Here is a 138,914-nt window from a genome sequence, read left to right as displayed (position 1 = left end):
TGAGGTTCTTCCAAAGGCTGCTGCAGCACCTGCAGAAAGTATGGCAGGATGTGCTGACCTGGGTCGAGGAGAAGACAGCTCGCTTGTCCAGTGCAGTGAAGACTGTCTGGGATGCGGTTAAGAGTTTCTTCTCTTCTATGTTTTCTTCTATGCATCAGGTCTTCCTGAGTCCCTTACAGGTCTAAAGGAGCTCCATACAGTCCAGGAGGACGCAGCCACACCTAGCAGCCCTTTGATTCACTGCTTCTCAATAATCCTTTGAAGTGATCTTTGCCCTCCTGTTCACCCTTGACCCATCCTTCCTGTGTGCAGCCTCTCCACCCTGCCTGCCCCGGTTACCTTCTCCAGGTCTGACCTGTTACTCTCGCTATGGCATTTTAATAAAAGTTATTTGAACCAAATTGGTTGTCTTTTGGGATGGGATGGATGCAGAGGGCCCAGTGCATCGGATGGACCCAGGCCAGGATCTAGCTCTGGTGAGCAAAGATAAGACACCCGACTTCTCTAATCTGTAAATAGAGCACTGGCCATGGACTTGTGATGAGGGTTTGAAGATTTCAGCCTGTACACCGCTTATCACAGTGCCTGATGCAAAGTTAATGCTCAATCATTGCCCTCTCCTGGGCATCAGGAAGCTTGGGCCTGAGTTTGACCTCCTTTTCTTCTCCTGATCCCCCTCTTGGGCCTTCATCGCTCACATTGGGCTAAGGCTTCTGAAATCTTTCAACTTTCTCCCAAGATCAGAGGCCTGTGTACTGGGGCAGTATTGGGAGGAAGAGAGTATGGCATACCCCTATGTGGGCCAGGAAGGAAGACAGAGTAGAGAGGGGGCAGCAGTCTGATCTTTTGGGTCTGTGGCCTTACCTGGGCCTGCAAAGCGGAGACTGGGGGAGCCATGAACAAGGTCTTAGGGGGCCAGCACTGTTGATTATTTCTGAGGCCAAATCCTCTGACCACTCCCCCCACCCCCCACCCCCATCCTTGACTTCCTGCCTCGGGCTCATGCATGTAGACCAGCTTTGCATTCGGGGGAGATTGGCAGCAAACAGAAGCCTCTGAGATGAAGATGAGGGTGGGGCCCGAAGGATAGAGCAAGAAGGAAGGGGTGGAAATGGGCCTGGTGAAGAGGAAACACACCAGAAAAGTGGTGTGGGGGAGGGGGTTGGAAGCCAGGAAGGCCTGAAAGATAGACATTTCTGTGGGTCAGTATCCTGCACCCTTGTCGGCCAGCTTCGTCAAACCCTTTTGGATGGTAGGAATGAACTCTTAATTCCTACAAAGACTGTCCTGTAGGGGCCAACTGTCAGTATTGCAGGAGGAGGCTAGACCCTGACAGTAAATTCTTGGTGGCCCTGATAATCTTGAGGGACACTGCCCTACCTCGTAAAGGAGGCGACTAGGGGTAAATGTCTTTCTTCCTCTTGGCCCTGGCCCCTTCCTTCCTCAGGAAAAAGCCAGCCCAAAACTGAGAGTTCCTTTTAGCAGAGCCCCACTTAGGCTTGTATCTTATGCCTCCTTCACTTCCAGGAGATCCCTCTGACATGCCTTTACACTGGGAAGCCCATCTCTGTTCCAATTTCCCAGGCTCCAAGGGAAGGGGGATGCCCACTGCATGTCCTGACCAGCCTTCACCTACTCTTGGCAATATCCTTACCTTACCTCCCAGTCACCATTCCATTTCTTTCAGACGCCACCCCTGCATTTCTCAAGTAACCTTATGTCAAACCTCCGCTGACCTCTCATGTCCTCTCACTTGACTCTTCTTAGAGAAAACCGTCCCCCTGTGCTGAAGCCACCAGGAGCTTTGTGGTCACTTGAAATCACTGTCACGGGGAGCCTGGACAACTGTAATGCTCTCCTAGCTCTTTTCCCTAATTTTGCCTCTTTCAAACTATTTCCCTCCAGCAGCCAAGGCCTAAATGATTCATTGTTTAAAATAACTTTCTGCCTAAAAACCTCCCATCTTCTCGCAGTGAATGAAGCCTGACCTGGCCTGTAAGGCCCTGTCTGTGGCATCAGGTCCCTGCAGATCTCCCCTCCTGGACAACATTCTCCAGCTGACTGCCAAGTTCCTCTCATTTCAAGACCTTTGCCCATACTGTTCCCTCTGTCTGGGATGCCCTTCCCTGCTCTCCTGAGGCTGCCTCCCCCTTCTATTGCTGGTCTTATCCTTCTCAATAGACCAGCACATTCTCTGGCACATAGTAGGTACTCAAGAAACAATAAGCTTTCAGTGCTATGGGTTCTCCTCTTGCTCTCTTAGTTGACCCATCTTTCCTTGAAATTTTCTTCCCCGAGATCAAATTTGTTTCTCCCATGAGTCAAATTTGTTCTGTGACATGATTCTCTGTACCCCAATATTCCTCTCAACCCCCAAAGCACTGACCTTCCCCAGGCTCAGAACTTGCCCACCCATCTCCCTTAGTCCCTCAAGCCCTAACGGATCAGTTCTTTCTTTGCCCAAGCATTTGTTAAAGAGCAGTTATGTGTCAGGTGGGTGGAGGTGCCAAGGGAACTCACAGTATCTTGGGTGGTTAAAAAGCCACAGACTAAAGACACAGGCAGCTTTGGGTGTGCCCCGGAACTGCAGTGGGCTGTTTTTCTCATGTTTTTAGCAGAAATCACATGATTTAAGATCTGTTCCTCTCATGAATCTCATATTGCCATTTGTCATAAAAAACAAACAAAAAACTTACCAAAGAATTTTTCAAGAAGGTATGATTTTTAGTTTCTCATCCTGTTAACAAAATTTCTTGTGCCAAGAAGATACAGTACCACCATTTCCAGTATATTTTCAAGATCAAGCACTGAGACAGTGGACAATGTTCGAATTTAAAAAATATAGATTTTTAGAAATATGATTCAGCTCCATAAAACCATTTGGTCACAAATGTCATGTTCTTAGTTACTCAAATGTTTGAGCAGTTCACTAGAGTTCACTCAAGGGGTTTGTAGTTTGTTTTGGTTTACGATTACATTTTATTTTATTTTATTTTATTTACTTACTTATTTTTTAGGTGAGGCAACCCTTTGTTGACCTCACAGATTGCAAGGACATTGTCAGCTTATAATCCCTTCTTTTTTATTTTTTACTCCTACAGCATCTGGTCTTTCTAGGTGGTCTCCCATCCAAGAACTAACCAGGCCCAACCCTGCTTAGCTTCTGAGATCAGAATGGGAATCTCAAACTTGTTCAGAGTGGCATGGCCATAGACATGATTACATGTTAAAAGTAATACATTAGCTCATGTAATATGTATTATCCAATACATTTGGGGATCTTAATCAGTTGTATATGTTGGTAATGTTCCACTATTTTAAAGTTTTCCATGGACCTAATTATGTGGAAATACATCATTTTATAATCCATATTATGAAAAATAGACTAGCTCACAGTGTGCCTTAGAATTTCTGTAGGTTTTAACTTTGAACTGATAATGCCGACCATAAGATTTAATTGAGACTTTACCTCTGACCGTATTGAAATTTTAAGTGATATCTATCGATCCTATCAGCATTTATATTTTTCAAAAAAGGTAAAATTTTTCCAAATGAAACATTTCAAAATTATATTCATAGACTACTTCTATTAGTTAGTTATATGAATATAGAACTCTAACCCTGGACAGCATGCTATTTAACATCAAAACTGAGAGCAAATTGGTTCCAATTTGGGCAATAAAGGGGTTAATGAGTAAGGCTGCCTGGCAGTGTAGAGAAGGGTCACCAGGCTCAATGTGATTTCAGCAAGGAAATCCCCTGATCAGTTGCTTGCCCAGGTGCTAGAGGCAGGCTAGCGGGAGGTTGTTGCATTTGCTATTTAATCCAGAGCTTTCACGTTTAAGATAAGCTTTAACATGAGTCACAGTCCTTACCCTGTTAGTTCTTAGTCTTGAGCCAGAAACTAAGGGAAATAGAAAGCCATTTCAATGTTTTAGATGTTTTTTGAGATTCCTCACTTCTTTCAATCCCCATTATCAATCAGAAATGACTTCAGTTTTCCTCTCCAGCATTATCATCAAGAAAGTTAATTTAATTCCTCTTTTCTTCCTAAATTCCTTCTGCATCACGCCTTTAATTGTTTTTCCTTAGGCATTTCTGGTTACAAGTAGACATTTGTCTAATTGTCTCGTGATCAAATATTTTTTCTATGTTTTTGGTTTTATTTCCAGTTACAAGATCACTAATATTGCAACACCAAATAAATCAGATATTAAGCTCTAGTAGCTGGTTAATGTGTGAACTTTAACTCTCGTTAAGTACAAGTTTTGGCTTCCATCAAAAAAAAAGAAAAAAAGAAAAAGTTTGTCCACATGAAGATGAAGCAGCCCAAGAATGTCTGATGTGCAGGAGAAAGAAGGTGGGGCACACCAACATTCCAGCTTTGGGTTTAGAGAATTATGGGGTGGTTAGGGATCTCCAACTAACAACCCGACTTGGCTGCAGATGGGTTTCATTTCATCTGCTAACATTGTCTGTTTGAATTAGTTACCAACATTTCAAAACGACAGGTCCCATAATCATCCTGACTCTGGGATTTAAAATTTTATTCAATATTAATTAATTTAAACAGCCACACATGACTAAAGCATACTGTATTGGACAGCACAAATTAGGGTGGACTCCAAAAAGGAAGACAGTCCAGGGTGAGATTCCTTGGCCTTACCCACAGCTGGCTGTGATGGATGGCCACCCCCTCACACACCTATCCCGCCACTCTGGGCTTTTCTGGGGTGGGAGAAACTCTCCCCAGATCTGCTTCCATCCAGCCTGTTATTGAAGGTATTGGAGGGAGAAAGACACCACAGTGTGACACGGTGGGGAGGGTTACAAATGGCATTAAGGTGAGCTTAAAAAAAGCAAAAGAGGGACCACTTTCAAGAAGGCTGTTTTACTTAGGGAATTTTGAAATACATTTCTGAGGTCAAGAAGAGATGCCTCTGGAGAAGAATAGACATGCAGGGTTAGGGGAACTCCAGAGGGAGGTAGGGTGGGGCAGGGGTGGGGCTGGGGGACAGGGACCTGCATCTGGCCAGGAAGGGGCAGGCAGCGTAGGCCGGGTGGAACTTGGGCAAAGCTAGTACAAGGTCTCTCGGGCATGGGTTCTCAGGTGGCGCAGCAGGTGGGAGTTGCGGCTGAAGCTGCGGCCACACTGCACACACGAGTAGGGCCTGGCCCCCGTGTGCACCAGCATGTGACGCAGCAGGTTGCAGCTGCGGCTGAAACTCTTGCCGCACTGTAGGCACTCCTGGGGTGGCTCGACCTGCCCAGACGCTGCCTGGTCTCCTGCCCCTGCGTGGGTGGCCAGGTGTCGCTGCAGGTGGGCGTTGCGCCGGAAGCTCCGACCGCAGGTCTGGCAGCCATAGGGCCGCTCACCTGTGTGGCTGCGGCGGTGGCGGGCCAGGTTGGAGCTGTTGCGGAAGCGATGGCCACAGGTGTCGCAGGCGTGGGGCTTCTCACCGGTGTGGATGCGCTGGTGGCGCGCCAGGTGGGCACTCTGGCTGAAACCCTCGCCACACTCGCTGCAGCGGCAGGGCTTCTCGCCGGTGTGGCTGTGCCGGTGGCGGGCCAGATCCTGCATCTGGCTGAAGCTCTTGCCGCACTGGGCACAGCGGTGAGGCCTTGGGCCACCATGGGTCAGGAGGTGGCGGGCGAGGCCGGCCCGGCGCACAAAGCACTTCCCGCACTGTGGACAGCTGTATGGCTTCTCTCCCGTGTGAACCCGCTGGTGGCAGACCAGCTGGGAGCTCTGGCTGAATTTGCGGCCGCAGACCTGGCAGGAGAAGGGCCGCTCGCCCGTGTGCACACGCAGGTGGGCCCCCAGGTGCTCGCTGCGCCGGAAAGCCTTGCCACAGTCGCTGCACACGTAGGGCCTGTGCTCGGAGCGCTGGCGGCCTTTGTCTTTGGCGTGAATTCGCAGGTGGCGCTTGAGGCTGGAGCGCCGCTGGAAGGTTTGGCCGCAGTGGGAGCACAGCACCATGGCCAGCTCCTGAGCCTTGGTCTTGGTCTCCTGTGCGCAGGGGGCCTTCTGGTCCCGAGCATGTGCCAGGAGGTGCTGCAGGAGGCTGGCCCGCTTCTGGAAGCCCTGGCCACACTCAGCGCACAGGAAGGCAGGCTCGGAGTGCGTCTGCAGGTGCTTGTTCAGATGTGAGCTCTGACGAAAGCGGTGGCTGCAGAGGTGGCAGGCATGTGGCCTCTCGTCCGTGTGCGTGCGCATGTGCAGCTTAAGGATGGAGTTGCGGCCAAAGATCTTCCCGCAGCTTAGGCACGGGAAGGACCTCGAGCCTGGGTGAGAACGCAGCTGGTGCCCCTCCAGGCGGGCCAGCTTTGGGAAGCACACCCCGCACTCTGTGCAGATGAACTTCATCTCTGGCTCAGGCGTGGTGGGATTCTCAGCCCCTTTGACCTCTAGAACCTCATTCTTGCCTGTGGGGGACTTTTTTTTAAGGGAGCTGCTCACCCCAGAGCTCTGCCCAAGTGATTGTACTTGGGGATCTTCTACCACCCTAGGACTACCTGCCTGAGACGCTGCCGAGATGGCAGCAGGACAGGCAGCCCCTTTGGGATCCTCTTTACCCTCCTCGTTTGGGGTTCTGCTTCCAAAACCTGTGAAAGTAGAAAATAAGACGGCCAGTTTGATTCCAAGAGGATCCTAGGAATCACTGGAATCTCATTGCCTGGAAGCAGAAAGAAACCTACAAACTTACAAAGCTGGTGAGTGGGTGGGGTAAAAATCAAATAACATGCAATTGATCTGTGTAACTTATAGTGTACAATTGAGGTCCATTAGATAAATTCGCAATGTTATGCAACTGTCGCTGTTATAACCAGTGCCAGATCTTGGTCATTTCCACAAATGGAAACCCCATACCCATTAGCAAGCACTCCCATGACCATGTAGTTTAAAAGCTCAGAGTTGAAGAGATTGATGATTAGACCAGACACATGAAGTCTTTGAATATAAATATCTTGTCATAGAAGTACCACATTTTTAGCCAAAGAGGCCAAAGTGTCAGGTAGGGTCTAGAGCTTCAGGAACCATGCCCTACATGAAAAGAAAGTGATCATAAGTCCAGAAAGGGCCTCTTACCCAGAGGGTGCTCAGGCCTTGCCTTTTTTGCTGGGTCATCTTCAAAGGTAAGGGACTCCTGTAACAAAAGGAGGGGCAGAGACCCTTGGTGAGTCAGGACAGGGCTCTGGGACCTGAGGGAAATGAAGAGCTTTTGAGGCTTAAATTCAGGAAGACATGGATTTGCTAAAACTGCAGAGGCAGAGAACGTTTTGGGTAAAATGATCTGGTATGAGGAGAACAGTCCAACTCACCAGCACAGCTGCCAGCTCTTGATCATGGGAGTTCTCCTCAGGCCACAGCTTTGGGCCCTGGGGAGCTGACAGCATTGAGGAAGAAAGAAAGAGCTGTGAGAAGCCAGTCTTATACATCGTGAGGCTGTGAGGACGTGCACCCCAGGGCCCCTTGAGAGACATCTTGGCTTCCCCATTCCTGTCAACCAGGGAGGCTGCCCACTTCTCTGCCTACCTGGCCTCCCACCTTCCTTGGGCACCAGATCCTCACCACTTTCTTGCAGGGCCTGGAATGTCCTCTTGGGATCTGGGCTCAGTGGCTGCTTTGAACTTGGGAGACTTATCCAAGCCCCCTGCTCAGCAGGGTTGGAGGGCTCTGGCTGAGATGGCAGTTCCTTTGATGGCTCCAGGGCTGGAGGCCCATCTGGGGGCACTTCTTTTTTGGGGCTATGGCCAGAGACCTGGGAAGGCCCCCCCTGTTCCTCCAAGGTGATGTCTGCACGGGGATAATTCTTGCCAGCATTAAAACTAAAATCCTGTTCAAAACACATCCATGTTAGGTAACAGACAGGGTAATCCATGTTCCAAGGAAAATGGGACAGAGGAAAGGTGAGAGTCAGACAGGGAAGGAGTTAGGAGGTTAAGAAAGAATTGTTGGAGGGGGGAAAGTGGAGTGTTCAGTGATTTCTTAATGGAGCAATAAAAGCCTTGTCTTTCCCACCTGCTTTCCAGCCCACCTGGCTGCCACCCTCTTACCAGTGGCCCCACATCAATGGACTCCCTCTGGACACCCTCCAGCAGCAGCACCACCTCCTCGCCATCCCTGAGTTGTTGGCCCTGTAGCCGGGCCAGGAGGTATGGGGGCAGCACGCTCAGAAATTGCTCCAGCACCAGTAGTTCCAAGATCTGCTTCTTGGTATGCAGCGCTGGCCGCAGCCAATAGCTGCAGAGCTCCCGAAGCCGGCTCAGTGATGCCCTGGGCCCCATGTCCTCTTGATACTGGAAACATCTGAAGAGCTGGTGAGCCACCTCTGGCCGGAGCCTGATCTCTGGCCGCCTGGGATCATCCTGGCCAGAAACCTCATCTTCCTCCAGTTTGACTGCTCCAAGTTGCTCTGGTTCCTGGGCAGCTGGGACAGTTTCTACAAGCATCCTTCACCTTGGGAGACACCTCAACACAGCTGCTTCCACTCTCGAGTCTCTCTCCTTCTCTGCTCCCACACCTGTGGTGTTAAGAGATGCCAAATACATAGTATCCAGAGGAATAATTTCTTGCACTGGTCATGGGTAATAGCTCAGCCGGACCAGTGCCTCAAAGCCAGAGAAAATGGACAGTTCTGTATTATTGTCCATTATTGTCCACTCCTGCAGCAGTTAGAACTTCTCACTTTAGTCCAGCAATCACGGTTGGCACCCCCAAGAGAGGACAATCTGGCTTTCCCTACCTCTTAATGTTTTGCCATGGGAAGTACATGGCACCACCAAAGATGAGTCCTGGCCAAAAATGTTCCATCACAATTCAACTCAGCCTTCAGATCCAGCTTCCAGTTTGAAGGCATTTTAGGGAATTAGAACAAGTCAAATGATCCCTCAAGGAAATTATCAAACAAATCCTAAAGACAGGACCTTCTCCAAAACAGCTGGCCCAGGTTCTTCAGTTTGTTATTAAAAATAAGTGCCTGCAGGTGGCACATTGCTCCAGAGGAGACTAACACTCCTTATAACCAAATGAAGGAACTTGACTGAATCCTGGGTTAAAAAAAGTTCTAAATTATTCTTGGGTCAGTTGGGGGAAATTTGAATATAGATAGAGCACTAGATAATAATGGAGATGAATTTCTGAGATGAAATTTTGGTTTTGCGGTATGTAGGAAATGTCTTTATTTTTAAATGTTGAAGGTTTGGAAGTGAAGGGGCAGGAAGGTCCAGCCATATTCATGATTCAACAGGGCCCATGTGGCAAAATTACAGCAACTGTGGAATCTGGGAGATGGGCATATGGTTGTTTATTGCACTGCTCTTTAAATTGCTCTAGAAGTTTAAAAAACTTAAAGATAAAAGGTTAGGAGGAAAGTTCATGTGTATAATCTCTCTTTGGCTAGATCTCCTGACCTTCACTTTATGGCTCTGGGGGTGGCTCTCAGCAGCCAAGGCCAAAGCCACTCAGCTGACCAGTGCAGGGCTGAGCTCCCACTTGGTGTTCCAGTCTCCTCACTTCCCTGGGTTTCATCCTGAGGCCAGGACGAGCTGAGGGGCTGGGATGGGTGGATGGGTCTCCAGGTGAGAGACTGAGGCCTATAGCTTGCAGAGGTTTGTGACAGATATGTCCCCAAGGCAGGCTAAATCTGCCTTACCTATTTCAGAGGCTTCTAGTGGGTGTGTTCATGGGAGCTGGGTGATGGACAAGAGAGGAAATCATTTCCTTTTCTTTGCTATTTTATTTTTTTTTAATTCTGGATTCTTCCTCTTTGTCTACCCCTCTGAGAGGTATTCCATCGGAGTCTAGCTAGCAAGTGTTTCTATCTGGCCACCAGGGGGCACTGGATCCATGTGACTGACGCCTTCTCCCGCCTCCCTCCTAAGCCCACATGGCCCCTCAACCCCAAATGGTTGTGTAGGGCACTCCTCCCTTTTTGGGGAGGAGTTCAGCCCCACTCACAGGCTACTCAGTTCAGTCCCTCAGCACAACCTGTAGGCTTACCTTTTTCTGAACTGGCCTATACTTTTGTTCTAGGGCTTTGGGGACAATTTTATATTTTATTTCAGGCAGGAATTATTTTATAAATACGGAAACCAAAATTGCAACATCTCTCTGCCCCCCTGCTCCCAAACCCATTCCTTCACCCCTACCCCATGGACACCCAGGCAGGGGGACATAAAGAAAGCGTCCTGTATCACTTCCTGATACCTAAAGGGAGTAGATGGTGGGTGTGCATAAGAAATATTATTGCCCTCATTATTATTGAGTAATAACACAAGTGAGCATAACTAACATTTGGTCCCATTTTATAACTGAAGACGCCAACGCTCAGAGGTATAGACATTTGCCCAAGAAGGTAACCCAGCCTTGCCAATGGAGCTAGGGAGAAACCGGCCTAGTCTAGAGCTTTGGACAGTTTGCTGCAGGGCTGAGTGTTCTCTGAACCTCCTTTTCAGGTGAAGTGAGTGGGGTGTGAAGTGGTCAAACAGAGAAAACCTGTTTTGTTTTGTTTTTTAAGTTTGGTCCTAGCACACCCTACCTCAGAGGAGGGTCGAGATGCTAAAACAAAGACACAGGCCTACATCCTGAGCACCTGACAACCAGATTAAGCTGCCCCCATCTCTCCAGCCTCCCTCCCCTCCCCCACTTTCCTGCTACTCTCGAGTCTACCCTTCCTTCCACAATCTTCCTTTCTTTCCCCCTCCTCCCTCCCAGCACTTCCCCAGCCTCTCCCCACCCCTTACAACATCTCCTGTCTCCCCCAAGCCTGTCCCAACTCCATTCTTTCCTGCACTTTGGCCCTAACCATATATGGGGCTTTTCCTTTTACCATTGACTTCTTCCACTCATTGTCACCTCACTTCTGACTCCACAACACACCAGCCACCTGTCTCTCCTCTTCCACTATCACTCTCTGTTGAGCATATTTCTCCTCTAGGCCTGCAAGTGGGAACTGCACCTCCTTCAATAACTGTTCACCCAGTACTTACAGTGACTTAGATGTTTGTTAGTAGAAGTAATAGAATGAGAATGTCTACCTGGCAGTTGTAATTTTTGAGGAATGCATGCAAAAGTGGTTCAGAAAAGGTCTGCCACATGTTCAAGAAAACGGGTTGATGTTTCATCGTGTTTTGGTAGCAAGAGCAAAATAATTAGAGAACCAATCACGTGCAATCAGAAACCTGTATTAACAGCTGACAGGTACTGCATGCGTCCTCATCTGGGTTGCTTAATTCCACTCCAGCCCACAGGGTAAATTGTAATTTCTCCATTTGCCAAGTGCAAAGAACACACTCATAGAGGATGGGTAACTTGTTGAAGGTCACGTCAAAGATATCTGCTTTAAATTGAGAATGCTGATCTTGATCACCTTGCAAAAGCTCAGAAACAGAAAAGAAAGTTTTCCTCCAGTCCCACGCAATTTGCCTTGTCTTAGCTGGCAATCAGAGCGTGAATCAGAAAAAAATAAGGGGGTCCCGAATTCCACTCATCAGGCCTAGTCAGAAGGGGCGCCGGAACCTCCAAGTGAGATCTCACCGAAAGGTTTGAAAGAGGTAGAATTCCAGGGAAGCTCGCCTTAGAAGCTCTTCCTCCCTACCCCACCCCCAGGTCCCAGGGACAAAAGCTCTGTTAATATGCATATCTGTGGGGGGTGGGCGGAGGTAGGGGGTGGGGAGACTCTACAACCAGACTCTAATATTTCACCAGCCTAATCTGGAGCCCAGAGAGATGGGGGAGGCATAGGCTAGACCAGCCCAGGGTGGAGGTGCTGCTAGGAAACCCGCTCAGAGAACAGGAGAGCCCAGAGCTGGGGTCTCTGGGCAGGAACTTTCCCTTTCCCTTTGGATATAGTTGGCAGAACAGGCTTGCTTGTCTTTGTTGGCCAGGCTCTCCTCCCAGTGCTGGCTGAGTCGAGGCCAGTAAGTCCACCTGGGGGCACATGGAGGCTGTCTTTCTCTCTCCGGTGGGTACAGCAAGCCCATGTCATAGGAAGTCCTACCACCTCCCTGATGTTGGCCAAGTTGGCTGGCACTGGGCTCCTCTCTAGCACAGACCACCCACATGCTTCTAAGACTTTCTTCCAGCCACTGAATCCCTCACCTGACCTTCGAGGCCTGGAATGTCCCCTCCCTCCAATTCTCTCTTCAAGCTGCTGTGACCCCTTATGTCTGTTCTGGCAGCCTCACCTTAAGCCTCCCTGGAACTCACCACTCCGGGTCCCCACTCCAGAGGCGGAGGTGCTCGGTTCCTCTGAGAGCCGCAGGACCAGAGTCAGGCTCGGCCAGCCTGGAGGACTCCGGGAAAATGGAACAGGAAGTTCCCTGCCCCAGTCCCATCCAGGTGATGTGGGGGCTTCCTAGAGTTAACCCTTAACCTCCCAGTTTGGGATTGGGGTGGGGAGAATGCAGGGCGGGGCCAAAGAAATAAAGACAAAGTAGCTAATCCAAATTCCAACCCCCAACTGCTTGAGTCTTAACTACTCCTCCATGTTAAGAACTATCTCACTCTTAACCAGGACTGGCCCTGTGCCCCTAGGGAGTCTGTCGGCCTGTATTTTTTTTGTGGGGTGGGGTGGAAGGGGGACTATAGCTGCCATTTAAAAATGCCTAATGTGCCAGACTCTTTGCTAGGCATTCATTCATGCAACAAATCCTTGCCAAGGGCCTGCCTTGTGCCAGCCCCAATTATATGTGCTGAAGACACAGACAGGTAAGCAGAAAGAAGCCCTGACCTCAGGGGCTTACAAAACAGGGTACAGTGGTGGGCGATAAGAAGGAAACAGAACAAGACCGCGTAATGGGGTTAGAGCGGGCGCCATCAACATCGCCACGGAAAATCCTCCCAAGAATCCTGCCAGGAGGCTTTTGTTCCCAGCTTTAGCAATAACAAAGCAGGGTCTCCCAGGAGGGGAAGTGACCTCACCACTGACTCTGACTCGAAATTGAAGCCTTTCATTTTGCTCTAAGAGGCCTTTTTCGGTTGTGCTCTTGGCGGCAGCCCTGAGAGCGCTTTCTTCTGGATTCTGCAGTGCCCCCTGGGCATTCAGGGCCCGTGGACACGCCCACGGCACGACCTGTTTTGGGGACCCGAGGCCACCTGCTCAGCAGCCTGAGGCTCGGGGCTAGCCGTCCCTCATCCCAGGCTCGTCTGGGCCAGACCCTGAGCTCCTTCTGGCTCCTCTAAAGGGTCGCTGTCTTCCTGCCCTTAGCACCAGGGCTTGTCTTGTTCCTTTGTCTATTGTGAGATTCACTAGACCACAAGCTCCCTGCAGACAGTGGTGTTTCCCTCGTCTGCTCCGCGTCCTCCGCGCCTAACCCAGCGCCTGGCACATGTCAGGACGGACGAAACGACTAAGGAGCAGCCAGGTAGGTCCCACTGTCTTCCGAGGTTTGCCGCGTGCTCTCCAACCCGCGCTCCACCGTGCGGACTTCTCCCCCGAGGTTTTCAGCCCCGGGCTGCTGAGGCCCGCCCATGGGTGGGGCTGGGTGCAGGTGACTCCATGGCGCCCAGACCCCGGCCATCCCACTCGCCCGAGGCGCTGCTACCACTGCTCCCGCCTTTACTTCAGGGGCGATGTGCGCTCCCTTGGCTGTGGCCTTCGAGGACGCGATCTCATACCTGACCCTTCAGAGTGAGAGAGGCTGGACGGCGAGAACTGCCTGTCTGGGTACGGATCTTACCTGGTTGTCTCCGGGCGTTTGGCCTGGAGCTTACCGAATGAAAGACAGAGTTAGCGCAGCAGGAAGATTCCGGGTTCTCTGTTAATACGGATTTCCAGGGCCTTCGAATCAGAAGTACACCATTTCTGCTTGACCCAACTATCAGAATAACATTCAGGCGGAAAGGCAGGTGCCTGGAGTGAGACAGGACCCACAGTAGCTTTTGGCCTGCTTTGTTTCTAAACCTCAGCCTGCATATGGGCTTTGTCTAACATCCCTGCTCCTGGCTCACCGCGTGCATGCACCATTCATTCATTCATTCTGGAAATGTGCTGAGTGAACGTGAGCTGAGTGGAATGGACAAGCGCTGCCCCCATGAGGCTCACAGTCTGGATAGGACCAGGTAGGTCCCTGAAGCAGAGGCTCCTTTTGACTTTTCATTAACTAGATACTTTGCAGGAAAAAAAAGGGGGGGGGGGCTTAATGAATGTTGGATTTCTTCCAATTCTTCCTAATGTTTGAAAATGCACTCCCCTCTCCCAGAGTATTATCCACAGACCAAAATTCTTGTGAAATCGCTGAATTGTTACTTATTTAATAAGTGATAAACACATCCCCAAAGGATTTTTAACATTAATCTACCTATATGGAGTATATTTCAGTATCTCCTAAAATTATCTTGAAAATGCAAACTTAAACCATTCTACTTATTACCTTAGATTTTTATTCGGAAGTAATTGGTGGTCTCAAAAAATAACAAAACACCCAACTTACCATTTATTTTATTAAATGTGAAAAAAAATTAAGTCTAGTATCACCCAGGTAAGCAAAAGCACCTGACAGTGGTGACTTATGGGGTCTTCATCTTTCATCTCTTTAGAGACTGCAAAAGAAAAATGAATTTACCTGTATTTTCAATTTCCATAAGATTTTTCTATTTAGAATAATTCAGGGCAAAGGGAGAAATCCTTCTCCAGCTCTGGGAAGAATTATCATTAAAAGTACTATGATCCCTTGAATAGCCTCTAGTTAATCCATTGGCTTAAGTGCTTCTCTCTAAACTGCATTAGTAACATCTTTTCCTGCAGCTGTAACCCCACCATTTTCCTCCGGCTGTCACAAACTCGAAAGAGCAATTGGAGGGTGTTTATGGCACAGGCAGACCCCTCACTGAGGACCTTCACTGAGGTCCCCTTACTGAGGGCCAGCCCTGGTACAGAAGCACTGGGGGTTTTGATGAGAACGTGAGGTGAGCCTTGGCCTGTCACAGTCTTTCTTCACTGTCTGTCCCCAAGCTTTTTATCTTCTCATCTCTCTTATTGGCAGGAGGTCTGAAGCTCTGAAGGCCTGAATTGCAGTCTCAGCTTTGCTATTTGCTGCTATCTGTGTGACTTCAGCAAGTTATTTAATCGAGTCCTTTCACTCTGCTGCTCTAAGCTCTTCTGTGTCTTCCCATTGCATTTAGAACTAAACCGGAATGGCTCACCCTGGAGGCCCCTTCCAACCATGGATCTCATCTAATCCCCTCTTTTCCTTTGCCTGCCATGTTCCAGTCACCACTCTTCAATTCCTGAACAAGCCAGTCTGATCCCACCTTACCGGCCTGACCTGGAATGGATGCTTTCACCTTGACCCCAGTTTCTTCTTCATTCTTAAATTTCAGTTCCCTTGGGACAACAGCTTCTGTCCATCCTTTAAAAAGCATTCTCTCTGTGTGTGCACTATTGTTTCCTTCATAGCATTTATCAATCTGTAATTCATTTACTGCTTTTTTGTTTACTTGACTTTTGTTTGTCTCCCCCACTGGGGATAATCTACAAACCATGTCTCTTTGGTTCACTGGTTTCCATCTTGACCTCTCAGTGGATTTGAACTTCTTTCTTCCTTAGGACTCTATTGGCTTCTGGGACCCACATTCTTTTATTTCTTGTTTTTCTTTCTCTACTTCTCCAGTGTCTCTTTTCGGTCTTCTTCACCAACTTATCTTTCTTTACCTGATTATTAACTTTTCTGGCATCCTGCAAGGGCTCTGGCCTAGGGGTACCTCTTCTTATTCCATTTCATCCTGGCTTCCAGTGATCCCTGCCTCTCGTTATTCACACCTTTGTGGAGCCCACTCTCCTTGAGTGTAGGCTGGATTTAGTGATTGCTTCTCATAAATAGAATCCAGTCTGTTTAGTGATGGGGTGTCATCACTTCTGAGTTTAGGTTGTAAACAGATTGTGGTTTCTCTTGGGGGCTCTCATATGCACCTTCTCACTCTCTTGCTTGCTTCACCCTGGGGAGCTGAGTCTGGGGAGTGGCCCATGTGGTGAGAAACCACGGCCAGCCCATGTGGATTCTCCTCCCCCAAGTCAAGTCTTTAAATGAGACAACAACCCCAGCTGACAACCTGACTATATAACTCTTTGACTTTGAGCTAGAGGCACCCAGCTAAGCCCTGTTTGGTGTAGAAATTTTGAGGTAACAAGTATTTGTTTTCAGCTGCAATGTTTTAGGATCATTTGTTATGCAGCAAGAGATAACTAATATACCTCCCTTGGTGGGTTCATAGTCACTGTGGCCTCGGTAACAATTCTTAGTGTCAATAGCCTTGTGTTTATATATTGCTTCTCAACTCTTTCGTCCACTTGACATTGATACTTGGTTGTTTCATAAATGCCTCAAAGTCTTCATGTTCAAAACCACTAATCCAGCCACTTAAATGCAAGCTCCATGAGAGTGGCTTTGTTGTCATTCACTGCTGTATTCCCAGTGCCCAGCAGATAGTAAATCCTCACTAAATGTAGATTGAATTAATATGCCACAAAATACCTGTCTTTTCTGGTATTCTCTATTTAGGCAAATGTAGTATAATCCATTCAATCACTCAAGCCAGAAATTGGGATATACCCTTAACTCCCTCACTTTACCTCATTCTCACATATCATCAATCTCTAAGTTCCACAGGTCTGATATCCTAAATAGTTTTCAAATCTGCCTGTTTTTCTACCTCTACTTGCCGTCACCCAAGTCCAGATCACCATCATCTCTTGCCTGGGCCACGGCAATAGGCAAACTGGTTTCTCTTCATTCACTTTTTTTATAGTAAACTTTAAATGTAACATATAGAAATGCACACAAATAAAAAACAAAGAGCACGATGGATTTCTAGCTATTGAAAACAGCCCTTTAGCCACCATCCCTATAGAATCCGAATTTAACACTCCTGAGGGTACTCTGGTGCCCCCTTCTGGTCGCTTCCTCTCCATCACTATTCTGACTTCAATCCGAAGTCCATTTGGTTTGTTTTTGAACTTCCTGTAAGTGGAGTCACATTATTGGAACACTTCTTCTGGTCTCACTCCACAACAGAGGACTCATCCATGTGTTGCTTGTTCCCTGAATAGTATTTCCCATTGTGTTATTTATTAATCCTATTGTCTAGATAGGGGGTAGTTTTCAGTTTGAGTCTACATCAAGTAGTACTTGTGTGTCTCTGGTGACCACGTATGTAAGCTATTGCTGCATTTGTACCCAGGAGTGAATCGCTTTGTCACAGGGTATGTTGATGTTCCGCTTTAGAAGGTTCTGCCACACACTTGTTTAAAAAACTTAAAACATTTCCCCTTCCACCATCTGCAAACTCATCTAGTGCATTTCTTGCCCCAGTCCTAGGATAAGCCATTTCTTCAAAGAACCCTGATTTCTATCGTTAGCTGATTTATTTTTCACATTATAAAGCATCCACGTGGATAGAATTTTTAAAAGGATGAGATAAAGTAAAAACAAATGGAATATCTACATTTTTTCACATCCAGTGGAATAAAAGGAACATAAAAGATTCTTGTGAAAGATCACATGTAGAGGAGTGAGTGGGGACAGAGACTGCAGTAGGATGAAGGGCTAAAAAAATCAGCTTAAAAGGACATCAAGCATTGGTGCCTGGGTGCCATTGCCATCTGCTCTCATGAGGGGGCCTTCAATAGGAGCCTTCTGATGCTAAGCCACTCAGAATACCTCCTGAGTGTCTCCATCCCCACCTGCTTCAGTGTCTTTGGCTTATATGAATGAATATAACCTGAAACTCCACTCAAGATTCGGGGACACAAAGTATCAGAGAGTAGCAAGTGGTGAGCAGCAACAAGGAGTATTTTGAGATGATGACAGTGTCCTAGTTTCCAAAAAATGCATCAACCTTTAAAGAGAAAGTAACTTAATTTACTCTAATTTCCACCCCAAAGGGCCAGCCGAGTGACTATTAAGCTAATTTTTAATAGTGTGCCTTCTCTGCCTGTACTTTAAGTTGTTTTTAGTTCCCAGACAGTGTTCAGGAAGGTGGAATGTGAGTGTTTGGCGAACATATCCAGTCTACCCTATTAAGCTTGGTGGCTTACCTGGCTGAGGCTGAGTATGCTAGCCTTGACAAGCAAGGAAGGAAGTGTTTGGTGTTGCCGCATAGGGAGGAGCTTCCTGTCCTCCTGAAGCTTGCCCAGGGCAACAAAAGGTGACTGCAATGAGCAGGCTGCCAGGCCTGTATCATGGCTGGGATCCAGGAGCCAGAATTAGGGTTAGCAGCCTCTCTGTCTGCCCTGTTTGCAGGATCAGATGTTAGTTTTACTCACTAGGAAGAAACAAAGGCTCCATGATTATAGCTGCTAGGTAGTTCCAGTTGCTGCAAGAAAAAGGCATTGAGAATTGGGTAGTGAATATGGACTTGGTTAAAAAAACTGATATAGCCATACGAGGAAACGTGCCAAACAAACAACACAACAAAAAAACCCCAGCAAGGTGCCGCGTGAGAACAGCAGAACTCAGCACACAACTCTATCCAAACCTGCACTAAGACGACCAAACTGTGGCATGGCTTCTAGCAGAATAAGGCTCGGATGACCTCAGCCCCCATTAAAATGCCTGCCTGAGAAAGCTGAATGCTGCTGCCAGGAAAATTTACTGTTCGCTCTAGTCAACATATGATTGGTTCCTGACCTCCCTTTCTTAGAGCATTTGCTAAAAGGGTTTATAATTGTGAATATGTGTCTCTTAAAACCCAGAAGCACCTGTCATGAACCTGAGAGCCATTCCTTTGAAATGTACTAATCATGAAGGACAGGGCGTCTGTCTTTCTGCTGGGGGTATAGACTCCTGATTTCCACACCTCAGGGCTAACTGGCTCACCTAGCCTAATCACACCTCCACTGACCAGCTTTTTGGAATTTTTCAGTTTCTTACTCTAAACCCCGTTCTCCCCCTCCCTCATTCTTCCTTTAAAAGACCCAGTCTAAGGGGATAGTGCTCAGCTCTTTCCCCTACTGTCTGTATTTACTGAATAAAATATCTTTCCATCGCTTTAACTAATGTCTGGCTGTTGTGGTCTTTGACACGATGCATGTTATATATATATATATAGAGAGAGAGAGAGAGAGAGAGAGAATTGAACAATCTCTTAAGATATGTGTCACACACACAGAGGGGGCAGGTCAGCAACGTACAGTATATTCCCATTTTTGAAACAAAACAATTCAAAACAGGTGAGTAGGGGGAGACCTTTGTACCAGGAGGGTGGACCCAGCGCTGGGCTGGATTTGTGCTCCAAGTCCCCAGCATGGAGCCCCGGCGCCGGCGCTCTTGGCCAGGGGACCTAGCACAAATAGCCTCAGTTTCCCTACGGCAGACGCCGACTCGAGGACTCCGGAATATGCCCTGCGGTTCTCACCGCCCCCGATTCCTCCGCGCCTGGGGCCCACAGGCTGGCAATTGCGAGAGAACCGGAAAAACCGGAAGTTGGAGTGGGGCAGCCGGACGGGAAATGCGGGCACACCGGTCACGGCTGGGTAGCACTAGGGTGACCCTCCCCATTCCCCGGGGCTGCCCCTCGGGGGCGCGGACGGGAGCGCGGACGGGAGCGCGGACGGGAGCGCGCAAGTGAGGGCGGCTGGGCGGTGCCGTGGAGGGGCGGGGTCATAGAGTCTTCAACCAGTCACCGACGTCTCCCTTGGGCGGGGCGGGGGCGGAGCAGCGTTGTTGCCTGGACGACGTGATCTCCGCGTTTGTGTTCAGTGGTCTGCGGAGCTGGGCGGTGCCGATTGGTGCGCGCCGGGATCCTGGGGCTTCTGCAGCTCCGAACGCGTCCCCTGCGGCCTCCTCGCCCTAGGGTTACCGGGCCGCTGGGGCGTCTCCTCGAATCCAGGGATGAATGGGCCGCGGGCCGCGTGAATTCCCACGACTCGGTCTTCAGTGGCCCTGGGGGTTCTGAGTTTTTTCTACTTTAAAAAACATTTATTCCTGGGCCCCCATTTAACACACTGGTTTTCTTCTCTTTCAATGGTTAACATTCGCTTTGCTATTTACTCAATTATTCCTGTTTTTCTTGGCCTCTCCCATATTCCTTTATTTTTTCCTATGATCTTTCCTTTCTAAGGCTAGATCTCTGAATTGTCCTATCTCCAGCCTGGCTTAACCACCTGGTTGTTAATTAGTACCTGGTTGTTGTTTTTGTTACTTCAGTTGATTCTTGTTTCTAGTTTTTGTTATACCCGGTATTTTTTGTAAGGTCACATCTTTAAGACCTGAGTTAGCTCCCAGGCCAATCTCTGAGGGTAGACCGTGATTTATTTCCTAAAGGTGGCGTCTTCTCCTTACTCAAGCTCAGTGAAGCTGCCTGATAACCAGAGTTGGCATTTGTGTTTCCCGTGCCTGAAGCTCCTATAAGCGCCTTCGCCCGTCATAGCTATCCCTATGACAGACTCTTGAGGTGAGTACATCCCTGAACTGGTGACTTGTGACCTGGACAGCAGTGTTTTCTGTTGGAGTCGTATGGAGTGTGTGTGTGTGTGTGTGTGTGTGTGTGTGTGTGAAATTATAATCGTCAACATTTAAAAGTCAGAATATTTCACGTAGAAATCTGATTATTTTGGGCTTCTCTTGAAAAATCCTCAAGCTTTTGCAATACTGGGCCCCCAACTGTCCCTGTTAAACAAAATACGGTTTCTCGAGGCCCCTGAAGCTCTGCTCCAACTCTGGTCTTACACCCAAGGCACTGGTCATTTGTGGTACTGTTTGGTTGCCAGATGCATTTAGGTTTTGATTTCTGCTTTACTTAGTGACTCACCCTGCCCAGGTACCTTTCTGAACTCTTTCAGGGACTGAAATTCCTACACAACAAATCTGAGAGCCCTTCCTCCTAGACCTGCTTAGTCCTAGAGCCAGCCCTGAAAAGATTTTCTCTTATTCCCAAGAAGGGGCTAATGTCTGTCATATAGCAGATGCTCAATAAATATTTTTTAACAGTCAAATAAATGTCGAAACTTCATTTGATGTAGTTTAGGCGATCTCCTGATGAGATCCAAACCTCTGGGCTTCCCTAGTATCGCTCAAGTGTCCCTTTTGTCTAGTAGAGAAACTTTGCCCAGGAAGCAGGGCACACCTACTCTTTTTGGACTCCGTGCATTCCTGGGATTGCTGCGGGCTGAAATGGTCCACCTCAGGAGTGAGTTCCCTACTCTGGACACTGGCTGTGCTCCTTGATGGAGATGTGTTCACAGATTGAGCAGTTCATCTTTCCAGGGATCCCTGTGGCTTTTTCTGTTCGTAGCTCTCTCTGGCCTGAAAACAATATTAATTTTTGCTACACTTTTCTACATCTCTTTTTACCTTGAGTATTAAAACACCTGGAAATACTGACTGGAGACAAACCCCAGGGTTAATTTTTCTTTCAGCAGAGTTACAGTAGAATGGATCAGAATCCTAAGACTCCTAAAACATTTTAACTCCAAAGGAGAGTAACAAACTCAGAATACTGCAGGGGCCAAGTGGGGACCAAGTGTGGAGAATACAGGTCCAGAGTTCCCAGATGTTCTGATTTTTCAAGAAAGTCAATTTTATGAGAATTCTTTTAAGTTTTAAATGTTGGAAATTAAGTTTTTTTTATTTGTTTGTTTGTTTGTTTGTTTGTTTTTTAAACCCTTGTGAGCCTTCATCTTATGCCCATAAGCTGGTACAGGGGCCACTCATGCCTGTCTTACTGGGTTAAGTGGATGCATCCCATGAGAGTCTGATGGGTCAAAGGCAGTGGGCATGGGAACATTTCCTGGAGGAACCTTCTTGGAGTCTGACTCAGGGCCAGCCCCTACCCCTTTCCCGATTGAGAGGTGAACTATGAAGCCAGGGATGTCCGAAGGTCTGGGACCCCATAGACAGCTGGGTCAGACCCCTTTATTTCCTCTATCCCCAGCCTTGAGAAAGAGCTGGGGGTAGGGGTGGGGAATCTAGAAAAATCAGATTGATCTCACATCTTTTTAAGGTGTAGAGCGTCAGGTGGTGAGGGGCCCCAGGCCTTTTTGCTTCCTAAGTTTGCCCTTAAAAAGAGAGAACTCTGTCCTACTCTTAGGAGAAACCCAGAGGACCTGCTGAATAGCCTGGGGGCCTTAAATGAAATCCAGGGACATCTCCACAGAGATATCATAGACCTTCAAAAGCACTGAAGGGTGCTGAAAAGGACCATCGTGCCCCTCCACCCAGCAGTGTCCTTTCTCTGAGGACAGTTACAATGCTCTCTTTGAAATATCAAATATCAAAATCCTCCCACAAAATATATTTTCCCATTTTGGAGCCTCTGCTTGGCTGTTATCACAAGTATGTATGAGCCTGGTAAAATGACCATGAGCTGGCAATGCAGATCTGGAAGTCACCTCTCTGCCAAGAGCAGGTGCAGCTCGCCTCGGGACCCCAGACCCGGAACCGTCTAAGCCAGGAACCCTGTAGGACTGCAGCTGCACGGGGAACAGGATTTGGGAGGGACTTCCTGTTGTCCTTAATCCCAGTCTCCACCCGGCTCCCGTTACTAGCTGCAGAGACTTCTTTCCCAGGGGAGGGGGCCCTACTTCCCCAGTTACCCCCTTCACCTCTACCTCAGTAAGAGGGGGGCTCGGGAGGTCCCCTGGACCCTGAGACTCTTCTGGGTAGCTGCTGGCAAGAGGGAACGGGGTCAGAGGTGGACATCTTGGAGAGAAGGGCCTTGGACTCTGGTTGGGGAAGGGCAAGGACATCGTCTGGGAATGTGAGCAGGATGGAATCCTGGGCCCAGGCGGGTGGTTGCAGCCACAGGGAGGGCTGCTGAGAGCTGGGGGCTCAATTTCTAGATCCCAGGCGGGCTGAGTCAGGCCGAGCACAGGGCATATGTATGTCCTGAGCCAGGGAGATGGCAGGACACACAGCTGAGCTAGCTGTGGCAGGTGGGGCCCCACCCAACTCCTGTCTTGTAGGATTTCTACAGACTTTTTGGCTCCTGATGACAGGAGATGCAGATTCCTAGTCAGCCCTCGCTTTCTGTGAGCTAGTTGCTCTCAGATTCAGGGCTCTTGTTTCAGTAACAAAGGGGACAACATAGCATTCTGTCAAAATGAGGGACTGAAAAACAGAGAGAGGGAGGCTGTTTGGTGGCATCAGAGAGTCTTTATTTTTGATTGGTAACTGAGGTGGGTCTGGTCCTGTGTGGGGATTTTCAGGGCATTTCAGAGGTGTCTAGGAAACACTCGCTGATTTCCTTCTGCTCTTTCAGGTTCCTGGCCAGAGCTGGAGGGGGCTTGGCCAATAAGAAGAAACTGTGTTTTTAGCTCTGAGATAGAAAATGTCTGCAGACGGTGGAGGTAACCCTGCTACCCAGGACAAGGAGAGAGCCCAAGAGGTATGGACGGGGCTCTGGGTGGGGGAGCCATGCCCTGGAAAGACCCAGAGCAGGGATCTTCAGGGCAGGGCATCTGGACCAATGGAAAAGAGTTGGACTCACTGGGGCAGGAGGGCTGGTGGATGGGAGTAAAGAGGGGCATTGAAGAAAAGGTAGTGTGATGGGAAATGCCTTCCACCTGGGAATCAACTTCTGCATTGCTTGGCCTGGTAAATTCCGTAGTCACCCGACCAAAGGCCACATGAGGCAGTAGGGAAGCTGTTGCAGTTCCTACTAGTGAGGCTGGCTCTCCGAACAGCACCCGGAGCACACAGAAAAGCCTCAGTCTACCCTCTACTGCCCTCAGCGTGGGACCCCATCTCCTCTCTCTCTGGGTCTGAACACCTAAGCCTTCCTGTATCTATTGCCCGTATGCGTGTAATTAACCAGAGTCACCAGGCTTGAAATCAGAGGAATAGGAGTCAGCCATAGTCAGGTGTGTGACCTTGAGCAAGTCCTCTGGCAACTAAGTGTGTGACCGATAAAATGTGGATCATGTGCTTATTGTTCCCATCCATCTCACACAGATGGTTGGCTCCGAGGAAATAATGGGCACGAGGGTCCTCTGTAAGCAGTTTGTCAGTCTACAGTAGATCATTGTTTTAACATATAAAACAAGAATGCCCATAGCAGCTGGAACCTAGGTCAGAGAGACTGTGTCCCCTGTTGTGAGAAACACCTACAGTCCTGGCAGGATGCCTGGTGTTTGGAGCAACAAGGTCATCAGAAGCAGATGTGGACTTGCACACAAGGGCACATTGCAGGGAGGCGCACACACCTGACCTATTCTGGGACTTCTTAGTCTAGGGACGAGGATGGGAAAAAGATACCTGAGAAGAAATAGCTGAAAACACGGTGGTGGCCTTGAGGCTGAGTCTGGGAATTGACTGTAGTTTGTAATTACCTACCTGATAGTAGCTAATAATAAATTACAAAGCCAGCTTTGTGAGAGAGAATAAAAAGCCATGGAGACAGGGGTGGAGGATGCTAGCATTGCCATTCCTTGCCATTCCTCTTCTCCCTTATTTATGTTAGTAAAAGCATTTCCAGACTCCGACTCTTCTTCCTAACCGTCTCCGCAACAGTCCCCTCACCTAGTAATTTCAGTGGTTCTGAGTACAAATACAAATCAAGTATTATGATTTTTTCACTATAGAAGCACAGGTAATTGTTACCACTGTTTGGTTTCCCTTCCACAATGCCTTTGTAACAGGCAAGCCTCATACATTCACAGAATTCTCTGCCGATGTTGGGTTCTGTTAGCCCACACAGCAGAGTAATAATAATAATTACAGGCAGTGTTCTGTGTTCATCCAAAACTTTCCATAGCGGGCAGCACTTTCTCACTTGTTATCTGTGTGGGAGGCAGAGCTACTGAGTTTCCGAGGCTGCCTCACCTTTGTGGTTCCCAGGCACTCTGACTCGTGGCCTTGAGTCTTTCCCTTAGAACTCTAACACAGATAGAAGTGGGGAAGAGTGGGGGAGGGATGGGCATAAGTTCCCAGCAGAAGGCTGGCCAGCCCCTATGCTGTGGATGACAATGAGGTTTCATCAGGGGCCTCAAAGTGCAAGGGAAGTGACTTCCCTGAGGCTTTGTGGGGAGGTGGTACCTGCTCGGGGTTGAATAGCTAGTGAGGATTGGCTCTGGATTTGAGCCCTGGATGACTGACTGAAAGCTGCTCCTCACCCTCCCAGAGGGCTGAGGTAAGGCTAGTGTGACAAAGAGGGGACAAGCTGGGAGGACCCTGAAGTCCCACTATGGAGGCCAATACTGAGGAGGTGAGGATTTCTCCTCTGTTAGACCAAGGTGGACACCAGGCCTCAGCATGCTTAGTGGCACCCTTGGGCTTTTTTACTCCAAACCAAAAAAACTCCAATTACTCCAACCATATTGAGTTAAGCCAGAAACAGCCCAAGGCCACATGACGCCTCCCTGTCACCTTCAAGACATGGTGACTTGAGAGTTCAATATACTTGAGTTCAAATCCTTACTGAGCCACTCACAAGCTCCATGATCTTGAGCTGTTGTCTGATTTCTGAGCCCATGTATGAGTGTCCTGGGGCTGCTGTAACAAAGGCCACAGACTGGGTGGCTTAAAATAACTGGAATTTATTCTCTCACAGTTCTAGAAGTCATAAACTCAAAATCTAGATGTCGATAGGCCTCCCTCTCAAGGATCTGGGGGAGGATCCTTCCTGCCTCTTCCAGCTTCGGGGGGCTCCAGGTGTCCCGTGGCTGTGACAGCATCATTCTAATCTCTACTTCTGTCTTTGCATGATCTCTTTTGCCGTGTTCTGTGCCTTTAATAGGGACACTAGTCATTGGATTTAGGGTCCAACCAAAATCCAGGATGAGTTCATCTCAAGATCCTTAACTAATTACATCTGCAAAGACCTTTTTTCTCAATAATATCACATTCCAGGGTTCCCAGGAGTCATGAATTGTGGGGGAACACGATTCAAGTCATTACACTTGGTTTCCTCATATATTAAAAATAACAATCCATCCTGCTGTGGAAGATGCAAGGCTTGGATTGAGAAGAGGCAGCTGCCCTTTATGCACCTGTCCAGGCTGCACCTGGCAAGGCCTTGAATAGCCTGCCTGCTTTTCCTTTCGGGGGTGAGCAGGAGATGCACAGGTCCCTGGAGACTGGACAAAGAAGCAAGGCTAGTCCTTTAAGCTGTGTCTTGCATTTGGTTGTGTGTTTGGCGACCTTAGGCATCTTCCCCTGCAGGGACCTCCTGGGCATGGAGGGCATGGAACTCGGCTGTCTCCCACTCTCCCTGCCAGTGCTGATGGGGGCTGCCATTCCTAGGTTCCAGGTTATGGGCATCCTTGTCAAGAAATGCTTTCCCAATCAAAGGAGATGGTGTCTTTGGGAGCCACTCAGGAGTCACCCCACATCAAGACAGAGCCTCAAGAACTGCACCCCGAGGGGGCATCACAGGAAGACAGGGATCAAGGAGCTTGGGGCTGGACACCCCTAAGCCAGGGATCTACAGAGAAAGCTCTTTTCCTGCCTGGCAGAGGTGAGGAGAAGGATGTGGAGAGAAGCACTTTCCTGAGCAGCAGCTGTGGGGTGGAAGCTCACAGCCCAGGAGGGTAGAGGTCCCTTCCATGGTCAGAGGAGATGCCTGGATGTCTGCCCACCACCTCTTGGAGGCCGCCCCTCATAGCCTCAGAATGTATTGCCCCTCTTCTGGGGTGGGATGAGGGGTGGGGTTTAAGGCAGCCATGGATGTACCAGGCATGAGCCTATTTAAGGGGTAGCAGCAGGACCCAGCAGGATGAGGTGGCCGCCCTGAGGACCTCTTTCCTCTCTCAGCCCTCCCTTCCCCCCAGTTCCCTGTGCTTTCCCATGAGGGGAGGACCAGAGACCGGCAGATGGCTGCAGCACTCCTCACCGCCTGGTCCCAGGTGAGTGTCCCTGTCCAAGGCTGTAGGAGAAATAGAAAGATGTGGAGGGACAGTGTCTCTGACTGAATTGTCCTTCAGATCTGAGCAGTGGACCTGAGGGTGGGGGCTGGAGAGGAACATACTGGAGATCCTGAGCCTTGGCTGTGGTGTCAGAAAAGAAGGCCTCTTTTGCTTTTGTCTGCTGTCTTTTGTACACAAGTGCCTTGTTCTTGCCCCAGAAAAGCCAATTGTGGGTGGCTCCTGCTTCACCATCATACCCGAGGGGAGGTTTCATTCAGAGCAGCAGGTTGGGATTCTGGGGTCTCAGCTTCATCTTGGCGCCATCAGGCCCATCTATGTGTCCTGGTATGTCCTACAGAGTGGGTGTTTTGTGTTGTTTCAGATGCCAGTGACCTTTGAGGATGTGGCGTTATACCTCTCCCGGGAGGAATGGGGACGGCTGGACCGCACTCAGCAGAGCTTCTACCATGATGTCCTACAGAAGCGGAATAGGCTGGCCTTGGGTAAGGGCTGGCGCCTACACTGGCGCGGCAGCTTCCTGAGGCCCTGGATGTCAGAGGTGGGGCTCATCCCAGTGTCACCTCCCTGTTTCCCAGGGATTAAAACCCCTCATTTCATCTAGACCAGTGGTCCCCAACCTTTTTGGAACCAGGGACTGGTGTTCCTATGAGAATCTAATGCCTGATGATCTGAGGTGGAGCTGATCATCCTAACAGGCCTTGAACTGGTACTGACTGGTCCACAGCCCAGGTGTTGGGGACTCCTGATCTAGACCGTGCTGTTCTGTAGAACCTTCCTAGTGATAGACGTGCTCCATATCTCAGCTGAGATGGTAGCCACAAGCCAAATATGGCTGTTGAACACTAGAAATGTGGTTAGAGCAACTGAGTATTTAGTTTTATTTCATTTTAATCGAATCAGATTTGAACTGAAATAGCCACATGTGGCTAGTTGGCTGCTGTACTAGACAGTGGCAACTTAGAGTTTCTGCTTCTCTTTGGTTCTTCTGAGGTTTATCTTATTCCTGTAGTTCATCCTCTTTTTCCTTAAAGTCCAGCTTTAGAAGTATGTAAACAGAAAGGTTAGCCCTGGGGTCAGGGCTGCATGACCATGGTGGGGGAAACATAGTGCCAGCTGACTCTCCAGACCCATGGACTCTGAGCTTTCACATATGCCCCAACAGGCGTGTCCTCTTCTCAGAGAACCCTTGGCTCCCTCGATTTTTCTCACAGTAAGTAGTTAAGTCCTGGGGCTTTGACTCCTAACTTTCACAATCGAGTTTTCTTGGCAGATTTTTATGAGATCTTATGGAAAACCCAATGTTCATTCATTGTCATCCATTCATTCAGTTTGTCGACACACATCTGTTGCACATCTACTAGTCCAGATGAAGCTGGGGCCTTGGTAATGCCACCTTTTGACTTCAGTAGTGGGCCAAGACCTTCACTGTCTTGGAGGACCCCAGGATCACAGCCATCTTGCTCACTTCTTTGATTATCTCAGGTTTGCTTACCACCTGTTGTTAACACTCCTAGGGCTCAGACCAGCGGGTCCGAGACAAGTCCTAGATCCAGAGGGGCCCTAGCACCCATTTACAGCCCTGTGGCAGGCCTCATAGATGCTTTAAAACACCTGGTTGGTCCAACACATTCCCTTTTTCCCATAGACCTTGGATCAGGTCATGGAGGCCAGGCCCTCTGCTACCTTACTGACTTGATGAGAATGTCTGGGCCTTCACCTGGGGACTTGGCAAATGGACCTTTGGTCCCTGACTTCTAAGCGTTCAGTGTCCCTGGGCCTCTTCTCCCAGGCCTTCCCACTTGACATCTCTTTGCCTCTGGCCCTCCCACAGGAACCCTTTTTGCTGATGGCCCTAGGAAGGTATAGGTGCAGGAGTGAGAGGTCGTTTGGTTTCCAGAGTTGCCAGGCCCACTGCTGGGCTATGCGAGGATGGGGGTTTCCGGCAGCTGACCTGGCCCAGCCTTTACTTTTAATGCTCATTCAGGGAAACAAGATAGAGCCTCAACTCAGCCCCAAAAGTGTGTCTGGTGGTGACTGTGGAATGTGCTTCCTAGAGAGAGAGGGTGGACAGATGACCCCAAACAGTTTTTGTGCTCACCTGGTTTTATCTCCTGTTTCCAGAGCTGCACCTGCTCCCCTTTTGCTCTTTTAGTTTTTGGGTGTGTGTGTCTCCTGCTGGGCAGTCCGGAATGTCCAGGACTGAGTGCAGAATCTCTTTTTGGGCAGGGTTTCCCTTCAGCAGAACTTTTTGGGCCTCCCAAGTGTAGGGCAAGGGTAAGGCCTCAAGCTCATGCCAGCAGACAGGAGTTGAGGATAAGAGAAGTGCGTGCAGAGGTGATGGGTGGGCAGTGGGGTCATCACTGTCACTCCCGGGTACCCCTTTTCAGTGCAGGCTCTGTTTCCCATGGGGTGCAGACGCATGGCCCTTCCTGGGGTAGGGCTCCCCTCAGGTCCTTGCCCTTGTCTCCATCTCTGGAATTCCCCTGGATCCCTCACAAAAGCCTCTCTGGCTGGAAACCCTTTCTCCAGGAGCGGTGGAGGTGGGAAAGGAGGAGCCTGTGCCATGCCCGGCACCCCATGGGGATGTGAAGTCCTTCAGGACCAGGGCAGAGAGAGCCCATGGGGACAGCCTGCAGTGTGGGCAGCAAGCAGCTAGAGGCCAGAGCCCTGGGCCAGCCAAAGATGATGGGCAGCCCAGTCCCCTGGAGGAGAGACAGCCAGAACCAGCCCCACCTGACACCGATCTCCCAGAGAAACCCAGTGAGGAGGAAACCGGGGCCCCCGAGAGCAGTGAGGAGGGCCTGGCCCCTGATGGCGATGGTGACGCCAGTAAGAAGACCTACAAGTGTGAACAGTGTGGCAAGGGCTTCAGTTGGCACTCCCACCTGGTGACACACCGGCGCACGCACACAGGCGAGAAGCCCTACGCCTGCACAGACTGCGGCAAGCGCTTCGGTCGCAGCTCACACCTCATCCAGCACCAGATCATCCACACGGGCGAGAAGCCCTACACCTGCCCCTCCTGCTGGAAGAGCTTCAGCCACCACTCGACGCTGATCCAGCACCAGCGCATTCACACAGGTGAGAAGCCCTACGTGTGTGACCGCTGTGCCAAGCGCTTCACCCGTCGCTCGGACCTGGTCACCCACCAGGGCACGCACACAGGTGCCAAACCCCACAAGTGTCCCATCTGCAGCAAGTGCTTCACTCAGAGCTCGGCCCTGGTCACCCACCAGCGCACCCACACAGGGGTCAAACCCTACCCGTGCCCCGAGTGCGGCAAGTGCTTCAGCCAGCGCTCCAACCTCATCGCGCACAACCGCACACACACTGGCGAGAAGCCCTACCACTGCCTTGATTGTGGCAAGAGCTTCAGCCACAGCTCACACCTCACGGCTCATCAGCGCACCCATCGTGGCGTCCGGCCCTATTCCTGCCCGCTGTGTGGCAAGAGCTTCAGCCGGCGCTCCAACCTACACAGGCATGAGAAGATCCACACCACAGGGCCTAAGGCCCTGGCCATGTTGATGCTGGGGGCAGCAGGAGCTCTGGCGGCACCCCCACCTGCTCCCACCTAGGAGGCCAGGAAGGTGGGTCCAGGCCCCCGAGGAGGAACAAGGGCAAGGGAAGGGAGTCGGGGAGGTGCTGGCATGGGGATGGGGCATGGCAATGGGAGGAACTAAGGCAAGGAACAGGCACGCTAGCTGCAAATTAAAGGCCTTGGAATTCAAGCCACGGCCTATTTCTCTGTCTTGGGGGACCCTGGTGGCTGACCCAAGACTGGGAGGCTCTTGGGTCAACCATGTGTCCTCACTCAGGTACCCCTGAATCATCACTCTCAGGGCTTGGGCACCCTCTTTCTCAGCCTCGATTTGCCTTAGGGCCCAATCTAGATGGTTGGGACCATAAGTCTCCAAACAAAGGCTTCTTAGCACAGAGAGGTTTCAAGACCTGAAGCCAACCAGCCTCTTCTGGAATTGTGGGCCCTATGGCGGGTGGTCTGCTGCTGCCATCACTTTCATCCCAGGGCCATTGCCCATTTAGCCCTGGACCCTCCCTCAGTTCTTTAGGAGCTGGGAGCTGGGCAGAGCCAGCTTGGGGACTCATGCTTATTGTCTCCTGCCTGCCCTGTCTTCTTGGGCACTGGGGCCGAGTTTTGTAACTGGCCATTTTCCTTCTACTTCCACTGGGGTCCAACTGTAATCCAGTGAGAATTCCTCACTTACCAGGGACCACTGTCCCTCCCGGTCCTTTCTGAGGCTGCTGCCATCTCCTTCTGCTACATGGCCTCTTCGTACATGTCCTTTGTGATTTGCCCTCTCCAACCCTGCCTGGCTGCTTTACTCCTGGCCTTTTGGTTTTTTGTCTCTGTACTTTCTATTTCTTATTCTCTACTATTTTTCCTGGGAGGGGTGGACTCAGCATGCTTATTATCCAAGATTTTCAGCTCAGCTCCCAAGATAATATACATTTCTGACCTTGAGGACATCTGCATCAGGGAGGTCATTGAGATCCCACCTGGCTCTGTGGCTCATGGGGCCAGCAGTGTGGCTGCAGCCCTGGTTGGCTCCCAGCTCCTTAAGTACAAAGTGGCTTGAACAAGATAGCAAACTGACGATAATACAATAGCTTCCAGCTGCCCTGCCAGGTGTGGGGCTAAGCACTATATGTCACCTCTACTTTTCCCAATGCTGAGCAATGGGTTTTATCCCAGTTTTATAGATGGGAAAGCTGAAGCTGAGAAGTTCAATAACTTGCCCAAAGTCATACAACCAGAGAGCTAGAAGCTGGGGTTAAGGGCCAGGGATTTTACCATGTTAAAAATATCTCCATTTCCATGCACTCCAATAGCTATTGACTGTCTAGTGCATGGTATTATGAGGCAGGGCTATCTAAAAAGAGTAAGAGTAGATTTGACATTCTGGATTCTGGACTCAGCTGAAATATTAGTGGAGTCCAGGCAGGACTTGGTGGTATCTGGGAGGTCTCAGTGGGAACTAGGGTTAGCCTACTGACAGGACTGGTTGAATTAGATGGTTCTTTCACAAAGAGGCAAGAAAGAAAGCAGTTTCCTCTCAGCTTGTTTTCCTGGCTCTGATTTCAGCTAGAAATGGGATTTCTCGGCTTGGCTCAGTGTGAGGGGCTGGGGGGAGCTCATGCACATCAAGCAGGCGTGCTGCTCCCAGAAGCTTGTTTTCTAACAAAGGAGATAGGAAGAAGACTTGTTAAAACAACACTGGAAGTCGTCATCACTTGGCCCAAGTTTAGCAGAGTACTCATTTGAACAACTGGCTGTTCATTTGCTTCCTTGGGCTGCATGGCCAGCACATTGGGGCTTGAGTGACTCGGCAGTCTGTGGAGTGAGCCAAGGAGTCATTTAAAAACTTCACTCTGGCCTCTGAGATCAGAAATCACATTATGCAGGAGAAACTCTTTCTCCTTTTCATAGCACAGTGCAGAGGAATGTGGATCCAAGAACCCCATAGGTCTCTGCTTCCTAGATTTCCATTCAGAAGCCACCATTTTGAGAAAGACCTAGCTAAAGCATTTTAAGAGTGGAACTTGGCTTAGGCGTTGTGGAAGGGCCTGGAATGTCAGGGTGAAGGGTGTTCATTATTTGGTGAGTGATGGAGCATCACTGAGAGGTAGCAGCAGATGGATACCAAAGTGTTGATGTCTCTGGGTAGGGGTTGAGGCTCAGAAGTGTGGCCTGCTTTTCCCTGGCTTCTCACACCTGACATCCCAGCTTCAGGGCACTGGAGAACCTGACCAGATTGCTTATGGTAAACCTGCATGTTCAAAGGAGGGTGAGGGCGGAGTGGGGAATAGTCTTTCTAAGCTACATACACCTTTCTGGTGTGGCCGAAGGCTTGGTCCAGGTGCTGGCTGAAAGCGCTCTGGGCCTAGCTGGCCGCGCTGCCCTCGCCGTGCGGGGAAGTAGGCCTGAGCACAGCGCTATTCCAGACAGTTCCTTGCGAGTTCGAGTGACCAAGCCAAGCGGTAAGGTCTGGAAACCTGCCAGGGTCTTCTCTGGGTACCAGCCATACCAGGTCACCTCACAGCCTGGAGGATCGGTTCCGGGAGGCCCCGCCCCCCTGCTGCCCTTAGCCAATCTAGTGTCCCGGCAGAGAGGGGTGGGCTCCAGCAAAACTGGCCAACTATGGCTGGAGTTCTCCGATCGGGCTCTTCCACGCCCGCAAGATGCGCTATTGCCGGGGCAACTGTCCGATGCTCCCGGCTTTGAAACTTTGGGTTTTTCCTTACTCCTGCGTTGATTGTGGGAGGAACCTACCAACCAGGCTGGACTCCTGGCTTCGTCACCAGCCCCTGACCCTTCAGAGTCGGCCCTGGGCCTACCACCGAGATGCGAAGCCTCCTGCTGGCCTAGAGAGGATGCGGACGGATGGCCAGGGCCACATCCGGCTTCGCGCACTGAGCACGGGCGTGTAGTTATGGACACCGAGACCCGGGTAATACGATCCCTTACGGTGGCCGGGCGGTCCGGGGCGCTGAGGGCGTCCGGGCCCCAGCCCAGAAACCTCCCGCCGGCACTCTAGCAACTTCTGAGCCCGGAGCAGGGCCTGACGATGCTGCTAGGGAGAGCCGGGCGCGAGTGCGGCAACGGCTCGGAGACCACGGTCCTCTTCTGGAGGAGCCGGGTAAACTGAGGCGGCCAGTGCAGGGGTGGGGGTGGTGTGGGAGATGGAGCGTGGCTTTGGGTGGTGCGTTGGTCGGTGGTACAGGGTAGGGAAACGTTAGAGGCTTTGTTGCATTCATTTATTCATTTTTCAAATACGAAATGAATGCATTTCAGGTTCTTTGCTAAATGTTGAGGAATAAGTCTTTAAAAAGCCAGACACGATCCTTGCCCTCTAGTGAGACTGCAAGCAGATAAACGACACATAATTTAAAGTAGTGACAAATGCCAGGAAGAAAGAACTAGGGTGAAGCAATGAAGGCTATTAAGAACTGATTGTTAGAGAACACCCCTGCAAGAAGGGAACGTTTAAGCTGGAACTTGAAGAATGACAGGCCATTTTATAAGGATTTGGGGGCAGAACCTTCCAAGCTAGGAAAACAAAATGAATAAAGGCCTTGTTATGAGGAAGAAATTGGTGTCCCAGGAGCTGTAATGACAACCCTGGTGGGAAAGAAAGAAGGCTAAGGAAGTGACACTTGTGAGGAGCTGTGGCCTGAGGTTTCTCCTTGATGTTCCATGGAGGATGGAGAATGAGAGGTTATGAAGATGATCCAACCTTGCTCATTCATGCTCCTGCTCATGCTCATGGTCCAACCTGTGAGGTCTGGTCAGACAGGCATGGGTTGCAGATGCAGCACTCCATGGCCTGCATCTCAGTCACCTCCTAGGGCCCACCATTTTTTCTTTTCTCAACTAACAAAGCTTCAGGCCAGCCATGAAGATAGATTAATACAATCACACAGGCCACTGACCAGCACAATTTGTGCTGAAATATTCAAGGCAAAGTGGAAAAGATCCCTGGAGGGCCTAACTCCTGCAATCTCTTATGTACCCTATGTTCCTATGGGCATTCCCATACGACAGATTCCTCGTGATTGTAATTCCCTGGAACTAACCACTTTTCACTGAGCTCTTATTGTGTCTTAAGAGTTAATACTGGGCTCGGTGGCTTTGTGTATCCTTTCATTTATTTAATTCTTACAACAACCTTATGAGGTAGTGAATCAGTTAGGATTCAGTTCAACCCCAAATAACAGAGACCCAAAATAACGGGGTCTTAAACAAGATGGAAGTGTATTTCTCAAGATAATGTCTAGTGGTAGGCCAGAGGTAGGCAGCCTATGGCAACAGAGATCCAGACTCCTGCTGCTCCTCTACCTTTAAAAGTGCCTGCTCAGGATCCCAAAAGGAATAGGATTTAATCATACATGCCACTTTAATTTTTTTTTAATTAAATGAGAATACTATGTATAACTTTGTTAGTAAATTTGAAATTATAGATGAAAGGGATGATTTCCTAGAAAAACAAAAACTATCAGCATTTAATCAAGAAGACAGAAATTCTGAATATTCAATATCCCACAGGAGAAATTATAAAAATATTTTTTTCCATTTTTTTTTTTAATGAAAGAACTCTTAGTAGGCAGTAGTGCTAGATAGGGTATACATTCTGGTTGTAGCAGAGATCCAAAACAGCAGTGACTTAAACATGGTATCTATTTCTCTGTCATATCACCTGCCTGGGTATATAAATCCAGGGCTAGTTTGGTGGCTCTGTAGTTGTCAGGAATCCAGGTACTTTGCATCTGATTACTTTGACACCATGGATGTGACTCTCATCTGCATGGTCCATACCCCTATGTCCTGCTAACAGTTGGCGAAAAGAGAATAGGAAGCCATGAACCATCCCTTTCTAGTAAGATGCATATATCACATCTGCTCATATCTCATTGGCTTCAATTTAATTACATGGCCATACTTAGCTGCAGGAGAGGCTGGGAAAATATACTCTTTATTCTGAATGGCCATGTGTCCATTGAAGCATTCTTACTGTGGAAGAGGAAAACTGATACTGGCAAACATCTAGCAGTCTTTCTGTTGTAAATGAGAATAGATGCTTCTTAATATGAACATGGATATACATATCAGAGACAGTAGACACTTAATCATAAATCATTAAAGATATTTTCATTAACCAAGACAGTGATGCCTGCCGTCCTAACATTGTTTAGGAAGTTCTGGACAGTAATATAAGACTAAGAAAATGATGAGAATTAATTCTGGAAATGAATATAAATTTTTTGGAAAGAAAATGTTTAGCTTTATTATTTGTAGATTATTTTCTAGCTAGAAAAATACACTGAAACACCATCAGAAGGAAATGAAAGTGCCATTAGATTGTCGATTTTAATATACTTATATGCAAATAATTTATCATCTACCAGCAATGCCCAATATATGATAGGTGTGCCAATTATTTTGTCTCAGCTCCCACTACACTTTTATTTTTGTCCCACTTTGTGATACCGAAGCTGGACCCTGCAGACATTTCTCCTTTGCTAGGCAATTTGATGGTCGTCTTTGCCAATAGAGGGCGTCAAAAGAGTACTATAAGGCCACACTTGAAAAAAGGGACTTTCAAGTTCCTTCTTCCCCCGGTGTGGTTTTCCACTAGGGCCAGTAGAGGAAGGAGAGGGGCCCAGTAGCATCCACTTCAGTAAGTCTTCATAGAACAGTCTTGGCTCATGCCTTCTAGAAGATTGCTCAAGCAAATGCAAGAAAGTACATGTAGAAATACATAAAAATGGAAACAATCTAAGTGTTCAAGAGTAAGGGACTTTAAATATAGAACTTTCATGCTATGTAATATTATGCAGCTCGCAAAACATGAATTTTGTTTATAAGTACTAACAAGGAAAAATATTCCTAATAGACTTTTTAAATTAAATTTATTGGGGTGACATTAGTTGATAAAATTATATAGGTTTCAAGTGTACAATTCAATGATACATTATCTATGTATTGCATTGTGTTCAGACCCAAACCTATATCTGTCACCATATATTTGACCTCCTTTACCTTTTCTACCTCCTCTTTCCCTCTGGTAACCACTAAATTGTCTGTGTCTATGAGTTTTTGTCTTGTTCATTCATTGCTTTCAGTTTTATATTCCACATAAGTAAAGTCATAATGTTCTCAACTTTTTGTTTGACATTTCGTTTAGCATGATATTCTCAAGACCCATTCATGTTGCTACAAATGGAAGTATTTCATCTTATGGCTGAGTAATACTCTATTGTGTAGGTGTACCACATCTTTATCTAATCGTTTATCGAAGGACACTTTGGTCGTTTCCTTGTTTTGGCCACTGTGAAAAATGCTGCAATGAATATAGGAGTACATATATTTTTATGGATAAATGTTTTCAAATTTTGGGGGTAGATACTCAGAAGAGGGATTGCTGGGTCATATGGTAATACTATTCTTAATTTTTTTAGGAAACTCCATTCTGTTTTCCATAGTGACTATACCAATTTACATTCCCACCAGCAACGTATGAGGATTCGTTTTTACCCACAACCTCTCCAGTACTTACTACTTGTCTTGTTGGTAATAGCGTTCTAACAGGTATTAGGTAGTATCTCACTGAGGTTTTGATTTGCATTTCCTTAATAGCTAGAGAAGTTGAGCATCTTTTCATATATTTGCCTGCATTTGTATGTCTTCTTGGAGAAGTGTCTGTTCAGGTCCCCTGATAGACTTTTGAGTCAACAAAACATTACTTACATAAAATAATTCCAGGTTTATGTTACAAATATTCACAGATGTAGAACTGTTAAAACAGGCTAAAATATTAATCGTACTTATTTCTGAATGGCCTTATTAGGCCATTGTGATAGAAGAATTCTAACTACTGGGAATAATGCAGTGAAAACTTTCAGTCTGACTTCATGGAGCTTTTAGTTGAGTAGTAAGAGACAAATATTACACAAATGTCAGGTACTGATAAAATTTAGGAAGAAAAATAAGGGCAAAGCCATGGCAGGTGTAGGTGTGTTTGTGCATGCACGCTGTTTACACAGGGAAAGCCACTTTGAGGGAGTGACATTTAAGCAGAGGGAGCTATCGATACCTTTATCATTTTCCATATTTTCTTTTTGACACTAAGCGTGCAATACTTGCCTAATCAAAACAAGAAAGCTGTATCTCAGAAAAAGATCTGAAGCCTCAGATCTCCAGGTCTAGGATTAAGTAGAGAGGGTGGGAACAGATCCAAAAACGTAAAAAGGAGAACTCAGAGCTTCCCGGACATGGCCCGCCGGCTCTAAATTCTCCCAGGCCCCTGGGACCCCTGCCGCCCCTTAGACGAGGTTGCTGGTGGGAGAGTGTAGGTCTACCCCGCGGTTAGCATCCCCGCCTGCTGCGTACTGATGAGCGACTCCAGCCAACGCTGAAGGATGGAGAATCGCTGCAGCAGGCTCCGCCTCTCTCACTGCACTGCATTCCCAGGAAGCCCCACGCCCAGCTTGGAGCAGCTTGGAGGGCGGGATCCTAGAGGCTGGAAACCGGTCTCCCACGGTTGAGTTCCAGCTCCGGGACCGTGGTTCCCTGGGTCCTCAACCCATTCTGCAGTGGAAAGAGCCAGAGACGGAAAGACGAAGCCGTCCCAAGCGCATCGCATTCTCCCCGCTCACTCCCCATCGATCAGGGTCCATGCGCGAACGGCCTTCTGGGGGGTGTAGTTCGGATCGCTTGCGGCAGCCCAAGTGCCGCGCTGTTTCCCAGCGAACTCCGCGCGAACTTCCGGCTCCAGGACCTGACGGCGGAACTGGGAACTCCTGAGTGGTTGTGGGCGGTGTGTAGCGGGCGGGGGCGGGACCGGCGACTAGGTGTGCTGGGTTCTCTGAAGTCGGGCGCGGGACGCTGGGCGGGCGGGGGCCCGCGCGCTGAGGCAGAGGCCGAAGGGGGCGCGGACTTCTAGGAAGTGCTGGGCAGAGCCCGGGTCGCCTGCCCTTGCTGCCTTCCTCGCCGCTTCTCAGCTTCGCGCAGGCGAAGCTGCTGGGTGACGGAGCACTGGCCTCCTGCCCGGTCCGCGTTCCCGCCTTCCGCGTCCAGCCTAGTGACCGTGGTGAGTCCCTGGCCCTCTCCGAGAGGAGTCTCCTTCTCTGTCACTAGAGAATGAGACTGGAGTGCGTACCTTTCAGGGCTGTTGTGAGGAGTACAAGAATAAAGTACTTAGTGTATAGTAGAGGAGTGGAACCAATCTGAATGTCACACTCGGATATTGGTTACAAAACTGGAGCACATACTGCGAAATCTCCCAGAAGTATTGTTAGGTGGAAAAGCATATTACAAAATAGTTTGTGCAGTAAGACTTCGTTTTTGTGAAAACACACATAAAACACTTTTTCGTTTCTATAGATATATTTTTAGTAAATGCACAAGAAAAGGTCTCGGAGGTTATATGTCAAACTTAATGGGAGGGTGTGCCACATTGTGGAAGTCAGTTTCTCTTCTATGTGTGAATCCACTTTTTTATTACAATTTATTACGATTGCAAGAGACTTTGTGTTTCTTATCGAAAGAAACAAACCACGAAATTCCAAAATACACATTTTTCAGGACTTTTGTGAAGAGTAGCAATGTAAGGTATTTATGTGTACCTTGGATAAATGGCTTAGGATGGTGTCTGATCCCTTTACTGACACCCCCGGGGCACATATTTTAGAATTTAGAATTTTTCAAATTTGAGAAAGATATGCAGTAATCTGACAACAGAAAAGGGCAACAATCAAACGTGTTAATTTTTTACTGAAGAATATATAATACACACAAAAATATGCACGGTAAGAACTGCTTGATGAATTTTTACCGACTGATCCAATACATTAATATTTATGCAGTATAACATTTGAACATTTACATCAAGTGGGATAAATGAAGATTACAGATTTGTTGTTATTATTAGGCCAGGTGGTGAAATGAAAACCTGGGAGCTCGAGATGTCAGAGCTGAGGGTTGCGGGCTCTAGACCTGTGTTGGTTAGAGAATGTTGATTCTGGGAGCACGAGGAAGGACATCGCTGATAGCATTACAGGGGAACCTAAAAAAGTCTTCAGGAACAGGAAAGGATGGAAGCTGAAGTCCCTGGATAGCTCTTCAGGCTGGTGTTTGCATATGTCCCACCCCCCACCGCCTCCCACTGTTTTGCTCTTTTCCCAGGAGTGTGTTCAGATGCTGGCCTGGCAGCCCCAGGAAAAGTGAAGGACAGGCACCAGGCCCAGGTTGAGGCCGGCCATCCCTGAGCCTTAGGCCAGGGGAATGGCAGCCCCCCCAGAGCCTCAGGACCAGGACTCTGGGGAGGGAGAAGGGCTTCTAATCGTGAAAGTGGAAGATTCCTCTTGGGATCAGGACTCTGCCCAGCAAGAGGATAGCAGGGATTCCGAGGCCTGCCGCCAGCGCTTTCGGCAGTTCTGCTACAGTGATACAGGTGGACCCCACGAGGCCTTCAGCCAGCTCTGGGAGCTCTGCTGTCGTTGGCTGCGCCCTGAGCTGCGCACCAAGGAGCAGATCTTGGAACTACTGGTGCTGGAGCAATTCCTGAGTGTGCTGCCTGGAGGTGTCCAGGATTGGGTGCGAGAGCAGTGCCCACGGAGTGGTGAGGAAGCTGTTGCCTTGGTGAAAGACCTGCAGAAGCAGCCAGTGACAGCATGGCCAACGGTGAGGAGCCCCTCCCATATCCAGGGGCACCTGTTTGGCATCAGAGCTGAAAAGAGGTGGCCATCTCCATAAAAACAAATCTTCCAGGGGTGGTGGGGATGCAGAGCCAGAGGGAACATCCACAGGAGCATGTCATAACAAGTGTTACCTTTCCGAAAGACACTGTCCAAATGAATCTCCTTTCTTTTTGGTAGCTTTGGATAGCGGCAATAGGACCAAAGTGGGCACATTCTAGGAAGGCAGGTTTTAGCTCCACACAGGTTCTGCAAACATTTATTCGTGTTCTGCTCTAGGCCAGTCCCTGGGGATACAGTGATGTCCGTAGTGAGAGCATCAGAGGGGGCATGAGAAGGTAGAGCTGTCTGTGTGAATTCTGCTGTCTTGTGGGGTGTTTGGTCCTTGACACTGGAAGTATCTGGAGAGGTGCTAATAAGTGGCTAGGGTATGGGTTTCTGTCCTTCACAAGAAGGTTTCTCCCCCTCACCCTTTCTAAGTGGCACTGTGATTCTATTTTTTGGGGTCTGGTTCTTGCCTTGTGCTTGATCTAGGAGTGTCACATGGCACTGGTTGGTGTAACATTCTTTTCTGGACTTTCCTGGGGCCCCATATTAATCTCCTTCCCCAAACCCCAGCCTCCTGAGGGACTTGTCCTGTGTCTCCTTCCCAGGGATTAAACTCTGTCTCCCCCATCTGGTCACGATGCTGATGAGCATGTTGTGGTTCCTGCACAGGATGTGCCCTCAGAGGAGGTGGAACCCGAGGCCACAGTCCAGGGATCCCAGGCCAAGAGGCCTCCCCCGAAGGCAAGGGCACGAAGCCGGCCACCTGTACCCTGGGAGCATCACAGTCATGGTGGTGAGTAAGGTTATAAGCTGAAGAATGGCTGGGCAGGGGCCTGGCTCCTTCCATGGCATTGCACTAAGGGTATAGCAGGAAGGATATTTGCTCTTTGAAGCATAGGCCTGTCTGTGTGTGCATGCACAGGAGAATGTGTGGCATCTCACTCTTGGCTTTGGCTGGCCTCTCTGAGGCTTCACTCTTTTCTTTCAGCCCAGCCTTGTGCTCTTCTTAAAGAGGGGAATACCAAACAGATGACAAATACCTGCTTTCCCTCTGGGGTCCATGTGAGTTACCAGTCCTTTTGTCCCCTCTGAGGCCCCCAGTGTTGATGAGTCCCTAAAATGGGCCTTGCCTTCTTCTCCATGAGGCCTCTTCCATCTATCCTGCTCCTTCCTGGGCCCATCCTGTTCCCCATCCCAGCCCACTTCCTGTCCCCGCCCAGGGCTGCCTAGGGAGTCCTGAGCAAGGCAGCCCTGAGCAGGATTTCTTACCTCATTCCAGGGACCTGTGACATTTGGAGACATTCCCTTCTATTTTTCCCAGGAAGAATGGGGGTCCCTGGACCCCGCTCAGCGGGATCTCTTCTGGGACATAAAGCGGGAGAATTCTCGGAATGTTGCCCTAGGTAAGCAGTGGGTGGAGCCAGAATCCTTGGGGTCCTTGGCAGTCTCCTTGCAGGTTCCAGCAGCAGAGAGGGCTTAGGCAGGCCATACTTCCCCGCATGTCCTGCTGGAATCTGCCGTCGTCCTTTCCACCCTCTCTTCAGCTAGCTTCAAAATGGGCTTTCCCTGGCTCTCTCAAGCCCCGCTGATTTTTTTTTTGTGTGCTAATGTTCTTTTTTCTCTGTGAGCATGTATTAGTGTATGATGGGTGCTTGCAACATACTAGCACTGTGCCGAGTGCTCCTATGTGCATTTTCTCACGTGATTCTCACAACCCAGTGCATAGAAGTGCTGTCCCCATTTTACAGATGAGGGACCTAAGACTCAGAGAGGTCAATGGACACCAAAGGGACAGAGTTGGGGGTCTCGGTCCAGACAGTAGTTGTGAGGCCTCCAGCCTGCCCTATGAAGAGATGCTGGTATTTACTGTGTGCCAGGGCTTAGAAGTCACACTCCCAGGGTCCCTCTCCAAGCCAGGGCCTTTCTGAGCACAATTTGGGGATCATCTCATTTAATTCACATGACCCGATGGAGTGGGCTAGAAGTCCTCCAGATCCAACCCTGTTCGTTCTTGAGTTTTGACAAGAGCTTGTGTAATGAGTGAGAGGAACCACTGTGGCTAAACCCATGTGGTTCCTCAGTTTCTGATAATTAACAGTGAGAGTTTGGATCATTTACGAACTTTAGCTGAATCTACTCAGTTTTGGAGTTTGAATAGCCAGGGTTCAGAAAGTGGGATGTTAGATCCCTGTGCGGAAGGGAGGCATAGATTGGGTAGGTGTATAATAAGTAAGTGTCTCTACAGCAGGATCAGCTGGACTCCTTGCCTCTGCCTCTGAACTGTTTCTCTGCCACCCTTGTATCACATCCCCATGTTATGGATGAGGAAACAGGCTCTGGTCTGTCCAGCCCAGGACTTTTTGAACCTAACAGCCAAGGCCCTTGCCCCTGAGCCCAGTTTCTGCCTCGCTTCAGCACTGGGTCCAGAACCAGATAGAACTGAAGAGGCCGCTTCCTTTCTGTTTGCAGGTTTGGGGCTCAAGAGCCAAAGCGAGCGATCCCAGCAGGAGGAGGTGGTAACAGCTCTCCCAGGCCAGGCTGGCGTTGATGTGACTGTGGCCTGGAACCCTGAGGAGGCCAAGGCCTGGGAGAGTGAGGCCCGGCTGGGGGCACCCATTGAGCGGGCAGTGGGGGTGCGGCGGGGGCGGCCACCAACACGCAGGCGGCAGTTCCGTGATCTGGCGGCTGAGAAGCCACACAGCTGCAGCCAGTGCGGCAAGCGCTTCCGCTGGGGCTCAGACCTGGCGCGCCACCAGCGCACGCACACAGGCGAGAAGCCGCACAAGTGTCAAGAGTGCGAGAAGAGTTTCCGCAGCTCCTCAGACCTGGTGCGTCACCAGGGCGTGCACACGGGCCAAAAGCCTTTCTCCTGCTCAGAGTGCGGCAAGAGCTTCAGCCGCAGCGCCTACCTAGCGGACCACCAGCGCATCCACACTGGCGAGAAGCCCTTCGGCTGCAGCGACTGTGGCAAGAGCTTCTCCCTGCGCTCCTACCTGCTGGACCACCGGCGAGTGCACACTGGAGAGAGGCCCTTTGGCTGCGGAGAGTGTGATAAGAGCTTCAAGCAACGTGCCCACCTCATTGCCCACCAGAGCCTGCATGCCAAGATGGCCCAGCCCATGGGATGAGGGGTACAGTGAAGAATGGAGTGGTCTCCCCTAGGATGAAGCAGCAGCATGGCCACTTTCTTCTGCTGCCACCATCTGTAGCCACCACCTTGTTGCTTGCCCTGCCTTTCTGTGCCCCAGGACCTGGCCAGTACTCCGAAGGAATGGAAATCACCTGTGACCTCATTACCATTCTCCTTCCTACTCTTAGGGTTTCTCTTGCCGTCTAGTTTCCTGGAGCCCCAGCACATTCTTGGCCCATGTCCTTAGCATGGGGGAAAGGCTGGGGCAGCAATGAAGTATGAGAACTCCAGCAGGGCCTGGGGTCCCCCATCCGAGGAACCTCTGCTTCTCAGTCTTGCTTGCCCCATGGCTTTTTGTTCCCTACCTTCTTAGCTGGGCCCATGAGCCAGGCTCTCTGCCCCGCCAACCTGTGCCTGCCTTCAGGGGTGGAGGACAGGCCTTGATCACCAGGGGCTCCCAGGCTCTAGGAGACACAGTCAGCTCATACCTGTGAGGATCTGGGTCCTGGGTGTGGCCAAAGGGCTTTCTGGCATCCACCCCTTCCCATTACCAGGCCATGACCACGGTGCCCTGACCTGGCGACACCAAAGGAAGTTGCCTGCTGCCACTCTCTGCTAACATGCCCTTGCATGAGTCCTTCAGAGCCACCCCTTGCTGAGGGTAGTGGTGGCTCAAGGACAGAGGCCAACCATACAAACCAAGAACGGGGCTGTCTCCCATGCTCCTCTCCTGCAGAGGCATGGGGTTTATGGTACTTAACACTAGCACTGTCAGCGCTTCGTCACTAACTCCTTAGGCACTGCATTTCATGGGATTTGTCTGCATCAGCTGCAGATCGGCATTCACACGGACACACCACAGGCTCTCCAAAGGAGCTCCGCCCATTGTGCCTCAAAAGGGCAGCAGAAGGGTTTGAATAAATATGGAAAATTCTTCCAGGCTATTTTGTTCTTTAGGTGGCTGCGGGCTGGAGGGACCTGAGATTCACATTCCCTGGCCTCTTGATCTGGTAGTCCTAGTGGCATGTGGTGTTGGGTGGTCACCAGGTGAGCTGGGTTCCAAGGGGTACCCGTGAGCCTTAAAACTCTGATCTTCCTATGTCAGCCTGGTCTGGGGGCAGCTCAAGATGGGACAGCTGGTAGCATCCTTCCCTACCCTAGCAGAATGGGGACCCTGAGCAGGACTTGGAGTCTTCGCAAGGCCACTCCTTTTCTCCCTACTGGTGAAATGAGGAAACAGGCTCAGAGATGGGGTGATTGGTCAGGGCGGTGGTGTGCTCATGTTGGTCCCTGTGCTCAAATCTGTTAGGGAGAGAGGGCTACTGAATCAAAATGGGCCCTGTCCCCACTCCCCATGTAGCCCTTGACATCTGACCCCTCTCCTGCCCAGGCCTCGGCCCGAGGCCTGCATAAAGCTGCTGGATGCATGGTTAGAGCTCCTTCCACCCCCACTGAGCCTTTCCCGGTTTACCTGGTGGTGGCTTCCTTGAGCGTTGGTGGGGCTGGCCAAGACAAGATGTGCTGTCCCCTGGTATGTGTGCCAACCTCTCTGCCCTCTGGGCCTTTCCTCAGCCCGCCTCCCATTTAATACTTGATCTCCCAAGGTTGCTGTGACATACCCCACTTCCCATATAAAGCAACTAGGGTCTCATCGTGGATAGCTGACTTCAGTTAGGGGGTTCTGCGTCTGGAGCAATACCCTTTACTCCCTGTGCCTTCCTGCCTGAGGCTGCTGTGTGCACATGTGTGAGCACCTTGCATGAGAGTGTAGTGACGGGTAGCAGGAGCAGTGCACAAACTTTTTTAGTGCTGGTGGCTGGCTACGAAGGGAGACACTTGGGTGTAACGAGATCAGATAAGAAGTGGCCCAGGAGCTAAGAATAGGATTGGGCACAGGCTCCTGGCTCAGATGGAGGCTTGTCAGTGCAAGCCAAGAAATAGCCCGCAGCACCCAGAGAGCTGAGCAGGAACTCCCCAGGTCTTCTGCAGGAGAGCGGGGATCCAGGGAAGGGGACAGAGTCCGGCTTAGCTCATAAACAGAGCTGATAGGTTGGGGCACAGAGAGAGGGCAAGGGTCGGGACCCAGGGTATTGACACTGGAGCCAGGAGGTGAGCTCTGTGCTCAGAGGAAGCACGCACCTGGCCTCCATGGCCTTCCTGGTGTCTGGGACACTGCGGGTGGCTGCGCAGATGGCTGATGCTCGAGAAAGCCTGCGAAGAAAGGTAGTAGGAGGCACTGACTGGCCCAGTCCACTCCTGGCTTCCAGCTGAGCCTTACCCAGCCCAACTCTGACCTTGCCTCCCCAGGGGAAGTACAACCTGCAAGGTCCAAGGGTGGCTCTGACTCTCAGCAGTCCTGAGGTATCGGCCTCTATAGTGGCTGTCCTGGAGGGTGTGTTCCAGACCCTGGGCTTTCAGAGCTGCCAGAGAAGGAAGGCCTCCGTCCAGGTGAGCCCCAGCTACCTCCTACCTCTACCCTCAGCCCCACCTGGTGCCTCCCCGGACCCAGGCCTGCCCTTTACTCTTACTCTAGGACTTCCATGGGGAGCTAACTAGGTTCCGGGAGCAGCTGGATGCCCACGGGGGCCCTGTGGGCTGTGCCCTAGTGGCCTTGGTGGCCCCCAGTGGACAGCTCCAGCAGCTCCGGCCACTGGTCTGGGAGCTGAGCCACTGTGGGGCCCTGCGGGGCTGCCCTAAGATCTTCCTACTGCTCTCAAGCATTCCTGGGGGTGAGTGGCCGGGCAGGGATCCTGGTGTGGGGTAGGGCAAAGCAGGGTGGGGTGGGCATGAGGCTGAGAACCTCCCTCCAACACTCTGATTCTCCACCCAGCTGCGCCCAAGCCTGGAGCCTTTCTCTCTGGCCTGAGTGAGCTCTGTGGCCGCTGTCCTCACTGGTCCCTGCTGCAGCTGCTGACGGAGGTGGGGGCCCCAAATGGAGTGTCCCAGGGAGGGGGCTGTGCTGGTTGCCTTCCCCAAGCCCCTTGTACAGTTAGATTCATTCACATGCTTCCTGTCCATTCATTCTATTATACCATTCTTCAATTCATTGTTTACATGGGTGGTGTCAGCCTCAGGGCCTCGCCTCCCGCCCCCCACCCCATGCCCTTCCTCACACCCACTCAGGATCCCCCAAACACTCCAACATCTTCACAACTCCATGCCTTTCTCTCACCTACTCCCCTCTGCTTGCTTTGCCCCCCGTCATACCAGCCAGCCTCAGAGTTTCTTCCAGGCTATCAGCGATGTCCTTCCTCGTGCTCCCAGAATCAACGTTTATACTTCTGCCCACCCCTGTTCACACTCACTCAGGTGATGACTGTTCCATCAGACTGCAGTTCCCTGGATGCCAGGGTTGGGAATGATTCAGGTCTGGTCCCGATGTCCAAAGGTCTCACTGGACAGTTGGGTGGCCCTGGGTGATCCTGCAGGTGAGCAGTAGACCCTGGCTCTGCTCCACAACTTTCCCTAGTCTGGTACCTTCCCCTGAAAGACAATGGTTAATGATGTGGTCACTGTGTCATCCATGTCCAAGGAAGCCAATAACCTGAAATAGATTCCCCTTTGTACCCTCCCCCTCTTTCATCTGTCTCCTCCTCCCTTGATCTAGCAGGGGACCCCAAAGACAGTAGTAGCTATGAGTGTGGCCAAGCCATGCTTCAGAGCCAGTGCCCCACTGTGTTCCCATGGAACAGCCACTTGAGGGTCATGTGGCCCTCCCCTCCCCAGGTCTTCTGCAGGACCACTGAAGAGTACGCAGGGGCCACCTACTGCCCAGTCCTTCGGAGTTCCTTGCGAGGGGCATTGTGCCTAGGGGATGTGGAGCCCTGGGGACCTGAGGTGAGTGGGACAGAAAGAGATGTCCAACTATGTGGCAGTAGTAAGAGATAGAGGCTCAGGGAGACCCAGAGTAGGGGAGGTGAGGAGCTGGGAGGTCCTTAGACCACTATTAATGCACCTTAACTTGTCTATAGCCAGAACCCAGCCCTATCACTCAGTATGACCTATCTGGGACCAAGGCCGCCCTCCTCCTAGCGGTGATCAGGGGCCGGTCTGGGGCACAGCATGACGTGAAGGCACTGGGGGGCCTGTGCCAGGCCTTGGGCTTCAAGACCACCCTGAGGACAAACCCTACAGCCCAGGTAAGGAGAAGCCCAGAATTTCTGGTGGTGCTCTAAAACACCAATTCCCAACCTTTTGGCACCAGGGACCGGTGTTCCTATGAGAATCTAATGCCTAATGATCTGAGGTGGAGCTGAGGTGGTGATGCTAGCACTGGGGAGCGGCTGCAAATACAGAGGAAGCTTCTTTGCTTCTTTGCTTCTTTGCTTGGCCACCACCCACCTCCTCTGAGGGGCCTGGTTCCTAACAGGCCACAGTCCCCACCCAGGGGTTGGGGACCCCTGCTCTAAAGGAAAGCATCCCCCACGGGATCCTGGGGACTCTGTCCTAGGCCTCTCACCTATGGTGGGCAGGAAGTGCAACCTCAAGTCCAGTTTCCATCCTCCCTTCTGCATGCATTGGGAACCCACTTCCCTGCCTCTGGAAGGTTGGTCTCCAGGACTCCTATGGCCTCTCACGCTGACCATTTCTCTGCTATCCTGCTCAAGGCCCCAGCTGGACCCTCAGGCTTTTCCTGGAAGGATCTCCTGTTTCTTCCCTGACACTGGTCAGCTCACTGTCCTCCCATCATGCTGGAGAACTAGCTGCAGGAGGCTAGAACCACATGTCACCTCCAATGAGGCCGGGTCAGGCCTTGCTGCAGGAGGATTTGAAGGACTTCCTCTCTGAGACTAATGCTGGCAGGAGATGGGAAGTAGGGTGGGTGGAGGCTGCAGAAGCCTGCCTAGAGGGCTTCCAGGTACTGGTGAGGCAGTGACCCTGGCTCAGGCCTCAATCTTGTCCCTACTCCAGGCTTTCCAGGAGGAGCTGGCTCAGTTCCGGGAGCAGCTGGACACTCACAGGGGCCCTGTGAGCTGTGCCCTTGTGGCTCTGATGGCTCATGGGGGACCTCAAGGGCAGCTGCTAGGGGCTGATGGGCAAGAAGTGCAGCCAGAAGCACTGGTGCAAGAGCTGAGCCGTTGCAGAGCCCTGCGGGGCTGCCCCAAGATCTTCCTACTTCAGGCTTGCCGTGGGGGTGAGTAGGGTGTGGGGCCTTCTCTGGAAGCCAAGCCAGGTTCTGGCTTCTAGCCTGGATCCACTTGCCGTAGATTTCCTCACCCAGCCCTCAGCCTCCCAGAACTTGCTGTCCACCTCCTCCAGGAAGCCTCAGCACTGGCCCTTTCCCCACCCCCTCTCCCAGAATCCCCTAGAGATCAAGTCCATGAACTTGGGCACTTTATCTTCAGCACTTGTCATTTGGCACTCTGAATGTGTCCAGCCTGGCAAGCCTGTCCAGAAATTCTGAAGGCTAGGGTCTGGACACCTGGAGGTACCCTTAGGTGTCTGCTAAGTAAAAGAACCTGCCTGTCCCCTCCCTCACCAGGACACAGGGATGCCGGCATGGGACCCACAGCTCTCCCCTGGTTCTGGCGTTGGCTGCAGGCACCACCAGCCACTCCCTCTCACGCTGATATCCTCCAGGTCTATGTGAATGCCCAAGGTGTCTCTCCTTTCCTTCCGGAGCCTCGGCTTGGGCCTGCTTGGTGGGGGTAGCTGTCTGGAGCGTATTTCCAGGGTTCTAAGCTGAGGTTCTGCTGCCACCTCTATCCTCTCTTTTCCAAGAAGATGGGAAGGGAAACTGTCTTAAACTATAAGGGCCTTTGAAAAATCAAGAGCTTCTCCCCTACTTGAACCTCAAAACAACTCTGGCGTCAGAAAGGTGAAATAGCTTTTCTGAGGTCTCACAGCTGGTAAGTAGTGGGGATGAGATTTAAACTCTGATCTGTGTTCCTGCCCTGCACTCTTTCCACTGCCCTGTGCTGCCCTTGAGCCAGACTTGGGGAGCCCCCTGGGGCTGGTGGAGTGCTCAGAGTTGGGTAAATAGAGTTGATCCCTCTTTCAGGCAGCTCCTCCAGGGACCTCACTCCAGGGAGCTCTAACCAGGCAGACATCCTGACTGTCTATGCAGCTGCTGAGGGTAAGAGGACAGGTCATAAAAAAAACCCTGTTATACAGAGCCCAGCCCCCTGGCTGGAGATCTGGAGTGGCTCTAGGAGCAGCCAGGGTTTGGCATTTGGGTCACAGGGGCACCAGTCTGGTTGCAGTTAGGTCATCTTCCTTCCTTGTTTATTATTTATATTAATAGTAATGCCGGTGAGCGTGCATTGTGGCTGACCTTCTTAAGCATTGCACCTGTATCATTCCCTCCAGGTTGTAAGTTCCATGAGAGCAGAGCAGTTCTGTCTGTCTCAGGGCCCTGCCTAGTGCCTAGCACCTAGTCGATTCACAATGAATGTTTGACCACTGTTGAATCCATCCTATATTCACTCCGCAAATATCAAGCAATGACTTGTTCCAGAAGCAAGATGTTTCCAATACCTACCTCATCCCCTTGCCTGACCCTCCGAGTTCCTATCTGCTTGCCCCTCACTTCCACTACCAATAGGCCCCTGGGATTGGAAGGTAGCTGGTCAACCAGAGTCTCATGCTCTTGCCTTTGTCCCCTGGCCTAGGCTGTGTAGCCTATCGGGATGAGAAGGGCTCAGACTTTATCCAGACGCTGGTGGAGGTCCTCAGAACTGCCCCCCAGGGAGACCTCCTGGAGCTGCTGACTGAGGTGTGTTGGGAGGTGTGGATTGGCAACAGGGGGAGAGATTCCTCCTTCTCCCCTGCCCTGGTGTTCTGATTGTCTCCTGCACACTCTGTTGGTGAGGGAAGGATCCCTTGCCCTCACTAGTATAAGGTGGCTGAACACATTTCACCCACAGCAGTTTAGTCATATGTACTCACAGCCTAGGACGAGGACACCGCACACCAGGCAGGGCCACTTAGTGCACTTGGCAACAGGGTAAAGCAGCAGGGGCAGTGGACTGCAGACTTTGTAGTAACGGGGTGTTGCAGGAGGAGGTGGTTGACTTGTTTGAATAGTTTTGCAGGCTGGCAGAGAATTTAAGCCCCTCAGATGGAGAACAGCGTGGGGTGCAGCTGGTCTGGCTGATGGGGGAACTAGTTAGGTGGGGAACCTTTCCTGCTGGGTGGAGGGCATTCTAAGGAGAGCAGGGGGTTCATGGTTAGTTTCCTGGGGACCCGTGAGTCCCAAAGATGCCAAGGCAGCACTTGAAATTTTAGGCCTTATAATACACTGGGTGCCAGGCTGGATCCCAGGAGACCTGGGAGTCCTCGTCACAGACGACTGTGGTTCTCACAGGTCAATCGTCAGGTGTGTGAGCTGGATGTGCTGGGTCCTGACTGCGATGAGCGCCGCAAGGCCTGCCTGGAGATCCACAGCTCGCTGAGGCACCGGCTCTGTCTGCAGGCCTGACTTTTCCCCCAGCCACTCAGTTAGTGCTGACAATGGGCAGAAACACCCCCGGCCCACCACTAACTCCATCCGCTTCTCAGTTGCCTCACTTGTAAACAGGGTATCACAGCAGGGCGCTGGGCACAGTTGGCATGCAATAAACTTCCATTGGTGATCATTGCATACGTGAATAGTGTCTGCTCTCAGGGAGGTGCGACAATAAGTGAGATGTAGTATGGGAATTGCCTGGAACTTCATAAGAGGTACCTTTGTGCCCCTAAGGACCAGAGGTTGGGACTGCAGGGGATGGGGAAACAGCCTCCAAGATTAAGGAACCCAATATGGGCTAGGCTAGGCTAGATGTTCTGAGAAGGGGCAGCACACGACCCTCGCCTGTACCCGTGCTGGGCCATGGAAATGCAAGAGACGCAGCCTCTGCCTTGACGGCTGTCATAATCTAGTCTGGGGCCACAGATCTGCAACAAAGCATTGTAGGTTTAGCAGTGCTGGATGGTGGACGCACAGGGACTCAGGGAGCAGTAGGCAGCTCCAGACTCAACACAGGTCGGGAGCACGTGGGAAAAGAGATCTTAATGAGCCTCTCGGGGAGGGAGGGGCCTGGATGGCCTCACTGGGGCTCGAACTCGTAATAGAAGGTGCCAGAGGGCGGTCCTCCTGTAGCAGTCTGTGTTCAGTTCCGCGCAAGAGCTCAGCTCAGAACCCCGCCCACACAGAATTCGAGGGGGCGGGGTTCCTCTCCAGTCCGAACATGCGCATCAGTGCGTATGTCATGGGCTCCTGAAGAAGCTTTCTGGGAAAAACTGGTTTTCTGTTTGTCGCAAGGCCGCGTGGCCTAATGGATAAGGCGTCTGATTCCGGATCAGAAGATTGAGGGTTCAAGTCCCTTCGTGGTCGCTGCAGGGGTTGGTTTTCCTCCCTTTGCTAGTAATTTTCTCCCTTTCAGGACTGCTCCCTACGTAGTGACCCAGTACCATTTACACGCCCTCCAGACACTTGCAGTCAGCCCTGCCACTAGGACTGCGGAGCTCGGGACCCAGGGTCAGGATGGCACCAGTTGCGACTACGAAGGCACTGCACCCTACCGGCCCAACTGATGCTGGCTGGACCCGAGAGGACTACGGACCCCGAAGTCACCTGCCCCGCGTCCCAGGAGTCCACTGGGAGCCCACTGGGAACTAGTTACATGAAATACAGTTCAGACGAAGAAAACTGTAATTAATAGATGAGGTGTTGAATTTTTTTGAGGGGGTCGCGGGGAGTAGGGTAGTTGCCCGGGGTGCATTTAAAAAATACAGATTATTGTGATGAAAAAAGTTTGGAAATAGTGATAATGGTTATTTGCCATAATAAAAATGTTTTTATAAATCTAATAGATTATTTCAAGAATTCGCACTGAGAAATGTACCCTTACATGACTGTATATATTAAATATACAGTGAATGTATATATTAAAATTTAAATATGAAGAGTATGCCCAAGATTGAGTTATCATTTTACCCAGAAAAAAAAATCTCTGCCTGCGGAACGGAATTCTCTCAAAAGGATTCCGGCTAAGCGAATAAACAAGGTAATCGGACATCCGTCCACTAGGATAAAGGCTGGGGGAATGGCAGCTGGAGTGTGCACCCTGGACCGTGGACGCAGAACATCTGGGGTCATGAGGAGTGTCACTTTCTCCTTTATCGTTTTGGTGACATTTCAATGGTTTATTGAGGGCTCATAAACATAAAGAAGAAAAACTTCATGGTAAAGATGGGTAAGAAGAGCCATCTTACAGTAGGAAAGGAAACGCTGAGTTATCTGATGGTATTAGTCTCAAGTTATGCGATTGAGCTAGCGGGGCAGATACAGAGCCATTATAGAGGGTCCTAAGGACAAAAACCTAAGGCCATTGGCCTCTGCTAAAAACCGCGGAGACCTGGGCCCAGGTAACACTTTGGGTCTAAGGGGCAACGTTGGGAGGCGGATGGAGGCAGGGACCCACATTTTTCCCAAGCGTTCGGCTGGGGCGCCATTCACCTCCGCTCCCACATGTTGCTTAGCAAACGCCTTCATGCTGCTAGTTATTCCCGGACCGGGATTCTCCTAACAAGATGGAGAAAGGGCCCGGCCGGGATTTGATTCCCCGATCTCCCTCACCCTACACGAGGATCGCATCCTGGTCCGAGTTAACACCTACGGCTCCGGGTCTTTGAATTCCGTTCGCGCAAGCACTATCTTTCCTGGTCCGAGGATGCTCAGGAGGAGGTGAGATCTGCCAGGTAGTGCGGGCGGAACACTGGTGTGGAGGAGCGGGAAAAAGGCCGGGATGGAACCGGGAGGCTATACGTAACCTGCAGGAAGCACGGGGAGGTGATTGAAAGATTGGTCTGGGATGAGAGAGTGTCTTCTATTGTCTGCCCCGGTGGCCTAATGGATAAGGCATTGGCCTCCTAAGCCAGGGATTGTGGGTTCGAGTCCCACCCGGGGTACAACAATCAGAATTTTAGACCCCCTCAAAGAGGGGGAAAACTTGAGAAAACAAATTAAGCTTTCCTTACGTTAGCCAGACGCAGCCCTCAGCAAAGCCCTGTTTTCTTACAAGGGGTGCACATTTTCAACTCAGAAAAGAGTTCTGGCGTATTTTACTCCATTTAAATAGCCATCCATTCTACTTGATGATAAAGAAATAATTGTTCATTTTTCTAGGTGTGTTAATGTTTTGTGGTTACATATATTTTAAAAAGTCCTTATCTTTTATAAACACACCCAATTATATAGAGATTAAATTATGACAATTGGTTTGCTTTACAATAATGGGTTAGTAGGGTAGTTATAGGTGGTGACCTATAGTTAATGATACTGTATTGTATAGTTGAAATTTGCTATGTGAGTATATCTTAAGCATTCTCACCACACACACAAAAAAAGTAACTGTGAGCTGATGGATCTGTTCATAAACTTGACTGTGGTAACTATTTCACAATGTATACGTATATCAAATCACCACGTTGTACACCTTCCATACATATAAGTTTTATTTGTGAATTATGCCGCAATAAAGCTGGAAAAAATATAATGGGCTGATAAAACAAGCTTTTCATCAGTTGGTAATGGCTGAAGCTGGGGACCATGAGGACACAATACACTATTTTCTCTGCTTTAGTGCATGTTTGAAATAGTCCATGATAAAGTTTTCTCTTTTTTGAAATCCATGCGATCCATGTCTTCAACCTCAAAGTAAGTCTCCCAGACTACAGGACCTGGTGTACAGTAAGATCAGAAGCTTCCTGAGCAGACCACATGCCTGTAGAGGGGATGACAACTGGAGCTTTGTCATACAGACATATAAGAACATAGCTCTCTTTGCCTCAAAAACCATGAACGGACTCCTCTGTTCCTCCAGCCCTGGCATTACTTCTCCCACTTATGGAAACATGTGGGGCCCCATCATCCGCTCTGAAATCAGAGACCTTATCTCAATGCAGTATCTCCCACCATCATCCTTGGCCTAAGGAGAATGGATTCCTGGGTCCTTCCTTTGAGCATAGAGCCACCAATGAAAGCTGAGTGCCACCTCTTTTTCAGAGATCTGCTTTCAAGCTCCCTAAGGCCCTTTCCAAACTCCTTTTAATAAGGGAAGAGGTGGGATTATTAAAAGTTAGAAGTTTGTGCTGATGTCACTAATGAGCCGTAATGTGGCTGATTCTGTGAGTGTTGGGAAAACTTCAAACTGGATTCAACTGTGATTTCTGGAATGAATTGTTGCCGCATGAATTTTTAAAAAAGTGAGAGGGAGGCAGAAGAAACAGAAGGCAGGAAATAGTTCCTTCTTCCTCCTGCAGCCTTTCATAATCTCTAGCTCATCTTCTTTGCAAAACCTTACACGAGTGAGCTGGCAAAGCAGTCTTAGTAAGTAAGGTCTAGAAGGAAGGGTTTGAAGCATAGAGGTAGGAGTGTAATAACTGGTGCAACAGCCCAATCCTGCTTCTCCCACTTCCTTACGGATACCTCATGAGAGTGTTCTCGTCACGAACTGACTACGCAAAAGTCCCCGCTGCTCAGTGCGCTGTATCTGGAACTTTCGGGTCAATGTCAACTTCTTAAATTACAAGATATAGATAATAAGCCACTAATCAATCGAAAGAAACTTCCTCTGGTGAGATTAGAGGTCAGCTCCCGCGTGCCGGCCTCCGTGGAACAGCAACAGATTCTTCTTCAGAGACGTTTAGTTTATATGGGTCTATTTCCCCTCTAGCCAACGAGGCAAAAAGAAGCGCCCAACGTGGGGCTCGAACCCACGACCCTGAGATTAAGAGTCTCATGCTCTACCGACTGAGCTAGCCGGGCCGCCTCCCGGAGGTTGTCACGCCATAAACTAATTGGAGTAATCTAGAACTTCGCTGTTCTAAAACTATTAGTACATGCCCTGGATTCTGGGCATGCTGCGTCCTGGGCTTTGGAGCTCTGAATTCCCAGTTGACGCGCGGGCGCCCTGCTCTGCGTCGTGGGTCTTTGTGACCCCAACAACTCGGGGGAGCCGGAAAGTTGAGGGCAAAGAAGGGCACCAGGATGATGTCGCTAGAGATGAACCAGTAAGGAACGTAGTGGGATCCTTGCTTAGGTGTGAGAAGTGCCAGATTCCAAATACGGACAACCCCTTATTTTCAAATTCTCGGCTTTTTTTTTTTAGTGCGTGCAACATGAAGCAAAATCAGGAAGGCTCAGGGCCTCGCCGCGGGGACAAGACAGTGAGACCTTTCTTCCCAGATGGATGCTCGGTCCTTTGCCAGAGCAAGATGGAAGAAAAGTTTGAGACGTTGGAGCAGCTGCCCATTGGAAAAGAAATGCGTCCCAGCCCTGCATGGGAGTTCCAGAGCTGCGAGGGTCTTCTGGGGCCGAGGCCAGACCAAGAGGCGGCTTAGCTGAGGACAGGAGCCCCGGGGTCATTGAAGAACCCCGGGATGATCAAGGATCGCCGGGGCAGGCAGGTTGGGGGCGCCAGAACCTCATTCTTAGGGGCCCGGACTTGTATCCCACGTTGGATGAAATTTCCGGGTTGGGGTCCACTATAAGAGACCTCCATGCTCACCCAGGCCACACAACCTTTCTCCCTCTGTCTTGTCACCTTGTCCCTCCTTTAGCTGCTTAGGGCTAGGGCCCTTGGCGGGGTCCGGGGGCAGTCAGGCTCTGCGGGCCCAGGGACTGGATGGGCCACTGCTCCTCATTTCTACAGGTTACCGCAGCGCCGCACCTCCCCATCCCCTTCTAAAATCGGAATCAACCCAACCCCACCTCTCCCTCTTCCTGCACCTCTGTCTCCTTCTGCACCTCTCCAGAGACCTGGAAGATGAGTCTCTGCCAAGATAGGAGGCTGGAGCCGTGGAAGCAGGCCTCCAACCATAAACGTCAGGCTAGCACGCCGAGGTTAGCACTGTCTAGGTTGCCTTGTAGGTAATGGGTCTATTTCCGGGCGCGAGAAGTCCTGGGTTCAAATCCCGAAACGGCTCATACTCTCAGACTCAACCTTTCAGGTTGCCAGCCCCGGGACTCCACAGAGTCCTCAGCAAATTGCTGTTTCTTGCTGCTTGGCTGTTTCTTGCTGCCTGCCCTGCACTCAGGCCAATGTACCAACTGTCGCCTTTCCTGCCTAAGTCATGGACAGTCCTTGCCCTCTCCAAGCTTGAGGCTTCCTCCTGGAGCTGAGGAAATGGAACCAGAGAAGGGGGGCAAACCCTTCAGCTATACAGGTGTCTGGTAGCAGGTAGAAAGATCTGTGTGTGCCAGATAGTTGCAGGATCTTGGGTGACCATGTAACTTGACATGGGAGTACTGATGAAGTTTGAGGAGCTGGCCGGGAACCACAGTGGAAACTGAGCATTCCTCAGTGTTGGCGTAGTCGCCAAGAGCGTTGGGTTTCCACCGGCCTCCCGAGTGGGTGCCCCAGACACAGGTTCTCTTTTCTCCACACTGCAATAACAGCAGAATTTATTTTTCAGGTATGATGGCTTGTGGGATGGGCTTCACCAGGGGCCCGCAGGCAAGCACCAGGGTCGGTCAGGAGGAAGAAGGAATGAGGGGCACACCGGGGCCAGAGACTTTATTGTGGTTTCAGTGAAGGTGCAACAGGTGAGGCAAGGTGAACAGGTTTAAAATGGCTAGTTCATGAAATTTCAGAGGTCTCTGGGGCATAGGCGCTGTCCTGAGTTGTTTGTTTCCTGGCCTCAGAGTGAGTCTGGCAGGGGGACAGTGGCCTGGAGTGTGAGAGCCAGATAAAAGAGCTGGTTGGGGGCTGTGGACTCTGGATTGGTCGGTTTGCATTTAAAATACCTGCTAGTGGAGAAGTTGTTTGCTATCTCCACAATTGGCTAACCTTGGGAGAGGCAGTCAAAACATCAGAATACAGAAAATAAAAGACATGGCTAATACAGGCAAGGACTGAGGCTTTGGTGTGAATTTTGGGGGATCCCAATCTGGAAAGAGTTTTCTGATCCCAATCACAGAGTCGGGGGTTGATGGGCCTTTGTCTCTGACCTAAATTGTCTGGCATTTCTCCGCTTAAGCTGGGGTGGCTGAGCATGGGTGCTGGGTGCCTCTTTTATGCCTCCTGACTCCAGTTCCTGAGCAAGTGGGTCTGCTGTGCAGAAGTAGGGCCCACTTAGATGCCAGGAGAGGCCTCTCCAGACCCTGAGGCCAGGAGGGGTCAGTAGGAATAACCAGGCTCCCTGGCTGAGGCTTTCTTCTCCTGTAGCCAGAACCTTTTCAGACTCCTGGTCCTTAAGGGGAAACCACTGCTGTGTCTACCTACAGGATAGTTCCTCTCCAAAGTCCTCTTCTGTGTCAGTGCAATCCACCCTTAGGGCCTTCGTTCCCACTTCCACACCAGGATCTGCTTCCCTCTATACTCAGTCTCAGTCCAGGGCCTGGCTCAATCTGGGCTCAGCTGTCATTTGTTCAATGAATGAGAAGCAAATAGTCCAGGGCAGCAAAGTGTACACTGCGGTGGAAGGTCCCTGTGCAGGAGATCTTATTCTCTCTTTGGCTTCCAATCCTGGAGGAGCCCATAGTTTGTTGTTTCTGATCATTGTAGGTCATAAATGGAGTCCCCAGCAGAGGGGAAGTGGGGTCTGGGCCAGCGGGGTTGGGTGAGCGCATATCCCAGCCAGACTGCAGTAGTTGGAGTGCGCCTGGCACTGAGGCTGGGTGTCTGGGTGTGCTCAGTGGACAGGAAAAAACCTTGCTCGGGTCAGTGGCTACGTGAGACATCTCCCCTGAGAGTTCTGTGAATTTCCTCAACATCTTCCCTCATCCTTTTGCTCCCCACTTGAACACCCCCAACCCCTTCCTGTGCACCTTCAGGGGTGTGGCTTGCTCTGGGCCATGGGTCTTGGGCTCCAGAAGGTGGCTCCCCGGGCAGGATTGGGTATGAGACTCAGTACCACGTGTCATGCGTCTCCAGCATGTGATGTGGGAGGGGGCGTGGTCCTAGGACCTTCCGGAGCCTCCGGGAGCCTAGGTGTGTGTGGATGCGTGTGGAGGGATCCAAATCAAGTCCCCAGCTTCACTCCATAGCCCATCAGGTCACTTGCCACAGGGCCTCTGCCTTGGGATTCAGTCTTTCAGGATTCGGGGGTGGGCATGAAGCCATCTCTGGAGGGAGTGGGTCATCTTTGCACAGCAGGCCTGAGCAGTGGGAACCCACACACAGACTGAGGATGAGAGAATACTAAGGTTAATATTACTGAATATGCGTGTGGCCTGGCGGGTATTTTAAAACAAAAAGACTTTACTTGTAGAGATAGTTGCAAAAAAAAAAATGCTTTTATAGGTGAAGCAATACTATATGTGCTTTAAATTATGTCAGAAAAAAAGTAGAAGTTTTAAAAATATACAAGAATAGGAAAGACTGTGCATATGTAGCAGCAGAGGGCTTATGAGAACTCTGTATTTCTGCTCATTTTTGCTGTAATCCTAAAAGTGCTCTAAAAAAAATAAAGTCTAGTTTTAAAACTACGCAGAAAAATTTCAGCTATTGTTTCTTCTAATATTATTTAGCCTCATCTTTCTCCTCTTTTTCTCCTCTCTTGGGTCTCCAATGACTCAAACATTAAATCACTGAGACTCTTTTTAAATCTATTTTCTTTGTTCTTCAGAGTGAATACTTTTGTTATTCTATCTTTAAATTCACAGATTCTTCTGTCTTGTCCATTCTGTTGTTGCCCATCAATTAAGCTTTTTATCTGGTTATTGCATTTTTCAGTTCTCAGTTTTCCATTGGTTATTCTTTATATCTTCTATTTTTTTTGAGGTTTCCACTTTTGAATTTGTTTCGAGCGGGTTGTAATTACTCATTGAAGCATTTTTAATGGCTGCTTTACCACCTTACCCTCCTTCTCGGATGGTTCCAACATCAGTGTCAGTGTACCTCTATTGCCCTTTCTCCTTCGAGTTGAGATTTTCCTCCTGCTTAGTATGATCAGTGATTTTCATTGCATCTTGGACATTCTGTCAGCATTGTTAAGAGACTCTAGTTCCTAAGGCTTCTGTTTTGGCAGCCTCCTCTGACAAAGGCGCCCTCTGGTGGGGAAAGAGGTGTTCACTCCACTTGTGGCCTCCACTGCTGGGCAGGAATGGAATTGATGCTTCCTTACTAGGCTCCCGCTGACACCCTTTGGCTGTGGGAGAGGAGGGTTGCTTTTTAGTGCTGCTCACATCAATGTTCATCATTAGGTGGTCCGAGTAATGCAGAGCAGGACATGAGGGCTGCTTCTGAGCGCTGGGCCACAGGCAGAAGTAGCCCTGCAGAAACTGCTCAGATCCCAGGAAGGGAAGGAAAAGAGCAGGTGAGAAGAAACTAAGGGTAGAAGAGGAGGGGAGTCCATTCCAGTGAGTTGTATGCTCGGACCCTGCACTAGTCATTAGCCAGAGAAGCAGCGCAGGCCTGCGGCTGGCTCACCCAGAACAAAATTAAGGGGCTTCCCGGACCAGGGCCCTGCTGTCCCAAGGTCCTGGCTTTGTACAGGCCCATCAGTCCTGGCACCCCTTTGGGTGCAGAGAAGCAGGAGGGTTGGGGGAGGGAGAGGTGTCCCAGCTGAGTCTTGACTGGGATTTAAGCCCAGTACCTCTCAAACCCTAAGCGAGGATCATACCTCTAAACCAACGAACCACTTTTCCAGCTTTGTCTGCACCTGCGCGTTCCCGGTTATCCTCACGCCCATTTTCCTGTCCCACCACAGCGTCGGCCTTTCCCGCTCCCACTGGCACCGCAGGAGGCTCGGGTATGTTCAGCTCTCAGCTCTGGAGAGGAAGACGGTTCAGTGCCTCCACCCTTGTCTGCGCCAGTTGCAGGAGACTGCTGCTCTGGGGGTCCAGGACTCTGTTCTGCCTCCTCAGATCCTGGGGCTCGGCTGGCCTCTCTACGGCCCGCAAACCGAGGCCTCCACCGCAGAGGAACTTGCAGGTCCTTCCCTCTCTCTTTTTGCCCAAGGCCCGAGGCAGAGCTAGGGCCGCGGTTCCCAGATTCCTCAGTCCCCACGAGCCCTCCCGCGGTGCAGCTCCAACTCTGCTTGGTTGGGTAGGAATGGTAGACAATGAGCCCCTTCCCTAGGCACCTTCTGGAAGGCAAGCTGCTGTGGGCGGGGGCCCAGGACCGGGTTTGAATTTTTTCAAGATAATCACAAGACACTGGTCATGGCAAGCAGAGCTGTGGTCCCGTGGATTCACAGGTGCAAAGACAAACAAAGACGACCCATGAGCTCTCCCCACTAGAACTTCCAGGGGCTTCTCCGCACATAAGCCAGCAGAGGAGTAGGAGGGGGGTGATTCTTCGGGTCATTTTTAACGATCTGGACCCGTAAAAATGCCTGGCTCAATATTGAGTAAGGATTTGGATTCATCCCACACAGGGGAGCGTGTATCCAGGCTCCTCTGAGTCGCGCTTGGCCTCTGAAGAGCGCTGTTTCTTGCCTCTACTCGTCCCCCGCAAACCCTCGCTGCCAGGACCACCCTGAAAGGCCCCGACCCAGGGCTGTGACTAAAGGCCCGAGGCCAAAAATTCCACTTTAATCCCGAGGTTAAAGGACTCTCTCTCTCTGCCTACAGCTAACTGAGGAGGAGGGGAGGGGTCTCGGCTGTCTGGAGTCCGTCAGGGAGAATGCCTAGAGGGCGGCTCCAGGGGCAGCCACGCCTGCGCCTCCTCTCCCGAGGCGGGGCGCACCTTTGCCATTTTTGCTGCGCCTGCCTTTCGGACTCTGAGCAGCAGGACCGCAAAGGTTATCTCTACCACGATCTTCACGCCGCCAGCTCAGTGGGTAGTGCAAGAGGTTCTTGACATCAGCGCAGTGTGTTCGAACCGCACACTGTGTACGTAGTAGTACTGTCTGACAAAGACGCCGTGAAACGAACGATACAACGAAAGGAAGGTAATTTCATAAATTAACCTTTAACACAATAGGCTTCGCGTATCACCGCGTAGCTTCCCTCAAAACCGTCTCTGGGTGCAAACTTCACTCTCTATCTTGAGTGAGGTGACTTAAATATCTGGACCACATAGCAACAGTTCCTAGTGCTGCCATGTTTGGCGGCCCCCACCCCCACCCTCAGTTACTGTATTGGGGTGGGGGTGAATCCACAGGGGTGGTGCTGGGGCCAAGATGAGGGGAGCCCCCAGGACGAGGCTCTGAAGCAGCCGGACTCAGGTGCCTGAGTGCTCCACTCCTTGAGGAAAAGGGAAGTGGGCATGAAGCTTTGGGGAAGAGGGAAGAGGAGGGTACATGGTTTCCTATCAATTAATTTTCTTCTGTTCTCTTTCAACGGTTCAGGCTGTTAAAGAGGCACGCTCAATGTTTGGTAAGACCAAGTTTGCGTTCTGGTTTTTTATTTTTTAAAAATAAATTTATTACTTTAAATTAGTTTCAAGTATACAGTACATTGGTGAGACATCTATAATGTTCAGAAAACGACCCCCCCACCACCACCCATAGCTCCCTCCCTCCCCTGGCCCTCTACTTAGCCGTCATATTAATGCTAACTGTTTTGATGGGAACCGAGGTTTCTTTTGGAGAGACACCAGAGTAGCTGCCCCTGTCCTTTCCCTGGGCCCCTGGAACTCCAGGTCCCAGGACTGGAGCTGGTACTCAGGAGAAATTCTCCGCATTTCTCCCCTCAGGGCACCCTTAGTCGCAGTAATTTTTCCTGGTGTTCTTAAGGGTTAAGAAATAAGAGTTCCGTTTACTGGGTAGTTAGGTTCATACACATTAGTTGTTGCTTGGAAAAAAAGTCTTACCAACTTAGTACTTGTATTAGTTTCCTGGGACTGTCATAACAAATTAATACAATCTGGGTAACTTGAAACAACAGAAATTAATTCTTTCACAGTTCTGGAGGCCAGGAGCCCAATGTCGAGGTACCAGCAGACCACCTTTTCTACTCTTTAAAGGGTCTGGGGAAGAATCCTTCCTTGCCTCTTCCAGCTTCTGGTGGCTCCTGGTAATCTTTTCCTCATAGACCCATCACTCCAGTCTCTGCCTCCATTATCACGTGGCCTTCTTTCCTCTATGAACCTCTGTGTCTTCATATAATCTTTATAAAGACTCCAGACATTGAGTTAGGGCCCACCCTCCTCCAGTATAATCTTACCTTAACTAATTATAGGTGCAAAGACTCTACCTTCTGAGATTAGGAGGACATTGTCCAATCCAGTACAGTACCTTTTTGGGAAAAAATATTTTTCTAGTCTTTTTAAAATAACTATGATTATTTTTTAATGGGATATGTGCTCTTGACGGGCCCTGTACAGCTTCTCCAACCTTATAATCTGATTGGATATTGCTACTCTCAGTTCGTATTCCACATTCATTTGCTTGCTTTTAATCATAGAAACCATGGAAAACCCAGCTTTGGAAAAATACAGCATCATCAAATTTTGAAACTAAACTGCCTCAAGCTAGTAGCTCATAGAGTGTGGTGTGTAATGGGTATTGAGAATTGCTATTTCCCTCAAAACTTTAATTACTCTCTGGAAATTTTGAAATACTGTGAGGGTGCTTTCACACATACTTTGAGAACCACAGAATTAAGTCAAAGGCATCACCCTGAGTATAGAAGTCATATATGTGCTTTAGAAACAAAGGGTGGGCATCAGAGGGAGCTCCTGCTGGTGGCTCCTTAGGGTTCGCGGGTGATTGTTCTGGAAGCAGCTGTTCCCTGAACCCAGTGCCACTCAGAGGGCCCTGTCTGTGTCTGAGTGACTCCCTGATCCAGCAAACCCAAGCTCTTAGCTGTCCCCAATACTGAAGGGTCAAGACCCCAGGCCTGCTAAAAGTGTCCTTCCTTGGTTCTCAAAAGACATCACAGCCAGGCCTCACACTGCCTGCTTTACAACAGGAGGCCTCTGGGGATTGAATTCGGGACCTCTCATACTTACAGCAAGAAAAACATCCTTAGGCCAAAAAAGTCACTTTGGCTGGTGCTAACTTCTGCTCTCCCTTACTTGCCTACTGCACAGTCTGGATTCTCCTTTGTGGATGAGACAGGGATTGGCCAGGAAAGGGTGTGCCCTCATCTCTGGGGCTTGGGATGCTAACTCAGTCTTGTCTGAAGGATGGGCACCCTGCTGCTTTCCTCTGCCCCAATACACTGAGACTTGCAGCTCAGGGAAACACCATGTGTCCTTGCTCCACCCCATGCCGAAGCGCTGGTGACATTAGGCTGAGCACAGTGAGCACAGGCCCAGGCCAGCTCCACAGACTGGAAGGTTATCTGTTGGGATAGACCTTGGCCCTTTGTGTTTTAGCAACGTGACTGCCCTGGGAAGAAAAATAGCTGAATAACGAGGGTCATATTGGAGTTGAACCTGGGGCCGCACACATCCAAAGCAAGAATCAAATCCCTAGACTGATAAACCAAACTCCCTTTCATGTGTGTCCTTGATTCTGTCCACGTGGAGGGAAGAGGTACACGGTGGGAGGATTTGGCTCAGCTTCCAGAGAGCGGTGAAATTCAACTCTGCAGGCCCCAAAGTTCTGGGGTTGTTACTCCCCTCCCCCCATCTGCCACCAGGACCTCCCACGGACCCAGGCTGAGGCAGGGGGGACTTGGGCTACTAAGAAACTGGGTGCAGCTCCTGGACACCCTGGGAGTGCCCTGTGGGACCCAAACCATAGACCAAGGTGTTCCAGCCCTCTCAATTGGCCAAAGCCGTCTCACTCACTTACAGAAAGGGGACTTAGGGTCTGGGTACACCTGGGGGTTCCTGTCCACAGCCAAGTCCTCCCTCCCCAGAGCTCAGTGACCAAAGCCCCTGAATGTCCTTTCCTTGTCCCTGACACTGTCTTGCTGCCCTTTCCCCGCAGTGACATCCCTGGGTTGGACCCACTCGTGAGATGACGAGCTGCCATGTTCGTCCTCCCCCATGTACATTTGAAGCTTCCAGAAACAACTGGAAAGGAAGGTGGCCCTAGCCCAACCCTGCGCTGTACCCCCAGGGTACTAGGGCTCCCCCTCTAGGCCTGCAGTGAGTCCCCACATCTTTTCCCTTTGCAATACACTGCCCTCTCTAAAGCTGGGTGGGGGTGGGATAGGGTTGGTTGGAGGGCATTAGGGGCGGGGTGCGGGGGGGAAGCAGTTGAGACTTTGAAAGTGAGACTTGGGGATTTGGACCTAGGAGCTCCTGCAGGCCCGGGGGGACTCATCCCCTAGGGGCCACTACAGAGAAGGATGCCTTGTTCCAGCTATCTCTAGTAACCCTGACACCCTGTGGCCCTGCCCTCCTGTCTGCAAGAGGAAAGGTTTCAGGGAAGGGTTAGAGGGGAGCTTCGACTCCCAGCCCAGAACTGGGAGGGAAGAAGGCAGTTTAGCACTGCCACTCCCTGGGTGCCATAGGATTGCGCCTCCCAGTGCGACTGTGCCTGGGCCTCTGTCAGGGTCAGCATGTTCCTGAATTTTGGACCTTCACCTCGCAGCTTTCAATCCTGAGACTCCCAGGCAGTTTTGGATAGGAACAGGGGAGTCAAGCTGGGGACAGCACTGGTTCAGGGGAGCGGTGGAGGTAAGGGTGTGCGTATATGGAGGGGGTCTTCATTCTCTAGGATTGCCTCCATTTCTCTTTGAAAGGAAACCGAGGACACCCTCCCTGTTAGTTCAGGCAGGAAGGCATGAGACTCTTAATCTCAGTGTTGGAGATTTGAGGCCCACCTCAGCAGATTCAGGATTCCTTAGGGGTTGGGCTTTATAATTTTTAAGACAAACCTTCACTGAGTCTAAACATAACCCTTGATTTCAGGCATCAACCCCATGAGGAGACTCATGAACCTGGATCCCAGAACCTTGATCTACAATATTTTCTAAACTAGGAGTAGGATTACAGACGACCTTGCAGATGCACGGAAGGTATGATGCTTTGTTACAAAAGGAACAAGACCTCCAAACTCTGACAGGATGAAGGGGACAAAGGTATGGTTCCCCAAAGAATAGTCCAGTCCCTGTGAACTTGAGTTACATTTGCATTTTGTAGGTCTGTGGCAATCAAGCCTACAGTTGAGTAATCTCACACAGCACACACAGATGCTTCCCTTCCGCCGACTGATGGGCATATTTCTTAATTATTTTCAGGAGACCAGGACTGCTCAGTTGTCAGGGTTCCTGGGGTGGAGGTTGCCTTTGGATCTAACTATTTGGACCTTTCTAGAGGGTGTGCAGATGTGAATTAAATAAAAAGGAGTGACATCCTCTGCCTCCTGATCCTGGGCTTCTGAGTTCATTAGAGACTCAAGGAATACGATTTACCTCCTCCCCCATTCCCACACGAGAATAGGGCATTCAATTCTGTGAAGCTTACCTTGAGTGACAATCATAGACAGAGGAGAGCCTGCCAGGACCTTCCTTCCCAGATGGGACCCAGGACAAGGCTCTGTTTTTCCCAAGACTCCGAGTCTTGGATGGGGTGGAGGGATGGCAGGGAGCCATGGCTGATAGGGACATAGCAGACACTCAGGGTCTTACGACCAGAGTCCATGGGGGAAAGAAACAGGAGTTTTAGCGCCCAGGAGGATCTGTCTGCTCAACTCTAAATGGAAAAAGAAACCCTAATTCCCTTGTAACACCAGAACTTCTTTCTTTCTCCCAGTAGACCCAGTCACAGGGCTTTCTCTATAAATGTCCTCATCCATGCGCGGCCTGGGTTCATCCCCAAAGGGGCTGAGCCCCTATCGCAGCCCAGCCCAGTGTGGCTGGTGACCCCAGTGACTCAGGTGGGAGACTCATTGGTCTTGAGGTATGATTCTCACTTTGGGTGCAATAGGTGGTCCCTGTTCCCCTTCATTTTTAGATGGGGATGGTCACAAATTTCAAGTCGCAGCTGAAGGTAAATAAGGCAAAAGTCTGTGTGACTGGCTGGCCTAAGGCTGCGCTCTCCAATAGGGCAGGCACGAGCTACATGTGGCTATTGAGCTCTTGTAATGTGGTTGGTCCGACTGAGAAGTGCTGTGATAAGTGTAAAATGCACATCAGTTATTGAAAATTTATATAAAAATAGTAAGATATCTCATTCCGTCTTGAAATGATATCTTGGACATATTGGATTAAGTACAATAGATTATTACAATTAATTTTACCTGCTTCTTTTACTTTTAAAAATGTGCCACTAGAAAATTTTGTGTGGCGGATGCGGCTCATGTTTGTGGCTGAGCTGGACCACAGGCATGACTCTGGTTTGGGGGAGAGGGATCCTGGGTCCAAATGCTGACTCAGCCCATAATTGTAAAAACTTTCCTTTCTGGTTTAGGTCCCACAGCAGGGGGCGTTTCATTCCTCCTAGCCCCAGCTAGGGACTCTGGACTGGACATTTAGCCATCCCGGCCTTATTTTCATCATCTGTTAAATGGAGACAGTGACAGCATGTACTGCAAACATTTATGAGTTATGTTTGGAAAAAATGCTTAATACAGAGCCAAGGCACATAGCAGGTGTTCATGAGTATTCAGTAAAGTTCTGGCCAATTCAGAGGTCGGGCCTTTGAATGGTCAGGGGTGGCAAATGATGTGGATCACTCCTGCGGGGACCACCTAAGGGGGCCCCAATTTCTTTTTTTCTCACTTGGGAGTCTTTGGAAGTGCAGCTTTCAGTGATAGCTGAGGACAGTCTTTGGCTTTGCAAACTGTTACCCCAGCACAAGGTAGCCAAGGCCAATGCCTGTAGCTCTGCAGCTTGGGTGGAACTCCACAGTCCCAGGCTTAGAGGGCCAGTGCCTTCCTCAGTAGGCCACTGGGGCGCACCCTCTGGGTGTGGGCTTCCTTTCCAGGATCTGGCCCCCTGCTCCCTTCTGCACTGAAGGTGCCCAGAGCCTGTGGCTACTTCAAGGTGTCCAGAGGCGCCCTTGGTGCCGAAAGGTATTTTTCCGTTCTGGTTCCTTTGTTTAAGACCCAGTGCAGGTGTGGAGTATTAGCATCCTCAGTGCCCAGTCCCATTGGGTCCTGGGGCCACGCCGGCTCTGCAGCCGCCCAAGTCCCCGCCGTACTTCGTTGTGGTGGAGCAGGGAGCAGCCCTACGTGTGCATCTCCAGGAATGGACCCCGTACTCTGGAACACTGAGCCGAATTTCACCCTCCCCCTTTGTGGTATTCCAGGTCCCCAACCCCGGGGCTGCGAATCAGCCTCTGTCCCAGATGGGCGGGTCAGTCACCAAGGACCAGGATCCGTTATCTGCTTTCTGCCTCTTCGATTTAAGGGTATGATGCTTGCTTTGGGGGTGACAGGCCCTGCACCTGTCTAGGGCCACCCCATGTTTTCAGACCCTTTTGGTTTCTGCTGGAGCAGGCTGGGAAGGCTCCGAGGCCCACTCCAGGCGGAAGGAACCCATCGTGTTCTTCTTTTTACTGCCCAGCGCAGCAGAAGGCGATCGCTGCTGGTTTTCCTGCTGGGGAAAAGTGTCCATCACCCCCTGCTGGTCCGGGCTGAAGGCGTGGAGAGGGCTCAGGGGCCCTGGTGGGAGGACAGCGGACTTGCCGGACAAGAAACACAGCCCGGGTGAGCTGGCCGCCTCCCACTCATCCTTGGCAAGGGGCCTCTGCCTCTGCGAGGCACCTTGTCTCAAGAGACGCCCTAGTGTCTCAGACCCAAGATCATGCTAGGGAAGGGAGAGGTGGCTGCACTCCTCGGATTTTGGGAGCTGGGGCTGCAGGCTCAGCGGCTCCAGGCCTCAAAGCGCCACACCAGAGCAAGCGCGAAGGCCTGTCTGAGGTCGTCGGAGAAGGGGATCCAGTTTCTCCTCTGGGAAGGCTCAGGCGAATCCGCTTCTGTGCAGGGATTGGAGCCCCGCCTCCGTCCTCAGTTTCCTCTAGTCACAGTATTAGAACTTCACAGAGGCCACAGGTCAAAGGACACAGGGCCCGACCCGCACATTGGTCCCCCAGTTAGCTCAGTCAGTAGGGCATAAGACTCTTAATCTCGTGGTTATTCTTCGGCATGAATGAGCCACCCGCTGAAAACATTTGCTTGCTGCCAACCTTTGGCTAGCAATACTCCAGTTCCCATGACGTCATGTTGATTCAGGTGTCTGATCAAGTAGAGAGGTATAGGGGTCCCAATATTTAGTAGTTTGGGAATTCCAGTGTCAGTTCTCTCTCTGCCCAGCACCACCCCCCACCCCCCCAAAAAAAATCAGAGGCCTCCAGCCCAGGGAGGTAGGCACCACCCACTGAGGACAGAGATTTGGTCTCGATGTAGGAGCAGCCAGGCAGTTCACCCTGGGAAGGGCTGAGATTCTTATTTCTCCACTGGAGCACAGCCTGGGAGGGAGGCCACCCTTCCCCTGCCTAGTCCGGGGATCAGGAGGCATAATTGGTAAACTGGTTTCAGGGCCTCTGAGAGCTGCAGAGCAATCCTCTAGCTGAACCGAGGCCTCAAGGAGCAAATCACTGAGGATAATCTAGTTGATATATCTGGCAGAAATAACACTTGGCCTGGAATCTGACAGTGGCTGTGAACCCACGAACCCACAGAGCCGAATTCACAGGTGCGCACACTAACAACTGAATTATTGGGTTGACTGTGGAAGCTTCACTGTGTGTTCAGCAGCAGGATAACAAATAAAGAAAGGAAGGAACAAAGCAAAGCAGAACACTGCACGGTGGTTCTTTGGTCTAGAGGTATGATTCTCGCTTTTGTTGCATAGAGTAGTGGTCCCCAACCTTTTTGGTGCCAAGGACCAGTGCTCCTATGAGAATCCAATGCCTGATGATCTGAGGTGGAGCTGGGAGGTGGCCGCAAATATAGATGAAGCTTCTTCGTTTCCCTGCCACTCACCTCGTACTGTGCGGGCCAATTCCTAACAGACCATGGACAGGTACTACGAGTCTGGGGTCCAGGGGTTGAGAACCCCTGGTGTAAAGGACATGTCTTCAAATTCTGGATGAGTTCCTCTTTCCCCCTCTGCATTTTCAGTGGAGGACGGGAGACCGACTAGGTGGAAGCTTCTGGGGCACAACCAGTGTGTGAATATAGTGACGCAGAGTGGGATTCGGTGCTACCCACCGCAGTAACAGAGATTAAAGGAGATGACTTTGAGAAACAAGAGGTTATTTAGAGTAAGGGAAAGTGCTTAGTTGGTTGGTCTAGGGGTACATATATCTTAGGGTTCAGGATGATAACCACCCAAGTCCTGGGTTGCACTCTACTCTTACGCCCTCCCCCAGGCCCCAGGACCTCCCTAGTTGAGAGAGGGCAAATTTGGTGGCATGGATCCAGAGGGGTGGAGGAATGGTGGTGGGACTTTGCACACAGACTGGCTCAGTTCAGCTCTGCCCAGTCCTCTGGGGTCGGTCACGCCTAGACACAGAGAAGGAGATACTGATGGCAGAGAGTGCCTTGGAACCTGATCCCCTGTCCCTGGACGAGGTCCCTGTCACCCAGAGGGTGGCATCCTGGTCCTCCCCACTATCTGGGGACCTGGGAAACATGCCTCCTCCCCCTGGTGAGTGGGGGAGGATATAATTGACCCACCCTGAAATGGGGTCTGGTTGGTGGCCTGAGAACCAGGACCTCCCCCTAGGACTAGCCCCTTCTGGAGCCCGGCCATCTTAGGGCACTTGGGGACAGGCCCAGTGCTGATAGGCTGGTTCAGTTCGTAGAACAAAGCGACTCTGAACGCCAGCCTTGGCAGGTGGAGGTTCCACGTTGTCGGAAACTCATTTTCTTGGTTTTGATCTTGTTGGGGACGCAAGCAGGAGGGGAGGAGGAACAGAGATGGTGGTGGCTGTTCCTCCATGCACTCCACGCAGGCTTTTGGTCAGCACCTACTGGGTGCCACACCGTGGGGGTGCGGCGTTTTCCAAAGCAGGCGTCCTAGAGATCAGGGCTCCAGGACCTCCACGCACTGTCACCCCACTCCTGGGTGCCCTCCTGACCCATCCAACCCGGAGCTCCTAGCTTTTGCCCCAGTGCGTCCCCAGGGCGCTCTCGGCTCCTCCAAGAAGCGCCTGCAAGCTGACTTAAGGGAGGCGAAGGGACCCTTGGACTGCCTGGCAGGCTGGCCAGCCTTCCTAACCACAGACTCCTTGTTGTCTAAGCGTACAGTGGAGGCCGCGGACGAGGAAGCCTCGGACAGGCTGGGGCTGCTCCCCACTTTGTAGGCGCTAGGAGCATTGGGTTGCCTCTTGGTCCACCGATCCCCGAATTTAGCTCTTCTGGGCAGATTTAAAGTTGGAGTATCTTCCTTGTGTAACTCTGACCTCTCTGCTGGTCCCAGATGCCACATCAGCTACAAAAAGGACTCAAAGCTACTCAGTAGTTTGGTTCATTGCTCTAGGGTTATGACACACTTGCTTAGGGTGCGAAAAGTCCCGGATTCAAATCCCCGGCGATTTCCTATCTCTTTTCCCCAGATACATGTCAGATATCTAGGCTTGGCCCTCAGATCTCACCTCTGCATCTCTAACCTTGACCCCGTGGGAGGTAATTAAAAAAAACAAAAAAAACCCAAAAACCTCAAGCTGGCCGAGTCCCTCCCATTGCCACTTTTAAATTTTAATTGGGTCCAGGTCACAAAAGCGATGTCAGACCCCTGTCTTCTGACAAGCTACTTTGTCAATCCGAGTTCCAGGCACCAAAGGAGAGAGGTCTTTCTTTCCTCTATACATCGGGAATCCATTCTTCTCCAGGCCAGCATGGGGCTCCCTGCACAGTCCCAAGCTCAGGAGGCCAGGACTTCCCCAAGAGAGCTAGGGCCCGGGAGCTTAGGGAGAGGCGGCAGGTTACTGGTGTTTGTACCAGGCATCCTGAGGCTCCCCGCTTCCCCTGCCCAAGGTCAGAATCCTGGGAGCTCCAGCGCCATACACAGGGGCCCTGAACCCCAGCACCCACAGGAAGCAGGGTCCCCTTCCGCCCTATACTGGGGCTCAAACTGTGCACCACTGGGAGCCCCAACACCGGTCCTGCTAACATGGGATAGTTTAAAAATCCAAGCATGTAAAGAACTGTGGTGTGGCTATTGTTGGTCCGAGGCTATGATCCCACGTGATTACACCCCTACTCTGTGCCCCATCAGCTAAATAACGTCAAGCAATGGAGTCATAGAGCGCACATTTAAGAGATGTATCAGAGAACATCTCCTACCTATGACGACATTCAACAAACCGCGTTTAAGAGCTCTACAGGGATAGACATCTGTTCTACAGAACCCTGAGCAGTGATGCCTCCGGGCACCAAATTCTTACAAAACATCCTCTCAGTAGGAAGGTACCTTTCTTTCCTATACCTGGGAGTGAGAGGAAAGCAGGACTCAGAGGAGGGGAATTAACTCCTCCAGACTTTCCCGCTTGTCCAGAACATGGGCCCAGGGAAAGTCCTCTCATGGAGTGCTTAACCCTCCTATGCCTTCAGCTCGTGCTGGAAAGAAGAGTGCCAATGAGGAGCCTCCCACGGGATATGGGGGATGGTTACACTGGAGAAGAGGAAGCATAGAAACGAGGTGGTGGAGAGGACCATATGAGTAGACAAACATCGTCAGCAGGGTTTTCCTTTTTATTTGAGAGTGTGCCATGATTAAGAATCATGAATAACTCCGTTCTGTGCAGATGTGTAAAAGGTTTCTTGAGGGGAAGAAAGATGGCAGGCACTCCGTATGCTGTTATCCTTCTGCCACGTAACATTGTTCTCCCGCGCTGTCTGATATCCGTGTGAGGTTGTCTTTAAGCAACTGCATAATGAGGGTACTGTCTCTATAAGAGTTTTCACTCAGCGTATTACGTTCTACAATGGCCTCATCAAGAGCCCTTTTAGCCAGTGTGAAGGCAAGCTCTGGGTTATTAAAGATCTCATAGTAAAATACAGAAATGTTAAGGGCCGGCCTCAGACAAATTAGGTGTGGTTTCATCCTTTTCTTGGCTTGTATGTATCAAAAGCCTCTTGGTAAGCTCTTTGGGAATTATCTATATAGTTTGTCTTTGATCATCACCACATGCAACTTCAGCAAGGCGACGGAAGTACTCTCCCTTCATTTTCAGATAGAAGCCCTTTCCCTCTGGATTAGTTGCGTTGGCTATTAAATACTTATCCTACAATGACAGGACAGTGACCTCTATTCAGACCCCTTTTTCTTCCTGATAGTCCTTAATCAGCTGCAACTTTTTGTCTGAGGGGTCAGTTTTCTGCTCGATGTTTGATGACTCTCCGGGCGGACCTGTGGCCCGCAACCACTTTCTCTAGGCCACCGAGAGCAGGTTGCGCTCCTCCCTGGATAGCTCGGCGCCCTGCCGCGTCAAAGCCTCCTTCTCCGCAGGTGGCCACGTTGTCGTAGAGCTCGGCCTACTCCGCCGGCTTAGCCTTCTAGATCAGCTCCACCTTCTCCATGGGGAAGGAGAGGAGAGCGAAGACGACCACCGACCAGTATCTGGGGGGAGGGAGGGGCGTGCGGAGGGGCTGGCGCGAGGGCGGCGGGTGGTGTCGTTCAGACCATGCGCCCGCCACGGCCCCTTTTGTAGGTCCCCGCAAGCGCTGCCCAGTTGAATTTCCCTCCCTGGCCTACGTTGCCCATGTTCCCCGCGGGGCGCCGGGGATGGCTAAGGATAGGGAACCGAGGAGGATGAGGAAGGGCCCCACCCGCGTCCGCCAGGCCTCGGCCAAGATGAAAACGCGAGCGTGAGACTCTAAATCTCAAGGTCATGGGTTCGAGCCCCACGGTGGACGGTTCATTTTCTTGGTTTGGACCTTGGAGTCCTGAGAAACTTCGCAGATGGTGTTTAGTGAGCATCCATGAGGATACTGCGTTTCCAAGTCTTCCCAGTGACCGAGGCTCAAAAGACAGCTGTGAGGAGTGTCTGAAAAGTGACCCAAGGACGGCGTGGGAACGCAAGGATCGCCCGGCCACCCTCCCTTCCTGACCGGAGGCTCGTTGTTCTCAACACTGGAGCCACCAGATTTTTTTTTGGGGGGGGGGGCGGGGCGGAGGGTGCAATTTCTCGGGTGAGACTCACTCCCGCCGCCACCGCTAACATCCAGTACTTTATAAACCATGACCACCGAGCCGGGAGGATGGGGTGACAGAAGTTGGGGGGGGGGACGTCCGAGGCCTTCCCCCGCCTTCCTGTCTACCCTTTTCTTTCTCCTCCTCCCTCCATTTCCTTGTGATCTATATCTAGGTTCTCCCAGGTCTATTCTGGTCCCCCTGCCCCAGATCGGGAAAGGGTTTCCGGAGCACCGGCCTGGGTCCTAGGCCTGGGGTCCACGGCATCGAAAAGGGGTCCTCTACTCGCTCTGGACACCAGACTGTGAGAGGCCCTTTTATCGGCGGCTGGGGGACCAGGTGGGGGTTAATTTTTGACCCTTAAAGGAGTCTCAATCCCGGATAGCGGCTTACCATACAGGGCGAAGGTTCCCCGCTTTCCGGGCAACGGTCGGCTTGCGGTCACAGCTACGGCAGAATCTCCTGTCCTCCAGAGGCCACCGCAGGTCCCGAGGCTGACGTCGAGTTAGACCCGGGGGCGGGGCGCGGGAACCATCCCTGTCCTAAAGTTACTCTGTTAAACTTTTATTTACTGGTTTTTAAAAAAAAAACGTTAACAGCTTTAGGGAAATTATAAAGAAAAACACTTCTGGAGAGACTCGTGGTTTCCAGTGATGCGAATAGGCGGGGTTTTGGAGACCAACGCTCTCGCTAAAAACAACAACAACAAATGATAGATATTTAAAACAAACAAACTTAAAATCGGTGAATTGCGTTCGGGAGAGTTAAAAAATCCTAGGCCAAATTTAAACGAATGTGGAAAACCGAAGGGGTGCGTGGGCATTTGCCAGTTCTGCCTGGGGCTCTGCGAGGCGAAGGCAGAGATCCTGGGTTTCCCCCTGGATCTGTGACCCTGTTACCAAGGGGTGAAACTCTCCTTTTTGAGGACCCCCAAGAGGGGCTCTTTTCCCGTTAGGTGTAGCGAAGTGAACTTCTAGAGGAAAGTGAGAGGTTTCACTCCATGGCCAGAGAATGGAGAAGCAGAAGCGCAGTTCTTAGATCAACTTTTGGTCTCTTAGCGGTGAGAGGCCTAAACAGGATAGTAGAAATGAAGGGGAGGTTTAGGTAAATAGGTGGGAGGAATATTCATGGTTTTTCGGTGAAAAAGGGAGACATCTCTCTCTCTGTCTCTCTTCCTCCCCAATCAGGGTTCCACCCTCGCTGATTATGGTCTCTTCCCACGGTTGTCATGACGATTGTCAACTGTCCTGGCGCTGGTAGGTGTGTTACTTAGCATGGAGATTATAATGAGCTTTAAAATCTTTTGGAGGCGACTTAGATAGTCATCTTGGTTTCCACTGGTTTCAGCTAGTCTTGACAAGTTCTTAACTGCTGGGGTGGGGGGATGGGGAGGAGGGGAACTCTCTGTTTGCAGAGATAGAGTTAGAGCTGGAGGGAGATTCCACTAGGCCTTTTAAGACCTTCAGGCAGGCCCTGTAGGCCTATCAGCAGAGTAACAACCCAGAAATATGTGGCACACACCAGGAACAAGGAGTCCACAACTACAGAGTCCCAGTTTCTCTCAGTGATGGCTCTCTTTCTCCCAGGCTGGTTCCTCCGCAAGGTGAAGAAGATTAGAAGACAAGACAACTAAATGCAAAGTGTTCTCTCTGACTCTGTTCTGGATGTTTTTTTTTTTTTTTTTTTTTAAGGCATAAAGGATGTTATTGTGTTGCAGGAAGTAACACCCTTCCTTTGTTAGAGGAAGGAGAATTTATAAGCCGGTGAAGCACATGGGGTTAACAACTCCATGCAGGAGCTCATTTTGGTTAGATTTATTTCAGTTTATATACCTCTGCAGTGTCCATGCAAGGGGCATGTGATTCCTTTGTCTGAGGTTTCACGTGTTTTTCATGACTCAGGATGGGAGGCAGAGCTTCTGGTAGGGAGCTGCAAGGGTGGAGGAATTTCTAGACCACTGGCCTTATCTATTTACAGGTCATTTTGCCTTGCAGAACCTGCGACCTTGGCATTATCAACACTGTTATAAGATTCTTGGGAGAGATGGGACATTGAGGAGGCTATAAGCAGAAAGTAGCTCTTATTGATGCTGGCACCATCTCAATGGATTCTTATCCAAAGGCTGAGCCCCGATTGTAACATAACAAGCAGTTTTACCCAGTCTTGTTATTCCTACACAGGTGGTTGGATAGCAAACTGTGAATCAACATATGTTAGCTGGAGGGTCTTTGAGGTGGAGGAGGTAGCTGTGGGAAAACTTGTTAGCTGGAGAATCCAGGAAAGGGGGAGAGGGCAGTCAGGAATGGACTGAGTCAGTCCTTTCTGCAAGCCCTTTCCTTAGCAGTTTTTCAGTGCTTCCTCTCCTTTCTCAATTGGAGAAAATCTGATACTCTTGTTGCACAAATAATAAAGGATAAACTTAGGGGCGTGGCAAGGGTAGTCTTTGAGGCCCTGGGAACTCTCTTGTGGGGATGGGGAGAGAATCTTGAGCCTCAGTAGATAAAGAAGGGTGGGTTGCAGGAAAACTGCAGGGGTTTTGTCTAGATACTGGGGCTTTGGCCAGCCCCGAGGGGAGGGTTTTTTGAGACGCTGCAGGGAGAAGCTCTCCTGCTTCAATTGTGTTAACAAGGATACCACGGCATACCCTGCCCTCCTAACTCCACTGGTTATAAAGCTACTCCCATTGATTAATCATATTTCTTCTGAGTTGGCTAACAGCTCATTTTTAAGATCATATTACCTTCTTCTTTTCTTTTGCCACATCCCTGTTTTTAAAAACCCTAAAGGACACCTCTACCAATTGGGAGGTGGGGTGGTAGGCCCCACTGCTATCTTTCGTGACTTCCTGTGGATATCTGGAGCATTCTGGGATATGAAGCAGGTATTCAGGATAGTTTAAACTCCCTGGGTGCTCAAGGTCTAATACACCCTTGATCACCTGGGTTTTACCCATCAGAATTTTCTGGAGAACATTGCTAAAAAAAATTCTCATGTTTTTTTCTGATGTGTAACCAAGAGTAGAAACCACTGCTTTCGACCTTGACCCGTACTTCTCTAATGAGAGTATTTGTTGCCTCAAGTTTAAGGTAAAACATCTTTTTTTTTTTTTTTCACACCTACAGCACCTGTTTTTCCTATGTGGTCTCCCAACCAAGCACTAACCAGGCCCAACCCTGCTTCGCTTCTGAGATCAGATGAGCTCAGGCATGCTCAGGGTGGCAAAAACTTATCTTGGAAGGAGTGTATCACCTCCTACCCAAATACCATGGATTCTTTGCTTTCTATGTCCTCTGCTAGAACTTTGGTAAAATTTTCATAATCATACCTACTAGAAATTGATAATCCCTCCCCCCCATCCTTCAGAGGAAGGGAAACTGTGAGAGTCTTCTATATGAATAGATTTGAAGAATGTCAAACAGCCTATAAAATGTGCTTCAATTTTGGCTTATTGATAAAACAGGTAATTGTTCCTATTTAACCCCAAACATATATCTTTACACTATTAGCCATAGACTGGCCCCGAGTCCCACAGCCCAACCCTTTGCCTCTCAGTCTCACTTGTCTCAGATCACCTCCACTGGAAACCATGAGCCTCCTCAGTGAAGGTGGTGAGGCCTGTCTGATGGGAACCTCACTGGTGTTCAGGAAACTGCTGGGGTGCCTTTCCCATTTCCCATCATGAGTTCTCACCTGGCTGTGGGAACTCATGATGCTCCAGAAAGTGTACTCCTTGGATGGAAGCAGGGTGGAGGTCGTGGGCGAGAAGCTTTGCGTGATTAGTAAAAATTGTGACGGACGAAATGCTGAAACCTGAGGGAGCAAAGATGCTGCACTTGGAAAATAATGCCTCCCAAATCTACGATAGACTCCCAGCCTTGAGCAAGGCTGCCATGTACAGGACAGTTTCCTCCCACTGACCCACTTGTTATATTTCTTCATATAAGTACTTGATTTCTTTAAGAGAAACAGATCCAGTTCTGGAGAATGCACCCTAAGGGGCTGCATTTGAGCACTACAAATGCAAACATACACACAAAGAACAAAATCCAACTTTCGAAGGACACACACTAAAAGGTAGTGGACACTATGATCCCATAACCTCTAGCCTATTGAAAACACTCTCAGTGACCCAGGGTTCCCTGACAACCAGACAACCAGACCGTAGGTCATCACCTGAGTATGTCTTGGATTTCCCTGCAGGCATTCCTCAACCTTCCAAAGTTAGGCCTAAGTGGGGCCCTGAATCTAGCTACCAGGAGACAGTTCCTGCTCAACCAACCTGAAACCAAGCACGTGCCAGAAATGAAATTAAATTATCCTTCAGACAAACTTATACCCAAAATGGGAATAGAAACACTAAAGTGACTACAGGCGCTGATCTATCCACCTCCCTTCAGAAGCGCTGAATGAAACAGGTTCAAACGGCCACTCCACTTTGTTGTCAAGGTGGGCCAGGCAGCCATTCAGGGAGTCAGCACCAAGCGGAAGTCTCCTATGACAGATCCTCTGTCCAGCTAGAGAGACAGGCTAGTAAGTCCTGGAGAAGATACCACTGCCAACTGCTCTGTTAAGAATCCATACCAGTCCCAGAAGGAGTCTCTTTAGGAGAGTCTCTTCTGAGTCGCCAGATTTGCTACCAAACTCACCACTAGAGGCATTCTACTCAAGAAAAACAGGTAGCTGCGGTTAGGTAGTTTTATTTACAGCAAGTAAAGGAAATAAGAGATTCAAAGCCAAACCTCCATCTCCCAAAAGGGAGACTTAGCCGTTGCTTATATGCACTATTTGGTTAATTATATGTTGATTTTTTTCTTTGCAGCTGGCTGCACTTATCCTTACCAGGTCGGGTCCCTGTCAAGTTCAATCTGTTTACAGCTGCATCTGCAAAATACTGTGCTCCATTTTAACATTTACCAAGAATAGTATTTAGTAAGAACCAGCCAGACGTTGAGATCTTATTTTGTTTAACAAGACCTGGGTCAAATCCTGCTTGACTGCTGTGCATTTCTCCCATCTATAGTCCATAGCACTCCCACGTCATCCTCAGTGTCATACAAACTGGTGTGTACACACTCTTCTCTGAGTGTAGTAGATTCTGATACCAAGTGCCCGGCTAGCTAAATTGGTAGAGCATGAGACTCTTAATCTAGGATCATTATTTGAGCCCCACATCGAGTGTGTGCTTCTTTTTCTTTTATGCTCTAGACTACAGAGAAAAGTGTGAAAGCCAGGTTCTCCTTAAATACATACCCAGATGTCTTTGAAAGTTTTGTCAGTTTAGCTAGACTTAGAAAGATAATATCTGTAGTACTATGTCATTTAAAAAAGAGGGACAACCGGATATAATATGCCTCCTGAGGGGATGCTAGAGGCAGTGGACATCATATATGGAATTAAAATTTTCTAGTAGCCTCATTAAAAATTTTTAAGCGAAATTCATTTTTTGGCACATAATGTCCTAGACGCACCTTGTCTTTTTCCTGCCCAGACCTGGATCAAGCCCTTTCTCTAAGGAAACTTATTTCCTTTTCATAGGGAATGGTATTTAGAAACCAAGATATAGATGCTAATTGGGTGGTCATTGATTATAGTCTTTTCTTTTTTTAGTTCACCTTAACTTTTAAAATAGCCTATTCATTTATCCTTGTGCCTTAAGTATTTATTCTCAATCTTTTGCTCAGTTCAGCCAGTGTGATGCCAGAGCTCAACGGGGCGAGAGTCCAAAGAGGGACCCTGCCTGACCTGGAGTGCTGGCGACCAGTTTCTTGTCTTATGCCTAGAGAAAGAATTCAAGGGGATGACAAACGGCAAGCAGGAGAGCACAAATTTGATTAAACCGAAAGTACACACTCAAGAGAAAAGTATGGGAAAACTCAGAGAGTTTTCTCCAAGGTGTCTGAATTATGGGCTTTTGTTTTCTTGGGGGTGGTGTGTCCAAAGTCTATCCACCCTGCCTCCCAGTCTTGGCTTGTTTTTCCTGCCACCTGGAAGGGAGGGGATGACCCAAGACCATCTAGCCTGTCTTCTGCCTTGGCTTATTTCTTACATTGAAGTCTCATGCTCTCAGAATCAAAACAGAGAGAGGGCTAAGTAAGGGATAAGGGAGAAATTCCAGAGCCACGGGGAGAAGGCTGAGTAAAAGACTAAGGGAAACTTTCAGAGACGCATCCTGGAGGTGAGGACAAACTTCCCTAGGCTAAATATCCTGCTTCAGGTGGAGTCACTCTGATGGATCATGGTAATTAGATTTTTTTGTTGTTGAGGGACATTCTTTCCTATTTCTTTGATCTGTTTAGGAACTCCTTCCCTCCTCCATTTAGTCCTGGTGGTAATGTTCATCAGTGGGTTTCCAAATGGGTTGGGTTTATGACCCAGGATGATGAGAATACCTCACTCTTCCATCCAGAATAATTGGATCAGATGATCCAAGAAGGGATGATCACAGCCTTGCCTGGAGTTAATAAATACTGGTAGAGAGAAGGTCTATGTGCCCTGTGATTGCTAGTCTGAGAGGATGAGAGTTTGGAGCTACTGGTAGCCATCTTGCCTGTCATGTGGAGAAAGACATTTTGCAAAATGAAGTTGAACAGAAGCAGACAGTAGAGAGATAGAGAAACATAGATCCCAATGTCAATTATTTGGGTCCCTAAATCTAGCCCTGCCTGAAACACACAGGTTTTGCAAGAACTTTGGATTTTGCAGTTATATCGACCAATAGATTCCATTTCTCCTTAAGCTGATTTCAAGCTGGTTTTCTATCATGTGCAAACAATGTCTTTACTAATCCTATGACTATTCTCCCCCTCCTCCCCAGATCTTTGATAACTAACTGTGGCTTTTTTTTTTTTTTTTGCCTATTTCTGGAGATAGAGTGGACAGAACTTGATGTCTGATTACAACATGTGTCTGATGAAAATATGAGGGCTCATTATAGCGCCGAGGTTCCTATACTGAATTATTGGGAGTAGGTGGTTAAGATGCAATAGCCAAGCGAGGAATACATTGTTTATAAATTAACCCAAAGTCAAATATTAGAGGAACACTTTGGTTTTCAGTGCGTGCGTGCATGTGTGTGTGTGTGTGTGTGTGTGTGTGTGTATGATTCATTTGCCACTTCTGACCCAGGTGCATGATTTTTATTAGTAACTCTTAAATAATATCAACTCAGGAAACTAAACTTTATAATGCATAAGATCAAAAGGTTTATGGGCAACTTTTTTAAATTTTATTTTATTATTATTTGTTTTACACCTACAGCACCTGGTATTCCTAGGTGATCTCCCATCCAAGTACTAACCAGGCCCGACCCTGCTTAACTTCCAAGATCAAGACAAGATCAGGCATGTTCAGGGTGGCATGACCATAGACTTTATGGGCAAACTTAAAGCCAAATGTTTCTTTCAGTCTAATAAGGTGATACATATTAGACTAAAAAATGCTGTTCTTCATTGGCATCAATGTCAATTTATAAATGGACTCAGCAATGGTTCCTATTTTTAACTAATTTACCTCCAAATTAAAATATAGAATAAAAGACTTGTTAACTGGCTTCTTACAAAAATGACTATTGACATATGAAGATAAGCATGTGACAGTATTTCCAAATGGCATTTATTCAGAACACAGATAATTGAGCAGAGAGTGAAGGATATAAATATCACTTACTACTTTTAGCTTCCACCTAGTTGACATGGTCCTAGTCCAGTGCATTGAGAAGATTGGGGTTCATAAGGTGTTTAACATGAATTGCCTCATTTAATCTGCACAACTCTGCAAGGTGAATATTATACAGATTGTGGGATTTTGTGATTCTGTAAAGGTTGGCAGCTTCTCAAGTTCTAACTATTGGTCATGATGGATCTGGGAGTTGAATATAGATTTGTGGGAATCCAAAGGTATTCTTTTAACCCCTATACAGCAACATGCATATTTTCCAATGAGGACACTATCAAAGCTCAGGTGGGGGATAAAATATGAAGCTTATGAAGCCTTTGCTGATTCCTCTAGGCTAAGACTCTCATTCCTTCTCCTGGCTTCCCACAGAAAACTCCTCATTGAGTTATTGCCCATGAGAGTTTTCTCTAGCAGAAGGATTGTTGCTAATGATTATCCTCAAGATTGCATCATTTCCAACATTTCCAAGTCCTGAAAAAGCAATTATGTAACTCTGATGACAGGTATTTATTATCAATGTTGGATCCAAGCAAGCCCAAGGAAGAGAAAAGACAATTACTCTCTGCTTATTTCTAATGAGGCTCTCAGGGAATCTGGCCCTAGTGGCTGTAGAGGTTCCCGTAAAGAGTTGGCCCTGTGATTTCCCTTCCTGCACTGAAGGCTGAGTCCATGCCCTCAAGCCCCTTCTTCATGCAGACTTAGCCTAAAAATCTCAATGAGAGTCTCTCTCCTTCGGACCAATAATTGCTGGCCAGGCCTGGAAAAGTGAAGCAAGCCTGGGTCTTCTTGTGACCATGAAGACTGCCATTCTTTTTGGGTAAGGATCAGATCAGTGGGACTTCATCAATGACTACTTGTTAAACTGTAAAGCCTTATGGGGGGACTCCTCACCATGTCTTTCATTTAAGTGGAGCCACAGAAGCAGTTCTAAGCTTATTAGCAGTTTCTCATGATTGCCTAGTCATGACCAGTATATATGTCTTGTCTGTTTATGAGACCCTGAACCGTGGCAAACACAAATTGGCCAACTTTCTATTCATGCCTCTGGATTATTTCCATTTTAGTTTTACAGGTTAGACTTAGGGAGCTCAGTGGACACAGCCAAGAAAGACTGGCTCAGAGCTCTATAAAGTGCTCCAAAAATGTGAGCCCAGGAAGCGACAGCAGCAGCAGCAGCAGCAATGTGATTATTACCACCCTGGGAGCAGTTATTGATTTACACATTGATATCTTCCTCAGGACAAACATGTTAGGAATGTATAACAGGTCCAGACTAGAGATGATGGAACTGAAAAATGTTCTTTAAGGCAACACCACTAATGATATCGATGACATTAGCATCCTATATTAGGGTATATGCTTACTACATGTCAGTCTCTATGGTAGACTGTACTGTGTTTATGGTACTCATTACAAATACTAAATATTTATAATAATAGAAATATTAAAGTCTATTATTAGATCTGTAGTGTTTTGTGACACTTCTAAAAAATCCACAGTTTTGGTAAAAAATTCAAACATACAAATGATTTACAGACAAAACCACTGTCACAAGCTCTGTGTCTGTGTATCCTTCAGCACACTGCCTTCATTTTGGTAATGAAGTAATGAAGGCACAAAGAAAGCCATCACCGGCCAAAACATACAAGGAGAAAAGTTCTAATGTCTCACCTATGTCTCATGACCTTTCTCCTTGTAATCTTCGTAATTGCCCCATCTTAACCATCATTTTCCAGGATTTTGAATTTTTCCTGCTTTGTCTGCCCATGGGCCCAGGCTCCCAGTCCCACGAGAGGGGCAAACCAGTCAAGTATCTCCGAGTTCCTTCTCCTGGGGCTCTCCAGGCAACCCCAGCAGCAGAAGCTCCTTTTCATCCTCTTCCTGAGCATGTACCTGGCCACGGTGCTGGGAAACCTGCTTATCCTTCTGGCTATCAGCGTGGACTCTCGCCTGCACACTCCTATGTACTTCTTTCTCAGCAACCTGTCCTTTGTGGACATCTGCTTCTCTTCCACCACTGTCCCCAAGATGTTGGTCAACCACATACTCGGAAGTCAGACCATCTCCTTCTCCGGGTGTCTCACACAGATGTATTTTCTCTTTGAGCTTGCTGATATGGACAATTTCCTCCTGGCCGTAATGGCCTATGACCGTTTTGTTGCTGTATGCCACCCCTTACACTATTCAACAAAGATGACCCATCAGTTCTGTGCCTTGCTGGTCTCTGGGTCATGGGTCATTGCCAACCTGAATGCTCTGTTGCATACCCTGCTGATGGCTCAACTCTCATTCTGTGCAGACAATACCATTCCCCACTTCTTCTGTGATGTGACTCCCCTCCTGAAGCTCTCCTGCTCTGACACACACCTCAATGAAATGATGATTCTGACTGAGGGTGCCCTGATCATGATAACCCCATTCATATGCATCCTAGCTTCATATATCCATATCACCTGTGCTGTCCTGAGAGTCCCATCCACAAAAGGAAAATGGAAAGCCTTCTCCACCTGTGGCTCCCACCTGGCTGTGGTTTCCCTCTTCTACGGCACCATCATTGCTGTATATGTCAACCCTTCATCCTCGCACTCATCTGAAAAAGACATGACAGCTACTGTGATGTATACTGTGGTGACCCCCATGCTGAACCCTTTCATCTACAGCCTGAGGAACAGGGACCTGAAAGGGGCCCTGCAAAAAACGATTGGCAGGAAAATATGCTCTTATTGATGAAATTACCATGAATATATCATTCCCGGGCATATTAACTTTTACCAACTCATTGAAATGTAGCAATCTATTTGTCAAAGTGTCTGCAAAGAACTTAAATAAATCTTCTCAATAGATACTTATTGATGAACTTGGACTTAAGTAAAGCCCTTCTCATTTAAAAAGGTAATTATATTTGTTTCTAATTACTGTATTTCAAACCACTTTGCAAAAAGGTCAAGTTTTCCCTTTTAAGTGATCACTTTAAAAAAGTTACATGTAACAAGTATTTTTGCACTTCCTTTTTGGAAATGCCTTCAGAATCTACATCAGTGGTTTTCAATGGATTCATGAAAGCATCACCTGGGGAACTCTGATGGTCTATATACTGATACTGGACCAAACCTTGACCAATTAAATCAGAATCTCTGGGGTGGGTCTTGGGTGTTGGTATTTTTTATCCTTTAAGTTCCCCAGGATGTTCTAATGCAGCTTTCTGAGTTGACAGGCACTCTGCTTTGAATATCTTTTACGATTGCTTATCATGAAGAGTGATCTAGAAACCCTGATTGGAAATCTGAGGTCTAATGTGGGTAACAATAATAGAGGTGAAAAATAGTTACTGGACATTCTCTGTGGGCTCAAGTGTTCTTGTGCTGAGAGGGTTGGTTCTTTGACCATAATCTACATTCTTGGCTCTCACATAGAATCCAAAGAACACTTCAAAATTTTTAGTGCTTTTCTTAGTCCATTCAGGCTGCTATAACAAAAATACAATAGACTGGGTTGATTACACAACAAGCATTTATTTCTCACAATTCTGGAGGATGGCAGTCCAAAATCAAGGTGCTAGCAGATTCAGTATCTGGTGAGAAACTGCTTCCTGGTTCGTAGATGTCATCTTCTTACTGTGCCCTCACATGGCGTAAGGGGCAAGAGAGCTCTTATGAAGACACCAAACCCATTCATGATGGTTTCCCCTCTCCTGACCTAATCACCTCCCAAAGGTTCCACTTCCAAATACCATCACATTGGGGGTTAGGATTCCAACATACAATCTTGGGGGAGGGTCAAAAACATTCAGTCTATAATAGTGTCATTATCCAATTTGATTGATTTATCTTATGTTTGGCATAAGATATTCAGCATAAGGTACACTTTTTATTTTGGAGAAAGATCAACTTTTTTTATTCCATCCATCCAGGATGCCTGGTCCTTCCCCTTGAAAAGCAAACTTCTGAATCTTCAAGATCTAAGTTAATGTTGCCTCTAGGAAGCCTTTGCTGGTTCCTCTAGGCTGAGATTCTCATTCCTTCTCCTGGGTTCCCACAGAAAACTTCTCACTGAGTTATTGCCCATGTGATACTGTGTGTCTGGTTATAGCTGCTTTCTTTCCCCCTTCTTCAAGGCCCTCTACAGAGTATGAGATGCTTGTTACCCACACACATATACTGTTGACCTTGGATGCCCTGTACAAAGCAAGGCTCCTAACAAATTACACATGAAACCCACTAATACTGAATAACAGAACAAAAAGCCTGTGCTTCTGGAGAACCTAACCTGAGACATTTTAATAACAGCAGCAACAGAATGACAACAAGGAAAAAGAACAGATACACCATGTTGCCTAACCAAAGGTTAGGTATTAAGGTCTAGTCCATTTGCCACATTACTAACTTCTCATTGAAAACAACACTTAGTATTTTATTTGAAAACACAACGGTTGCTATCCAGTCATTTTGCTTGATTTCCCAGTTTATTTGGCATTGTTCACCATTAGTTTCTTTTTAAAACTCACAATTCCATTAGCTTCTTAAACACCATTTCTGCTTGCTTCTGAACTGTCTCTTTGTTCCATTTGTTTTGTCATTTTCTCTTCTCTTATCATTCCATATGCATTTGTTTTTTTCTTGGGTTTTATTCTCAGATTTCTTCTCACTATACTCTCTCTCTGAGCAATTACACCCACTTTCATGTCTTTAACCATGCTTATGCACTGTTGACTTCTGAATCCATATTTGTCAGACCTCCCCTTGAGTTGTATATCCATGATATCCAACTCCTGCACCCCTCACCCGGGGTGTCTTCACACCCAACATTGCCTAAATGGAACCCATCAGCTCCCCTCTGCTACTATTATCATCATGATCCACCCTAACCAGCACAAACATACATGTACTTCTCTGCTGCCTGCATTGCCTATCTCAACTAATGGCATGGCTATGTTGTAATCCTGTACACTCTCCCTAATCTCACTTATCCAATAAGTCACTAAGTGCTTTGTATCCTATCTCCCTATCATTCCTCAATATTCTCTACTGTTGTGAGTAGAATTGTCGACTCCCCTGAAAGATATGTTCAAGTCCTAATTCCCATTACCTCTGAAAATGACCTTATTTGGAAATAGGGATTTTACATATGTAATCTAGTTAATATGAGGTCATACAGGATTGGGGTGGGCCCTATTCCAATGCCTGGTGTCCTTCTAACAAGAGGGACATTTGGACATAGTTACACATAGCGAGAAAACCATGTGAAGATGCAGAGACACAGAAGACGTACAGGAACAATGCCATGTGTAGACAGTGACAGAAACTGGAGTGGTGCATCTACAAAGATCACTAAGGATTGCTGGCATGAGCCAATCTAAGTGATGGAACACTGAGGATTGCTGGCAGCCATAGAAGCTAAAAAGAGGCATGGATCAGATTCTCCCTCAGAGCCTTCAGAAGGAATCAACCCTGCCAACACTTTGATTTTGGACATCTAGCCTCCAGAACTGTAAGAGAATAAACTTCTGTTTTTTTTAAAGACACCTAGTTTATAGCTCTTTGTTATAGCATCTAGGAAACTAATATACCAGTTCAACAGAACTGTTTGTCTTATCCTTCCACATGCCATGTACAACCTTTTACTGCAATTGTTTGAATTCTTGGGTGTTCCGTCATGAGCATATAAGACCCTTGAAATAAGAGATGCATCATCGTTCACATCGGTAGAACTCAGTGTTAGGCACTGGGCTTGGTTTATGTAAAGTGCATGTTTCATGAATAATGAGTAAATAGCAGAAGTTAGTACCCCACTTATATTATTTTGTGTTTTTCTCCTTATCCCTCCTACCCCAAGTAGACTGTATCTTCACAAATGAAGGGACCCAGTTTTTTCAATAATACCTGGGATGCAGCAGTTGCTCATCAATTATCATTTACCTTAATAAATGAGTATATGTATAAATCAATATGGGTAAGCTACTGGAGAGGAAAACGAAAGGTTCCTGAAGGAATTGATGGGCTTGGCTCAGCTCTCTACCACCTTATATCAGAATTTCTAAGTTATATCGAAGCCTGATATACATGTTTAATGTATTTGAAAATGTTTTCCAGAACATTCAGAGTAGTTGAACAAATATAAAAATTAAAAATAGGTCTATTACAAATTACATTATCTTAATGCCAATATTTTATTTGCATGAAAACTAGAATATTTAAAAATTTTACTTTCTTAGTGACAAAGCTTCCCTGCTTGACCAAACTTGTCAGGCTCCTCTCTCTTGTCAACTAGGCTCAACCTGGCCTAACAGATTTGAACAAACATTAAGATAGCATCTAACAGCTCAAGGCCACATCTCTCGATGACCATAGCCTCTCTTAAAGTGCCTGCCTTAGAAAAAGGCTGCCAAAAGAGTTTACTATTTGTTCCAGGAACACCTAAAGATAGGGCCCCTGTCTGTCATTTCCTTTGAGAGGATAGGAGCCCAACTTGTATGAGTGCCAGTTAGCAAACCCAGATGGATTTCACAAAGACCAACCCTTTGTCTTTTTGTTAATTTTTCACTTCCCTGACTGCTCAAGCCCCGGCCATTCCCCCTCCCTATTTCATTCTCACTTTAACAACCAGTCACCGCTGTAGAAATTGGAATGGTGCTCAGCTCCTTCCTCTACTGTCAGTAGTGACTAAATATAAGTCGATGTTCACTGCTTTAACTAATGTCCGGCTGTGTTTATCTTTGACATCAGCTTTCATAGAAGTAAACACATCAATATCACTTTCAAAATCTACTGTTTTGCCTATCTCAGCTTCAACTAAGAGGACTGCCCTATTTGACAATTTCTCTTGACCAAGATATTCAATAATATTAAATTAACTTTCGTTTTACTGATCTTGATGTTAAATTTTCGATATTTTGTTCAAAAATATTCTTGCATTAATTTTGATTAAAAAAAAAACTCTGCAGTGAAATACTGTTTATGTTGATTACTAAGCTTTTTGGGCCCCCTTAAGTTTTGCACTTCTATCTACTCCCCACATCCTTTTTATTGTATGTGGCGGAGTCTCCCGCATGCAGGTGTGCCTCCTCAGGCGGATACATCACACGCGGGCGCAGCCCAGAAAAAAGCAGACTGTAGTACCTCTTCCTGGAAACGTTTTCTGCACTCTCGAACGGAACCAATCAGAGCCTGCGTCGCCTGGCTCGCCTTGTCTCGCCCCTTCCAGATCTTTCACCACTGCGTGCTCCCGTCCAATCAGATGGGAGGGGCGGGGCTTCAGCTCTGCGCAGTCTCCTTGGGGAAGCGTGGTACGCGTCAATTAACCGAAGTACCGCAGATTGGGAACTTCATCTTGCAGCGGAGCTTCTGCACTACAGCAAGTGGCTCTGAAATGGCATAAAGAGGCACTCTAGGATTGGTGTCCACCGAACCTGAGCAACTGGCAGGTCCTGTGAACCTTCCATACTCCACTCGGTCCCGACCCTGTATGTCAGCTCTTCCCGTTTAGGGAGGGGTTCAGGAATCTCGTTTCTTACTTCTGTATGTTGGGGCTGTCAACGGTCAAGGTCTGACTTCCAATCTGGATTTTTTCAAAAGGCAAGGTCGGTTGGGGAGCCAGCAGCGCATAAAGGGGTGTAGATGACTCGGGCCTTCTCCGAGTAAGGGCTCTTCTTATTCCAGGGCTAAACCCTTGGCTCCCAGTGTGACCTGAGGACCACACATTGCCCAGGTGATTATTGGAAATGCATAATTTCAGACTCCATCCCAGACTTCCTGGATCAGAATTTTCACTTTAACAACATCCCTAGGTGATTTCTGTGCACATTAATGTTTGAGAATTGCTTCTTTAAGCTTACAAGATTTCTGGTCTAAGAGGCAGTGTTGATATGGATGTTTGATTCTGCATGCAGTAGCCTATACTGCAAACGTAAAGTGAGATGTTAAGGTTTGAGTTTTGTGAGTCAGATTCAGGTTCTTTAAGGCATTCCACTCATTATTTGCCACTTAATCAAAATGATATAATGAAAGCTATGTGGGATGATATAGTTAGAAAACCTATGGTGAGGATCAATATCTGAGAATGTTCAGAAACACACAGCAAAGGGAAATTAATGTACCAAAGAAGTGCTTGATCAACATGTTGTTGAAAGACATAGGATGTGTGTTAGGGATGAATGGAGCTTTTCATCAACTTGGCATCCTGCAAACATCGTTTCTAACCAAGGAACTCACTTTATAATAAAAAGGATGTAGTAGCCAGTTGCTGAGATAGCCCACAATGATCCTAGTCTTGTGTAATCCCTTCCCACTTTGCACTGGGCTGACTTTGTCCAGTTGGGCTGTCTTAATCCATTTGAGCTGCAATAACAATACCATCAACTGAGTAGCTTGTAAACAACAGAAATTTATTTTTTACAGTTCTGGAGACTGGGAAATCCAAGGTCAAGATGCTGGCACATTTGGTATCTGGTGAGAGTTCACTTTTTGGGTCATAGATGGCAGTTTTTTCAGTGTTACCTCACATGGCAGAAGGGACACGGGAGGTTTCTCAGGTTTTTTTTTTTTTTTTAAATAAGGGTACTAATCCCATTGATGATGGCTCTGCCCTCATGATCTAATCATCCCCCAAAGGTCTCTACCTCCTAATACCATCACTTTTAGAATTTCAACATATGAATTTTGTGGGGACACAAAAATTTCGCATGTTGTGGAAATGATAGCGTGTGACTTCTGGAGCTCAGTCATAAGAGATATTGTGTCTTCCATCTTCCTCTCTTAAATCACGCTCTGAGAAAACCAGCTATTCGGATGCAAGGAGATATCAAGTTAGCTCTATGGAGAAATCCACGTGAGGAACTGAGCCTACCTGCAAATAGCAGTGTGAGTGAGCCATCTTGGAAGTTTATGTTCCAGTCACAGTCAAGAATTCAGATGACCATGCCTTGCTATCACATAAAGAACCCTGATCCAGAACCAGTCAGCTAAACCTTTACCAGATTTCCTGACCCATAGGAACTATGTGAGATAACATGTTGCTGTTTTAAGTTGCTAAGTTTTGGGGTAATTTGTTACTTGACAATAGACTATACCATGGACAAGGCTGAGGTCCATGGGACTCTTTGGTATTTACTTGTACACCATCACCAGGAGCAGTGGACTCTATGGAATAAAGAAATGGTCTTTTAAAGACTCAGTTTTAACAACAGTTGAGGTTACCCTGTGAGGTTAGGAGGCTGTTTTACAGGATACAGTATAAGTTTCACACCAGTTTCTTACTTACCAATATATGCTAAATTTTCACCCAACCATGAATTTTTGGGGCAAGGAAACAAGTAGAACTGAGCACCTCTTTTTGTAATATCAAATGATCTACTTGCAAATTTTTGCTTCTTATTCCAGCAACACTCGGCTCTGAAGAGACTCCTTGCTGGCCAATTTGGGCTCCATATGCTACTGGATAGACTGAAAAGGAGATTCTAATATTGTTTCGACTTTGACTATCAATAGAAAATAGTTTTGCTGCTACACAATGGTAGCAGAGGGGATTATGGATGGAAAAATCTCCTTGAGAGGTTTCTGGAATTTCCATATCCAGTAATGGCAGTTAATGAAAAACTAGGATAATCTTATATGGGTAAGATCATAAAGATGTCAAATCTCTCAGACATGAACGTTTGGATTGGTATATCATTTAAAAAACCTTGAACAGCTGAGATGCTGGCTAACAACAAAGGGAACATGAATTAGATTGTGGATAAGAAAATTATTATTAATTAAGGATTCATGACTACCTGTAGAAATGAAGATTACACCATCTAGTCATGTTTTCCTCATTTCTTATGTTTATATTATGTATTATAACTAGCTAGCTTTCTTCTCTTTCTTTGTCCCTGTATTTAACATATACATAAGATATGCAATTATTTCAGTTTGATTCAGAAGTTACAGATTGTCATGATGGGATCCTAAGGGGCAGAGGGGGAATCCTGGTTGTGGACCTGGATATAGAAACTGATGGGATTTTGACTTGTTTCCCTGTTGTAAGGGTAGTTTGTTGCATTATGTTTGGCCAGAAAAGTTCTCTTCTGTTGAAGGGTAAATTACTAAGAGGCACATGTGTCAATGTTGTGCAACTGGAGGAGTGGATTCTAGTAAATATTCATTCATTCATTCATTCATTCATTCATTTATTTGGCTTCCCAACTTCTGTAACCCCTTCCAAAGAATAGGTAATCCCCTACCTCATAATTCTGGTAGGAAAAAAAAACTACTTCCTGTATAATAGGAAACCCTCAATAACTTGTCTCCCAGACTTTCTTGCAGCAGGGATGTAGGCATGTGACTACCCATCCGATATCCTGACTCAGCCTTTGACATGAGGAAGGGAGATCAGGAGGAACTTCTTCCAGCAGTAGCAGCCATTGCAACAAGATGGATTCCCAGAACAACAGTGCTAATTATGTCAGCCCATGTCCAGTGATAGCCATGTTAAAGCCATGAACTGTAACATTTAATGCTTGGAGGCAGCAGGAACCATTACTATGCTAATCAGGTCAGTTCTGTGGCATGATTTGGGCCATTATAGTTGGTGTATGACCTTGTGAGCCTGGTACTCTAGATGCTCAGTGTTTTTGAAAGGTATCCAATACCATTTTCAAGAAATTATTTTCTGCTTAACTCAGCAAGACTTGGTTTTTGTTATTTGCAACTAAGAAATGAGTGAGACTCACATTGAGTGAGACCACAATGGAGCCAATCAGAAAAAGACTTGAACCCTGAACCAGGTAGCCATCAGTACTCTCTCCAGCTCATCTCTAGTTCTCTCTGTTTGCATTTTTTTGCCCTTCTCTATAGACTTTTGCTTCTCCATCTATAAGACAGTCAGGAGAAAGTTGCAAGCTCCTGAATTTACATGTCCAGACCAAATCATACCGAGAATGACTTGCATCCCCTCAGCCCCTCGAACTCTCTTGCTTTGAGTTCCCTCCTTCAATCATGAATCCTCACTGGGCAGGAAGTGATGCATTATAAATTGTGCTGCTGGAGTGCACAGCTCTGGGACTCTGGGGGACCATTCTTAGAAAAGGGTGATCCATTGTGAGCTAGGAAGACATTTCAAAAGAAGTCTACTCTAGGAGCCTGGAGCTTTTTAGTCATGGCATGCTGTGCTCTCTCTGATGTATTTTTTCCTGCAATTACAAACAGGTTATTCTTCACACTAAATGCTTAAAAAAATTAAGCACAACTCTATAGTGCCATGTCCCCACCCCAGCATCCCTACCTGAAAACGCATCACTAACTCTGCACAGTAAATGACTAGATATGAGGGAAAATTCGCTTAGATAATACTACAGTAACCTCAGTTTCTGAACTAAGAAAATAAGAACAAATTTTGATAACTGAATTTTCAGATCTTTTTAAATATAAGCCCAGATCAGTAAGGTGATGCAATTTGAGGTCTCAGGAAAGTTTTTCTGGGATCTGTCTCCCTGATTGCTTTATCTCCATGTTCTGACCCAGGAGTTGATAATATAGTTTGTCATCATTGTTGGGTCCCCAGAGACCAAGGGATGGGTGGCACAATTACTGCTTGTCTCTAATGAGGCACTCAGGGATCTGGTCCTAATGGCCATGGAAGTTACTATAAATAACTATCTCTAATTCCCCCAAACATACTTTCTGCACAGAGGGTTAAGGCTGTGAATATTTTCTCTTTACTCACTCAGGACCTACCTATTTTCCCAAGACTTTCTAAACCTTATAATAAAGAGGATCCTTGGCCAGGTCCTCAAAGGTGAAGAGCACTTAATTGCAACAGCACCAACTTCTCCCAATTAAGATTATAACAGTGGAGATGCTAGTATTTTTCTACTAATGAGTAAAGTTTTTTAACGTACCTCCTTTGTTAAATATTCCAGATCCAGGGAGTAATAAGAGTCCTGAGTCCATCAGCTGGAGCTTGAGATAAACTCAGTAATAATCACCAATTTCTCTTGTCACTATGAGCTACTAAAAGAAATATACATTATGGGAGAGATGGTCTGTGTATGTGCCTGTGTGATGTTTTTTATTTTATACTTGATAAATTTTTAAAAATGAGTTTAGTGAGATCAGCATCATTGGGGCTTGGAGTTGGAAGTTGTGAGTTTAGGGAGTAGGGGTGGATCCTGACTGAACAAGTCTAATATAGGTTTCACTAACATGGCTATGGCTGGAGCTTGGATTGTTGCATCCAAACCGTTAGCTTCTAGGTTTCTAACCCCTGCCTCCCTTCTTTGCTTTCAAGTTCAGGCCCATGAGAGTGGCAAACCAGTCAAATGTCTCTGAATTCCTCCTCCTGGGGCTCTCTAGGCAGCCCCAGCAGCAGCAGCAGCAGCTCCTTTTCATCCTCTTCCTGAGCATGCACCTGGCCATGGTCCTGGGAAACATGCTCATCCTCCTGGCTATCAGCATGGACCCCACCTATACACTCCTGTGCACTTCTTTCTTAGCATCTTGTTCTTTGTGGACATCTGCTTCTTCACCACTGTTTCCAAGATGCTGGTCAACCACATACTTGGGAGTCAGACCATCTCCTCTAGGTGTCTCACACAAATGTATTTTATTTCTATATTCGTGGATAGTCACAATTTCCTCCTGGCTATAATGATGGCCTATCACTGTTTTGTTGCCATATGCCACTCCTGACACTACTCAAAAATATAACCTACTTTTCTGTGCCCTGCTGGTTGCTGGGTCATGGGTCATTGCCAACCTGGATAGCCTATTGCATACCCTGCTGCTGGCTCGACTCTGGTTTTGTACAGACAATGCCATCCCCCACTTCTGTGATGTGACTCCCTTCCTGAAATTCTCCTGCTATGACGCACACCTCAATGAGATGATGACTCTTATCGAAGTAGGGTCAATAATGATCACTCCTCTTATTTGCATCCTGGTATCATATATTCTTATTGCTTTTGCCATCCTGAGAGTCCCATCCACAGAAGGAAGATGAAAAGCCTTCTCCATCTGGGACTCCCACCTGGCTGTAGTTTTCTTCCATGGCGCCGTCATATTTCTGTATTTCAATCTGTCATCACAGTGGTGACTCCCACACTGAACCCCTTCATCTATAGCCTGAGAAACAAGGATATAAAAGAGGCTCTTAGGAAAGTGTTTCCTATGAAATTTTTTTCTACTCAATGAAACAGGCTAAGAAAATCACCGAGGGAACTAATTTCTGAGAAAATCATGTTTGATTTTTATATTCTAATAACTTGACTGTTCCAACTGTCAATGCTCTTGAGCCAAAACCCACTAGGAACACATCTCTCACTCAATAAATTGGCTTTTTACTCATTATAATAAGAGAGAATACCCCAAATGGAGGAATAGTGAGGCATCTTAGGAGGAAGGTGCTAGAAAGGACTTCAGCTTATGTGAATTGATTTTGGTGTAGACTTAAGGAATTGGATGTTTGTGTTGGATTTGATGCTGTCACTAAGTGGGGATAATTTCGATTAGGTATCTTAATATATGTTATCTAGAAGGGGAGATGTATGAAACCATGGTCAAAGCTGTGCTTGGCATAGAAGTAACAGTCACTCATATCAATCAGGGGTTAGTTTGGTCATTTTTATGGCTTGGAATATATATATATATATATATATATATATATATATATATATATATGTAAAATTTTGCATTCAGACACAATTACAGAGTGGTCTTATTTTGTCTTGCTCCATAACAGTCAGTGTGGTCTTTGTGTGATAATAATATTCTGTGAAATTCTCTATGTCCATCAGGAGAGCACCAAGAACTGGCTGTGAGTGCCAGGCCACTTCCTGGATATCAGGGCTGATTTCACTTTAACAACAGAGACACAGACATATGAGTACACCTGGAAGGTCAGGCTAGTGTTGGAGCAGGAAGGTGAAGGGTTCTTTTAGGGCTCCAGGAAGCCCTAACTCTGCCAAACATTCAAGCTACTTACTTTTTATCTTCTTATTTGAACTTTATGTATCATACAACATTACAACAGGATATGGGTAAGTTAGACAACAAAGAAATATCTTTCAAAATCTCAATGACCAGCCATATCAGTCAACTATGTCTTTTTTTTTTTTACTTTCTATTTCATTTATGTCAATGTACTGAGATATTTTACATGGATACTAATTTACATCCCAATTTTTCAATTTTCATTCATAATATAGCCTTCCTAAATTGCTTCATAGTCTCCACAGTTTTATTTTACTGCTCTTATGTAGTTCCATCAAGTTGCTCCAGTAAAATGTACTAACTGGTATTTCCGTTTATGAATTAAAATGAAGGACATTTACTATTTAAAAGTAGGACTTTAAGTGTATTTTGAAAATGATTGCAGAACATAAAAAAATTGACAAATCCATAAACTGGTTAAAACATCACTGAACCTGATGCTCTGGATTTTGAGGAACAAAGAAGGTATTAGGGCAGTTTGTCTTAATTTCAGAGAGATAGGTAAGATAACATCTTGTAAGAAAACTAAAGGAATTCAGAATCAGAGGGTGTTTCTGAATTTATCATATGATTTTTAATATTTATCATATTTATATATTGATAAGTTTGCCTTATAGAATGGTAGCATTTTCAACTTTTAGTTTATATTAAAAAATTCTTTGTAATAAAAGGGAAAGGACCTGTTTCTTGAAAGTTTGAAGAAATCCCCAGCCTTTGTTTCATGTACTTTGGTGTTCTGTTATTAGATGCATGTATGTTTATTATTGTTATATATGCCTGTTTTATCCTTTTATCTTTATAAAATGTCCCTCTTTTTTTGTAGTAACATTATTACTTTAAAGTCTATTTTGTCTGATATTAATATAAGCAGTCCAGCTTTCTTGTGGTTGCTGTTTGCATGATACATCTTTTTCTATCCTTTTACTTTCAATCTATTTATATCTTTGAATCTAAAGTGCATACCTCTAAACAACATATACTTTGATCATGTTTTTTAATCTAGTGTGACAATCTCTGCCTTTTTGTTAGATTGTTTAATCCACTCAACTTTTAATATTATTATTGATATAGTTGGATTTATGTCTGCCATTTTACTTATTGTTTTCTATATGTCTTGTGTCTTTTTGTGCATTTACTGCTTTCTTTTACATTAAGTGAATATTTTATAATGTAGCATTTTAACCCCAGTAATGATTTTTTCACTACATTTTTTGATATTTTTAGTGGCTGCTCTAGGTTTTACCATAGGCACTTTATCAAAATCAGCTTCAGATTTATACTAGCTCAATTCCTGTGATATGTAGAAGTGCTTCTATATAGCTCTAATCCCTTTCCACCTTTTGTGTATTTTTTATTTATTATTACTTTACACATAATTATCAATATTACAAATCCAACAATACATTGTTATAATTACTACATTACCCTTCGCGGTCATTTCCTTAGCCCATTACAGCTTTGCTACCACTAATCTCCCTTGTGCTGTTATTGGCAAATATATCACACATATATTTTTATATGCTATAGACCCAACAATACATTACATATTATTTTATCCATTTGCTCTTTAAATCATTTGAGGGGAAAATAGAGAAAATGCACTTAAGGTATTTTTTAAAAAATAACTTAATTACCATTATCAGTGCTCTTTGTGTGGATTTGAATTGCCATCTGGGATCACTTGCTTTTAGCCTAACAATATTCCTTTATTTCTTGCAAAGCAAGTCTGTCAGGAACAGTTCTCTTAGTTTTTGTTTATCTGGGAAAGTTTTTATCACCTTCATTTTTTGAAAGATAGTTTTGCTGGATATAGGATTCTTGATTTAAAGTTTCTATTCTAAGCATTTTTCTCTTAAATCGTTTTTATTATTTTTGAGAGTCATTTAAACGTTGATGCAATAGTAAATTGTTAAACTATATTTTTTGAGCATGTCAGACACCTTTTTACAAATGCTGAAACTAGCTTTCCCAGTTTATATTTTGCCTTTTGGTTTTGTTAATGGTTTTCTGGACATATTATGTATTTTAATTTTATATAATGATACTAGCAAGAATTTAGTTGTGTTTTCTTCCACTTATGCTTTATGTTTTCTTTTTCATTCTGTCATTACTTAAATTTTCAGCTATAGTTTCTTCTAGTTTTTTAGTTTTTACAGTTTAAATCAATACTTTGGGTTTATGGCTCTAATTTCATTTCTTCATATATTTATAAAATTGTTCCATTTACCTTTTAAGAATGCTTCCATCGTTCATTTGTAAAACCACTTTTGTCATTTGTAAAATGCTAATCATTATATCTAATGTATGTTGAGAACTTATTATAAGCTTCACAGTTGGCCAAGAGTTTTCTCTATTGTATCTATTGTAATAATTGGCTGCAGTAATTGGCAGCCATGAGGTAATTATCATTATCATCTCTTCTCAAGACCATCCCTGAGTTTAGAGAAATTAAGAGACTATCTCAAAGTCCTGCTGTTAGAACATGGTGGAAGCATGATTCTGAAATCAAGCTCCATGACCAAGTACATCCTCTGAATGACTGTGTATATTCATATAAAGATATACAGATATAGATATATAAAATAGATATAGATGGATATATATTTTTAGATTCCGTTTTGATACCTTGATCTGAGCTTTTATAATGGTACTAATAAAAGGCTTTTTAAAGTTTTATAATACTTTGTAATATCTGGTTGATTATTCTTGCAAAATTATGCCAAGATAAGGGTATAGGAACGTTTATTATCATAAACATGCATAGACATTGTACTTGGAAATACCCCAAGTTTCCATCTAAAGGGGAGCAATGCAGTAAATTACGATCCATCTTTATAATGGGATTCAGTACAGCCACTTTGTAAGATTTGTAAATTCTGATTTGGAAAGAATTATATTGGCATAAACTTTTTAGAAGAGATACCTAAAAACTCAATCAGTTCCACTTTTTTGTGTTAATATATAAGGACTTACCTACAGAAATGCATATAATATATCAAATTTATCAAAATAAGTAAATAAAGAACCACTAGCAGACTATTTAGTTGACAGAATTTTATTTAAATAGTTGTGATTGATGAAAATTTAGGTTGTTCTAGGGGTTTATCATTACAAATGTGCTGCAGAAGACATCTTTGTGCATATAAATTTACTTACATGTTCAAGAATATCCTTTCAAATCATACTATCCCCATCTCTGAGTTCTTTAAATTTATCTTTTTTACTAGAACATGAGCTCCACAGGGAGAAAGGTTTTATCTGTGTTGATCACTATGATAGATTATTGTTTGGCAAATATTAATTTCCTACTCCCTTGGGGTAACATATACTTGCCTATTAACGTTGACTTTGAACTTGGCTGTGTGACTTGCCTTAGTCCAGCAGTCCCCAACCTTTTTGGCACCAGGGAGCAGATATGAGAACCTAATGCTGGATGATCTGAGTTGGAGCCGAGGCGGTGATGCTAACACTGAGGACTGGCTGCAAATACAGATAAAGCCTTGCCCACTCACCTGCTGCTCACCTCCTGCTGTGCAGTCTGGTTCCTAACAGGCCACAGACAGGTTCCAGTTCATGGCCTGGGTGTTGGGGACCCCTGCCCTAGTCAGCAAAATGTGAGTGATCAAAACAGAAAACCTTAAATTTGCTTGTGCAGCTTGGTTTAGCTCTTGCATGACTATGATTACACAGGAAGAACATTTACTGGGTAGCTGCTTCCCCTTTAGTCCAAGCTCCAGAATGCAACACATGAATCATAAGTGAATCCAATCTGAAGTCTTGGATGAAGCACAGCCACCCCAACCAACCAGCAGACCCATGAGTGAGAGAAATAAATGCTTGCTATAATCCATCAAGTTTTGGGATATCTTCCCTACAGTATTACTGCAGGAATAACTGACTAATTCAGTACCAGATGTGAAAACAATTTTAATGAAAGCCTAAAATGTGTGGCATTGATTTTAGAATTAGGCAAATAAATTGTTATAGGAGAATGGAGAATGGTCACTGTGCTATGTAATGGTAAAACATCTGGTAAAACTGTTCCGTTTAGTAACTTGGCGGAATTAAGAATTTGTGACATTTAGCAAAGAAGTTTCAAGGCAGATCATTGGAAGTATGGGTTGACTGTTGATAGCTGATTTCAGTTAGATACTGCAAGGGGAAAATAATAAGCTCAATGAACTTAGAAAACAACTGACTTGTTTTAAAGAAAATTTGAGGGGAAATACAGACTCAGAAATTGTAGTCAGAAAGTAACTGTTTTCATCAGATTAAAGTTGTGGCTATTTAAAACATATGAACCCCCATGTATCCATCACCTAGGTGCAATATTAGTAATTCATGGCCAGTATTGTTTACCCATACTCTCAATCCTTTTTCTCTTGCTTGTTTTATTTTAAATCCCAGACATCATTCCTATGAATATTTCTCTCTATAAAAGCTAAGGACTTTCTCTGTCTCTTCTTTAAAACAGCCACATATCATTATTGTGCTTTAGAAAATTAACATTAATTCCTTAATTTTATCAAATATTTATAATTGTTTCATTAAAGTCTTTTTTTTTCTAGACGTTCGAATTAGGACTCAAAATCTACATATTATTATTGGTTATGTCTCTTAACTATCATTTAAACTCATTTAAATTGTAAGTTTAATAAATATTTAAAAATCTAAAAATAAATAAATAAATTATAAGTTCTCCATCTATATCTTTTATTATTGTAATATATTTGTTGAAGAACTTGTGTTACTTGTTTGTATGGTCTCCCAGTCAAGATTTTGATAATTGCATTTCCATGGTGTCATTTAAAATATTTCTCTGTCCCCTGTAAAATGGAATTTGGATACAGAGTCTTGGTCAGATTCAAGTTTAATTTTTTTTTTGGAAAGACTACATCATGGAGAAGAAAAAACATGGCATAGATGATAGAGGCTCTGTTCATCCCTCTTGCAACCAAATCAAAGTTGTGACAAAAACAAATAACAAACAACAAGGGAAGTCACCTGGGATCTAAAGAAACGGAAGCACTACAACTAGGGAGAGAAATAATTAATCACCCTGCAATGGTAGAAGGTGTGTGTGGCGAGGTGAAGATAAGAGGCTGTCTGGTCAGAGTGGCTGAGTGGGACAGAGGCTGCAGCAGTGGCAGCTGGCAGCTTTAGATGCATCTTAAAGGGGCTGTGTCCATGAGCAGACTTTCGCAGTGACAGACCTGCTTCCTCTGAGAACCAGCACTGTGTTGGCTGCTTTAGGGGCACCAGGGACTTACAGAAGGACACTGAGTTATTAGAGTGAAGGCTGGAAGTGAGGCTCACTATGTACAGAAGTGCGGGCAGTAGCCATTGTTTCTCTGTTGAACCCTTCCCCCTACCAGTGTGCAGACGCTGCAACGCCATAGCTAAGATGCCATTAAACTGTATAACAGAGCTCACTCTGCCCAGAGGATTCCCTAAAACTCTACCTCCCCCAACTCATGGTCCACACAAGCCACATCCAGGTGTACCCTCCTCAAACTCAGGTGCTCCTTGATGAATAGTGCCAAGACTCATACTGGTTTCTGGTGTGGTCTCTTGAGGCAATTATAAGCACAGGATCTGTGGATTGCTTGCTGAATCTTAACAGGTGGCCCTGGAAGGGCACAGGGTGAGGCTAAATTTAGCCTGTAGTTGAACCCCTCTTAAGACTATGCCACTGGACACCTACTTCACAAAGCTGCACTAATAAGACCGGGAAACTTAAGAGGTTTGCTTAGTACATTGAAATAGACAAGAAAGGCAGCCAACATGGGAAGACAAAGAAACAGAAACCATATAAGAAAACAGAGATCCAGGAATAATGGAGCCAAGCAATCTAATAGATGCAGAGTTCAAACACTGGTTATAAAGACGCTCAATGAACTTAGGGGAAATGTAGATGAATTCAGTGAGAACTTTAACAAAGAAATAAAAAACAAAAATGGAAATGGAAATTATAAAAGGAAACCATTCGGAAATGAAGAACACATTATCTGACATGAAAAGTATATTAAATGGAATAAACAGAGTGAATAAAGAAGAGGATTGACTGACCAATATAGAAGATGAGGAAGCCAAGGACATTCAATCAGAATGGCAAGATAAAAACCAAAATTACAATAATATTTTAAGGAGCCTATGGAACATTATTAAATGTAAAAATATCTGTGTCATAGGGGCACCAGAAGGAAAACAGATGTTGAAGAGCTATTTGAAGATGTAATGATGGAAAACTTCCCTAACCTGGTGAAGGAAATAGACATACAACCTCAGGAAGCTCAGAGAGTCCCACAAACCAGGAACCCAAAAAGGCCCACACCAAGACACATCATAATTAAAATGCCAAAGTTAAATACAGAGAGAATCTTAAAAGCAGCAAAAGAAGAGCAATTAGTTACCTACAAGAGAGTACCCATAAGACTTGCAGCTGATTTCTCAAAAGAAACTATACAGGACAGAAAGGCTTGGCTCGAAATATTTGATGCGATGAAAACCCAGGATCTACAACCAAAAATACTTTGTACAGCAAGGTGTCATTTAGAGTTCAAGGACAGATAAAGAGCTTCCCAGACAAAAATAAGCTAAGGGAATTTATCAACACCAAGCCAGTATTACAGGAAATGTTGGAGGGACTTCTTTAAGAAGAAAAACAAACATGTATCAAAAACAAGAATAAAGAATGGTAATAACTACATTCCTATCAACAAGTACCTCAAATGAAAAAGAATTAAGTGCTCCAACCGAAAGGCAGAGGGGCTGAATGGATAAGAAAACAAGACCCCCACATCTGCTGCCTACAAGAGACTCATATCAGATTAAATGACACACAGAGACTAAAAGGAAGAGGATGGAAAAAGATATTGCCTTGATAGACCTAGAGGGTACTGCACTGAATGAAGTGGGTTGGATAGAGAAAGACAAATATCACATGAATTCACATGGAGGGGTACTAGAATTAGTGGGGTGATTGTTTTGAGAGTTATGTGGATCTCTGATCACTATGCTATACTACTGAAACTATTATATTATTGTATGCCAACTATAATTTTTTTTTAAATTTCATTGAACTGTATAATGTAAATACAAGCAACTAATTGTCCATTATCTTTCAATAAAGCCAGGAAAACAAAAGACTACATCATGGATGCTGGCGTATTCTTTAATACGGTGGAACAATGTCTAGTTGTCTTTTTTTCCTGATGTCAACAGGCATCGATGCTAAGATCCATGAATTCATTATAGATTGCAAGATTATGACTAATTTTATAATTTTTTCTTCACTGACGAGAATATTTTTATAAAGAGAAACTTCCCCTTATCTGCTATTTGGTTTCCTGACAATTTGTATAAAAAACATAGTATAAATGCTAGATTCTTTCCTTCGTTTACAAGCATTCAAAAGAATGAGCTGGTTCAATAGCATCCTCCAATGATAATAAAGTAGTTTTTTTTTTTTTTAATTTCCATTTCCTACCTCCTCCCCTTTGGCAGCCATTAGCTTGTTCTCTATCCTATGGGTTTGTTTTTGTTTTGTTTAATTTATTTATTTGTGTTTTTTTTGTATTGTTTTTAGATTTCACATGAGTAAAGTCATATTGCTTTGTCTTTCTCTGTCTGACTTACTCCACTACTCCACTTAGCATAATACCCTCTAGGTACATCCATGTTGTCACAAACAACATCCTTTCTTATTGCTGAATAATATTCTATTGTATAAATATACACCACATGTTCTTTATCGCTTCATATATTGATGGACATCTAGGTTGTTTTTATATCTTGGCTATTACTAGTAATGCTGTAATGAACATAGGGGGGCATATATTTTTTTAATTAATTTTGAATTTTCTTTTCTTTGGATAAATACTCAGAAGTGGAATTGCTACATCGTATGTGGCAGTTCTATTTTTAATTTTTAAAATGTAACTTATTTATATTTAAATACTATTATAAGCTCAAAGATTTAAACATTTTTGACAGTTTTTCAATAATTGAAGATATTATCCTTATTGATTCTCAAATTTGTCATATCTCTCTGGCAGGAATCTATATAAGTTGCTTCTGAGTTCCTTTGACAGAATCTGGGTAGTTTTTTGATAGTATCTTTGCTCTCTGGAATGAGGTGTTCTGTCTAGACTCATCCTGTACATTTTTTTGCCCCAGACCTAGAATTGGCCATTTCTCTAAAGTTCCCTGTTAAAAGTGGAAAATGATGCTCATTGCTATTGAGTTAATCATTTTTCCCTGGCTCTTTCAGTGGATACTTAGGAAATTTTTCTTAAGATAAAAGTACACCATGAGTTCGCATTGATATTTTTAATTCAAATTTAGTACTACAGAGTTTTCTCCTAACCTATTAGATAAAGCATTCTTACCTTCTGTCTCCCATGCTGAGACAATCTCAATGCCACCAAGAATAAAAGAATGTGACATAATCATTTGTTTTCTTCCATAACCAACAGTTTCAGAACAATGCTGGGGGAAATCAAAATTTCTGTTACGGCTTCACTGCCCCTTCCCTCCCTGTGCTCCCTAAGCTCCTGCCAGACAAGGGTATCAGTGTACCTGCTCCAGGCTGGAGCAAGGGGCCAGGGCCACTCTGCCTTTCACTCAGTTTTTCCTCTCTACCCACTGTGGCTCCCAGGTCAGGGCATGTGTAGGAGACTCATTGCTTTGGTGTTGTCTAAACTCTAAAAGCTACAGTGAAAATGGAATGTTAACCATTGCCATTACCAGAAAGAACGAGTTATGTCTTTGTTCTTTTCTTAAGCTCCAAATCTGGCTTCATATATCTTATGTGTAATTTTATATCTGAATCTTGGCTAAACTCCTTAGGCTTAACCTATTAGCCTCAAAGTATTGGGCAGTTGCATTGCCTGTCCACCTCCTCATTACTCTTACTTGGAATAAACATGATGAGTACTCCCATCAACTCCACTCATACAATCACATACAACTATGCTAAAAATCAACAGAATATAAAGAAGAGGCCATTCCAGCATTAAGAGATATTCTTGTTAGTGAAGTAAACCAAATGTTCTTTCTTGCAAAGAACTTTACACCAAAAACTAAATTGTATGTAGACTAACATCGGACATTTATTATGTTTTTCACATAATAATTTTGACCATAATTATTGACTCTTAATAATACTGGTATTGAAATATTTTATAAAATGTAACTTGAACTTCTCTTAGATTTTCTTTAATATTATAAGTGTCCTCAAATATTTATTATTAATGGACAGAATAAATAAAATAATGTGTTACCGTAACAATTTGTTATGGCCATTTTAAATTTGAGATGCCCATTGAACATCCAAATTTAATTATCAAGAAGATATTGTATATATAGATTTAGACATTAGGAAAGAGGTTAGAGATAGAAATAAACATTTGGGAGACATCAGCATATAAACAGTATTTGGAAATAATTGATATCTTAACAGTACTAAGTCTTCCTATCCATGAACATGGAGTAGCTCTTCCTTTATTTAAATCTTTGATTTATTTCAGATGCAGTTTTCCTCATATAGATTTCATACATATTTTGCTAAACCTATACCTAAACTTTTTTGGGGGGAGTACTAATGGAAATTTGTGTTTTTAATTTCAAATTCCAATCACTCACTTCTGGTATATAGGAAAGCAATTGACTTTTGTAGATTGGTATTCTATGCTAATAGCTTGTTTATCAGTTCCAGGAGTTTTGTTGTTTTGTGTATTCTATGGGATCTTATACATAGACAATCATGTCATTTGCAAACAAAAAAATTTTATTTCTTCTTTCCCATTCTGTATATCTTTTATTTCCTTTACTTGTCCTATTGCATTAGCTAGAAATTACAGTATGTGTTGAATAGGAATGGTGAGAGGGGATATCTTGTTCCTTATTCTTGATCTTAGGGGGAAAGCATATAATTTCTGACCATTGTGATGTTGGCTATGTTTTTGTATGTTATCAAGTTGAATTAGTTCCCCTCTATTCTTAGTTTGCTGAGTATTTTTTATCATGAATAGGTGTTGGGTTTTGTCAAATGCTTTTTCTATATCTGATATGATTATATGATTTTTTTTCTGTTGATGTGATGGATTACATTAACTGATTTTTAAAAGTCGAACCAGTCTTGCATACCTAGAATAAATTTTATTTGGTCATGGTAATTTTTTTTATATATGCTGTTGGATTCAATTTGATAATATTTTGTTGAGGATTTTGGCATACATTTCCAAGAGAGATATAAGTCTGTAGTTTTATGTTCTTGTAATGGCTTTGTCTGATTTTGGTGTCAGGGTAATGCTGGCCTCATAGAATCAGTTAGGAAGTATTCCTTCTGTTTCTATTTTCTAGTAGAGATTGTAGAGAATTGGCATAATTTCTTCCTTAAATGTTTTGTAGAATTCACCAGTGAAACCATATGTGTCCAGTGCTTTCTGTTTTGGAAGGTCATTAATTAATCATAGTTTCTTTAATACTGATTTTTAATTACTTTAATTAATTCAGATTAGTTTTCCAACGTGTGAGTTTTCATTGATTGTGTCTCTATATAATTGGTTCACTTTATCTACGTTATTAAATTTATGGGATTAATAGAAGAAAACATAGGAACTAAACTCAAGGACCTTGGGCTTAAAGAGGATTTTATGAATTTGACCTCAAAGGCAAGGGAAGATCAAAAATAAATGAATGGAACTACATCAAACTAAAAAGCTTCTTCTGCTCAGCAAAAGAAACCACCAACAAGTTAAAGAGACAACCATCTGATTGGGAAAATATATTTGCTAGCAACACCTCCGATAAGAGCCCAATATCCAAAATATACAAAGAACTCATACGACTCAATAACAACAATAAAAAACGATCCAATCAAAAAATGAGCAGAGGACCTGAACAGACACTTCTCCCTAGAGGAAATACAAATGGATAAAAATACATGAAAAGATGCTCAACATTGCTAGCTATTAGAGAAATGCAAATCGAAACCACAATGAGGTACCATCTTACACCTGTTAGAATGGCTATAATCAACAGGATAAGTAATAACAAATGTTGGAGAGGATGTGGAGAAATAGGAACCCTCCTATACTGCTGGTGGGACTGCAAATTGGTATGGCCACTATGGAAAGCGGTATGGAGGTCCCTCCAAAAACTAAGAGTTGACCTACCATATGATCCAGCAATTCCTCTACTGGGTATTTACCCCAAAGACTTGAAAACTCATATTCAAAAAGATATTTGCACACTAATGTTCATAGAAGCATTATTCACAGTGGCCAGGACATGGAAGCAACTGAAGTGTCCTACAATAGATGACTAGCTAAAGAAGTTGTGGTACATATATACAATGGAATATTACTCAGGCATAAGAAGAAATGAAATATTGCCATTTGCATTAACATGGATGGACCCTGACATAATCAATACTAAGTGAAATAAGCCAAACAGAAAAGGATGAAAATCACATGATATCATGTATGTGGGCTATAAACCTAAAAGCAACAAATGAACAGGACAAACAAATGAAGAGTCATGGACATGAACAATGGACTAGTGGTTACCAGAAGGGAGTGGGGAGGGAGGAAGAAGAAAATAAAAAAATAAAGTGTTAAAAAAATTATATATAGTATGAAAAAAATAAACTGGCATTTAAAAAATTTATGGGCATAGAGTTATTCATAATATTCTATTATCCTTATAATGTCCTTAGGATTTATAGTGATGGCCCATTTTTCATTTCTGATAGTAGTAATTTGTGCCTTCTCTCTTTTGTTGGTTAGCCCAGCTAGAGGTTTATCAATTATATTGCTCCTTTTAGAGAATCAGCTTTTCGTTTTGATTTTCTCTATTGATTCCATTTTTAATTTCATTGATTGATTCCTATTTTAATTTTTATCTTGTTTACTTGGGATTTCCCCCTTCTTTTGTAAATCTTAAAGTAGAAACTTATACTATTGATTTTAGATCTTCTTTTCTAATAAATGCATCTAATGCTATAAATTGCCCTCTAAGCATTGCTTTCACTGCATCTCACAACTTTTGATAGTTGTACTTCCATTTTAATTTAGTTCAAAATATTTTAAAATTTCTTGAGACTTATTTGGTCCATGTTATTTAGAAGTGTGTTGTTAAATCTCCAAATATTTTGGGATTTTTCAGCTTTCTGTTATTAGTTTTTAATTTCATCGTGATGAGAGCATACTTTGATTTCTACTCGTAAATTCGCTAAAGTATGTTTCACGGCCCAGGTGTGGTCTGTCTTAATGATAGATATCTCATGTGAGCTTGAGAAGAATGTGTATTCCTCTGTTTGTTGGGTGAAGTGTTGGATTAGCTTTATATTCCACCGTATTTGTTCAACAATTTAGGTTGGTTCTAATTTTTCAGTATTATAATGTGATATTTTCCCTTGATACATAGAAAATTGTTGAGTCAAGGAATAATAATCTTTTAACATTCTTGTCACAGTGGATGGATGCCACTATCATTCCTCTTTTGCCATGCCAATCATTCACACACACACACACATACACAAAACCTGCTTATTTAACACACCTAAAATGACATCATGTTCTTTCAATTTATAATTCTTAGATTACTAGTAAGGTTGAACATTCTTTCATTTCTTTTAGCCACATCCCTTTGTTGTCCCCATCCTCCCCCATCTCATCCTTCTGTTGTTTAAATGCCACTTTCCCAGAGTCCTCTCTGGAAAATCCACCTGTAATACTCTCCTAGAATCTTTTACCATCCTAGCACTTGTCACACCGTGTAGCTACATACATATTTTTCACCTTTACTGAATTTCCACCCCCCCCCCCCAAAAAAAACCCCTTTTATTGGTGTGTTGTTCCCCTTTACAACCCAGGATCCCAGGTACATTCTTAGGCGATGCATGCTTTCCATTTGTAGTTACTAATGGAATTGGATCTTTGGTCCTCCATATTTTCCAACTAGCCACTGGCCCTTGTTGCTCTACTGAAAAACCACTTATTGATATGCTTACTTTTTTTCATTAATTTGTTGTTGTATTCCTTATTGGACACTTAGACATTGTCTTAACAGCTTTCTGGTGCTCTTGCATTTGAGGGTGGGTGACCCTGGGTATCCTGGCCCTGTGCTCCTGGGCAGGGGTGAAGGGCACGTCCCTCCAGCCCCTCCTGGGTTTATGGGGACAGGCACGGGGAAGTCAGGCCTGTCCAGGGTCTACCCTCTTGGAACAGTAGGCACCCATGAATTTGACTACATGGGCCCTTCCCCACACAGAAGCCAGGGACATGGAGAACACTTCTCAGGTATGGGGAGATTTGGGTTGTGGGAACATCACCCACCTACATGACTTGGAGACCATCTCATACTGGGGCCACACTGGGGACCTCAGCTTCTTTGGTCACTGCCTGGCAGCCACTCAGCTTTTGTTTTGGAGGTGTGCAGGCTGGTACTCCGTGCAATAACTTGGTGGACCCTACCCAGACTTCTGGACAAATAAAAGAATTATGTTGGCAGCCAGTTTTGTCCCTGGTTTTACATAATATTGTAGGCTTGAAATGCAAAATTTATAAAGGACAGGTTTTTTTTTTGTGGTCTTTTAGTGTTGGTTTTTGTTTTTTTAATCAGAATTCAGAACTGCACTGTATCATAAAATGTTTTGTACCATAATGAAGCTTAGAGCTATATGTTTAAGAAATAACAAAAAAGAGAGCACCACGCAGAAAACTATTTTGTAGATGGTATAATTAACCACAAATTATAACAGAACTGAGAAATTATTGAAAATTAAGAACATTCAGTGAGGTCGCTAGTTTCACAAGTATATAATTAAAAATAATTTTTGTATGTAAGAACAATAACTAGAAAAATATAATGAAAAAATATATTTACAGTAACAAAATTGTGTAGAACTTATGTGAAAATTAGAAATATTTACTAAGTAATACTCCAATAAATGAACAGTCGTTTCTAGAAGGGAAACAAAATTTGTAAAGTTAATTTCCTCACATAATTTATAGGATTAATCTATTCCAATTAAATACCAATGTAAAAATTTGGGACACCCAAAAAGAGCAAAACTGCTCAAGAATCCTTAAAATCACATATCACAGGATTGGTCCTATGAAGGCACCGCTAGCCTTGCCTCTGGGCAGACAAGTCAGGGAAGCCTGGATATTGGGAGGCCAAAGAGAACAAATATTTGCTACAATGAAGATACTGGAATCCTATTTCTTGAAGGGCAATGTGAGCGAGCCACAGGAGACATGATTTCTAAAAAGACTCTGTGAGGTAGTGACCACTCACTGCCAAAGATCTGACAACTGCTTAGAGGGGAATTAAGCATATGGTTAAGTTACTGAGCAGCCACGGATCCAAGCCAGTATCTCCCTCCACCTTTTCAGGATTTTGGGGTTTCCTCCCTAGGAAGTTTTCTTCTTGGCTTAGCAGAGGGATAAGATTCTGAAGAGCTTTTCCAGTAGTAGGGACAGGTGGCTGGGCCTGAGCAATCTAAACTTCTTTTGTGGTATGGGAAAGGCAAGAGTGGGCTGTTGAGTAATTACTAGCTGGACAAGAAACAGTAAGAACAGCAGATATTTAAAAATTATGTTGTGAAAAGGATTTTTGTAAGTCACTTTTCACTGTAAATTGCAAATGTTACTGAAATTGATCATTAGTTTATACCACATACAAATGTCAGAGTAAGCCTTCGACATTCAATTGCTGTATATTTTCCTATATTCCAAAGTAAATAATCCCTCTCAACACTCAAGTTTTAATAGGGTGTTCTTAAAGGGTTATATGAACTGATAACAGCTGTTGGCTTAACAAATCAGTAGTTTGGTTCTTTTAGGGGAACACTAGTCCAGAAAACCTTTGCATTATTCCTCTTTTCTCATGTGTGAATTCATATGTGTGGTGGGGGAGCTGGGAATGGATATACTTTCAGTACACAAGAATCACTGTTCACCTTGCAGGTAAGCAGCCTCCAGACTCATATTAAAATCCTTTCTCTGGAAAGGGATATATAACCTATACATTGTTGTAAGTTCATAAAATAAAACTCCTTAGTCCAAAAAGCCTGGATGCTAACTAACTGAGGTATAGCCCTTGAGGATGTTTTCTTCCCTGTGAATTTTTTTACAATTTGAGGTTTCAGCCAAGATGGGTATTTATCCAATTTTGGCTACTATGAGGTTTTCACATATCTCTATCTTTTCAGACAGCCTGGGAATTCAGAATTCCTTATAAAACATTTCAGGTTGAGGCAGGACCATCAGATCTTTCCCGATCCCATTTCTGCTTTCGGGTTTTACATGCCAAGTGGGTTTTCTCGTGCCGGGTACAGTTTGACAACCGACCAAATCTTCTCCCACATTTTTTGCAGCCATATGGCCTCTCAGCCACATGACTCTGCAGATGAAGCACAAATTCTTTGTTCTCTGGGAAGGTTTTCCCACATTCTGGACACTTGAATATCTTCTTCCTTATATGGATTCCTTCATGGCGACTCCGATGAGAGTTTTGACGGAAATTTTTTCCACACTGAGAACATGAATAAGGTTTCTCTCCTGTATGGATTCGCTCATGTTTGTTAAGGTTTGTTTTATGATTGAAGCTTTTCCCACAGTGACTACAGTCATAGGGTTTTTCTCCAGTGTGGGTCCTCTGGTGGGAAATAAGGTAAGAACTTTCATGAAACTGTTTCCCACACAGTGGACAACTGTACCATCTTCTTGTTCTCCGATTTCGGGTAAGTGCGACAACATTGATATCCACATATTTTGAGAGTTCCTCTAGTGGAGTATCATTTTCAATGGTAACTAAAAGATTTCTCATTTTCTTTTCCTTTGGAATGGATGTATTCAGTCTTTTTTCTTTATGACAATCTGGAGGTTGCTTGGAGACTATGAAACAATCCATTTCATCACATTCTGAAGACTTTTCTCTATTATCTTCATCCTCAGGATTACTGTCATTGACTTTGAAACAAAGAGAGAATTTAATAATTTTTGAGAGATATGACACCAGGTAGGGAAAAAACAAGTCTGATTTCTCATGCAATAATAACCTTGCAAGTCACAGATCTGAGGACTGGCATATAATTGCCATCAACATTCCTTTCCTACTTTTACTGAGGGTAGAATACATGACTGATAAATCTCCCCATATCCCATGATGCAAGCACACAGTTTCTTTTCACTTAAAAAAAAAAATGAAATGAGTGGGACTATACTGAAAGACTTCGTATGTTTGTTTTCTGAAGAGGCACCAACTACTCATTCAACAAGATCACACTGACCTTATAGTCTATGTAGAACAGGAGTCCCCAGTACCTGGGACACAGACCAGTACTGGTCTGTAGCCTCTTAGGAGCCAGGCTGCACAGCAGGTGAACCATGAGTGAGTGAGTGAAGCTTCATCTGTATTTGCAGCCACTCCCCAGTGCTATATCACCACCTTTGTTCCAGCTCAGAACATCAGGCATTAGACTCTCATAGAAGCACCAGTCCCTGGTGCCAAAAAGGTTGGGGACCACTGAGTAGAGTACTGAGCTAAGTACCAGGAGATGAAGGACATAAATACTAAAGGGTACTACTCATAATCCCTAGGAGACTGGTAAGTGAATAGTAAGATGAGTTACTTCCAGGTTCTCATTACATTAAATATTATAGAATCATAGTATAAGACAATATTATAATATCCTATATAGTGAAAGACTAAGCAATTAAAATGATGAAAAATAGCGAAGGCACAGCATAGTCACACAACGGATTATTATTTGGGAATTAAAGTGATTATTATAACTGATAAAACTACGATAGAGGTCAATAGTGGTCTTTTGGGGGGAGGAAGGAAAGTACTAACTAGGAGGGGGCACAAAATTTCTGAAGTGCTAGGAACAGTCAATTTTGGGTGGTGTTTAGACAAATGCGTACATTTTGTGAAAATCTGAGCTGTACACTTATGATTTTTACTTTTCTGTATTTATATTATGTTTCCAAAAACTCTGTGTAAATAGCATTATAAAAACTAGGTAACAAGTCTTCCTCTATAATAGTTCAACTTAAAATCAGAAAAAAAAATATATCGGTCTTTCAAAATCTGATCAATTTCTATTCTGTTTTCTGGCCATTTTCTTATGACTTACTTTTACAGTTAACTCTAATATATTTGGAGTTTAAAATCACAGTTTGCCATGTTTATAAGTCTAATATTGGTAAAGCCAGCCAGAATATCCACTTCTACCTTTTTAAAAAACTTGACTGTATGTTACAGTATAAATTTGGTGGGCACTGATCTTTACATGGTTTTAGTTTTCCCATTTAAACTGGTGTCTAATATTTAACAATAAAACATTTCTACTTCTATTTTATAGCCATTCTGAATGAGAGCTTTCATTGTTTCACTTAAGAATGCTATAATAGTTACATATTTATTTTTATCTACCTACTTTAAAACTATTAAATATACTAATGTTTTAGTTGATCTCTTTAGATTTTCTAAGTACAGATCAGGGTTTGTACTAAGTACAAAAAGGGTTCCCTCACTTTTCAATATTTATTCTTTTGAACCCTTTTTGCTTCCAAAGGGCTAAATATGTTTTGAGGACATTTTATTGAAATTCATGTTTTTTTTTTTTATTTTCCTGAAAGTGTCAATGAATATTTTACATTCTTTTAATGTACTAATTTTTAAAATTAAAAAAGTGAAAAGGTATACAATGAGGAAGTCTCACTCCAGTCCCTATCCCATCCATTCTATAGATCCCCCAGACAGGTTTTATTAATTTCTTTTTAGTCTTTCATTGTTTCTTTAGGCAATATATTTTTTTCTCCTTCTTTCTTATATAAGATACATACTATATATTTTTCTGCTTCTTGTTTAATTTCAATCATTACATTCCAGTGCATAGAGATTATCACAGTATGATGTATGGACATACCATATTCAACCCTGCAGAAACACCTGGGTTGTTTTCAACCTTGTGTTTTTACAAACAATACACAGTGAATAACCTTTTCTGAACATTATTTTCAATGTGTATTGCTATTATCTGTAGGTCTGAGTCCCAGAAGCGGAACTGCTGGATCAAAGGACTAATGCATCTGTAATATGGGTACTTACAGATTCCCATACGTAGGGACTGTACTCTTCTGCATGCCCACTAGCAATATAGCTCCCAACAACCTTACCACCAATGTGTTATGTTTCTGATCTGTAAATCTCAGATAAAAAAAAAAAAGGTAATTTGGTAGGGGTTTCATTTGTATTCCTAATTATGAGTAGGGCTGGACATATTTTCATGTGTTTAAGGGTAATTTGTATTTCTAAGTGAATCTGTTGGACTTTCTCTTCCCTATTTCTAGGAACTTTTTCTATGATATGAATTATAACTACTTCCCCCAATTTATTGCATTTGTGTATATATTTGTTTTAATTTTTTTACTATAATGCCTTTAATTTATTGAGCTTTTCTTTTTGAGCTTTGATTAGAAAAGCCTTCCTACCCTATGGTTATAAAGAAATTCACCTATATTATTTAACTCTGCTTTTTTGGTATTAAAAAATTTAAAACTTCTGACTTATTCGTTTTTCTTGGTGTGCAAAGTAAAGTATGATTTACCAAATGGCTACTGAGTTGTGCTCTAACACCTTTTATCAAAAAGTTCCTTCTTACCTTGCTGAATGGAGATTCCAACTTTACCACAAACTAAATCCCCAGTGTATTTGAGGCTATTTCTGAACTTCTTATTCCATCCCATTGGTCTGTTTACTCACATGCCAATATCACACTATTTTCATGACACAGGCTTTGGACTTAGAGGATGCTTTAACACCTGATATAACTAGAACCCCTCCTGCCCCACTGCTCTTATTTTCAACTTTCCTGGTTGCTTGCATTTATTTTTCCATTTGAATTTCTTATCAGATTGTCTAGTTCCAGGGGGAAAAGTCCTATTGGCATTGTTATAGGAATTACATTGAATTCATGGACCAACTTGGGGAGAACATATCTTTTTATGTTAAATCCTCCTAGCCAAGAACACAGTACTTCTTTCCATTCATTCGAGTCTACTGTGTCCTTTAGAAATATTTTAAAGGTTTCGTCATAATTTTTGCACATTTCTTAAGTTTATTTCTAGGTGTTTAATCTTTTTTGTTCCTATTTTATATTGTGTTTACATATATGAAAGCTAATGATTTCCATGTACTGTAATAATTTCGCATCCTATTGCTATACCGAATGCTGTTATTTTTGTAATGAGTTTTCAGTCATTGTCTAGGGTTTTCCAGCTACATAATTATATCATATGTAAATAGATGTAGTTTTCTCTCATCCCTTCTTATACATCTAATTTCTTTCTCATTTAACTGCACTATAATACTGAAATACAATATTAAATACAGCAGTAGTGTTTGATAGTGGGCTTCATTGCTATATTCCTAATTTTAGTGGGAATGCCTCCCAGTACTTCCCATGATGATGATGCTGGCTGAAAAGATATTTAAGTACCCCATTAAGGAAATATCTAGTAAGTACTATTTTGTTAAGTGTTCATATGAAAAAGGGGATTGTATTTTGTCAAATACCTTTTCAATAACTATGAAAATAATCATAGGACTTTTCTCCTTTTTATTATAAGATGGATTATATTAATAGACTTTCTAGTATTAAATCATTTTTGCATTCCTGGAATAAACTTTATTTGGTCATGGCAGTTTTTTATCAAGCTGTGGTATCCTTGTTACACTAATTTCATAAAATGAATTTGGAATTTTTCTTTTTCTATGCTCTAGAATTTTTTATAATATTCGAATTGTCTAGTTTTTTAAAATTTACAAAAATTTTCTGTGAAACTGAGGCTTGTCGTTTTTCTTGAGTTGGGGGCTAGTTTTTGACAATTTCAATTTCCTTAGTGGAAACTGGTTTATCTGTTTTTAAATCTTTCTATTAGTTCCTCCATTTTTTAACTTGTTAATTTCTAATTTAACATTTATTAATACTTTGTTTCCCTTTATCTTGTTTTCCTAACTTTGAGCCAGAGGCTTACTTACATTTTTCTAAGTTAACATACATGTTTTTACACCCATGAATTTTCTTCTGAGTACCACTTTAGGTTATACCATAGATTCAGATAATAGTGTTTTCTATATAAATTATGTAATTTTAATCTGTATTTCCCCTTTGACCCAAGGTTACTTAATAGTTTTTAAAATTTCTAGGTGGAACTTTTTCTCCCCCAATTTCATTAATTTCTAGTTGTATTGTGATAGATCTTATTATGTTACTTTTACTCTTTGTAATTTATTGAGGTTTTTTGTTGCAGAATATGTAGTCAATATGTAACAATCTTGTAAAGGTATATTCTTTTACCACAGTACAGGGTAGATATAACCATAAGAACTAATTCACTGACAGTTTAAGTGTTCTACATTTCCAATTATTTTCATGTAGTTCACCTGACTACATGAGGACACACAGTCTGTTCTCTTCTCTCAAGGGCTCTTTGATTCCTGTCCCTACAAAGCTTATTCCCTTACACTTTTCCTTTTGCAAACTGACCAAATGTTATCATTTCAACTATCGGCTATATGTTGATGACTCCCAAATCCCTACATCCTTATACCCGACCTCCAATCCCCAATGTCCAAGTGCCCAGAAGATAATCTTATTTTATTTCCTGCTATGGAAAGAAAATCCATCTTCTTCTAAACTCTGCTCCTGGGTCCAAAACCTGCCTCGACCTCATCATACTTCTTTATAATTATAATGGGTTCACACTGTTTATCTTTTTATATGAATAACTCATCTTATAAAACAAACTGTAAACTCTTGGAGGGCAGGAATGGAACAATATGTATCTTTTTAATCAATTCCATATGTATCTTTTTAATCAATTCCATAACCCAAGTCTTCCTGAGGAAAAAAGTGGCATTTTGAGGGCTCCTGATTCTAGGGTAACATTGTACTTCTAGAGAAAAGCTGAAACATCTCTAAGCAGCTTATGGAGAAGTTCATATGTAACACTGAGGATACTTATTATCCATTACTGGGAAATGAGTACAAATGAAGAAGGCCCCATTCACTTACTATATAGGAAACTAATTGACGAAGTTATGAAAATTCAGCAAGGAAGGCAGTATAGCTCAGGACCAAGACTGCAAGCTCTGATGTTAGATTCCCAGAGTCCAAATCCCTGTTCCACTACTTATTGCTGTGTGACCTTTAGCAAATGTCTTAACTTTTCTCTGCTTCATTCCATCATCTGTAACATAATAACTCCTATACTTCACAGTACTAATAAATGCATGCAAAATACTAAAGTACAAAGACTAATGTCTAGCTCATAATGGCACACAAATGCTTAATAAGTACTAGATATTATTTTCATTAACATTGGAATAGATTTTCACTTATAGTAGTAGGCCTCAAAGTTTTGGACATCAAGAAAATAAAAAGACTTAAAAGAGTTTGCTACAAGTCCAATGAAAACACTAATTTAAAATATACCTGTTGGGAAAATAGCTCTGGATCTGGAAAACAGATACAGAAACAATATGCCTGCATTTTCTATCTGAATGTTTGATGGTAGTATACCAGCCGTAGCTCTTGCTTACCAAGATAAGTCTCTTTAGCCCTTGCTACCCCCAAGATACAGGGAAAATGGGCACCTGCAGATGGAGCAGGCTCTGCCGCATGGGAAAAATTAAACATATGTGTGAACATGCGTTTAGGTGGTGTGAATGGTGTCCTGAAAAAGTCTGAGATGAAGTAAAACATGCTTTCCCTGTAGCATTCAATCTGAACATAGAAGGGACTTGATTTCTTACCCAGTAACATCATCTCCCCAACACTCTCTTCTTCCTTCTCTGAGGTGGACTGTTGAGTAGGATTCAGGCTCACACATTCTTCTTGGGAGTGAAATACATTTAAATCCTCAAAGACCACCAGCTCCTGAAAGAGCAACAGGCACCCTTCTTCTTAGTAACAGAGGTTCCTTGACAGCCCTGGTGATAAGACTGAGACCCGAAGATTAGGGAAAGGACAATGAAAGAGATCTGTAAGTCCCACACAGATGCAGCCAGACAGGAAAACCAAGCTCAAAGGGAAACTAAAGGAAAAGCAGAAGAAAAACATCAAAGGAGGCAGTGAAGAACAAGTCTACTCTCTTTGCTGACTCCCAGGAATGTGTTTTTATACAGACTGGTTGAACAAGGAGGACAGCAAGAACAGAGAAGGTGATATACTCAAATGGTGAATAGGAAAACCAAACCCACCTCAGGCTCAGCTTTCAAGCACAGAGACACTGTCTCTTGTTTCTGCTGGATTCTTTCTCTGGTCAGAATCTTCACTAAGGGACGACGTTGCACTGGAGAAAGAGAAGCTGTAGTTAATGGAAAAGTCAGTGACTCTGCTATGGAGACTCTACCCACACCCTGAGGCCAGGCTGTCCTCACTGCTTTGGCAGGAAACTCATGGCCTTTTCTGCTCCTATAAGCCAAGTCAAGCTGTAAATCACAGGGTCTTGAACCTATATGGGGTCTCATTATGAAAAGAATGAATCCTCTAAGTACCTTTTAAAATTCCCATTACTAGTAATGGGGGAAGGTAAAGTTTAAGGTGCCCACAACAAGCACAGAATTTCCAAAATTCTACATAAACTGAAATCAATTCAAGAATCCTATCCATCTATTTATCCTAACCCCACAACCTGAATGTTTGTAGAAAACTGATACTACAGAAGATACACACTGTTTACACTCCCAGTAAACCACTCAAGCTCCAGCTTGAAAAAAGATACCACCTTGTCCCAATATGTTTACTTATTACAATCAACTCCTTTTCTCAATACTCACCATCCTAACTGGAATTCACTACTAGCACAGAAGCCTATTTTACTCAGTCCCCCCAATACCATCCCTTCTCTTCTAGTGAAACAGAAGACTGTTCTTACCTTTGTTCTGCAAGTTTGAGCTCACATCCTTCATGATAACCAAGGTCTCCTTAACTTTCTCACTGGGCTGGACCAGGCCAGGCTTGGGCAAGAAGGTGAGGAAGTGCTCCAGAACCAGCTGGTGGATGGTCTTGGGCCCACCAGTAGCATCTCGAAGTAGGTCTTGGCCCAGCTTGGAGTTTGGAGGAACTCTCAGTATAAAGGACTGTTTTGGCTTCGGGGGCATAGGAAACACTTTTGCAGCCATAGTATCTTGAAATCACACACCACACTTGTTTCTGCAGAGCTTCGAAAGCCAACTCTTACTAAAGGAAATCTGTCGGAAAGCTGGAGATGACAGAAATCATGGGTTACCCACAAGATTGGGCAGGGCATGCTTACAATCCAATATATGGCTTGAGTAGTGAGACCACATGAGAGCTAAGTTAGAAAGGAAGACAAGCTGGGGTAGGGAACTCTTAACTGAAACGCAACGTCCTTGAATGGGATACTTTTAACAAAGCCTGAAAGGAAGATCCTGAGAATAAAGCCAGAGGATGTTCGAACCTCAAGGGCTGAATGAAAGGAAGTAAAGGCAAGCGGAAGAAGACCAAGGGCCATCCTCCAAGGAAATACAAACCGCAAACTCAACTGGGAAGAGCTGTTCAATTTCAAACTCATGCCGATAGAAAGAGCAATGGGCTCGAAGCTAGAAAATCGGGGGCCCGATATCGAGGGCATATGCTTACAAGTCAGTTAGCTTGGCCACAGAATCTGACCGAAGGTTCCTCGTATGCCATTCGGGGGAAGGGAGCAGTTGATGTCTCAAGTACCAAACGCAAGCCCCCATGAGGTGTCCACATGTGGCCTGTTGACTCCTTAACGTTGAGAAAGCACTGCTGAAGGCAACAGGAGACATCCCAATACGGGCCACCGGGCCTGGCACACAGTAGAAACTCTCCCATCGGTCAAGGGCCACCTTACCGCAAAACCCAGCAGGGGCATTGCCTGGGGCGCGCTCCCGGCTCCCCATCACGCCAGGCTCCTCTATCAAAGGACCACGCTCCGACCCCCAGAGGGGCCCCAGAGGCCATCTCAGCCGGGTTCCCGCCCTCCCGGAACACCTTACCTGTTGGAGGCTCTGCTGCACCTGGACGCTCAATGAGGGCGGCCCAGAGATTTAAGCTCAGGAACACACCAGGAAACTAGGAGCAAGAAGCCGAACTCTCCCCTCGCCCTTCCGAATGTCCTCACAGGTCGCGGACGACTATTGGTGTGGGCCACCGTCAGTTGGGGAGCACAGCCGGGACGCAGTGCTTTCTGGGAGGCCAGGCACCTCAGCAGCTGTGACGTAACGCCCGGTTCCTGGTTTCCGGTGCGATAGCCTGGTCTCCCCGCTCGGAGCCAGCAATCTGCCCTTGAAAAGGCGAAGCCGTAGGCCAGCCGACGGAGCTTTCAGCACCAGGAGGAAGGCCAGGCTGGAGGCAGTCATTTTCTCTGTGCCTCTACTGAGAAGACGGAAAACAAAAGGCTAGCTCCATCCTTCCATGACAGGCTGGTAACACTCCAGGTACGCGCTACATCTAGAGGCTCCTGGGAAACGTAGTTCGGCTCGAAACATCCAATGGGACGCCGCCCAGCGCGGCGGCTGGGGCGGGGCAGGTCAGAGCTCGACCGGAAGCCGGTTGCCTCTGGGACCGGAAGGTCTGCCCTAGAACGCCAAAGCTGCTGCTGCAGCGTTTGCGTGGGGTGAAAGGATTGCGGAGGCGGCGAGTGCGTAACGAGGCAAGGCATCTGCAAGGTGCGGGGTCTTGTTATATCTGTCTCTTCTCTCAGGGACGTCCCGTAGGTCTGAGCCGGCCAACCCTCCTCTCTGCCGCTTACCAACTTCACTGCGATTTGGTTATCTAAGAAATCCTAGTCGTTCTCGGACTATGTCCTGTTCCGTCCTCAACTTCAGCTTCTCAGGGATGCCTCACAGCATCTTTTCTGTCTGCATTGTTCCCATACGCAGTTCCCATACACTGGTCAGGGTTGGTATAACCCAATGGATTGCCGTTTTCTTCTGTGTAACACCAGCTTCCAGAAGCATTACAAAAGTAGTAATGTAAGATGAATGCCTTTTCTTAATACTATAGGTGACTCACTTGGCCATGGTTTAAAATAAGTTATAAAGAGACTAATGTGAAAACTGTGTGGCACCAGAAATTAAAAAAAAAAAACAAATCTGCCTTATCAGACATCAGAATTACTAAAAGACCTTTAATCGAAGCAGTGTGTTCAGAACTCGAAGACAATAAATACAACAGAAAATACTAGGTGCCAAACTGATCTGAATATATGGGGACCTATATGAAAGGGAAGCATTTCAACTTAGTGTAAAATAGGTGGTGCTAGTAGAAACTGTCTATTCTGGGAAAAAACTAAGACTCCTCTACATTTAAAAAAGTGGAATTTAATAACCAATGAAAGAACACTTATGAGAACATTAAGTTTAATATTCAAGCAAAACAGGAAACATTCCCTAAAGTATAAACCTGTGTGACTATTTTTTAAAAAATTTTAAAAACTATTAATAATTATTCAAATATTTTCCTTTCATCATTGTAAACAAAGAGAAGTGTTTAATTCATTTTGTAAAAGTAAAGCAGCGGATAGTGTGGATCCTATTTTAAAATTTGTTTAAAAGTTCAGCACTAAAGATAATATGATTTATTTTGTGGTAAAAGTATGCATTCAAGTTTAGAATAAATTATATGATTAAAAGCAATACAAAAAACAGTATTAATAAAGTCAAACAAGACATAAACTGGAAAAAAATTGTCAAAAGCCAGATAAAGAATTAGATATTTCCAAATACAAAGAACTCCTACCAACTAACAGAAGACAAAGGCAAAGACTATGAAGTCAGTCCACAAAGTAGAGAAATTAACTGGTCATTAACATTTGAAAAGCTGCTTAGCCATTTTTAAAATAGTTTGGCAGTCACTCAGAATGTTAACATAGAATTACCATGTGATCCAGCAATTCCATTCCTAGGATAAACCCAAGAGAAATGAAAACTGTCCACATGAAAACTTGTACATGAATAGCAACATTATTTATAGTGGTCGAAACATAGAAACAACCCGGATGTCTATCAACTGATGATTGATGAATGGATAAACAAGATGTAGTATATCCATATAATGGATTGTTACTCAGCAATAAAAAAGGAATGAAGTACAAACACATGGTACAACATGGATTTACCAAACGGAAAGTGACTGCTAATGGGTGCAGGGCTTGTTTTTGGGGTGATGAAAATATTCTGGAATTAGTGATGTTTGTACACATTGTGAATCATATTAAAAGCCACTTAATTATACACTTTAATTTTTAAGTTATAGTTGCCATTCAATAATAGTTTCAAGTTTACAGTATAGTGGTTAGATATTTATATAACTTAGGAACTAATTCCCCTAATAAGTCTGGCACTCACACGGCACCATACATATTTATTATATTATTGACTATAATATAATAAATATTATATTATTGACTATACTGTACTTTACACCTCCCTGACTGTTTTGTGCCTGCCAAATTATACCTCTTAATCCCTTTATCATTTTTGCCCAGCTTCCCAACCCCCTCCCATTCTGGCACCCATCAGTCTCTGTACCTACAAGTTTGTTTCTGTCTCTATTGTTTGTTTATTATTATTTTTTTGATTCCACACGTAAGTGAAATCATATAGTATTTGTCTTTATGACATCTGTATGACATTTTAGCATAATACCCTCCAAAAGTCCATCCATTGGGATAATCCTAGGGATTGCCTTATTCCTCTTGTTTTAAAGTCTATTTGCCTTAATATAAATATTGCTACCCCAGTTTTTTGTCATGTCCATTTGCATGAAATAGCTTTTTCCTTCTCATTGATAGCCTTGCTGGGTAGAATGATTTTGGTTGTCATTACTCTGACAATTTAATGCCAGTCCTTCTGGCCAACAAAGTTTCCATTGGGAAATTAGCTGACACTCTCATGGGAGTTCCCTTTTAGGTAACTAACTGCTTTTCTCTTACTGCTTTTTAAGATTCTCTCTTTGTCTTTAACTTTTGGCATTTTAATTGTAATGTGTCTTGGCGTGGGCCTCTCGGTTCATCTTTTTTTGGGACTCTGCACTTCCTGGACTTGTGTGTCTATTTCCTTTTTCTGGTTAGGGAAGTTTTCAGTCATTATTTCTTCAAACAGATTTTCAGTCTTTTGCTCTTTTTCTTCTCTTTATGATGTAAATGTTTTTACACTTGTTGACCTAGAAGTCCCTTAAACTATCTTCATTTTTTAAAATTCTTTTTTCTTTTTCCTATTTCTATCAGGCTTTCTGCTACCTTGTCTTCCAAACCGCTGCTTTCATTCTCTGCTTCATCTAATTGGTTGTTGATTCCTTCTAATGTATTCTTCATTTTAGTTATTGTATTCATTTCTGACTGGTTCTTTTTTATGGTTTCTATCTCTTTGTGTAAGTTCTCACTGAGTTTAAGTATTCTTCCCTTAAGTTCATTGAGTATCCTTGCGATCAGTGTTTTGAACTCTGTCTCTGGTAGTTTGGTTGCCTCTTTTTTTTTCTGGAGTTTTGCTTTTTTTCCTATCATATGGGACATGTTTCTTTGTTCCTTCACTTTGGCTGCCTCCCTTTGTGTATTTCTATGTATTAGGTAGATTTGCTGCATTTTTCAGTCTTGGCAGGGTTGCCCTGTGTAGTAGATGTCCTGTGGGGCCTAGTGGTGCAGACTCCCTGTTCACCTGGGCTGGGTGCTCCAGGGGTGTATTTTGTGTGGGGTGTGTGTACCCTTCTTTTGTAGTTGAGCCTTACTTGCCATTGGCATGTAAGTGGGTGGGATTGACCTGGCCATGAGGACTGGCTATGACTATAGTGGATGAGCTGTAGTGTAGGGGTGACCCTACAAAGTGGGTTTTGCTGTAGCAGGGCTCTGGTGCTTGCTGAATCCACCCTTTGGTATGTTATTTGTGGAGCTAATTGGGTGGTGCTCTGGTATGGCCTGAAGCTGGCTACTGGGTGCATTGGTTCTGGATCGTCTTGGGAGGTGCTTTGTTGCAGGCCCAGATCAGCTACTGCCTATGTTCAGCCCAGGGCCACCTGGTAGGAGCTACAAAGTGATCTGTGGTTAGTAACTGCCTGTGCTGGACTTGGAGGGGCCTGGGAGAAGCTGCAAACCGAGGCCCACTGCCACTAGTGTGGGGGGATGCTTAGCAAGAGGTGCGGGGCATGCCAAGTCCAGCTACTGCTTATTTGGGGTTTATGGACCTTTGAAAGATTTTAGGAAAGTCTGAAGTACAGGACAACTATTGAAAGAATTTTAGACTGATATGCAGGTTGGGTAGGTTCTTAGAGGATCACCAGGGTGGAGCAAACTTGATGGAGACTCAAATTTGGCACTTGCCTGCACCTGTAGGCTATGTGTGGCGAGGTCTCAGCAAGGGAACAATAGCCCCTGCCTGCTGGCTGTGTGGGGAGAGGGCTCAACAAAGGAAAAATGGTACCTGCCAGCAGTTTAGTCCTGGAGAACGCTGTTCCTCCTTGCCCTGAAGCCAGACAATTCAGCTCCTCCCTGTATGTTCCTGGTTCTTTCTGAGCTCCCGCCCCAGTGCTGGAGCTCTGAGTGAGTGAATCTGTCAGTAAGTCCCTGCACAGGCCCTTTAAGAGGAGTACCTGGGACTTCAGGAGCCTTCTGTCTCAGCCGGACTGAATCCCCACTGAGTTTTACAGCTAGATGTGAGAAATCTGCTTCATGGTGCTGGTGGCCTGGGCTGGAGAGCTTGCGGTGGGGCTGGGACCTTTTGCTCCTCAGTGGGACCTCCAAGCCCAGATATCCCTCCAGATTCTTAACTGCCACACTGATTGTGGGACCAGCCACTTTGTGTCCCTGCCTCTTCAACCAGACTTGCCATGGCTTCTTTATATATCCTTAGAATAGGAGTCTGTTCAGTTAGTCTTTAGTTAGTTCTCAAGAGTGATTGTTTTATAATTTATAGTTTAGTTGTTATTTTGATGTGGTCATGGGAGGGGGTGAGCACAGTATTTACCTACTCTGCCATCTTGACAGGAAGTCCTATACACTTTGAAAGGGTGAATTTCATGTGTGTGAATTGTATCGCAATAAAATAACCACCAGATAGGGAAAATTTTATTTTCAAGATACAAATGTTTAGTATCTAAAATATTTATGAAGAAAGTACTAGAAACATCCAAGTTCAACACCTAGATTCTACATAGTAAATTACTCACAGGAGCTGTAGCATTTCTATAGAATGAAGCAAAAAGTAGAAAGTCACATGGAAAAATTCACAGCCTCACTAAATGGTAATACAATAAAACACAAGTAAAACCTCATTATCTCTCTGTTAAATTAGCAAAAAAAAAATTTTAATGTCAAACATTGCTTTGGACATAAAACATTTTTAAATCATTCTGGAGGATTGTATGGCCAGCTACAGCAAGTGTTATCAAATAATTCACATTCCGGAACCATTTTAGGAATAACAGGAGAAAAAATACATGTATGGGGAGGTGGTTAAAAATATACATGAAGCTGTTCATGAAAAGTTTATAGCAAAGGAGAATGGGGAGTAACAAATGACCAACCATAGGGAACAGCTAAGCATGTATGCTGTGTCAGTATGTGGATTATGCATATAGAACAAAGCTCCATGAAGACAGCAAAGCTTTTGTTTCATGCTCTGGTCACAACCATGGAGAATCTGAGTCCAACCTAGGCTCTAGTGTGAAAATGTAGAAAGAGGAGTTGAGGTAAGAGGAGTTTGGATTTTAATGTCCATTTGATTCTTTTTGTCTTATATCCCTTCTCTTTACATTAGATCTCTTTAAATGGAGGATGACAGAGGGAACATTTGTGAACCAGAGCACCTAATTTTCTACAGGACCATGCATTTTGAGATACAGATCAGGATAGAATTTGACACTTAGAATATGTGTGAAATGTTTTTCCACCAGCCCCATCTCTTTCAAGGTGTTGAGTAGGGAAATGGGATCTCATAGCAAACAAGTGACAACAAATGGATTTATGATCAAACTTTCTAAGCAATTTATTTATGAAGTTCAGAACCATTAAGAACCAGTTTATTAATCGAGATACAAAAATAGTTTATAACAATCCAGTCTGCTTGTTTCTCTTTCTAAACTTCCAAAGTCCTCAAGACAGGGGAGGCTAGAATCAGGGGACACATCCTTGCTGTGAGGTCCTAAAGGAAAATGAGGGTGGGATCTTGGCCTGAGGAGCATCTTAGGGTACTAATTCATATACAAGAATTTATTTAGCAATAGTCATATACTTCCTACTCTGAAAAACATGGCATGTCATCAGTACATATATTCTCTTCACTCTTGGTTTACCGTTATTTTTGTACCTAATTTTGTACTTCTGCAGTAGCAGAATTCCATAGCTCCTGGGGACACAGGGACTGTTCTCTTATTCATTATATTCCCCGTAACACCCAGAACCCAGTATGTGTTCAGTAATGACTGTAGAATGTATGAATTCAAAATACAAGGCTGGGAGTTGGAAGAGAGATGCAAAGCATTGGGCATTCAGTGAGGCCCCTGGCAACCTACTGGACAGATGGTAAGAGGTTCCGTGTTCTTCCCTCCATTATGTGTCCCAGGGCTGAAAATAGGTTGAAGGGGCCCAGAGAAAGAGAAGCTGGTGAATGTGTAGATGTGGGATTTGGCTGTTACATTGTAAAAGGAAATTTCTCCAGCCTGGTAGTCCAGGAAGATGCCCACACACCTGGGGGGCTCCCTCATCTGCAGGCGCGTTGGGGGAAAGGTGGATGCCTGGTACTCATTTCGCTTCATCATCATCATCACCCAGTAGCCATTCTCTGGCGACAAAGTGATGCTCCCCTTTCTGTTTACGGATGTTTTACAGATGCCCAGGATCCATCCTGTCTTGTCTCCCACATCCACTTCCCAGTAATGGCAGCCAGAGAAGAAGCTCGGAGAGCCCAGGGTGATGATACAGCTATCAAATCTTTCCGGACTGTCAGGCAGATAGTTCCACTTGTTTCCAAGTCTCACACTCTTCAGGTCATCAGAGAAGATGAGATTGGGGTGGGCAGTTTCTACATCCAGAATCACATTAACTTGCAGAGAGAATTAGAATACATATTTAGGGTCCATGGGTACCAACCCCACAGGTTCTCCCCACCCCCAGGAAACATGGACAGGGCTGTTCTTCTGGAACACAGGGGACAGCATAGGGACCCATCAGGCCAAGGCCACTTGCCTTGATCTGGGCACTTACCAGCATGCGCCTGAGCACCAATCAGTTTGGGAACTGCAGAGAAAAAGGAGATGGGAAAAAATCCTGAGCATTCCTGTTTGGCAGGCTAAATCTACCCTGGTCCCCACAGCAAGGAAAGACAAGGGACCCCCATGCTCAGGACCCTGATTCTTCTGCTTGTATATAACCCCATTCATCCCAGGGACTTAGGCCTGCATTAGAGACTCTGTGGTCATGGTCTGATATATTGAGCTAGCCAAGTGAGTCTGGCACAGAGCTTGTGAGGGCCAGTCATGACCTTTCTCTTACCTTTGTTACGGGTGTTTTTCTCTCTTCTAAACAATGCCCAGAAATCAGTAGTACAAGGGGATATCACAATAATGCCTACTCAGCACATGTAACTACCATCATACTTACCACTGAAAGTTTCCATTTCTGAACGCAGGTTTTCTAAAAGGGGAAGGAGAACTAGGGTTAAGTCACCAGCTAGGAAGATATCAGGAAGAGGCTAAAAACAGAGTCAGAATGCCATGAGAGGTGGTGAAGGAATGCCTGGGGGCTCTGAGCTACATGGATTCAGGGCGGAAGTTAGCAGGTGCCTCCCATCTTCCTCCAAGCCCACCTACCTGAGAAATGCTTCATACTCTTCTCCACAAACTCTGATTTCTGGTAGAGCAGGTGTACATTTTCTTTCACCTCTGGAAGGGTGGCCCATGGCTTAGGGGTAGTCACCATCTTGGCCCTAGAGACAGAAGACTGTTGTCCAGAGAGGGCTGGAGCATGGAAGCGGACCAAGCTTCCATGAGCTGGAGGGGAGGTACAGCCTACATAGGGCATACCCAGCCCAGCCTTGGCTTCGCAAAGAAAGTCCTCCCTGGACTTCAAGCTCTAAACACTGGTCCTCAACTTTGGCTATGGGTTTGCATCACCTGGGGCATTTTGAAAAAACACTGATATTAAAGCAACAATGAGTTTTAATAATGACCTTAAAATGATGCTGATATTGAAATGCTCAGCCCAGAATTATCTATGTCAAATTAATTACACTTCCCTATTTTCTTTCTATTGAAGTAAAAATGATAATAGATGAAAAAAAAAAACCCACAATGAGATACCACTTCACACCCACCCATTAGGGTGGCTATTTTTAAGGAAAATGTGTAGAGATTGAAACTCTTGTGTATTGCTGGTGGAAATGTAAAATGATACAGACCCTGTGGAAAATAGTATGGTGGTTTCTCAAAAAAAAAGAAACATAATTACCATATGATGGAGCAATTCCATTTCTGAATATATACCCCCCAAAATTAAAGCAGAGACTAAAACAGATGTATCTACACCAATATTCATAGCAACATTCATCATTCAAAATAGCCAAAAGGTGGAAGCAATTCAAGTGTCTACTGATGGGTGCAATGGATAAACAAAATTTGATATATACATACAATGGAATATTATTCAGCTTTAAAAAAGAATGAAATTCGGACACATGCTACAACGTGGATGAAGCTTGAGGACATTATGCTAAGTGAAACAAGCCAGATGAAAGCACAAATATTTTGATTCCACTTATTAGAGTATAAGTAGTTAAGAGTAGTCACATTCACAAGACAGAAAGTAGAGTGATAGTTGCCAGGGGCTGGGGAAGGGCGAAATGAAGAATTGTTTAATGGTATGAAATTTGCATTTGGGAAGATGAAAAAGTTCTGGAGATGGATGGTGGTGATTATTGCACGATAAGGTGAATGTACTTAATGCCACTGAATGTACACTTAAACATGCTTAAAATGGTGAATTTAATGTTATGTATATTTTACCACCACACCAAAAAAAAAAAAAAAGCCTTTAAAAATTATTTCCTGGGTTGCTCTCCTGAAGATTCAGATTTAATTTATTTGCCAGGTCCTGGAGGTCAGGATTCTGTAAAGCTCCTGGGGTGATTATATCCAGCCTCCTACCTCTGCTCCCTCCCTCTGCCTTGCTAGGCTTAGCAGACCTACTCCTGGAAAGTGCTTCCCTTCCTGAGGCCACAGCACTTCTGCAGAAAAAGTTTTTATGAGGTGAATTGCATGAGACTCATTCTATCAGGGAGGTTTCTTACGAAGCCACCATGAGCACAGCAGGCTGTGTTCATTCTTTCCAATCTTCAGCCCCATGCTATCCCTCCTGATGGCACTGCCGTTTTCCCTACACAGATCCAGAAAGTCCTTAGGTAAGCTGTAGGAGATGGAAGGAGCCCAGGGAGGAGTGTCACACCCAGGGTTTGGGAGCATCTTCCTTCTATAATTGCCTCCCTAATGCCTCCTAAAGGACATCCAAGGGAATAGCAGGGGACCTCTCAGTACCTGTACAGGGTGACTCCGATGTCCTAGGAGAGAAAAGAGAAAAGCTCTCCATTACCAGTCTCCTATGGGCTGCACTGACCACTGGCCTCTCTTCTTGGGCTCTCAGCTGCAGGGTGTTAACACAACTGGGACACCTCTCCCCAATTCTAATTCTAATTATTTGAGGTGGCAGCCCAGCTGGGCCCTGCAACAGAACTGCACCCAAGCTCTGCTGCTTTCTTCTGGGAGATTCCAGGAGATACCCTGGATTCTGGGCTACCTGAGGCTCCTCGGAGCTCATCAAAGGGGTCTGGGCACAAGAGGCATTGCAAGCCACCAAGACCAATTTCCACCCATGGCCAAAGGGCCTCACCCGGTGGCTTGGGCAGAGCTGAAGGTTGTGGGAGCCCATGTCATTCTGCTGGGCACAGCAGCCAGGCAAGGCCCGGTCCAGCCACACTCACCTGCATAAGCTCCCATTCTGACTGGCACTGCTTGGCCTCCAGCTCCTCAATCGGCTCATTCAGAAGGGCGATGTCCCTGGACACTTGGTTGTCATATGTCTCCCAGACTTGGCCAATGGTCTGGCCCAGATCCTCCAGCCAGGCCACAAAGAGCTGCTCTTGCTGCTTCAGAAACTGATACAACTGCTCCAACTGGTACCGGACTTTCTGCTTCTGGGTCTCAATTAGTTTCTGGGAACAAGATAGGGAGGTATAGGGGTATCTGTGGTAAAGTGGATGTGTATGTCCAGGAATCCTCAGAATCCTACCCCCTGGAGGTGGACAATTCAGTCTCTTGGAGGCCTGAATTCCAGAGCAGGAGGCAAAATGGGCCAGAATCATCCTCAACAGCTTAGGGTAGAAGGGATCGACTCTTGAAAAATGCCCTAAAACTTTGTGTTATGAATTAGATTTTATTCACTCCAACATTCATATGTTAAAGTCTTAGCTCCCCAGAACCTGAGAATGTGATCTTATTTGGAAACAGGGTCTTTTCAGATGTCATTAGTTAAGATGAGCTCATATTGGGGTGGGGCAGGCCACTGGAGTGAGGACAGTGGGGTACAGACACACAGAGAGAACACCATGTGAAGAGACACAGGGGAAAGATGGACATCTACAAGGAGAGGAGCCTGGAACATGTTCTTCCCTCACGGTCCTCAGAAAGAACCAACCCTGCAAAAACCTTGAAATCAGACTTCTAGCCTCCAGAACTGTGAGAAAATAAATTTCTGTGGTTTAAGCTGCTTAGCTGGTGGTACTGTGATATGGCAGCCACAGGACACTAAGATACCTAGTATTACCTTCTTCCTTCCTTGAAAACCACCGTGAGGATGACATACCTGGAGTCATAAATGGACAAGATTATCACCACCAAAGTCTCCAGGAGGGAAACTTCATTCCGCTCCCTGTCTGCATCCTCCGCAAAGTGTTGGCATGCAGAAGGTTCTCAGTATGGCTCTGAATGACAGTGGTCAGTTTATTTATTTGAATATAAGTGAACTCGACTTACACTACCAATGCACACTGGTCAACTATTAGCTCTTCTATATCTCTGTTTCTCATTATCACTAGGAAGCTTCTTAATCAAGGGCACCTCTTCCTTCCTCCAAGGAGTGAGAGGGCCCTTCAGATCCGCTAAGACTGAACTTGAGAAATCTCATCAATTTTGGCTCAAAAGGACAGCATTAACTTTAGTTATTTTGAACCAGAAACATCTCACCTTTTGTTGTTGATGATGATAACTGACTTTTTTTTTAAGGACAGGTCAGTTGTCTGGTTCAGTGGCCTATATTCTAAAATTGTGTGATGATTTTGCTCATAATTGAATTCAGGCTAAGCATTTGGGCAAGAATACCATATATTTAATGCTGTGGTCTTTCTAGCACATCCCATGAGGAGGCAAAGAATGTCCAGTTTGTCCATCATCATTATTACGATACTAGGATTGGTCACATAGTTAAGGAGGGGTCTATTAGATCTCTCCATTGTAAATATACATTATTTCTTTTATAATTATTAAGTAATTCATGGAGTGGTACTTTGAGAGTGTGTAAATATCCTGTACTCTACTGATCTTCTAAAAATGTTAGCATTTGTTGATGATTCACATCAGTGTCAGTTGTTATACTGGTGTTTGTATAATGGAAATTTCTAATTCAATTATTCTTCTATACTTGTTTCAGTTAGCATTCTGCTGTAAAGAGAGCTTTTCCTTCCCTTTTCCTATAATTAAATTTTTTTTTTGGTTACTGAAAGGAGAAGTAGTTCTGAAAACAGCATCTTGTTTCTACAGGGACCTGTGTTGCTATGAGTTTCTTAGGGAAGGCAGGACCCTCTTGTCTCCCTAGGTTTCCCTGAGCAGCCCAGGCTCCTGACTCATCCCCCTCAGGGACATCTCTGACCTCTGATCCATCCACAAGTTCTAAGCCACCTGGGATTATAAGAAAGAGTTTTCATTTTACTACAATTTGGAGTTACCCAAAAGTCAGATGCCTAGGCCAATGTCACCTCCTCTCATTCTGTCCCTTTTTATTTTCACTGTTTCCCACTGTGGTGAGATGGGTTCCAATAGGAATTTGGAACCCAGGGAGGGACTCGGGATCCAACCAACAGAAATGTATCAGACAAATCAAGGCTCTGTCGGGTGGGTGCCTTAACTTGCAGGGAAAATGGAAGTAACTCATGAATCCAAAGAGACTGGACACCAGCTTGACAGAAGAAGGCCAGTAATCTGTACTTACTGAAATCTGTGGCATTGCAAAACCACAGTTTTAAAGAAAATGTCTACTTTAGCCATTTGAATTTTAAAAATCAATATGGTTTTTGTAAAAAAATAAAATAGACAACAACAACAATGATAAAAACAATACAGAGGAGTATTTAACGTTGAATCCCATCCATCAGTGACAGACACTGGCATTAGTTCCTCTAAACCATTTTGTGGTATGAGAAAAAACAACAGTATCCTTGGAGATGTGGTTAGGCCTCCTCTGCAGGGACAGGCTTATCCTTTACCTCCCCCACTTCCAAGAGCAGGCGATTCTAAATATGTGATCAGCTCTGCTTCCTTATCAACCTCAGGGACCCTTGTTCACTCTATGTCCCCTCCTTCCTTCTGCAGTGGTGAGCCCAGGCAAGGTTCAGCCATAGAATGCCCTTGGCTTTACCAGGTAGTTTGCTGTGTCCTTATCCCCCTGAAGTTTCTGCTCCTCTCCATATTTTTTCAACTCTTTCAGATGCTCCAGTTGCTTCTGAATTTGCTCCTGGAAAAAGAACACTTGTTGAAGCTTAAATTTGGCTCCTGCCACCTTTAGCTGATGCCAGCTCTAGGAGGGAAAATATGCTTTGGGGAGTAAAGCTGAGGATGCTGTAGCCAAGAGGACAGGGAGGGTACCCAGGGAAAAGGAAGAATGAATCCATCATACCAAAGGAAGCAGAGCCAAGAGAGAGATTTCTAATGACCTGTAAGTACCTGGATTCAGCTATACCTGAAGCTAGATTCTGTTGGACCTCTGAGTTACATAAGCTGGTAAATTCTCTCTTTGCTGACCTGATTTGTATTGTGATTTTGCCATTTACAGCTCAAGAATGCTAGCTCAGGCACCAACCTCACAGTATCATTGGAAAATGAAGCAAGTGTGTCTAAATGCCCAGCAGGGAAGGGCCCCCAGTCAGGAAGGCTTACCTTGTATTCCAGGGCAGCCTCCTCAATGGGACGCACCTGATGGCCTCGGTGCTCTTGACTCAGGCTGCAGATGAGGCAGATAGTCTCTCCGTGGTCTTCACAGAAGAGCAGCCGGAGCTGCTTCATGTGACGCTCACATTGTGGCAGGGGCTCCCAAGCTCTCAAGCTAGCCATCTGCAGGCCCTCCTGCTGCTTGCAGTGTCCAGAATGCTTCTCTGAGAGTGAGGCCTGGCACTTGGGGCAGCTAGGTGAGTGAACACCTGAGACCTTGGGATCCCTAGAAGCAATGGAGCAGCTGCAGGAATCATGTGTACAGGTCCCATCAACTAGGTCTCCTTGGGCACAGCAAAGGGTACACACAGCCTCGTCCTGTGGCCTCCCTGGGGATATAGGAGTGGAAAAATCTGAATGACAAACCCAGGGTTTTAAAAGGAGTGATGCAAAAGCACAGCAGAGAGAGCATGTGCCTGGGACAGATGAGTTCTCTGTTAGACTGCAGCCACCTCCTAGGTTGTCCTCCCCTAATTCCCCTCCAGCAAGGCCCTCCAACAATTCCCCTCCAACAAGCCTCTGTGACTGAGGGCCAAGGGCTAGATCTCATGACAGTCCTAAAGAAAGGTCTTTTGCTATAGATTCTATGCCTTCCTTCAGCACATACACTGATCTAGCAGGTGATATAAAGATAACAAAACATTCTGACCGATGTTTGCTTTGCCACTTAAAACCACTCAGTCTGCTCATGACTCATGAAGGGATTCTCCAGGGACAGTGACTGGTTTATAGCTGGACTCCCAGCCTGTAGTAGAGTCCTTGGCACATGGTAAGCTTTTGAGAAGTATGTTGAATGAAGGCACAGATGGACCACTTCTCACACCCAGGTTCAGGAAGCATTAAATAAAAGTAAATAAAGGAAGTTCTTAAGACTGAAGGGTATAACCCACCATGATGATGTACAGCTATGACTATCTGTGCCCCAAGACCATAGCATAGCTTTATAAAGCAGAAATGACAAAAGATACAAGAATAGAAACATATTCAATTCATTGGTGCCCTCCCACTTCCTCTTTCAGAGGGTCCCAGGAATTTATATCCTGTGAGACTTCAAGGGTCCCCCAATAACCATTCTTCACTCCTACCCTTGTAATAGAATTGATTGCTGTTCATATGACTGCTTCTCCCCTGCCCCCCCCCAAAAAAAAAACTACATTTCTCAGCCTCCCTTTCAGTTAGATATGGTTATTTGACTATATTCTGGCAAAAGGGATATAAAGGGAGTTCTCATGATCAATTTCTAGAAACTTTTGGAAACCTTCCCTAAGTAATACTATTCTCCTTTGTCCATCTATCCTGCTGCCTGGAATGAGGGTGCCACCATCTGAGATCATGAATTTGAAAGCAAACTCAGTGGGGCAGAAAAACAGCAGAAGCCTGGGTTCCTGGCCTATGGAGCGCCACATCTGTCTGGATCACCTGTGCAACATTCATGTGAAAGGGGAACAAATTTCTACCTTATATCAGTTACTGTTATTATAGTGTTTCTGTCACTCACAATCCAACATAATCCTAATTTCTGCCTCCTTAGTAAAAGAGACCTAGGATTTTAGCCAACAGCTCTCCTCTTTGCCCAGAGAGAGGCAAATGGCAGAATTTTGATCCTATGACATGCTGCCATGGGGTTATTGGGAGAAGGAGATACTTTTACCCAGGCTTTCTCAGATGCTCAATCTGGGGTCCATGAAGCCCTAGGAATCTTAAAGAAGAACTTTAAAGTGTTTAAGAACTAACTGAATTGATGTGACATTTTGTGAAGATGTGTACACATAGATTTTGTTTTTCAGGATTCACAGCCTCCAAAAGATTCTCAAAGCATTGGGCACTACAGAGGACACTCAGGGATCTAGTAGTGATATAAATACAGTAGGGATAAAAGGTCACAAGTCTTAAAGATGTCAAGTATTCTGGATTCTGGGGTCCTTTCTTACCTGAAAATAGAAGGATTTCTGGATTTGAAGGCTCATGGAGCACACTGCCTACCACCTCTCCCAAGTTTTGCAGAGTCTCTGGACCCTCAATTCCATTTTTCTCTGAAGGTCCTATAGATTCTGGATGCTCACATGTCTTCTCCTCTTTAGCCAATGATATGTTGGGAAGTGTATTCCTGGGCAGGATCACGCAATGTTCTGAATTCCTAGAGCCTCTCTCTGGAGCCACAGCAGCCCCTACATCCAGAGTAGCCACTTCACTGGGGGTGGCTGTTGAGTCCAGAGTCTCACTTCTTATTTTCTCTTGAGGAAAAAGAATGTCTGGATTGAGGGGTTCTCTCTCTCCTAAAGAAATGGTAAATTCAAGACTTTTGGGTCGTGTTTTTGAAGGTAAATTTGCTTCCGATATCTTGCTTTCTTTTCTCCCCAGGGACCCAGTAGATGACCCACTGGAGAGTCCTTGGAGCCTTCCCGCAGAGCTGGCATTCCTGCGTAGCCTGACACTCGAATTGTTCCCCTTCTCCCCTTGCAGCTTGCTGGGCAATGGACTTCTCTTAGAAGGCAGGATCACACCCTTGGACCCTGGCTTTCCCTGCATATCCAGGCCTTCTGAGCTCTTCTGATCTCTCCGTTTGCCCTGCGGCTTCTTCTGGGTTCCCCTCCCAGCTTCAGGCTGGCTGGCTGGTAGGCTTGTTGCCCCATCACCACTTTGCCGCTGCCTGTCACCTTCTGGGTCATCTAGTATCCTCGGGTTCTTGAAATTATTCTCCCCAGAGGAACAAGACACTTCTGCACAGCTGGTGCCACTGTCTTGTATTGGATCTTCTGAAAAGACAAGGAGACAGACACAATGGCATGAAAATGTTAGGTGCTCAGGGCCAGGGGCTGGGGGAAGGGAGAGGAGAGAGAATAGCCTCAGAAATCAAAGCAGTTTGGAACATTCTAGACAACAGCAGTCAATTATCATTAAATAATAACATACTAATTATTTGCTATCTATTTTTCAAATAGTCTTTTCAAACTTTTTAGGCAGGAGAACTTGTTTCCAATATAAGGATTCCAAAAACACAATTCTTCATACATAAATAAAACCCTAGTTTATTGGTATAAATTTGTGTGCGATTATAGATGTATAAGACTCATAAAATCAATCAATAAAGAAGAATTAACTAGACTTTTGTTGGTGAGTACGCTGTAGTGTATCCAGATATTGAGTTGTAATTTAATAATGGTTATTAACCATTGTTACATCAAAGAAATAATAAACAAACAAACGAATGAATGAATAAATAAATAAATGCTCCGAAGAAACAAAAATGAATTACAATAGTAATCAAGGGGAAGAACAGATGTATTCAGAATGGCAAAATAGTGGTAATAATCATTGAAGCTGGGTGATGAGTACAGAGAGGCCTCTTCATGGTACCCTCTACTTCTGAGTATATTAGAAAATCCATAATTAAACATTTAAAAGAAAGAAAACCTTCCATACAGAAGGGGACAGAACAAAATATGTATCTGTCTCGATCTTGGCATTAGATATAGTTTAAAAAGTATATTTGTCTTGAAGATTTGTAAACAAAAGTGCCCTCTTTTAGGCTTCAGTCCAAATTCATATTATTCATGTAGTCCATGAATGTAGTGCAAATTCAAGAGAGTAATTTCATTTGAAGAAGGTTCTAGGTGGCATTATCCCCCAACAGTTAGGGTGAGCAAATGGACCTTTTGCTGGAAAACTCAACTCAAAGCCAAGCCTCAAAGAATTCCCATACTACTGTATGACATATTGGAAACTTGTTAAGAAAGTAAATCTTAAAGGTTCTCAACCCACTATATGAGAAGAGGGATGTTAGCAGAACCTAATCATTTCACAATATATGTAAGTGAAATCATCATGCTGCATGCCTGACATTTATACAATGATGTATGTTAATTATTTCTCAATAAAGCTGGGAAAAAAGAATTAAGATGTTTGGCAAAAATATTTGAAATCAAGTTATGAAGGACAGTTACAACTTCAGAAACTAATTTATTTATTTTTTCCCCACTTTGGTTTCATGAAGAAAATCCTAAATCATGCAGAAAAGTAAGTGTAAGTGGTAATTTTTTTTTTTAAAAAAACAGCTTGCCTAGAAATTTCAGGGTACTATTTAATTAAACAGAAATGACAGGAAAGGCTTAATTCCAGGTCTATATAAAAAGGGTTTTAAGTACAGCATGAACTATCACACTGGTAGCCTTTGGTATTTTAAAATTTGGTTAATAATACATTTTAATTTGCGTTTGTGACTTTTGTAAGTTAAAAATTAATAACATTTGAATCAAGTATTTGCTGACAGTTTAAAAAAAGAAACTCTGAAATATCTTCCTGGGATATAATTTGAAAACCACTACTCTAATAAAGAAGTGAAGATAACCTGTACTTAGCACCTTAATTTTTGGTTTGAAGATGTTCTTATTAAAATTACTTTAAAGTTATTTAAAACACTTTGCTGTTGGGTTTGTAGGAAAACATATTGCCAAAACTGGCACAAGAACTGGTGAGAAACCCTGAAGCTGCTAGTAACCAGATTTTAAAATAGGAAAAAGTAATTTAAAAATTCTATTCATCAGATTATTCCAGACTCAATTTATGGTTGGTTTAGTTCTATCACTCTTTCAAAGAATAGAGGATTTTTATGTTATTTAAACTATTCTACCACATAGAAACACAGGAAAAGTATTTCTAATGTATTCTTAAAGTAGAAATAGAAGAAAAATTCAAACTCCAAATATTTTTTTTAGGCACACCCCACCCCCCCAAAAAAAAATCTCAAAAAACATCTAACAACAGAAATCAAATAAGTCACATTCTTTGATTATAATATAATAAAGTCAGAAAGTATGGCAAAAGGGTAGCAGAAGAACCAAGAGAAAGAAGGAAAAAAGAAAAAAGATGAAGAAAGGGAGAGGGAGAAAGAAAGAGAAAGAAGGAAGCGAGAGAGGGAGGGAAGGGAGGAAGGGAAAAAAAAGAAAGGAATGAAGTACTCTTGAGAATTTTAAAATGCCTTTGTAAAATGTGTTAAAGAACTCAAAACTGAAATCAGGTGGATAACAATGAGAAGATTACCTATCAACCCTATTAATAAGATTGGTTAGCAGGTCCTTTTTGTTTACCCAGATACTCATCTGTACATAAGCGTTAATCACAAATGAAGTGAGGAATTCCCTACACACAGACATCTAGCTCCTATCTTTACTGATCCTTCCAAGTCAGAATCTCAGCCATCCCTCTTCCCCTTTTTAAGAGCCATCAAGAGACTTAGTTTCATGAATTCAGCTCCAAAGACCAGAGCAGGGAAAAGGACTTGCTTGACCAAAGTCACTAGTGTCATGGTAGACCTGGGACTCCTAACCCCTAAGTCATAGTGCACTAGTCCAAACAGACACTTGCTCTTGTACTTTCCATACAATCCCATAGATAGCCAGCAGTTACAATGGTAGAGAAGGGGGCATGGGGCCCACTTACCTGGGCCAGTCGCCCTGTGGAGTTCTTCTGCCAGGAGGTGCTGGTTGATGGCCTTCAGGACCTGCAGGGTCAGACGCACAGCATACTTTTCCCCATAGTGGGTGACCAGCAGATCGGCCAGCTTCACTGGCCTAGCTGTCTGGAGCTGACTCCTGGGTATCCGGGATGGCACCTTCTCCAGGCTGATGTTCTGTAGCTTGAACTTGAACTTCTCAAAGTCATAGGGCACCAGCTCCTCCAGGGAGTATAATAGATGGTCGCTAGGGGTCTTGGCCATAGTGTTGACTGAGAGAGGCTGGTGCTAGCTATTTGTCTTCTGAGAGGAGAAAAAGCCCTCTGTCCTGGAGTATGAGTGAGAAGAGGCAGCTTGTGAAATAACGGAAAAGGCACAGGAAATGCTCTGCGCTTTGGTGGGAAATGAGGCTATGGGAGTGTCGTTGCTGGCTTGTGTTCTCTTTCTTGCAAATTCAGAGGCTTTTCCAGCTGGGAGATTCCCTGCCACACATGTGGTCCTCTAGTGCCCCGGCTCTCACCTTCAAGGGCTAGACTACAGAGCTGGTAGTAAGTCTGTGAGGGAGGTTCTGGGATTGGATTCCCATCTCTTAATCCTTGAGTAGGCACTCAGATGCTTCCTTCTCTCCTCCTCCCAGGATTTGGGTGTGGGGAGTGGCAGCAGAGCCCCTGGTCCCACTCTGGAGAGGACTATGTCGAGGGTCAGCCCCTTGGCCAACTGTTTTCTGCCAGACCCTTGGGGGGTTTTTATTGACACTCCAGAGCCAATGACAGGGGGAATGGGGGACAGCAAATATACCCCTGCAAGCTTTGCGGTTCCCTGCCCAAGAAGGCAGGCAAGGCCAGAAGGGCACTGTCAGGAGGCAAGCCCTGATATTGCCCCTGTTGATGCAGTTTCATTTGTCCGGTACTTCCAGTAACACAAGGGTCCATAACACCATGCCTGGAACCACCATCCTGATCTGTTTGTTCCCAGAGCCGACTTTACCCTGGCTTCCTAATAGCATTCCGAGGAGAGGATGCCCATCCATGCACACTTACTGCACAAATATTCTGGAAACCGTGCCAGGATGCTGGAGAAACAAGATGAAAAAGACACAGATATCCTTCGGAGCATACAGCCCAGCGTAGGGCCCAGAAGAGGTTCCAAATTTGTATGTGGAGGTGAGCTGACTTCTTTCTCCATTAACTGCTTCTGTCTTTCTGCATACTCTAATTTTTATCCCCAACTCTCGGTTTTGAAAAATTTCAAACTCACTGAAAAATTGAGAGCATAGTACAATGAACACATATACCCTTTACCTAGATTAGCCAATTGTTTATATTTTATCGTTTTGGTGATATTCTCCCCTTTCCTCACCTCTTCTCTTTCCCTCTCTCTCATGTATTCATACATATACTTTTTTTTTTTTGAACCATTCGGATGGTTCTGAATTTGGATGAACTGAAAACATCATATCACTCC

General features: G+C 45.5%; 8 protein-coding genes, 3 non-coding genes and 4 pseudogenes across 30 annotated transcripts in view; 9 read left to right on the top strand and 6 right to left on the bottom strand.

Moving 5' to 3' along the window:
- Positions 1-401, top strand: part of IL32 (interleukin 32) — a 3,835-nt gene extending 3,434 nt beyond the window's left edge. For 2 of the 3 annotated variants that reach the window (XM_036225708.1, XM_036225707.1), the window contains one exon: positions 1-401. This exon is cut by the window's left edge and continues 121 nt beyond it. In XM_036225708.1, the coding sequence (XP_036081601.1) occupies positions 1-185 (185 nt within the window). In that variant the 3' untranslated portion in view covers positions 186-401. The other variant, XM_036225709.1, reaches the window with a different exon arrangement.
- Positions 402-4,877: 4,476 nt separating this feature from the next.
- ZSCAN10 (zinc finger and SCAN domain containing 10) lies at positions 4,878-8,482 on the bottom strand. Its single transcript, XM_016122307.2, has 5 exons — positions 8,059-8,482; positions 7,574-7,838; positions 7,324-7,388; positions 7,091-7,148; positions 4,878-6,606 (listed from the first exon to the last, which is right to left on the bottom strand). Exons 1-5 carry the CDS (start codon positions 8,452-8,454, stop codon positions 5,078-5,080), a joined length of 2,313 nt encoding a protein of 770 aa, XP_015977793.1. The 5' UTR covers positions 8,455-8,482; the 3' UTR covers positions 4,878-5,077.
- An 11,254-nt stretch (positions 8,483-19,736) lies between these two features.
- On the top strand, positions 19,737-30,535 carry ZNF205 (zinc finger protein 205). Of its 5 annotated transcripts, XM_016122265.2 has the most exons (8): positions 19,737-19,890; positions 20,266-20,395; positions 23,201-23,326; positions 26,182-26,395; positions 26,692-26,783; positions 27,166-27,286; positions 27,967-28,014; positions 29,334-30,535. In XM_016122265.2, the coding sequence occupies exons 3-8, from the start codon at positions 23,270-23,272 to the stop codon at positions 30,380-30,382; spliced, it is 1,581 nt and encodes a 526-aa protein (XP_015977751.1). In that variant the 5' UTR covers positions 19,737-19,890; positions 20,266-20,395; positions 23,201-23,269; the 3' UTR covers positions 30,383-30,535. The 5 variants fall into 5 exon arrangements, with proteins under 5 accessions (XP_015977751.1, XP_036081673.1, XP_015977752.1 ...); XM_036225780.1 differs by lacking the exons at positions 19,737-19,890; positions 20,266-20,395 and adding an exon at positions 22,249-22,699 and having other exon boundaries at positions 26,230-26,395; XM_016122266.2 differs by lacking the exons at positions 19,737-19,890; positions 20,266-20,395 and adding an exon at positions 22,258-22,554.
- Positions 27,263-44,131, top strand: ZNF213 (zinc finger protein 213). 5 transcript variants are annotated; one of them, XM_036225782.1, is made up of 6 exons: positions 27,263-27,286; positions 39,508-40,005; positions 40,737-40,860; positions 41,056-41,129; positions 41,347-41,470; positions 42,537-44,131. In XM_036225782.1, the coding sequence occupies exons 2-6, from the start codon at positions 39,607-39,609 to the stop codon at positions 43,193-43,195; spliced, it is 1,380 nt and encodes a 459-aa protein (XP_036081675.1). In that variant the 5' UTR covers positions 27,263-27,286; positions 39,508-39,606; the 3' UTR covers positions 43,196-44,131. The 5 variants fall into 5 exon arrangements, with proteins under 5 accessions (XP_036081675.1, XP_036081674.1, XP_015977763.2 ...); XM_036225781.1 differs by lacking the exon at positions 27,263-27,286 and adding an exon at positions 30,666-33,274; XM_016122277.2 differs by lacking the exon at positions 27,263-27,286 and adding an exon at positions 38,155-38,413 and having other exon boundaries at positions 41,389-41,470.
- A 113-nt stretch (positions 44,132-44,244) lies between these two features.
- LOC107498778 (caspase-2) lies at positions 44,245-52,059 on the top strand. 5 transcript variants are annotated; one of them, XM_016122271.2, is made up of 13 exons: positions 44,245-45,420; positions 45,505-45,645; positions 45,731-45,926; positions 46,028-46,116; positions 46,408-46,506; positions 46,924-47,034; positions 47,169-47,336; positions 48,109-48,331; positions 48,680-48,796; positions 49,199-49,273; positions 49,809-49,912; positions 50,504-50,636; positions 51,561-52,056. In XM_016122271.2, exons 1-12 carry the CDS (start codon positions 45,346-45,348, stop codon positions 50,615-50,617), a joined length of 1,512 nt encoding a protein of 503 aa, XP_015977757.2. In that variant the 5' UTR covers positions 44,245-45,345; the 3' UTR covers positions 50,618-50,636; positions 51,561-52,056. The 5 variants fall into 5 exon arrangements, with proteins under 5 accessions (XP_015977757.2, XP_015977755.2, XP_015977758.2 ...); XM_016122269.2 differs by having other exon boundaries at positions 50,504-52,059; XM_016122272.2 differs by lacking the exon at positions 50,504-50,636 and having other exon boundaries at positions 51,561-52,055.
- On the top strand, positions 51,439-51,511 carry TRNAR-CCG. Its single transcript has one exon. It is a non-coding gene; the product is annotated as a tRNA-Arg (tRNA).
- Positions 52,060-53,015: 956 nt separating the features above from the next.
- Positions 53,016-53,088, top strand: TRNAR-CCU. Its single transcript has one exon. It is a non-coding gene; the product is annotated as a tRNA-Arg (tRNA).
- A 1,785-nt stretch (positions 53,089-54,873) lies between these two features.
- Positions 54,874-54,946, bottom strand: TRNAK-CUU. The gene has a single exon. It is a non-coding gene; the product is annotated as a tRNA-Lys (tRNA).
- A 16,404-nt stretch (positions 54,947-71,350) lies between these two features.
- LOC107498790 lies at positions 71,351-74,374 on the bottom strand (annotated as a pseudogene).
- A 5,925-nt stretch (positions 74,375-80,299) lies between these two features.
- Positions 80,300-80,419, bottom strand: LOC118607233 (annotated as a pseudogene).
- A 1,588-nt stretch (positions 80,420-82,007) lies between these two features.
- LOC107498757 (olfactory receptor 1F1-like) lies at positions 82,008-83,452 on the top strand. 2 transcript variants are annotated; one of them, XM_016122233.2, is made up of 2 exons: positions 82,008-82,022; positions 82,532-83,452. In XM_016122233.2, exons 1-2 carry the CDS (start codon positions 82,008-82,010, stop codon positions 83,450-83,452), a joined length of 936 nt encoding a protein of 311 aa, XP_015977719.1. The 2 variants fall into 2 exon arrangements, with proteins under 2 accessions (XP_015977719.1, XP_036081682.1); XM_036225789.1 differs by lacking the exon at positions 82,008-82,022 and having other exon boundaries at positions 82,454-83,452.
- A 9,543-nt stretch (positions 83,453-92,995) lies between these two features.
- LOC107498759 lies at positions 92,996-94,264 on the top strand (annotated as a pseudogene).
- A 9,166-nt stretch (positions 94,265-103,430) lies between these two features.
- Positions 103,431-103,773, top strand: LOC107498750 (annotated as a pseudogene).
- A 4,642-nt stretch (positions 103,774-108,415) lies between these two features.
- ZNF200 (zinc finger protein 200) lies at positions 108,416-118,977 on the bottom strand. Of its 4 annotated transcripts, none has more exons than XM_016122286.2 (6): positions 118,756-118,977; positions 118,376-118,525; positions 117,648-117,974; positions 116,971-117,062; positions 116,524-116,647; positions 108,416-110,669 (listed from the first exon to the last, which is right to left on the bottom strand). In XM_016122286.2, exons 3-6 carry the CDS (start codon positions 117,892-117,894, stop codon positions 109,945-109,947), a joined length of 1,188 nt encoding a protein of 395 aa, XP_015977772.1. In that variant the 5' UTR covers positions 117,895-117,974; positions 118,376-118,525; positions 118,756-118,977; the 3' UTR covers positions 108,416-109,944. The 4 variants fall into 4 exon arrangements, with proteins under 4 accessions (XP_015977772.1, XP_036081677.1, XP_036081678.1 ...); XM_036225784.1 differs by having other exon boundaries at positions 118,376-118,522; XM_036225785.1 differs by having other exon boundaries at positions 118,376-118,504.
- Positions 118,978-123,367: 4,390 nt separating this feature from the next.
- MEFV (MEFV innate immuity regulator, pyrin) lies at positions 123,368-137,811 on the bottom strand. 2 transcript variants are annotated; one of them, XM_016122280.2, is made up of 10 exons: positions 137,438-137,811; positions 133,930-134,754; positions 131,948-132,327; positions 131,430-131,525; positions 128,722-128,952; positions 128,279-128,301; positions 126,560-126,675; positions 126,351-126,383; positions 125,955-125,987; positions 123,368-125,793 (listed from the first exon to the last, which is right to left on the bottom strand). In XM_016122280.2, the coding sequence occupies exons 1-10, from the start codon at positions 137,712-137,714 to the stop codon at positions 125,240-125,242; spliced, it is 2,568 nt and encodes an 855-aa protein (XP_015977766.2). In that variant the 5' UTR covers positions 137,715-137,811; the 3' UTR covers positions 123,368-125,239. The 2 variants fall into 2 exon arrangements, with proteins under 2 accessions (XP_015977766.2, XP_015977767.2); XM_016122281.2 differs by lacking the exon at positions 131,430-131,525.
- Positions 137,812-138,914: the final 1,103 nt, after the last annotated feature.

Source organism: Rousettus aegyptiacus, unplaced genomic scaffold (assembly GCF_014176215.1).
Source record: "Rousettus aegyptiacus isolate mRouAeg1 unplaced genomic scaffold, mRouAeg1.p scaffold_m13_p_8, whole genome shotgun sequence".
NCBI lineage: Eukaryota > Metazoa > Chordata > Mammalia > Chiroptera > Pteropodidae > Rousettus > Rousettus aegyptiacus.
The sequence above is the reverse complement of the archived record's forward strand: the minus strand, read 5'-3'. Positions and strand labels throughout refer to the sequence as shown.

Excerpts from the sequence above, each read along its gene's own strand:
- ZSCAN10 (XM_016122307.2), bottom strand. The coding sequence starts at position 8,454 with ATGCTTGTAGAAACTGTCCCAGCTGCCCAGGAACCAGAGCAACTTGGA. Across the intron at positions 7,839-8,058 it reads CCATTGATGTGGGGCCACTG|GATTTTAGTTTTAATGCTGG; the intron begins GTAAGAGGGTGG and ends TGTTTTGAACAG. Across the intron at positions 6,607-7,090 it reads AAGGCCTGAGCACCCTCTGG|GTTTTGGAAGCAGAACCCCA; the intron begins GTAAGAGGCCCT and ends CTACTTTCACAG.
- ZNF205 (XM_016122265.2), top strand. The coding sequence starts at position 23,270 with ATGTCTGCAGACGGTGGAGGTAACCCTGCTACCCAGGACAAGGAGAGA. Across the intron at positions 23,327-26,181 it reads ACAAGGAGAGAGCCCAAGAG|GTTCCAGGTTATGGGCATCC; the intron begins GTATGGACGGGG and ends TGCCATTCCTAG. Across the intron at positions 27,287-27,966 it reads GCGGAATAGGCTGGCCTTGG|GCGTGTCCTCTTCTCAGAGA; the intron begins GTAAGGGCTGGC and ends ATGCCCCAACAG.
- ZNF213 (XM_036225782.1), top strand. The coding sequence starts at position 39,607 with ATGGCAGCCCCCCCAGAGCCTCAGGACCAGGACTCTGGGGAGGGAGAA. Across the intron at positions 41,130-41,346 it reads GCTTTCCCTCTGGGGTCCAT|GGACCTGTGACATTTGGAGA; the intron begins GTGAGTTACCAG and ends ACCTCATTCCAG. Across the intron at positions 41,471-42,536 it reads TTCTCGGAATGTTGCCCTAG|GTTTGGGGCTCAAGAGCCAA; the intron begins GTAAGCAGTGGG and ends TTCTGTTTGCAG.
- LOC107498778 (XM_016122269.2), top strand. The coding sequence starts at position 45,346 with ATGGCCTTCCTGGTGTCTGGGACACTGCGGGTGGCTGCGCAGATGGCT. Across the intron at positions 45,927-46,027 it reads GCTCTCAAGCATTCCTGGGG|CTGCGCCCAAGCCTGGAGCC; the intron begins GTGAGTGGCCGG and ends TTCTCCACCCAG. Across the intron at positions 49,274-49,808 it reads TGTCTATGCAGCTGCTGAGG|GCTGTGTAGCCTATCGGGAT; the intron begins GTAAGAGGACAG and ends CCCCTGGCCTAG.
- ZNF200 (XM_016122286.2), bottom strand. The coding sequence starts at position 117,894 with ATGGCTGCAAAAGTGTTTCCTATGCCCCCGAAGCCAAAACAGTCCTTT. Across the intron at positions 116,648-116,970 it reads GCTTGAAAGCTGAGCCTGAG|GAGCTGGTGGTCTTTGAGGA; the intron begins GTGGGTTTGGTT and ends TTGCTCTTTCAG. Across the intron at positions 110,670-116,523 it reads TGGGGAGATGATGTTACTGG|TCAATGACAGTAATCCTGAG; the intron begins GTAAGAAATCAA and ends TTTGTTTCAAAG.
- MEFV (XM_016122280.2), bottom strand. The coding sequence starts at position 137,714 with ATGGCCAAGACCCCTAGCGACCATCTATTATACTCCCTGGAGGAGCTG. Across the intron at positions 134,755-137,437 it reads CCACAGGGCGACTGGCCCAG|AAGATCCAATACAAGACAGT; the intron begins GTAAGTGGGCCC and ends TTGTCTTTTCAG. Across the intron at positions 125,794-125,954 it reads TGGTGCTCAGGCGCATGCTG|TTAATGTGATTCTGGATGTA; the intron begins GTAAGTGCCCAG and ends TCTCTCTGCAAG.